This window comes from Heptranchias perlo, chromosome 21, assembly GCF_035084215.1.
Source record: "Heptranchias perlo isolate sHepPer1 chromosome 21, sHepPer1.hap1, whole genome shotgun sequence".
Lineage (NCBI taxonomy): Eukaryota > Metazoa > Chordata > Chondrichthyes > Hexanchiformes > Hexanchidae > Heptranchias > Heptranchias perlo.
Window position 1 is genome coordinate 22,877,556 of NC_090345.1, and position 144,179 is coordinate 23,021,734.

General features: G+C 41.7%; 1 protein-coding gene and 1 long non-coding RNA gene across 2 annotated transcripts in view; both read left to right on the plus strand.

The window, feature by feature from the left end:
- Positions 1-14,913: 14,913 nt before the first annotated feature.
- On the plus strand, positions 14,914-68,237 carry htra1b (HtrA serine peptidase 1b). Its single transcript, XM_068002295.1, has 9 exons — positions 14,914-15,680; positions 22,295-22,394; positions 26,990-27,194; positions 49,739-49,933; positions 50,039-50,071; positions 50,526-50,640; positions 57,682-57,739; positions 60,788-60,883; positions 66,616-68,237. The coding sequence occupies exons 1-9, from the start codon at positions 15,248-15,250 to the stop codon at positions 66,782-66,784; spliced, it is 1,404 nt and encodes a 467-aa protein (XP_067858396.1). The 5' UTR covers positions 14,914-15,247; the 3' UTR covers positions 66,785-68,237.
- Positions 68,238-138,640: 70,403 nt separating this feature from the next.
- The window catches only part of LOC137340056 (uncharacterized), a 7,836-nt gene continuing 2,297 nt past the window's right edge, over positions 138,641-144,179 (plus strand). The window contains exons 1-3 of the long non-coding RNA XR_010966689.1: positions 138,641-138,730; positions 139,514-139,537; positions 142,557-142,583. This is a non-coding gene — a long non-coding RNA (uncharacterized lncRNA). The remainder of the gene's footprint in view (positions 138,731-139,513; positions 139,538-142,556; positions 142,584-144,179) is intronic.

Genomic DNA, 144,179 nt, shown 5'->3' on the forward strand with positions numbered 1-144,179 from the left:
CTGTCAAATAACACTGATGCATTTCATCTCTGAGTAGGATTAATCTCTTCAAAATATTCAAAGAACTGTTCTTGGAAGGTGAATGCAAACAAATTTGTAGGTTATGTGTAGAAGTTCCAGCATGGAACATTTGAGTATTTTGTCATTCTTTTACAATTTATTATTGTATGAACACTTAGAATATTTGTATTAAAATAACCTGGTGGATGCCTTTTTTAAAATCAGAGCCAACAGAAGAATTGAACATGCCAATATTCATACAACCCATTTTCAGAAGATTCCTCAGTTATTTGTTTCCTATGGTGCAAAGACCCAAGGCCAACCAATGGCCAAACATTGGATAGCTAAGTGAATGGTTGAGTACATTCCCCCAAGGAAGAAACCCAGCAACAGATTAAATAGCATTCCACCTGTTCCCAGGCTGTATCCAGGGCATTTCTTAATCAGATTTCAGTTGAAGATATTGCTTTTTGGAATAAGCCTCCACACGTTACTGTCTACAGTTGACTGCAGCAGACTGAAATCTTTGGGTATGTCTGGCCAACTGATATAACTCCCTCTACAGGAACCTCCCCTCTCCTAAATTGTACCATTTTTATTTCTTCCTATGTTCCGTAGAGGATGCATGATCCACACACCATGATCCCGCCCAACCATCCTTGCAGGCCCTGCAATGTCACTGATGCACTAGGGTTAGGGCATTAGTTGAGATCAAGATAAACTGGTGCAATGGAGCAGGCCCTGTGACTTCATATGAAACAAGAGTAAAGATTATAAGATGTACCACCTATGTATACGTTGTATTTTATGTGCACGGTAAGCATGTGGTTTTTGCAAAACCAGCTGAGCTAGTCTTTAGTTAGTGTGTGGCAAATGCATATCATTCAAGGAATGAAAACCTTAGTCTGCATACATGCCATGCAAATCATTAGGTGGAGCACAGTGATGGGTTAAAAAGCATAAGTATAGAGTGAGAAATATTCAAGGAATCTCAGTAGATGTGCATCACAATGTGAGTTTCAAGCTGTCATTTGGAGGCAGCATATAGGTCAAACCAATGGTGAGAAGCTAAAGACAAGTTCCTGAATAAGTGATATTTGCTGTCAGCTTGGTGTGTGATCTGCTGCGGTAGATATGACTGGACTGTGCTGCACTAAACCGGTTTTCTCTCCTTAATGTGAACTGGTGAATATAATGACAGTGCACACATATTTGCCCCAGATTGAGTTGGATTTGTCGGCTATTTGTCCAACACTTTGGATCTTTTGATCAATATGCAGATGTTGTTGACTAATTAAATAGAACCCTGCTGTATTCAATAGATCAGGAGCTCAGAATCAACTTTAAAAATAAAACAGTGATAACTATAGCATCGATTAGGTTCAGAATAAATAAAACATTTAGAAAGACTAACATTGTGAAACTCAACTCAAGTTAAGTTGCAGTGGAAGGAAGTGGGATCTGTAAAATGGTAGTGAAGTCTGAATAACTATTTTCACATATAAATTATTTTTAGCTTGAAAGGCAGAATTGAAGTAGACTCCCAAAAACACCAAATAGTGCCAAAAATCTAACCTTATAGGGGAGCATGTCCTCAGATCCCAGAAAATAAATCTCCACCTTTTAACAGCATCATCCTTTGGATTTTCATGTACTTCAGGTTTATTTCTGCAATGCAAGTGATGGAATGTCAGATAAACACGAAACTTAAGTTATGGTGACCTTGTGCCCCTTGGCACTTTCAGTTTAACTACAGCCCTGATTTTGCAATCTCAGTAAAATTAGGGCTGCAAATGCCCATGTCACAGCTGTACCCTTGCTAGTACTGTGGAGAGGTAGGTCCATGCTGAGTTTTTCAATGGGAGTCTCTCTTAATTTAAACAGGTTACTGACAGGAAAAACTTGCCCAGAAAATTTAGCCTGTGGTACACATGGCTGGAAAGTGTAAATCCACTAAGGCATCAACTCTTAAAGGGCTGCAGCTCACCATAAATGGAAAGTTATGAGGGCAGAAAGGTGGAGTCATTGTTCATAATGGCACAGCAGAAACATGGGCAACACTACTCCTTCAGAAGCTGAAGATTTGAAAGTCTTGCTGCAGGAGGTGTACCAAAGGAGGATTGCTCTATTTGGGGCTGAAGCGCACCCTCAAGTAAAAGCACAGGTTTCAGCTGCATGGAGCTAAGTCATTGACCAAGTCAATAAAGTCACCAGGTCACTTCGTAACTGGATGCAAATGAAGTTTTCTGGTATTGGGAGTAAGGCAAAGGCAGTTCTGCATTGAGGGTATTTGAAGCTGCTTTTAATAACTGGTCAATAATGATTAAAGTGCTCAGAGTTCAAAAATGAACAGTAAAGATAAACCACGCCAAGGGTTGAAATTAAATCGGTGCACCACGTACATATTTAGCTTGTCCTTCCAGTTGCTTAATGTATCAAAAGAAAGCAGCAGATGACATCCTGTGGTTAGGCGAGGAACATCTTAACTGTCTGACTTGATTATTTCTTAAAATATAATTTTGTATCAATAGACATTTAATTATGTTTTCAGCATTCTTCCATTTGTACAATTTGTCTTGCCTTTCTTTAAGTTTTAGTGTTACAAGCGTTGGGATTTGAATAGTAATTCATGAATATTTTCCAATCTAGACAAGATGTTAAAAATAGAAAACACTTCTAAAATCAGAAATCTATCTATAATTGGATATAACTATTTATGTATTCGTTTATAGCAATTATAGAATCAGAACGTTACGGCATAGAAGGAGGTCATTCGGCCCATTGTGTCCGTGCCAGCCGAAAAAGAGCTATCCAGCTTAATCCCACTTTCCAGCACTTGGTCCGTAGCCCTGTAGGTTACGGCACTTGAAGTGCCGTAATTCAAGTACTTTTTAAACGAGTTGAGGGTTTCTGCCTCTACCACCCTTTCAGGCAGAGTTCCAGACCCCCACTACCCTCTGGCTGAAAAATTTTCTCCTCAGCTCCCCTCTAATCCTTCAAATTTATGTCCCCTGGTCACTGACAACCTCTGCTAAGGGAAATAGGTCCTCCCCATCCACTCTATCTAGTCCTGTCATAATTTTATATACCTCAATTAAATCTCCCCTCAGCCTCCTTTGTTCCAAAGAAAACAACCCCATCCTATCCAGTCTTACAGCTAAAATTCTCCAGCCTTGGTAACATCCTCGTAAATCTCCTCTGTACTCTCTAGTGCAATCACATCCTTCCTGTAATGTGGTGACCAGAACTGTATGCAGTACTCAAGCTGTGGCCTAACCAATGTTTTATACAGTTCTAGCATAACCTCCCTGCTCTTATATTCTATGCTTCAGCTAATAAAGGAAAGTATCCCGTATGCCTTTTTAACCACCTTATCTACCTGTCTTGCTACCTTCAGGGATCTGTGGACAGCGGCGGCGAATAACTCACCTCCTGATCCCCCAAAGTCTTTCCACCATCTACAAGGCACAAGTCAGGAGTGTGATGGAATACTCTCCGCTTGCTTGGATGAGTGCAGCTCTAACAACACTGAAGAAGCTCAACACCATCCAGGACAAAGCAGCCCACTTGATTGGCACCCTATCCACCACCTTAAACATTCACTCCCTTCACCACAGGTGCACTGTGGCTGCAGTGTGTACCATCTACAGGATGCACCGCAGCAGCTCGCCAAGGCTCCTTCGACAGCACCTCCCAAACCCACGATCTCTACCACCTAGAAGGACAAGGACAAGGGCAGCAGGCATATGGGAATAACACCACCTGCACGTTTCCCTCCAAGTCACACACCATCCCAACTTGGAAATATATTGCCGTTCCTTCATCGTCGCTGGGTCAAAATCCTGGAACTTCCTACCTAACAGCACTGTGGGAGAACCTTCACCACATGGACTGCAGCAGTTCAAGAAGGTGGCTCACCACCACCGTCTCAAGGGCAATTAGGGGTGGGCAATAAATGCTGGCCTTGCCAGTGACCCCCGCATTCCATGAATGAAAAAAAAACATACACTTCAAGGTCCCTCACTTCCTCTACTCCTCTTAGTATCCTCCCATTTGTTGTGTATTCCCTTGCCTTGTTTGCCCTCCCCAAGTTCATTACCTCACACTTCTCTGGATTGAATTCCATTTGCCACTTTTCTACCCACCTGACCAGTCCATGGATATCTTCCTGCAGTCTTCAGCTTTTCTCCTCACCATCAACCACTTGGCCAATTTGCAATCTGCAAACTTCTTAATCGTGCCCCATACGTTCAAGTCCAAATCATTAATATATACCACAAAAAGCAAGAGATCTGAGCCTTGCAGAACCCCACTGGAAACAGCCTTCCAGTCGCAAAAGCACCCGTCAACTATTACCTTTTGCTTCCTGCCACTGAGCCAATGTCTAAAGTGGTCCTGTATAAACCCACTCAATTAAAGAAATTAACAGAGACAGTGATAATGTAAGTATAATACAGTACTGCAGAGTTATAAACTCTAAGATTTGTTTTTGTTATTCAGTATTATGTGCAATGTAATAAAGTTTTACCAAATGATTTCTGGTAGTGATGTTGAACAATGCTATTTAGTTAAATAGGTACTGGCCCTGCACCAGAAAAGTATTGCACTATAAACTGACCATATTTTCAACAAATGTTTGGACCTCAACTGCAAACTTTTGTGAGAAAATATGTGTAAAATCATTGTTATAAAATGTTACCAGTTCTTAATGTTAACTGGATTTAATGATTATTTGAGAATTTATGCCTTTTAAGGTGAATACTGGATAGTCTGCTATAGGTTGCTATATAAGATAACCATTATTGTCCATTAAAATGCTGTACAATAATAAAGGTCCCTTCAATAACAGGAGTCTAAAATATGGCCATTTGGTTGTGAATTATAGGAACACACAGACTGAAGATTTGTTATACTTCAGTTGTATTGGTTGTAACTATCTTGTATTTTATTCACTACAGATTTATGCATGCACTTTTGTATCAGTGAATATTCAAACCATTCCCATTGACTTCACATGGTTGAACATGCTGCTTAAACTCTGCTTTTCAGCCAGTACTGTTAGCGCCAATACCTAGTTGACAAAGACGACATTGTGACTGGAAGCAGGAATAGCTTCTGTCCTACATTAAGTGTAAGCTTGGCTCAGTTGGTAGCACTTTCTTATCTGATTGAAGCCTCACCATAGACCTAAGCACATAATATCGGCTATCACTTCAGTGCAGTACTGAGGGAGTGCTGCATTAACAGAGCTGCTGTCTTTCACATGAGATGTTAAATCAATACTCTGTTTGCTAGTTCAGATTGTATGTAAACAATCCTGCTATCCTGGCAAACATTTTTCTCTCAACCAACACCAGTAGAAAGCGGTTCATGAGTGGTCGTTCATTAATTTTTTGTTTGAGACATTGCTGTGTGTAAATTGGCTGCTGCGTTTGTCCACATGACAACAGTGACTGCAAAAGCAATACATTGGCTGTGAAGCACTTTGGGATGTCCTGAGGATGTGGTGTGGCACTGTACAAATGCAAGATCTTCCTTTGTAAATCAATTTAATTAGGGAAATGCAAATTTATGTTTGGGATATGTTAATTGTACAGTATACTGACTAAATTCAAGAGCTGAAAATCTGCAGTCCTACTGGTACACTCCTGTAATTCTGGCAGGAGTGCACCAAAAGAACAGGAAATTTTGATGGGACCCAGATAGGCTGGGGTTGGGCTTAATATTCAAATTTCCCTCTGATTATCTGAGGACGGAGCCTTCCCCTGCCCCAAACAAGGCTATTGACGCATAAATAGGTAGGGACTGCCAATGTTCACAGGGACTGGCATACCCTTGGTGAGTGGTATGCCTGGTGAGACCAGGTATACCAAGGCATCAAATGTGGTCCCCACCTAGGCCTGGATCAGTTGCCTGCCAGCCAGATGTAAATTAGGGGACATTCACCTGACCCCGTGAACTTTGATGTGGTCAGCAGTGAAGGCTCCAGGTAGGTGTATAAAATGGAATTACTGCCCCAAGGCATTAAATGAGACACCAGCTGAGATGCAGCTGAAAATAATTGCAAGTTATACAATTTACATCAGCCAGCTCCTGGAGAATGCATTATATACAAATAAAATAGTTAAAATGGATATCTACTTTGTTATTCAACAAGTTTCTATCTCACTAAATGGGAGGTTTGGTTCTAGGGGAAAAACCATAAAGTTAATTCCCAGCAGTGGAAATACTGTTAGAGTACAACAGCAATAAGGTGGAATGCAAGCTCTTGAATGTGCAAGCAGTGAAGAATTTTGTTTATATAGGGAATTTGTGTTTTAAATGAGAGCTTTCAGACAAAACTCAGTTCCTAAAGCAGCCAGGGACAACCTGCAGTGAAAGAGTCATTGTGATACTACTATATTGCCTGCTATAAGCTATATTTTCCAATAAAATTGGACTTTTATAATAAGGGTTTAATATTTTTATCATACAATCTTAATTTTAAATGAAACTATTATCTTACACCTCCTCTTTATAAATGCAACACTTCATTATCCGGAGTCGGAGCCCAACCTGACTCTAGAAAGCAGCCATGTGACTTAAACTACTGGTCTCGTACTCGTAACTGTAGTTTGGGTTTCAGCTCGGCAGTACTTACACTACCTGGGCAAAGCTTCAATTCTGCTGCCCAGGTGAGAGCTCTGCAGGTGTGGTTACACACATACACAGAGTTCCTCTACAGTAGTTAAATTTTAAGGGCTGAATTTTCACAGTGGTTCTGCTGTTAGTCTGCTGTAACTTGGGCGGAAGAGCTGAGGAAACCCTGAAAAAATGACATAAATGGTAAGGTCATGTCAGTGTGGTAGTGGCGTGTATTTGAAGTGACTAGCTAATGCAACTGAACTATAGAATAGGTCCTTCTTCTTTAATGTCACTTAGCACCTTCTGGTATGTACCATCTGTTAAATTTACTTGTAGAACTTCCTATTATGGGGAATAGATTATGAGTGGCTCTCCAATGAATACTTCCAGGAACTAACCATTTAGCTTAACCACTTTTAGTTCAACCTCAGTTTCAACCCAATTTTCATCCTTAATGCATCTCAATTCTTTTCTGTTAACCTCCTTACTATTATAATGGAAAAATATCTTGCTGTTGCATGTAGTGTCTGTAGCTATGATCATTTCTAATTCCATCCTTGCCTCTCTGAAGGCCTTTTTTGTAGGTTCCTGCATTTTTCCCAATGATTTCACTCACCTATCTCCCGACAGGCTTTGTAGAGTTTGTTTTTCTTATTTACTTCATTTCATAAAGCCCATCTGGGATCACATTTGTTTCCTCTGTGCTTGCTGGTCTTTAGTATGTATTTATTCTGCATGCTCATTATTATGTCTTTAAAAGACATTCCTTTTGTCCCCAACTAACATTTTCTTGAATCCTACAAGAATCCTTTATTCCTTCTGGATCCTGAAGGATGAATCTGTATCTGACTCTCTCACCTAGCGTTCCACATCATGTGGAGCTAGTTTTACTTACAATTGTGCACGTTCTCTACCCCTTTCAGATTACAATGAATGATGGTGTTTGATTATGCAGCCATTTCTTTTCAGGCTGCTCTATGGCTTCTAGGGTTTGAGGGATTTTTTGCAATTCTAAAAATGGAGTCCACCTTTTCTATAATGAGTTTAATCGCTCCCTTCATGAAGCCGAGCATCTTAGATCTTTTTGATATGTGTTTCATTTTGATTATTAAGCCTATACCATTTCTAATTGATGAGGATTAGTTACCTAATTTCCAGTTTAAGCTGCTCAAAATAATTGAGTCATGTACACCCCAACTTACCAGTAGCAGAAAATTAAGTTATGAAAATTAAGTTATGAAAATATTGTAAACTTATGAAAATATTGTAACATTTGGGTAGAGGTAATGCAGGTTAACAGTTGTACCCAAGAGGCTGTACTCCACCACTTAATACTTCATTCAAGTCAAAATGTCTCAACACACTAAACACAATGAATTACATTCTGGAGTGGAGTAACAGTTGTTAAATAGAGAAATACAGCAGCCATTCTGCACTAACAATTTCCTACAAATAACCATAAGGTGAATGACTTGTTTTAGCTGGTATTGGTTAAAGCAGAGATATTGATGGACATATGGAGAACTTCCTACTCTTCTTCAAATGTATGGGATCTTTAACATCCCTGGAATGGAATCTCCGGAACTCCCCCAGACAAGCCTCCTTGATATAATGGGGCGAGGGTGGAATTCTCGCTTGTCTACTCACTGGAATTTAAATTCCTTTCTTAAATCCCAGAATTTAAGACAGGACTTGGAACTGGGCAGAATTCTGGCAGAATTGGGTTCCACCTCCAAATTCCGGTCCCTGTTTTCAGATCTGCCCCCTCTCCACTATTGGGTGCAATTACAATTTCAGGCCCTTTGTGTTCAAACTCAGGCATGGGACATGAACCCAGAACTTTGTAAGCCAGAGGCAAGACTGCTACTAACTGGTCCAAGTTGATTTATATATAGCTTTGTTGAAGATAATTGCTGATATTTCACATAAGGATTCTGCAATGTGATCCTTGGCTATGTGGATGAGTAACTTGCAAGTAGGTCCTGCCTGAAGCATGTTAATGTACTAGGAATAGAACTCTGATGATAAACCTACATGAGTGGTTTAAAGGATGTATGGAATGCTTTTGTGTACAGATGATTTTACTGTACCCTACTGACAAGAAAAAAAAATCCATCCTGTTTAATTTAGGCGAGACAATCTTTTCTTAGTATAAACACCAATGAACAAACAATGGCCATATTTTTCACCCTTCAGTGAAATATAGGATATACAACAAAACTTTGTGGTTAACTACCAAGTCATGGCAGCTATAGACATCATTAACTATGCAATGCGGGGCTTGACTCATTCATTGTTGTACTTTATTTTGAGGGCTTTTTTATCTCCAAAAGACACATGAAAACTTTTTTGGCTCTGCTAGTTGGACTTCAAGCTGGCTACTGGCCGGAGGATTGTTAAGTACATCTTTAAGTCCTCTCTTCCTCCGAGCTAGGAGCTGCATGTCACTATTGGTAATTGCAGTAGATCTGGCCAATGTAGGTGCCCAAAGTTTGTAGATGCCCAATCTGCATTTTGCTGCTAGCTACCTTTGAGCAATCAATGTCAATACACTGCTACATGGACCTTGTGAGTTTGCTGCCATCTTCTGTTCACCTCCAGATCCTCATGGTAGCAGCCAGGCCTGCCAACTCCCTCACATGATATTGCAATCTCACACTGTTGGAAAGCCCCATTCTTCAAAGTGCAAAGTAGCACAGAAAAGACCATCTCAGTAGTATAAGCCACATGTTGCAGTACTGTAGTGGTTATGGTACTGGACTAGCAACTCAGAGGTCATGAGTTCAAATTCTACCATAGCAAGTTGTGAAATTGAATCTAATAAATTTTTCACCTCTACCCTGTCTGGCGTACACGTGATTCCAGTCCCACAATTTGTGGTTGTCATCGTAAATAAGTTAAGAAAGCTCGAGTCCTATCAATTGACTCGAGGCCCGAATAATATCCATCCAAGGGTGAAGAGATGGGACAGGTGCAGTGTGAGCCCCTTGCCCATACCTTTAATAGTTCAGTAGAGTCAGGGATAGTTCCCTTGGACTAGAAGCTAGCTCATGTAGTTCCTATTTTCAAAGAAGGAGACAAATCAGAGCCAGTGACCGACAGGCCTATCAGCCTGACATCAATTATTGGGAAGATGCTAGAAGGGATCGTAGGCGATGCCCTTTATGATCATTGGGAAAGGGAAGGGGCCATTAGAAATACACAGCACGACTTCTGGAAAAAATAGGTTTTGCCAAACAAATTTGATAGTTTTTTGAGGAAGTCCATAGGGTAGTGGATGAGGGTAATCCGGTAGCCATTGTCTACCTGGACTTTCAGAAAGCCTTTGATAAGGTACCTCACACTACATTACTTCACAAGATAGAATCTTGTGGTATCAGTAGAAATTTGACAACCTGGATTAGGAATTGGCTCTAATCCCGCAACCAAAAAGTTATAGTTAACGGATGTGGTTCAGCTTGGAGACATGTTACTAAGGGTGTCCCCCAGGGATCGGTCTGAGCCCCACTACTCTTCACAGTCTTTATTAATATCCTGGACAATGGTGTTGGGAGTATGGTAAGTTTTCAGATGACACCAAAATCTGTGCAAGGGTTAAGATGGTAGAGGAGTGCAATCAAATCCAAAAAGATTTAGATGTGCTAGGGGAGTGGCAAATAGCGTTTAATTTAGATAAATGTAATATCATGCATGTTGCTTGGGCCAACACAGAATACATGTATTATTTGCAGGGAACAATGCTGAAAGAGGTTGAGCGACAAAAAGATCTTGGTGTTATTGTGCACCCATCACTAAAGATTCATGACCAATGCAGAGAAATTGTAGCTAAAGCTAACAAGGTATTTGGTTGTATTAATACAACCATTCAGGGCAGCGGGAGAGGACGTTAGGAAAAGGAAGAAGTGTTGCCTATGATGGTCTGGCCATCATGATGTGGGACAGGCTTGATGGACCAGCTGGTCTTTTCCTGCCCTTCAATTTTGTATGTTTGTAATGCCCCTTGAAGTGGTCTAACAAGCTGCTCAGTTTTTTAAAAATATTGCTACATAAGGGAAATATTGAAAGACCCAGGCATCGAATCAGAACAAGACTCGAGCAGTCTCAACCCAATTGATCCTGCGAAATCCTCCTCGTGAACATCTGAGGACTGGTTCCCAAGTTGGGAGAGCTGTCCCACAGACTAGTAAAATAACAGTCTGCCATAGTTATACTCAGTCACATCTATTGATCAATAGCCCAGACTCCCCTATCATCATCTTTGGGTATGCCTAGTCCTATTGCTCAGCTTGGCCTTGGCAGTTCTCAACATTGCCTCACGGCTTCCAGTCAAACAAGGCTAAGCCAAACTCTTGCTGATTACCACCTACCATCCCTCTCAAATTATGAATCAGTGCTCCTCCATATTAAACATCACTTGTGATAAGCTCTGAGAAGCTAGGGCACAGAATGCACTCTGGGTGAAGGACTTCAATATCCACCACCAAGAGTAGCTCAGTAGTACCACCGCTGACCAAGCTGGCTGAGTCCTGAAGGATATTGCTACCAGACTGTCTCAGAGCAACTAGGAATGGGCAATAAATGCAGCATTGCCCACATCCTGATAACAAACACTTTGCACTGAGGAAAAAAGCACAGTACACCCTTCACCAGTTTGTGTAAACACGTGGGAAAAGAACTTTCTGAAGGTGTGAAAGCTTGATGTACCACCTCTCAGTAAATGCCCAGAATACTAAGATTTTGTTGCCCCAAGTTCCAAAGCTCTGATGCCATGTAAGCTTGTGTGATACAGGCATTCATTTACAGAAGAAACATTTATATATTAACAAGTGTTATACTGCTATATTCAAATTGTTGCAGAAACAATCACTAACTGTAAGGCAGATTTATAAAATGAAAGCTTAGGATTTCAGTATTTCTTCAATGTACATGAGAATTTACAAAAGGCTTATTTAGCTTTCCATTAAGAATGCAGCATTCCATTTTTAACCACCTTTGTTTTAAGGAAGAATTGGTACCTTTGGTATAGAGCTCTTGATTCAAAATTGCATATTTGGGATTTGTCTGATGTTGACAGCTCTGTATAGATTGTGCTTTAAAGATCAAGCCAACAATAATGTTTTTTTTCCTGGGTCTTGCCATAATGGGTGATAGCTAGGTGCTCCATGATAGTGTTGTTGAGTTGTGGTCATGTAACACTTGTGCTCTGTGAAGGTATAGAAAAACAGACTGCAATTTTTTTATTTTATTTGATTTTATTACAATAATCTCACGACATAGATGTAGCAAAGATTAATTATAATTGGACTGGTAAATAGTTGTAGTAAAGATTAAACAAGTAACTAAACTGGTACAATATATTTGTATAAGTGAAGACAGTTTAAAAGGGTGGTGTCATATGGTGTACATATGTGCATATCTTGCATGATGCATTCTGATTTTAATAGTGGGGAGGAAACGTCAGTTACAGAAATCTACTGCAAATAAACCATCCTTCAAAATATGATATAATGCTCAGCAATATGGCCTTAATATTCTGATACACTCTCTATCTAGGCTCACACTTGAAAAATGGCCAGTTGGGGGAAGTACTGGAGAACTGCTGGCATCTGTGGAACAGTACAGCAGTATTAGTCACTGCCTTCCGGAGAAGGAAAAAATAAAACTAAACATGACTAGATTTGAGTTTGCTGCTCTCTCAAGATGACTGGATTTGGTATTATGCTCTTGCACATTTCCACACTTAGGTAAATATTTTGCATACAAACTATCCAAATTGAGGGGGGGGGGGTAATATAACTGAAATCATATTCAGAAAGAAGGAGCAATTTTTCTGTTCTTGATAAGTAGGTTAAAATATATTTGTTTATAGGAAACAGGTCACAACTCTCTCCCCTCACAGAATACCCATATAACTTATACCTGAAACTGGTGCCATTAAAATCAAACTACTTTAAATCTTATAGATTACTATATTTAATTATCTATGTAATTGATGCTCTTTCCAGAATATAATTTCACATTAACGCTGGGGCTGTCTTTCCCCAGAATTTGATTTGAAAAACAATAGTAAAGTGTTCTTGAAATTTGCCCTTACTGGGGATTGGAAGCATCAACAAAAGATTTCACCCCACTTACCTTGCTCCTCAATGGTCAACTTCATGACTTATTAGAGTGAGCACCTTCTTTCTCTTTGGATACCTATTTTGTACTTTTTTCTCCTTTCAAATGTAGAACAATCTCTTCAGTTAGGATCCTAAGTAGGATTTTGAATAGAAGTAAAATATCTCTCCAATAACATTGATATATGTACAACCTCACCAGTTTCCACTCTCTGCTACAGCAAAGCCATATCTCACTTTTAATCTAAGAGGTTCTTCCAGTTAATCTTTTCTCAAGCAAGATCAGAACACTTTAAATATGTAATGTATCTGACAGGACAAACATCAAATAAGCTGCAATAACTTCCATCTCTTTTGAAAATCATAAAAGATAAATTCCTTCTCAACTGTGAAAAAGGCATTTACAGTGAATGGACCTGATAACATCAGATACAAGCTGCATGAACAGAATAGATTAATATTTCAGAGCATAGCTGTTACAAGCAATACAGGCTGGCACTACCATTTCCACAGGAAGGGTCTTTAGTAATTTTGAAACATGAGCATTTAGAAGAGGAAACCTTTCCACCTCTTTACCTCTCTCTCCTCCTTTAAGATGCTCCTTAAAACCTACCTCTTTGACCAAGCTTTTGGTCACCTGTCCTAATATCTCCTTATGTGGCTTGGTGTCAAATTTTGTTAACGTTCCTGTGAAGGACCTTGGGACATTTTACTACGTTAAAGGCGCTATATAAATACAAGTTGTTGTCAACTTGGCAAATAAGCTGTGGCTGTGCCTATTAGTAAAGATGATCAAAAGGAACTATTCACAGGAATGAGCTGGCACAGCTGCTGCAATATGTTACAGTTAGCACATGGTGCATACTTTACTGCAAATGTTGCATTCATTTTTTGTAGGAATGACTCTTTTAAAATGCACCATCCTGGAATTGACCAGATCTGCTGAAGTGTTATGCAGTAATACCTTTCTGTGGCAAGGGAACTGAGATTTTTTTTGAAGAGATTAGTGCAAGAAATGTATATAGGTATCTTGACATTATCTTACACAGATGATTAATTTGCATCTATAACATTACGTTTTTGAGGAATATTAGGTTGTGCAGTACAGTCTGTGCAGGTTTCAGAGCAAGGTTAATGGGATTATTTGGGGAGGAATATCTTTGCCTTTTAGATATTTTAAACTAGAAGGGAGAATTAAATGGCATTAAAACCATGAAAGTTTATTCGCCAGCATAATAAGTGCCTGTTACAGATTTACATTTACTGGTATATCTAGTAAACAATAAGATAAGTGAATAATTACAATTTTATATAAAATTGGGTAGTTCGTTATATATAGCTTATTTCGAAGGTTTACATCTACTAGGACAGTCAGATATGCGAACTGTTGACAAGAAAGCTGGAATTTTACCCACAAACAAAATGTACCGCAATTACCATCACGGTGCATATTTGAACTCTACGGGAAGGTATGGTCAATAATCAATTACTGGGAGCCTTTATAAAAGCTGAAGTAGATCTGGTCATTGGTTGCACTTCTTAATTACAAGGGAGCAAAGGAGAACTTAGGAACAAGTTACAAATAAAGTCTGAATTATATAAATGTTTTGTGGATGGAGGTATTCTCTCAACTCAGAATTACATGTGTTTACGCAGAATGTAAAATATTACATTTTGATTTTCTTTAATAAAAGATGATTATAACTCTATCGGGATAATTTGGGGCTAAATCAGTCAGCGTTGTCTCAAGATTAGTCTCCTATCTGCAACGCACGGACAGTCACACAAAACCTTCGACTTCGCCTTTGGGCATCACAATATTGGAATTGAGCAGTTATAATAGAAAACAGGATTAAAATACCATTTAACAAACTATACTCTTTCTGTCTCTCAACGTGAACCATTTCAGGCGATTTTTAAAAATGCTCTTTAGTAATTGCCTTATCCTTTTTGTGAGCTGACAGTGTCTTTTTCTTTGTATAGTGTGATGCTCAACAGTGACAACTCGATAAGCCGCAGTTTACAGAATCTATCCTGTAACGGGGAACAACCAGACAAATCAGCCCGGGCAGGACCGCAAAATCTCAGTGGAAGAGGCGGTGATAGAGGGGGAGATCGCGTCACCCACAGCAGACCAATGGTTGCGGGCGGGTGTTGTGTCTGACGGTCGGTGAGTTTGATCCCTTGGGCTGTTATAAAGGAGCCGCATCGCTGTAATGACATCGGACCTCCGGATAAAGCGGACGGTCCTTTGCCTGAGTCGGAGGCAACTGGAAATAACTTTTTTTCTTTCGTAACTTAATGCAAACTTTCTGAATTGCAAACTTTTTGCACACGCGAATCTCATAGTTTTTGAGGTGGTTTTGTTTTTTTTTTGGAGACACTTGTTGATTTGCAAACTTCTGGAAGACGCCTTAAAGAAACTTATTAATAAGAAACTTTTTCTTTAATGAACTTTGACTTGAAGCAGAGTTGAGTGTTTGTGAAGTTGGCTCTTATTGAAGATGATGCTGTTGTCTGCAGTACTGTGTGCCTGCTGGCTGTTGGCGGATGGCAGGATCACCAGGCGCTCCCCCAGCTGCTCCCAGCTGTGCGATGTGTCCACCTGCCCCGAGCTGCCCCCTGACTGCTTGGCCGGGCAGGTGCTGGACTCCTGCAGCTGCTGCCAGCTGTGCGCTGCGGCCGAGGGCGAGTCGTGCGGCGGCCGGGCGGATGCGGCCAGATGTGGCGAGGGGCTCAAGTGTTCGGTGCCGCCGGCGGCCAACCCGGGCAAGCGGCGGATCAAGGGCGTTTGTGTGTGCGTTAACGGCGAGCCGGTGTGCGGCAGCGACGGCAGCACCTACCGCAATGTGTGCGAGCTGAAGGCGGTGAGCCGGCGGGCTCAGAAACTCAACCAACCGCCCGTCATCTTCATCCAGAGGGGAGCCTGCGGACTGGGTAAGAGCGCCTGTGCTGGGCGATGGATGGATGTGTACAGTTGTGTTTATTGTTACTTAATCAGCATCTCTGAGAATGCACAATTCTTACTGTGCATACATGCTCGATAAATACATGGACCAGTGTACAATAGTATCTGCATCTGGGTTAGTATCCATATATTTAATCATTAGTGTCTGAACACAGAATGCACGAGCTTATCTGCTCTTATGTACTTCATGATTAAAATTATATGAGTTTATCTTTTGAGTGAGGTTAAATATACCTTTTCTAGATAAAAACGATGAATGGACAATCGATATACATGGAAGAATGGGTCCATACTGTATCTGGTGTGCCATAAGATGATATTTTATATATCATTTTATGAAACAAAATCAGGTTTGGATACGTGTGCTGTACTTTGATCTGTTTTGTGAGATATATATATATATATAGTAAATGATTATGCTTATTGACTATTTGACCCTGAGATGAGCTTCCAACCATATATCCACTCCAACACCAAGACTGCCTACTTCCACCTCCACAATGTTGACTATCTCCGCCCCTGCCTCAGCTCATCTGCTGCTGAAACCCTCATCCATGCCTTTGTTACTTCCAGACTGGACTATTCCAATGGTCTTCTGGCTGGCTCCCATCTTCCACCCTCCATAAACTTGAGCTCATCCATAATTCTGCTGCCCATATCGTAACTCACACCAAGTCCTGTTCACCCATCACCCCTGTGCTCATTTGGAAACACCTCGATTTTTAAAATTTTCATCCTTGTTTTCAAATCCCTTCATGGCCTCGCCCCTCCCTATCTCTGTAACCTCCTCCAGCCCTACAACCCTCCGAGATCTCTGCAGTCCTCCAATGCTTGCCTCTTGTGCATTCTCGATTTTAATCACTCCACCATTAGTGGCTGTGCCTTCAACTGTCTAGGCCCTAAGCTCTGGAATTCCCTCCCTAAACTTCTCTGCCTCTCCACCTCCTTTTAAGATGCTCCTTAAAACCTATCTCTTTGACCAAGCTTTTGGTCATCTGTCCAGTTACCTCCTTATGTGGCTCGATGTGAAATTTTGTTTGATAATTGCTCCAGTGAAGTGCCTTGGGATGTTTTACTACGTTAAAGGCGCTATATAAATGTTGTTATAGCATCAATGCTGTTGAAGTATGAGGCTGTTTCAATTGTGGACTACTCCTGATAATTGAGACCTTTCTGTGCTAAAAATCAAATTATCCAGTAATTTGAATTAAATGACTTTGAATTAAGAGGAGTAGCCTGTATGTATGGACTTCATTTTGGAAGTTATTCAGGATGCTTGTGTTGCACTTCAAGATATAAACTATTGAAGGGTGAGTGTTCTTTCTAAAACCTGTTTTATTCACAAAGTCAGTTACATAATAAACACATTAATAAACTTGCAGAATGAGCATGTAATTGGCAAATGAATTTCAATATAGATAAGTGTGAGGTATTATATTTTGGTAGGAAGAATAAGGGGGCTACATACTGCTTGGATAATAAGAGTCTCAATGGGGCAGAGGAGCAGAGGGATTTCGGGGTACAGATACACGAATCATTAAAAGTAGTGACACAGGTTAATAAGGCCATAAAAAAGGTAAACCATGCACTGGGGTTCATTTCTAGAGGGATAGAATTGAAAAGCAGGGAAGTTATGTTAAACTTGTATAGAGCCTTGGTTAGACCTCACAAAGTACTGTGAAAGTTCAGGTCTCCATATTATAAAAGGGAAATAGAGACACTGGAGAAAGTGCAAAAAAGATTTACTAGGATGATAGCAGGACTGAGAGATTATACCTATCAGGAAAGATTGAGCAGGTTGCAGCTCTTTTCTCTAGAAAAGAGAAGACTGTAGGGTGACCTGATAGAGGTCTTGAAGATTATGAAAGAGTAGATGTAGAGAAGGTGTTTCCACTTTTGGGGGAGACCAGAACTAGGGGCCATAAATATAAGATAGTTACTAATAAATCCAATAGGGAATTCAGGAGAAACTTCTTTCCCTAGAGAGTGGTTGGAACGTGGAATTTGTCCCCACATGGAGTAGTTGAGGCAAATAACATAGATGCATTTAAGGGAAGTTAGGTAAACACATGAGGGAGAAAGGAATAGAAGGACATGCTGATAGGTTTAGATGATGTGGAGATGCCGGTGATGGACTGGGGTTGACAATTGTAAACAATTTTACAACACCAAGTTATAGTCCAGCAATTTTATTTTAAATTCACAAGCTTTCGGAGACTTCCTCCTTCCTCAGGTAAATGTTCAGGATCTCCTTCCTGAACATCCTGAACATTTACCTGAGGAAGGAGGAAGTCTCCGAAAGCTTGTGAATTTAAAATAAAATTGCTGGACTATAACTTGGTGTTGTAAAATTGTTTACAAAGGTTTAGATGAAGTAGGGAGGGAGGAGGCTCATGTGGAGCATAAATACTAGCATGCCCTGTTGGGCCGAATGGCCTGTTTCTGCACAGTAGACTCAATGTAACATAAACATTTTCTGTGGAAATGGGTCTACTTTTCCAAATCCCAGCACTATGCAGTGTGTGAATTGGGAATAAGTGATTTGAAAGCAGTGTACACAGAAGAAATGCACAATGAAATCTTGTGTACTTACAGTTTATGCATTTTCTGCAAGTTTAATTGTGCCACTGTCCAATGTTTGCGTTAAAGCTGTTAAGTATCGAGACATAAAGGTGCCTACAGGAGGGTAGATTTTCATCTTCACTGCCTGGATGGTAATTTGGCAGAATGGGTTGCCCGCCCATTATAAAACCTGCCCACCCTCCCTAAGGTGAAGCTAGATAAGCCAGATTCATTATTTAACTTGGACAAAATATAAAGTAAAGCGTCACTTATAAGTTCAATTGCCAATTTGTTAAAATGGGCTATTGTGTGCGTCAGCATTGAAATCTAAATGCTGAATGGACAGATTGTGAATATGTGACTTGAGGTTTTTGATACTATTCCTGCCCTGTTTTTGTGATAAGCATCTACCTAGATTGAAATAAACATTCTAATTTTAGAATTAGATGTTCTTTAGCCTGACAATGCTGATTAACTGCAACCAAACAGGTACACTATCCATACAATCAGATCGTGTCCCTTGAGTGTTGCTGCTTGAGATTCTGAAGGCCTCATCATCCCCTCAGATCTTTGTCTACTTGTCCTCCTTCCAAAAAGAGAAAGGACCCCTGTAACCTGCTGACTCACCCATACACTTTTAGAAATAAAAGATGACTTCATCAAATGTGCTATAACCCAACATTTGGACAAATTATTTGTGGGACACTTCCCAATCTGAGTGATCGATAGATGAGCTTCACGTTGAACTAGGGAAATACCATCACATATGGCTTTTTTCCAGAGACCCACCCCACCTTCATTATTCCCACAATCTCCCTAATTGCCTTCCCGATGATAATCTTTTAGACCTACACAGTTGACTGGGAAGTCGATAACACCTCTTCACTGCCCACATGACACCCCCAAGAAACTACACATTAGCTCACAGTCAGCGAGCTCTCTGACCTACTCATCTGATCCAAGCCCTGTGTCTATCAAGGATGCACCCTAACCTTGTTGACCCTCAATATACTATACTAACAAAATATGCAAAGCTAGGTAAAACCCTCACTGTATGCCTCCATAAATACATTGTAAGTAATCGGCAATGAACCATAGTTTAACAAAGTATGTAAACATTATTGAATTCAATAAAAACCTTTTAAAATAATTTTTAAAAAGCACTAGGTATCTTTCGCAGCAGGCTTTGTTATAATTTAAAGGATTGGATTTCCAAAGGAATCAAAACTGCTAAATTGTTGAGAGGGTAAATATCTTCCACAGGCTTTCTTTACAGAAATCAAATAAGCAGTTGTTCAAAAGCACAATAGAGCAAAATTGCCATGAAGACTGGTGCATTTTCAGTGGGTGGATGAAGAGTGCAGCCTTCGTGAATAAGCCATAATGTGTTTACCATTTAATTGTGTGCCTAGTCCATGATTTGGAACAAATTAGTTTGTACTCTCGTTCCAGTGTAATACTTTATCTCTTTCCCTCATTGTCAGCTGTGGGATTATTAGTGCCAGGAGGTCATTGTTGAGGCTGATGGAAATCCAGCACAGCAGAGGGAGGAGTCAGTGTGTTCCATTTGGAAATCCAACAAGGATCGATTTAAATGCTCTATTGCAAGCAGAATGACAGAACCACGTAACTTACAAAAAAAATTAATCTATGATACCTCCTCTCAACACTCTGTGCCAACTGCTCTGACACCTTCAAAGGGGATGGTGTCAATCAATGACTTCACAGCCACAGTCCATGGTCATCTAGATATGAAAGATCCCATGGCACTATTTGTGCTAATGTTGATTATTAATGAACATCACATTATTTAAGCTCCTCATCACTAGCACTATTTCCCATATCAGTGTGGCGAGTTTGTTGACGTAAATGAGCTTTGTTGATGTAAATTAGCATTTCTGTCTGACTTTGTCCTGTAAGCTGGTAATTTTTCATTATGTTGCTATTTTAGTAGTAGGTGTGTGCTCAGGTTTCAAAATTGCTATTGCATGCAGGTCATAAAATGAACCTACCCTGTGGCATGTGAAGAAGAAAATTCCCTAGTTGTTAGAAATATTTTCATTAGAAATTCTTGCTATATCAGAGAAATAGATACTGGGAAACACATTCTGAAGCTGAGACGCTGCAAAAAAAAATCATATTATCCAGCCCAAATTCAAAAAATACATTAACTTGGAGCACCAACTAAAAATGATGTTTTAAAAAGTTTTGTCGAGAAACTTCAATGGGGCCAAATTGACGCTCCTGTATTTTCCAGATTATTTTGTAAACTTTAAAATGAGGTGGTTCAAATGTCACAATTTTTTCTAATTTCTGATTAAGAACCATCCCCACAGAAAGATAACTGCATGCAGTGTTAGGCAACAGTCCTACTTGGACTAAAAGGGAGGCAGCACTGTAGAAGTGTTGAACTTTCTTGACAGTAAGAACGAAGGCAGGATGAGGATGGACACACAGCCAGACAGGATGGCAGCCAGAGATTTTACATTTCTTTTCTATCTGGGGAGAGATGGACATTTTTCTGAATTGAGCCTTCAGCTGTTCCTCATCAGAAAGTGAACGCAACATTAGACAGAGAAAATGCTTTCAGCAGAAATTAATTAGAGAATTGGAGAGTTTGGTAGAATTTCTTGGTATTAATAATAAATAGAAATGACAAATAACTGAATAAATACATAAAAGGAATTGGAAAAGGACAGTTCAAAGCTTTTTCTAGAATGTGCATGTGGGGAGGTGAGTTAGTTTTGTATTCATCAAAATGTGAGGTATATTTGTCTTGGCTTAATAGTAGCACTCTCACCGCTGAGTCAGAGACTTGAGCAGACAATTTAGGATGACACGTCAGTACAGCACTATGGGAGGTGGCCTCTTTTGGATGAGACGTTAAACCATGGCCCCGTCTGTCCTTAGATTCCATGGCACTATTTGAAGAAGAGCAGCGGACTTCTCCCGATGTTCTCAACCAACACCACTTAAAAAACGATTATCTGGTCATTTATTTCATTCTTGCTTGTGGGACCTTGCTGTGTGCAAATTGGTTGCCACATTTGCCTACATAACAATAGTCACTACGATTCAAAAGTACTTCATTGGCTGTGAAGCACCTTGGGGTGTCCTGAGGATGTGAAAGGCACAATATAAAATGCAAGTTCTTTCTTTTTCTTTGTTGGTAGACAACTCAGTTATACCACAACACACTCACAATTCAACTATCGTACAGATAAACCTCTCCCAATCCTACCCCAAAAATGCACCTTAGTTCCAAACTCTGAAGAGGATCCACTATTACATTTTCAGTTTCCTCACCTGTCTTCTTCTTGACCTCTCATAAAGGTTAGTTGCATTACACCGTTTATACTGATGCTATTTTTTTGTTTCATCTTTTTCATGAAACTTCTCTGTGGTACAATGAGAAGCCAGCATTCTGACAGGTCTGTAGCGGGCGATGCTGGTGGTTGTAGGAGTTCGGTCATTTTTATCAGAGCAGGGATTGTCCAGGTACATTGAGGTTTGAGCTGGATTATTTTTAAGAGAGAGTTGAGGGAGTGCTTTTGTTTTTACTATGCGTTTAGCTGGAGCCAGTAGCATAAGGCAAGGCAGAGCTGGCAGACACGTGGGCTGCTGTTTATTTTTGTGCCTTTGAAGGAAAGTATAATTCTGGATCCAATGTTATATACTGCAATGAAATTTTTCTGTATCTGATATTTATCAAACCCAAAATATCTCATAATAGTTGTACAGAATAACTTTACATGAGTTTTATTTTTAATGAATGCTATATTCTTGAGCACATTTGGTTTTATTAAGCTTCAAATGCAATGCTTTCTGTATATAAACTGAAACGTAGCTACTTCACCAACACTGTTTGTACTTCATGGGATTTTCTTTCATTGTTAATAATGACAAACATTCTCACATGGAGTCATTAATTTTGTACAATGTATATCACATACCCTAACTTCAAAGTAATTACTTAAGAATGATAATTGTTTAATTAATTTAATTAATTTTTTGCTTGCAGGTCAGAATGACCCAAACAGCCTGCGACACAAATATAATTTTATTGCAGACGTGGTGGATAAGATTGCTCCTGCTGTGGTTCACATTGAACTTTTTCGTAGGTATGCAAACCCCTCATTGTGTTGCTTCATGCACTCTTTCTATAATTCAGTTTGTTAATAGCATTTCTGCAAACAAGTGACGACTAGAAAAGGATGTACTGTCATTTATTGAAAAAGCTTTTCTTTGGAGATCCTTTGCTAAGTCTAACAAATGGTGGCTATCTGAGGGATTGAGGAAGAAGCTTGAAGATCTTTTACTAAACCATGTGTGACTATGCTCGCATGTTATCTGTATATTAGTTAAACTCAATTCTAAAAAAGTCAAATGAGAGAGATGGGAAAAGCGTAGTCTCTGGTTCTGGAAGATATAATTGGTCTAGTTCTCACATCAGTAATGGTCCATCACACAATCACATTCTAAATGATAGCTTGGGTTTTGGGTTTCCATGTGCATAAGTACTGGCCAAGGCTATTTCAACAAAGATCTGATTTATATAGATAAATCTCTGCAGGTAGAATGCAGAATATATAGAGCGGAACATTGTTAATAGGGCTGTCAAAAAAGCCTTGTAAGCTGCATATAATTCATTGCTATCAGGTTCAAAGCTTCAATGCCAGGTTGGATTCCCAGTCCAGTTTTCATTCCTTCTGGTTTCTTAACTGAATAATTCCAAACATTGATTGCTTATAACTTCGTTCTTTGTGTACAATAGATAGAGGCAGCAAGCAAAGTGCGTCACTCTTGTGATGGATGTCGACAAGTAACTGCAGATTTACTACTTTTTACAACTGATAACAAAACACATTTGGACAAAAAAAGTCTAAAAGCCAATGTTGGAATACTTCGCACTGAACATAAGCAAAATGCAACATTGGGAAATAACTGAGTTTACTTGGAAAAATTGCTATGTCTAACAATTCTTGGAAATCAGTTTTACTTGCTCCGTTCACTTACTTTCTTGCACTTGCTTCTTGCTGGTCAAATGGACTTGTTTTTTTTCTCTCTTTTTTCACTTCTTCCCTTCCCCTCCTCTGTATGAAATGGATGTTGTCACCCTATCACAGCTCTCAGTCCAGGCTTATCATGGCACAGCCTGCTCTACCCAGCACCATTTATTTGCCACTTAGGGTCTCATGATATAACAAGAAGAGCAAGCCTAGGACATCCTCTGTACGCTCAGCCACATTACCCATCACTTAGCACGGTGGTGGCTGGAGAAATAACCAACATTATTCTTATTTCCATAAACAGGAGACCTTGTCATGAGATTCAACCAAAAGAAAGCAAACAGCAGCTTTTAATCTGTGTCACTTTTAATCTCTGAATATAATTTTCCAAAAAACAGATCTTAATTCTAAAGCTCAACTTAAAGAGTATGAATGCCACAGGCTCTGGGTGCTTTTTATTTATTATTTACAATATATTTCATATGAAAATAAGTACATAGCTGATATTTGGTTAAGTGAAAGGTTAATTTTTTTTACCTTCTGTTCAGTGACTCCGACCTAGAAAATGTAATGGACCGGATTTTGCTGTGAAAATAACAGTGAGGCTAACAGTGCTCACCGTTATTTATGTACAAATCTGACAGTAACTGCCGGCAACCGCACATGCGCAGTTAAACGCGAAAATCCAGAAGTTGCTGTCCGAGATGCCCTGCTCCTCCAAAAACTGCACGAAAACGGCATCTCACTGTCTGACTCACCGTTCAAATGTATTGAACGGCGTGAAGTCCCTGTACTTACCTCATAGGTACGGATTAAACTCGCCTAACAAAGTTAGGGCTTGTCCATTCCTGTTTAAGCACCTTTTTAATGGCATGGTAAGTCTTAATTACTGCCAAACAACCTCTCTGGACTGAAAATTAACTTTTATAAGTGTGGTGTCTCATTCCTTCAGCTTTTAATTATTAGAATCATAGAATCATAGAAGTTACAACATGGAAACAGGCCCTTCGGCCCAACATGTCCATGTCGCCCAGTTTATACCACTAAGCTAGTCCCAATTGCCTGCACTTGGCCCATATCCCTCTATACCCATCTTACCCATGTAACTGTCCAAATGCTTTTTAAAAGACAAAATTGTACCCGCCTCTACTACTGCCTCTGGCAGCTCGTTCCAGACACTCACCACCCTTTGAGTGAAAAAATTGCCCCTCTGGACCCTTTTGTATCTCTCCCCTCTCACCTTAAATCTATGCCCCCTCGTTATAGACTCCCCTTCCTTTGGGAAAAGATTTTGACTATCGACCTTATCTATGCCCCTCATTATTTTATAGACTTCTATAAGATCACCCCTTAACCTCCTACTCTCCAGGGAAAAAAGTCCCAGTCTGTCTAACCTCTCCCTGTAAGTCAAACCATCAAGTCCCGGTAGCATCCTAGTAAATCTTTTCTGCACTCTTTCTAGTTTAATAATATCCTTTCTATAATAGGGTGACCAGAACTGTATACAGTACTCCAAGTGTGGCCTCACCAATGCCCTGTACAACTTCAACAAGACATCCCAACTCCTGCATTCAATGTTCTGACCAATGAAACCAAGCATGCCGAATGCCTTCTTCACCACCCTATCCACCTGTGACTCCACTTTCAAGGAGCTATGAATCTGTACTCCTAGATCTCTTTGTTCTATAACTCTCCCCAACGCCCTACCATTAACGGAGTAGGTCCTGGCCCGATTCGATCTACCAAAATGCATCACCTCACATTTATCTAAATTAAACTCCATCTGCCATTCATCGGCCCACTGGCCCAATTGATCAAGATCCCGTTGCAATCCCAGATAACCTTCTTCACTGTCCACAATGCCACCAATCTTGGTGTCATCTGCAAACTTACTAACCATGCCTCCTAAATTCTCATCCAAATCATTAATATAAATAACAAATAACAGCGGACCCAGCACCGATCCCTGAGGCACACCGCTGGACACAGGCATCCAGTTTGAAAAACAACCCTCCACAACCACCCTCTGTCTTCTGTCGTCAAGCCAATTTTGTATCCAATTGGCTACCTCACCTTGGATCCCATGAGATTTAACCTTATGTAACAACCTACCATGCGGCACCTTGTCAAATGCTTTGCTGAAGTCCATGTAGACCACGTCTACTGCACAGCCCTCATCTATCTTCTTGGTTACCCCTTCAAAAAACTCAATCAAATTCGTGAGACATGATTTTCCTCTCACAAAACCATGCTGACTGTTCCTAATTAGTCCCTGCCTCTCCAAATGCCTGTAGATCCTGTCCCTCAGAATACCCTCTAACAACTTACCCACTACAGATGTCAGGCTCACTGGTCTGTAGTTCCCAGGCTTTTCCCTGCCGCCCTTCTTAAACAAAGGCACAACATTTGTTGGAGATTTAAAAACAATTAAATAAAATGTTTACTTTTTCCTTCAGACTCTTTTATCTTCCTTTCCCTCTCTGTGCCTGATTTGACACTGAATTCACTGTTCTAACTTACACTTTCTGGATCAGACTGTATGTGGCTCATTAACAGTTCTTCAAGCTGATTGGTTAAGGAGATACACAGTTGCTTGCCCTGGTCACACAGGTCCCAGATGCCCTGTAGAGGGTGCTGTGCTGTTTGGATGGTTGGCTGACAGCAACTTGCCATGCAAAACCCCATGAGGCAAGTGCAAGTCTAATGAACAGCTTGTGCCATTCATTCGCCGCTCAAAGCAAAATCTGGCCCAATATCTTTAAAAGGTTATTTGCGTATCATCAAATCCTAACTCTGCATTCCGTCAAGCATAATAAGTCTGGCTATGTCGATGAGTCCCCAAGCAATTCTTTCATTCAGCTGTAAACATTTTCCTTCCGTAATCTGCAGTCACTTGCTGATATCCATCACGGGGAGGGGGACGGGAGTGAAAATCCAGTGACATACACAGTGCACAAACTGTCCAAAGATGTTCTGCTTTATTTATCTCTTTATTTCTGAAATCTAAAGAAGTAGTGAACTACTGGTGAACATCCTTCATGGACAATTCCCTCCACGCCCTTCATCTCATGTCACACCTGGACAACCCTCTGTTGGGGTACGCCCCACAGCTTACGAACCACTGGCTTATGTTATTTAAAGAGCTCTGTTGATGCCAGTGATGTGCTTCTCCTGGATTGGCTATCCTTTCCTGGAATCATTTTTGTGTTTGAATTGTGATTGTAATCTAGACAGAGGCAATAAACCAATAGAAATCAAAAGTAAAAATATTAGCGGCAAATTTGTATTGATTCAATGTGCTTTATATTGTAGGATTGACTACAGCGACTAATTTCATTGGTGGAAATCACGTTTACATGCAAATAAATAGACAGGAACCTGTGTTGGATACAAAACTTCGTAAATAAGTGGTTTAAACAGTTAATTGCATTCAGTAAATTGGGCGATACTTACATAAGAAATAATGGAGAGGAAATCGGTATTTTCTGATCTAATGTAATTAAACGAGTTTTGCATTCAAACATAAGAATTACTGCAAATAGTTCAACATCTCTTTTCTTGAGTTTTGTTGCATGTTGACTGAAGGTACATGTTTGCACAGAGATTTTGTTCGGTTTCAATCCAGACACATTTAAGGTATTAAAAAGTACACAACACACAGTAAACCCAATATAGCTCTAAGTAATTTGTTAATTTATTTACTTTAGGGCAACTTATTCCAATCGTGAACTGTCTGTTGCGAGTGGCTCAGGGTTCATTGTCTCTGAGGATGGATTGATAGTGACTAATGCACACGTGGTTACTAACAAGCAGAGAGTGAAAGTGGAGCTCAGAAGTGGAGCCACATATAACGCCAAAATAAAGGACATAGATGAAAAAGCAGATCTTGCTTTAATTAAAATAGACCCTCCGGTAAGTTTTTTGTTCTGTGACATTCTAGTTAGCATGTGGTGTAATAATAAATATTATTTCCTATCTCTTACAGATTACATATTAATATGAGCAGAAACTACTGATTCTTTCAGTATTGAACAGCTATCTTCCAAAAACTGCAGCCTTTCATAGTTTCAGAATCAAATCTATAAATGATCAGTTTTATCTTCAGACTGCACCAGAAGCTCATTGTAGTTCAATAAAGCACTTGTATCATTTATGCAATTGGCAGAAGTTTATGCCAGTAATGATGCACTTAGAATTACATAGAGCAATGACGCACTTAATACAATGTAAAAGCCACTTGGGACATGACTCGCTGGCTGGATTGCACAATTATTATCCTATTTTACTCAGGATATTCCATTGTTATTTCTACCATATTCTGCGGGTGTATGTTCCCAGACCCCTCAATAACATTTAGACCATTCTGGCATCGAAAGTCCAGTGAATAAAATTTTGACAACTATTTGATCTGATGCTTCATCACAAATTGTGGATTTAACATTCTTTTCAAATGCTAACTATATCAGTTTTTAAACATTTATTACTTTGGCAAATAATCTTTTAATTACTTATTAGTTTTGTGCATAGTTTTCTTAGTTGATTTATATCATTGTAATAATAATCACTATCGCTATCTAGCTCGCTCAGCCTTTTGTAACACAACAGACTACAGTCTGAGATCATAGTATCATAGTAGGTCCACCACAGGAAGAAGCTATTTAGCCCATTGTGCCTATGCCAGCTCTTTGAAAGAGCTATCCAGTTAGTTCCATTCCTCTGCTTTTTCCCCATAGCCCTATCAATTTTTTCCCTCCAATTCCCTTTTGAAAGTTATTGAATCTGCTTCCATCACCTTTTCAAGCAGTGCATTCCAGATCATTGCAACTCAATGCATGAAAAAATGTTTCCTCATGTCGCTTCTTTTGCCGATCACCTTAAATCTGTGTCCTCTGGATACCGACCCTTTTTCCATTGGAAACAGTTTCTCCTTATTTACTCCGTCAAAATTGTTCAAGATTATGAACACCTCCATCAAATCTCCCCTTACCTTCTCTGTTCTAAGGAGATCAACCCCAGCAGCTCCAGTCTTTTCACATAACTCTAGTCCCTCATCCTTAGTACCATTATAGTAAATCTCTTCCGCACCCTCTCTAAGGCTTTGACATCCTTCCTAATGTGTGGTGCCCAGAGTTGAACACAATACTCCAGCTGAGCCTAACCAGTGTTTTATAAAGGTGTGGCACAACTTCCTTGCTTTTGTACCCTAAGCCTCTTTTAATAATGCCCAGGATCCCATACACTTTTTAACAGTCTTCTCAACTTGTTGCTGCACCTCCTTTAAAATTGTACCATTTAGTTTTTATTGCCTCTCCACATTCTTCCTACCAAAATTCATCACTTCACACTTCTCTACATTAAATTTCATCTGCCATGTGTTTGTCCATTTCAATAGTCTGTCTACGTCCTCCTGAAGTCTGTTACTATCCTCCACATTGTTTACTATATTTCCGAGAATCGTGTCAACTGCAAACTTGGATATACACAGATATCCCCAACTCCACATTGTGATGCACAGATAACCCCATCTTGACACTGTGATGCATAGATATCCCCAACTCCACAGTGATATACTCAGATATCTTTCTCTTCACACTGAGATATACCCAGATATCCGCAACTCCATGTTGTGATATACACAGATATGCCCATCTCGACACTGAGGTACACATACACCCCATCGCGACACTGTGATCTATGCAGATAACTCCCTCTCCACACAGTATAGGCAGATATTCCCCTCTCCACACTGTGATATACGCAGATATCACCAACTCCACGGTGTGATATATACAGATATTCCCATTTTCACAGTGATATACACAGATATACTCCTTTTCACACTGTGATATACCCAGATATCCCCAGCTCAACATTGTGATATGCACAGATATCCCCATCTTGACACTGACATACATAGATATCCCCATCTGGACACTGATATACACTGATATCCCCCTTCCACACTGTGATATACAGAGATCCCCTCTCCACACTATGATATACAGATATCCCCCTGACAACACTGTGATATACAGATATCCCCATCTCCAGAATGCGATATATCCATATAGCCTCATTTTCACACTGTGATATACAGATATTCCCCTCTCCACTCTGATATATACAGATATCCTCCTCTTCACACTGTGGTATACACAGATATCCCATTTCCACTTTGTGATATACTCATTTAGCCCCATTTCCACACAATTAAATATACAGCTATCCCCATCTCGACACTAATAGACACAGATATCCCTCTCTTCACACAGATATCCTCCTCTGCAAATTGTGATAGACACACATATCCTCCTCTGCACACCATGATTTACACAGATATCCCCATCTCCACACCCGTAATACCCAGATATCCCCCTCTCCCCACTGTGAAATAAGCAGATATCCCCAACTCCACACTGTAATATACAAAAACATCCCCACCTCCACACAGTGGTATACACAGATATCCCCATGTCTAGTGTATTATATACATATCCCCATCTCCACCCTGTGATATACACAGATATCCCCATCTCCACCCTGTGATATACACAGATATCCCCATCTCCACCCTGTGATATACACAGATATCCCCATCTCCACCCTGTGATATACACAGATATCCCCATCTCCACCCTGTGATATACACAGATATCCCCATCTCCACCCTGTGATATACACAGATATCCCCATCTCCACCCTGTGATATACACAGATATCCCCATCTCCACCCTGTGATATACACAGATATCCCCATCTCCACCCTGTGATATACACAGATATCCCCATCTCCACCCTGTGATATACACAGATATCCCCATCTCCACCCTGTGATATACACAGATATCCCCATCTCCACCCTGTGATATACACAGATATCCCCATCTCCACCCTGTGATATACACAGATATCCCCATCTCCACCCTGTGATATACACAGATATCCCCATCTCCACCCTGTGATATATCAGAAGCATAAATATCAGTCTGCTGACTCTGCATCACTCTGGAGATCCAATTAGTGTATAAACCCATTCTGAACTCCACATACAGTCATAAACATCAATTCATACAGCTTCAAGTACTCATTTATAAATTAAATGAATATTACCTTCAAAGAATTCCAAGTTTTACACTTTTGATGCATTGTGTAACAAGTTAAATTCCTTCAGGAAATGCTGACAAAGTTGGGAAGATATTGGTAGATTGTACTTCCTGGAGGACATGATTCACATGTATTGTTTCTACAGGTATATGATACAGTGTAGTACATAAAGTTCAGTTTGTTGATATTAAAATGTTTCAATAGAAGTTGAGCAAATAAATTAAACTGCAAGAATCCCGTTTATCTAATAGATTAGAATTCTCTTTGAGAGACTGTAAAACATCTGGTTAAAAATATCCACTTTAAGAAAAATTAGGGGCTGATTAAACATGAATGTGGAAATGATCTTTTAATTACATATTGGTTTTGTACGTAGTTTTGTCCGTTGATTGGTTATTATTGTAACAAAGAGTAAGCACTCATTCCATAAAATTATAAATGTTTTTTGAACTGAAACTGTCAGTGTTTCATTTCAGAAAGAAAGGTTTATGACGTTCCAAAGCAATTTGAGATTTACAAATTTGTTGGACATTGGACTTGGCACATATACTCATCTCAGCGCTTTTATTAGAAGGATAGGATGTGAGATGAGTGGATTGAAACATGTTGGATTGTGGATGATGCACTGAAATCTTCTCATTTTAAACCAGTTCATATTGTGGACCAGTGACTTTGACTCATACTCCTGCTCTCCTCATTTTGAGCCCTTAGTCTATAACAACATATTTGATGATATAACAACGTATTTGGTATATAAATGTTTTTCAACAATTCTGACATTCCATCTCTGACTTTCAGTTTTTCTAGCACAAAATACTTACCATGATGTTTTCCTCTCTGCATCGATGTTAATGAATTTATAAACATGTTAATGAACATTGAGTTTAAGAATTGGTTAGAATTCAAAAAGGGAAATACCAAGACTAAAGTCACAGCATAATTAGTGCAAATGTCTGCTCAGTGCACAAATTACCCACATAACCCTCTCCTCTGCAAATCCGGACCAACTTATTGTTTACAGTTTTTGTGCAATTCGTAGTTTGACCGAATGGTGTATGCATAACGATCGCTACTGCTAATGTAAATTTGTATACAGAGTCATAAGCTGACAAAACACAGTAACATTTGGATAAACATGATCCAAACATGAAATTCTAATGTCTAATTTCTAATCATTTTCTGCACGTTATGAGTATTGTTAAATGTAGGATTCTGAAACTAAAATATCTGGATGCCTAAAGCAAAAAGGATCTGCAATTTAGAAATTAGAACTGTGGTTGTGTAATTGAGGTAATCTTTTAAGATTACCATTGTGCTATGATCAAAGTTATATTTAAGGATTTGCTTACCACATTATAACTTCTGATTCTTTTGCAGGCGCACTTTTAAAAAAAAAAGCCATCTCCACAATGAAACATAAGATAGGTAATTACGCTGGCAATCCACTGCACTTTAAAGATAGACTTGTATTTATACAGTTCTTATCACGTCACTCCAACACTTCAAAGCACTTTGCATGTAACGAATCACTTTGAAGTGCAGTGAAAGTTGTCAGCCATTTTGTTCACAGTGAGATTCCATAGACGGCAAAGAAATGAATGACCAGTTAATCTGTTTTTGACAGTGTTAGTTGCTTGAGGAATATTGGCCAGGACACCAGAGGAATTCCCTACTCCTACTTGAATAATGCCATAGGATCTTTAATGCCCACCTTAACCACTGCAACAGGCAAATGGCACCCCAATTTAATATCTTATCCAAAGGATGGCACTCCTGACAATGCAGTGCTTTCTCAGTATTGTTTTAAAATGTTGATTTAAATTAATTGCTCAAGTTCTGAAATAGAGCTTGAGCCATCAACCTTCTGACTCAAGAATACTACCAACTGAGCCAGACTGACACTCTGGCAGATTATTAAGAGAAATAATATAAAATTGAAGTTTCAAATACTTTTAGGTACTTATTGAGATATTATAAATCCTTTTGTAAAATTGTAACTTGATCCTAGATGATTAGGATTCTGTTACTTTCATATTACTTGGATAATATAGTCAAAAATCCCCTTTAAACGACTCTGATAGCATATAAGTTCCGACTTAGCACCCACTGTTTATAACTCTCCAATACTAGACAGTCCTCTTTTATCACATACTTTTTAGCATGATAAAGAGAGGGAACTACTATATATTCATTGAAGTTGGATGGGCAAAAAACTACTTGGGAAGAACCACAGAAAGCTTTCTCCACAGACTGGTTATGGCAAGTCCTGAATGGGGTTGGTTAGACTGCTATTCTCAAACATGCTTAATTGTGTTTGCTAAGTAATTTGGTTTGATTTTTTGATTATCTCAAAAAAGAATGTTACTAGAGATTTATTATACATCAGGAATAATTCTAAAAAAAATCATCCTGTTGATTGACATTTTACTAATTGAGCTATCAGAGCAGCTGCAATAGTAGGAACATTACCATCAGAGGCCATTTATTTGTCGTATTAAAGAACATTAATATTAGTGATTAATGAACACTTACTATAATTTCTGTCTTGGAGACTGTGTGATGGCTATAAACTGCTGCACATGGCTTATTTAGACAGGATGTGTGAATTCCAAAATATTTTATTGATTATGATTCAAAATTGGAATTATATGATTGGTCACTGTGCTACTTAACATTATATTTTCAGGGACGAGGCTAATCTTCACTTCTTGCTTGCTACTTCACGCTTGACTATGAAATATATATATCAGATAGATTTCCCATTAATGTCCTGGGTGGATTATATTTTCCGTTATATTTTGGTGACCTTGATTTTAAAGCAGCTGAGACCATAGTGAAATTGATTGTCAGCAGTGTAAATAAACAGCACAAAATTACCCCCAGAGCATTAGGACACAATCTAACATTCAGTCAGCAGCCAGTTTATAATGGTACTTAACATCTGTGCAAATAAATTTTGGAGCTGGCCACAAAACCTGCTGTTCAACTTTTTCTACTTGTCATATTGAACGAGCAGAGATCCATGTTGGAAAATAGCACACTGCCTTTGCTCAAACGTGTTTATTTGTGGTGAAACCTAACAGATGTTCTTTCATTGGAGAACCCTATTACAGCTGATTTTACTGAAGTGAGTGCATGTTGAGTGATTATTTCTGCTGAATGATGTGGTATACCTATAGAATGGCTGACATTCATAAGAACATAAGTAATAGGAGCAGGGGTAGACCATATTGTCCCTCGAGCCTGCTCCACCATTCAATAAGATCATGGCTGATCTTCTACCTCAACTCCACTTTCCCGCCCTATCCCCATATCCTTTGAGTCCCTTAGTGTCCAAAAATCTATCAATCTCAGTCTTGAATATACTCAACGACTGAGCATCCACAGCCCTCTGGGACAGAGAATTCAAAAGATTCACAACCCTCTGAGTGAAGAAATTTTTCCTCATCTCGGTCCTAAATAGCCGACCCCTTATCTTGAGACTATGACACCTAGTTCTAGATTCTCCAACCAGGGGAAACAGCCTCTCAGCTTCTACCTGTCAAGCCCTCTAAGAATTTCATACATTTCAATGAAATCACTTCTCATTCTTCTAAACTCCAGAGAATACAGGCCCATTCTACTCCATCTCTCCTCATTGGACAACCCTCTCATCCCAGGAATCAATCTAGTGAACCTTCATTGCACCCCGTCGAAGGCACGTATATTCTTCCTTAGGTAAGGAGACCAAAACTGTACACAGTACTCTAAGTGTGGTCTCACAGAGCCCTATATAATTGCAGCAACTCCTCATTACTCTTATATTCCAACTCCCTTGCCATAAAGGCCATCACACCATTTGGCTTTCTAATTGCTTGCTGTAACTGCATGTTACCTTTCTGTATTTCGTGTACACGACACCCAAATCTCTCTGACTACCAACATCTCTTAGTCTCTCACCTTTTAAAAAATATTCTGCTTTTCTATTCTTCCTACCAAAGTGGATAATTTCACATTTCCCCACATTATACTCCATCTGCCACCTTCTCGCCCGCTCACTTAACCTGTCTATATCCCTTTGCAGCCTCTTTGCGTCCTCCTCACAGTTTACTTTCCCACCTAGCGTTGTATTGTCAGCAAACTTGGATATATCACACTCGGTCCCTTCATCTAAGTCATTGACATATATTGTAAACAGCTGAGGCCCAAGCACTGATCTTTGTGGCACTCCACTAGTTACAACCTGCCAACCTGAAAATGACCCGTTTATTCCTACTCTCTGTTTCCTGTTCGTTAACCAATCCTCTATCCATGCTAATATATTACTCCCAAGAGCCCTAATCTTGTGTCTCAACTTCCTGTGTGGCACCTTATCGAATGCCTTTTGAAAACCCAAATTTACTACATCCACTGGTTCCCACTTATCCAACCTACTAGTTACACCCTCAAAAAACTCTAATAGATTTGTCAAACACGATTTCCCTTTCATAAAACCCTGTTGACTCTGCCTAATCATATTATGATTTTCTAAGTGCCCTGTTACTACATCCTTAATAATAGATTTTACCATTTTCCCTACTATTGATGTCAGGCTAACTGGCCTATAGTTCCCTGTTTGCCCTCTCCTTCCTTTCTCAAATAATGGGGTTACATTTGCTACCTTCCAATCCATGGGGACTGTTCTAGAATCTAGGAAATTCTGGAAGTTCAAAACCAATGGATCCACTATCTCTGCAGTCACATCTTTTAAAACCCGAGGATGTAGGCCATCAGGTCCAGGGGATTTGTCGGCTTTTAGTCCCATTAATTTCTCCAGTACTTTTTCTTTACTAATCTTAATTACTCATACCTTACCACTCTATAGCACAGCGTGGAACACATGCACTGTACCCATGTGTGCTTTTATAAAACACTTGTAAACAATTTTACAACACCAAGTTATAGTCCAGCAATTTTATTTTAAATTCACAAGCTTTCGGAGATTTTCTCCTTCCTCAGGCAAATGTTATAAAACACCATTGAGAGGAGTATTTGCCCATTGTCTACGAATGTTGTGCACATACTAACTGTTTTTAATTTCTAATTTTTTCAAGTTAACTCGTTACCTGAGGGCATAAGATTTAAAGGGCTATATTTGAAATAGTTAGCTCTGGTTATTGTTTGGGAATTTTATTGAGTCTTATAAATTTTCTCAAGCATCTGAAGGAGTTTACAAATAAAAACAGATTACACAATTAAACGATACATTATAACATATGCAAGAGTACAGAATTATATTTTGATTATTAGTTATTTTTTTATAATGTAATCATGGTCTGTACATTTTGCTTTAATGGCATTCCTGAATGTTGACTCATCGACCCCAAGAGTTCACAATTTCTTTCAAAGTGGGTAATGTAATCAAGGGACTCACAGAATATGGGGATAGGGCGGGAAATTGGAGTTGAGGTAGAAGATCAGCCATGATCTTATTGGAAGGTGGTGCAGGCTCGAGGGGCCGTATGGCCTACTCCTGCTCCTATTTCTTATGTACTTATATAATTAAACAGCCCACAGATCATAGCAGCCTGTGGGATGAAAAATTCTTTTTGTCTGAGTGATGTAATTAGTTTATCTTGATTGAATTTTCCTTTAAGAAAAAAATAATTTTGATGTGAAGTATCATTAATGTCACTTTAGACTTGTCACCTTTACCTGAGAAAATAGGAGTGACAGTGAAAAGGCTGCACTTTACTTGGATTATAGTCTGAGCTAATCTAGGGTTTATAGATATTATTATTTATAATTAAAAGTATAAAAGAAATCGTCCTCAGTTCTCTCCAAAAAAGAGATAGGTAATAAAAACAAAAGCAAAATACTGCGGATGCTAGAAATCTGAAATAAGAACAGATAATGCTGGAAACATTCAGCAGGTCAGGCAGCATCTGTGGAGAGAGAAACAGAGTTAACGTTTCAGGTCAATGACCTTTCATCAGAATCGAAGAGAAAGGTAATGACATGAAAGCACTAATTCTCATAATGCGCCCTTTTCTTTCAGAGTGTGTGATTAGCTGAGAGAAATGACTGGACACAGTGAAAGCCAAATCAGCAAGTAAGCTGGGTCCAGTTGGGTTCCTTTTAATTAATAATTTTATGTACCATTATTAAATCACATTAAGGTGCCGAGAATATTTGCCATTAAATTGCGTTACATTTACCCAAAATAATTGCTCAACATAAAATGGACATACTGTTCCAGGCAGGTTTGTTCATGTGTGTCTTTTAAGAAAATTGTTTTGCATTGAATCACTAAGGCACAGTCTCACTTCTTGCACACTCCAGACTCTGATCATGTTCAAGGACAGGTCCAGACAAATTACAGCCATTGAGTGGCTAAATAATGACTTAATGTTGTTGTGATGAGTTTTTGTGTATATCTGACAAGTTTTGGGGGTCTGAATTTCAAAAGCTGTCACCCCAAAGCAGATTTAATACCTATGTGCATTGGCTTTCATTAAATGTACAAAGAGTCTTATGGCGTGCAAACTGAACACTGGCTAGAGCTAAACACCTATGCATTTTGTCTGTAAAATTAGTTAAACGGGTGCTTTGGAGTTAATTGAATTTACTGTTTTTACTATGAGCAGTCTAACTTTCCACAGCAGTAATTACAGTGCAAAGTCTGATCACTATTTAGATGCTGGACAGAATTAGCTATTGCATATTGTAGCATTCCCATTTCTGCTGGCTGAAAAGACAAGATTGAATGTAATAGATGTTTCACCTGGGGTTGTTACTTACATCGACAGTTGGACATTGAATTACACCAATTCTGGATAAATCAAATACAGAATTACCTGTATTATTGTAATGTGATGCAGTTAATGTCATCACCACCACAATGCATGCAACTTTACGACATGTAAGATTCACTGCTAATATCAATTATACATTCAATTTAGTTTTAACGTTATTACTGAGAAGCAATTATTTAAATTCTCTTGTGGATTGCTGGGCTGAGCCTATGCTCAGTTCGCTCAAACTCGATCAAGAAGTGTCTTGCTACTTTCACACTGCTTGGTGTAGTGGTCTGATAGGGAAATATCGTTTTATTTTCTGTTGTAATGATTTTTTAAATATTGATTTATTTGTTTTGATTAAATAGTCAAATGGACCAATTAATGTTAAATTAGCTATTTTTCGATCTACAATTTAAACACGTCCTGAACTCAGAATGATCCTGATCAAAAACATCTGTCAGAAAAGTAGTTTGGCATTTTAACAGAAATGAAGAATTCAGGAAATTGTAATGAAAGTTTCGGCCTAATGTTAAAAATATGTCCTCCACATTTTACTACTTCACATCTTCCAGTTATGTCCACTTTAGTTTATGGTTCAAATGGCCAACTGGGGAATAAGTTTACGTTACCATAAACCGGTGGGAATCTCCATTTTGTTTCACTAGTGGAGCTGCAGAAACACATGGAAATGCAGCTGTAAATAGGATGCCAGTTGTGTGTCAGTAAATGTTTACAGTAGAACTTCAGTTATCTGTATTCCAATTCTCTGCTGCTCTGAATATCTGCCAGAATTTTAACAGGAGAAAATGCTGAGCAAAATTTTGCTTCATTGCACAGCCAGATAACATAAATTTCTCACATAAATCAACACAAAAAAGATTCAATTTCCATTTATATTATTTATATTGACTTCATTCCCCGACTTAGGCTGTTGGTTTACCCTACGTGTAAGATTAAAGCTGCTCTGCTGCCTGTTGCTAAAGGGCAAGTGTCGTGCAGTTGGATCCAAGCCAATTGTAAATTTTACGGGATTTGTTAAGATTGGCTATGGGTAAGACCTGTTTTTAGTGGATCTTACAGGTCCCCAGGATTGGTGAGTCCCGCTGGTTTTATAATAAGCCTCCAGCCAGCTGCATGAGAGCTGCATTTTGGAAACTGGCAGCTTTAGTGCAGCTCCTGAACAATGTAAAAGCAGCTTCAAGCTTGGATGTTGTTGATTATCCACCAGCTGATTCCCCTCTATTGTAATGGATGCTTAAATTTTTACTCTAAAACAAATTAAAATATATTAACAAATTTAAATAAACGTGAGGTATTTTACCAAGGAATAATAAAGGATAAAGCCATTAAAGAATCATACATAGGTATATTCCTTCAATTTTCTACTACAGTTTAGTCCTCTTCCCTCCTCACCTGAAGAGCATTCACTCCTAGCTGATGGAGTGCCAGTCACTCTCTAGTACCTCATCCAAGAGGCCACACTTTATGTGAGTGGTGGCAGGCTATTTGAACATGGGATATGTTACAGTTGAAGCTGATTCTGTCCTCACTCAACATCTACACATGTGCACTAACCACTCAATAGCAATCAGGAGCAGGGGCTCTAGTCACTAATCCCTGCCTTAACCCTGGAGCACTGAGGCCAATTATTGCACTCCTACTGCCACCCTAGCTGAGATTAGCTAACTCAGCACAGACTAGGGATTGAACCTGAAATCTCTCTGGTCTGTATGCCTCAGCCACTGACTGACTTAAGCAGTTGAGCCTTTGAGGAGTTTCTTTCAATGTATGTTTGTATATTGTAATAATAGCTTGAGCTCTGGGTCTACCTGATCTAGTCATTCGATACCTGCTGTCTAGTTGTCATGTGAACTTATTACAAATTGGTTATGTTACAACATTCCTCATGGTTTTATTAACATTTTTAGAAATATTTTGATTCATATGCTCTTCTTTCAAATAATTACATATGAAAGAGGACAGTTACGCAAACTGAATTATGACTTTCTATATCGGAGATGGATTTAATTGAAGCTTAACCATAGGCTATGTCAACGAGAGTTAAATTTTATGGTCTTTGATTCAGTTGAAGCATGTTAAAGGTAAACCATTTCAGTGATTAAACAATCATTATGTATGGTTTTGCATTTCTTTACAAAGTCGATTTTTTGGTTGCATTTGTTTCTGTTTTCATAACTAAGAATTCTGCAGTTATAGGCTAGGTACATTCCGAAGTCTGTTTCTCATAGCCACTTTTTTAGTATTTGAAACATTGACAAATGGTTTCATACACTAGCCAAACTGATACTGAGTACTGGCAATCATGGATCTTATGCTAACCCCAATTGGTCTTTTTCCAATTGGTCTGTTCCTCATTATGACACCCCATGGCATTGCTCACAAGCAAAAAGGGGTCTGGAGCATTTTTATATTGTTTAGCTACTAAACTAGCCTGTCCCTTTTTAGGCTATCTCAGGTACTTCCTGGGAAGAAGTGATGTGTATATATATATTGTGGTGTGAATACGTCCTAGGTTCAATTAATTATTGGACATTTCTTTAGATTGCTTCCTTGGCTCCTCTCCTTATTAAAATAACAACTTTTCTAGTTAAGAATGTCAGCTGCACCAGCGTCGGAGTGGGGTGGGGGGGTGCACAAAGCAGAGTTAGACACTTTACACAAAGGAAGAGAAAGTCCCAGGGAGGGTGAGCCTTGGCTCTTCTTCTGAACCACCTAGTGACTGGACACAGGATGGCATTGGCAGAGGCCTGGGACTAGGTCACTCATTGTTGGGTTGGTGCATGGCATGGGGAGACTAAGAAAGATGACGTGGCCTGAAAGTGAATATTTTAAAGTGAGTGCACAAACTGATGATCTCTAGCATAGCTGTGGGCAGATCAGCTACTAGTGAATCATGTATTATATGAATTGCAAGTTGCTGATGGAAAGTTATCAGTTGCTGTGCCAGATTTCTATGTCAGCCTGACAATCCAAGAGGCATTTATTAAACTGCTTAGTTCGCCATGGATTCAGAACAACCTTGCCAACATTTCACTCAAGCAAAACACCAATTTCCATAAATGGATAACATTTCTGTTCAGTTACAGTCACTTATATATTATGGTTCTCATAACTTTTCAGAATTTTCAATGTATATTAGATTTTTCATATGGGCATATGATAATTATGATATCAGATTGTCAGAACAAAAGCAATCAATGGAATTAGAACATAAGAACATAAGAAATAGGAGCAAGAGTAGGCCATATGACCCCTCGAGTCTGCTCAGCCACGCAATGAGATCATGGCTGATCTTCAACCTCAACTCCACTTTCCCGCCCGGTCTCCATATTCCTTGATTCCCTTAGAGTCCAAAAATCCATCGATCTCAGTCTTGAATATACTCAATGACTGAGCATCCACAGCACACTGGGGTAGAGAATTTCAAATCTTCACCACCCTCCGAGTGAAGAAATTCCTCCTCATCTCAGTCTTAAATGTCCGACCCCTTATCCTGAGACTATGTCCCCTAGTTCTAGACTCTCCAGCCAGGGGAAACATCCTCTCAGCATCTACCCTGTCAAGCCCTCTCAAAATCTTACATGTTCCAATGAGATCGCCTCTCATTCTTCTAAACTCAGAGTATAGGCCCATTCTACTCAATCTTTCCTCATAGGACAACCCTCCCATCCCAGGAATCAATCTATGAACCTTTGTTGCACCGCCTCTAAGGCAAGTATATCCTTCCTTAGATAAGGAGACCAAAACTCCACACAGTACTCCAGGTGTGACCTCACCAAAGCCCTGTACAATTGCAGCAAGACTTCCTTACTCTTGTACTCCAACCCCATTGCAATAAAGGCCAACATACCATTTAGCTTCCTAATTACTTGCTGTACCTGCATGTTACCATTCTGTGTTTCGTGTACAAGGACACCAAAATCCTTCTGAATATTAGTAGTTTCTCACCATTTAAAAAATATTCTGCTTTTCTATTTTTCCTATCAAAGTGAATAACTTCACATTTCACCACAATATACTCCATCTGCCACCTTCTTGCCCACTCACTTAACCTGTCAATATCCCTTTGCAGACTCTCTGCATCCTCCTCACAGCTTGTTTTGCCACCTAGCTTTGTATTGTCAGCAAACTTGGATACATTACACTCTGTTCCTTCATCTAAGTCATTAATATAGATTGTAAACAGCTGAGGCCCAAGCACTGATCCCTGCGGCACTCAACTAGTTACAACCTGCCAATCTGAAAATGACCCGTTTATTCCTACTCTTCCCCTTTCTGTCCATTAACCAATCCTCAATCCATGCTAATATATTACCCCCAATCCCATGACCCCTAATCTTGTGTAACAACTTTTTGTGTGGCACCTTATCGAATGCCTTTTGAGAATCCAAATATACTACATACACTCGTTCCCTCTTGTCCACCCTACTAGTTACACCCTCAAAAAACTCTAATAGATTTGTCAAACATGATTTCTGTTTCACAAAGCTGTGTTGACTCTGCTTAATCATATTCTGATTCTCTAAGTACCCTGTTACTATGTCCTTAATAATAGATTCTAGCATTTTCCCTACTACTGATGTTAGGCTAACTGGCCCGTAATTCCCTGTTTTCTCTCTCCCTCCCTTCTTGAATGGCGTGGTTACATTTGCTACCTTCCAATCCACAGGGACCATTCTAGAATCTAGGGAATTCTGACCCAAAAGACAAAAGAATCCTAAAATGTACCAATTTTTTTTCACTCATTATAAAATGGGTTCACTCGGATGGATTCCAAGCCCTAATATTGTATATATGATTTCTATTATTTGTCTTTTAGCTAGGACTAACACTATTGTAATGGAGAGTGGCAAGTTTTGTACCGAGTCATATGTCAGTGTAATTTTTCATGAAGTTTGTCAGTCTTCAGTAGTTCCATGGAAGAGCACATCCTCAGCCAGAGATAGTTGACACTGCTGCTCCAGCTTGTCATTCTAAGAACTATTGTTGCTGGTGAACCCAAGGCCTTGTTTTCCCATTCTGTAGCTACTGGATGACATAAGTCACTGAAATGGGAATAGAGACAAAAAGGAGAAAATAGAAGTGGCACGGGTGAGACCTAGAAATCAGACTGAAGTGATGAATACGAGCACCCAGGGTTCAGAGAAATAAGGCATACGTATTGCAGTTTTGCAGCAGATTATTAACAAAGTTAGACCAAATGTATCAACATCTAAAGTTATCTATTACATAAACAAGAAGAGGATTTTGAAATCTGGAGCTAGTTTCAGAATGGGCAGTCAGTTGTTTCACTACAATTCCTCGTCCCAATCACTAACAAGAATCATTCTGACTCATAACATCATGAAACCTATCCTTTTTTTAAATTCACTTACTGCAGTTCATAGGAAAACATGGACACGAGGGGAGGAATTTTTTTCTCCATTTGCTAGTTTTAGCAGTAAAAAACTCCCTATATGTAGAAGATGGAGTTTGGGTTGACTTTCTCATTAAATCAGCTGACAGAAGAATCTTGCCCTCATGATGTTGGATTTACAAAAATGCAAAAAGAGAGAAAGGGCTTGGTTCTTATTGCTGAATTTCTGATCTGGATGATTGAAAACATCATGAAGAACAAAATCGCAAAGTAAGCCAAGAAATTTCAGCTGAGCTTTTTCAGAATCTCACCCCAGGCTACAGGCTTTTGAATGCTTCCATCAATGGCAGGCTTTAAATTTTAGATAAAATGCTTTGTCTCAGCTTGTCAGCTCAGTTGATGCTTGTGTACACTTATTAATCCTGGATGTCAGTGGCTGAAAACTTTCCAGTTGATGGGTGTGAGTATTAGTCATCGCATCTATCTGGAAATCCTGATCAACACCTGATTTGAACTGAACAGGATTAGAATCATAGAAAATATACGGCACAGAAGGAGGCCATTTGGCCCATAGTGTCCGTGCCGGCCGAAACTGAGCCACCCAGCCTAATCCCACTTTCCAGCACTTGGTCTGTAGCCTTGTAGGTTACAGATCTGTAGGTGCATATCCAGGTACTTTTAAATGTGATGAGGGTTTCTGCCTCTATCACCCTTTCAGACAGTGAGTTCCAAACCCCATCACCCTCTGGGTGAAACAACATTTCCTCAGCTCCCCTCTAATCCTTCTACCAATCACTTTAAACCTATGTTCTTGACCTCTCTACGAAGGGAAATAGGTCCTTCCTATCCACTCTATGTAGGCCCCTCATCATTTTCTACACCTCAATTAAATTATTCCTCAGTCTCCTCTGTCCCAAAGAGAACAACCCCAGCCTATCCAATCTTTCCTCATAGCTAAAATTCTCCAGTCCTGGCAACATCCTCGTAAATCTCCTCTGTACCCTCTCTAGTGCAATTACATCCTTCCTGTAATGTGTTGACCAGAGCTGTACGCAGTACTCAAGCTGTGGTCTAACTAGTGTTTTATACAGTGATAGCATAACCTCCCTGCTCTTATATTCTATGCCTCGGCTAATAAAGGAAGTATCTGTATGCCTTCTTAACCACCTTATCTACCTGTCCTGCTACTTTCAGGGATCTGTGGACATGTACTCCAAGGTCCATTATTTCCTCTACACCTTTCAGTATCCTCCCCTTTATCGTGTATTCCCTTGCTTTGTTTGCCCTCCCCAAATGAATTATTTCACACTTCTCCGGATTGAATTCCATTTGCCATTTTTCTGCCCACCTGACCAATCCATTGATACTTTCTTGCAGTCTACAGCTTTCCTCCTCACTATCAACCACATGGCCAAATTTTGTATCATCTTTAAACTTCTTAATCATGCCCCCTACATTTAAGTCTAAATCATTAATATATACCACAAAAAGCAAGGGACCTAGTACTGAGCCCTGCGGAATCCCACTGGAAACAGCCTTCTGGTCACAAAAACACCCGTCAACCATTACCCTTTGCTTCCTGCCACTAAGCCAATTTTGAATCCAACTTGCCACTTTCCCTTGGATCCCATGGGCTTGTACTTTTTTGACCAGTCTGCCATGTGGGACCTTGACAAAAGCCTAGCTAAAATCCATGTAGACTATATCAAATGCACTACCTTTATCGACCCTCCTTGTTACCTCCTCAAAAAATTCAATCAAGTTAGTCAGACACGACCTTCCTTGATTAGTCCGTGCCTGTCCTTGATTAATCTGTGCCTTTCTAAGTGACTGTTTATCCTGTCCTTTAGAATTGATTCCAATAATTAGTTCTGAATACAAATAGCTCCAATAGGAAACTATTTATACTATTGTTTTAAAGCTACATGTTTTATAAGGGAGATGTATAATTTACTTTTTGCACTCAGTGTCTGACTCAATTCGGCATAGTATAGCTCACAGGGTATGGTATCATAGTGGTTATGTTACTGGACTAGTAATCCAGAGGCCTGGACTAATAATCCAGAGTCATGAGTTCAAATCCTGCCATGGCCCCTGGGGAATTTAAATTCAATTAACTAAATAAAATCTGGAATTTAAAAAAAAACTAGTATTAGTATGGCCCATGAAACTACCAGATTGTCGTAAAAACCCATCAGGTTCACTAATGTCCTTTAGAGAAGGAAATCTGCCGTCCTTACCCTATATGTGACTCCAGACCCACAGCAATGTGGTCGATTCTTAATCACCCTTGCTACAAAAAGTCATAATAAAAATAAAACTGGATGGACCACCTGGTATCGACAAAGGCAAACCAAGCCCAGTCGACCCTGCAAAGTCCTCCTCACTAACATCTGGGGACTTGTGCCAAAATTGGGAGAGCTGTCCCACAGACTAGTCAAGCAACAGCCTGACATAGCCATACTCACAGAATCATACCTTTCAGCCAACATCCCAAACTCTTCCATCATTATCCCTGGATATGTCCTGTCCCACCGGCAGGACAGACCCACCAGAGGTGGTGGTACAGTGATATACAGTCAGGAGGGAGTGGCCCTGGGAGTCCTCAATATTGACTCCGGATCCCACGAAATCTCAAGGCGTCAGGTCAAACATGGGCAAGGAAACCTCCTGCTGATTACCACCTACCGCCCTCCCTCAGCTGATGAATCAGTCCTCCTTCATGTTGAGCACAACTTGGAGGAAGCATTGAGGATAGCAAGGGCACAGAATGTACTCTGGGTGGGGGACTTCAATGTCCATCACAAAGAGTGGCTCGGTAGCACCACTACTGACCGAACTGAAGGACATTACTGCCAGACGGGGCCTGCAGCAGGTTGGGAGAGAATCAACACGAGGGAAAAACCTACTTGACCTCGTCCTCACCAATCTACCTGTCACAGATGCATCTGTCCATGACAGTATTGGCAGGAGTGACCACCGCACAGTCCTTGTAAGAACGACGTATACATATGTATAAGACATATTATACGTATATTCCTCATTCTACCATTATCAACAAGTCAGGGGATCAACCCTGGCTCAATGAGGAATGTAGAAGAGCATGCCAGGGGAAGCACCAGGTGTACCTAAAAATGAGTTGCCAACCTGGTGAAGCTACAACATAGGACTACATGCATGCTAAACAGCAGAAGATAACATGCTATAGACAGAGCTAAGCGATTCCACAACCAACGGATCAGATCAAAGCTCTGCAGTCCTGCCGCATCCAGTCGTGAATAGTGGTGGACGATTAAATAACTAGTGGGAGGAGGAGGCTCTATGAACATCGCCATCCTCAATGATGGCAGAGTACAGCACGTGAGTGCGAAAGACAAGGCTGAAGCGTTCGCAACCATCTTCAGCCAAAAATGCCGAGTGGATGATCCATCTCGGCCTCCTCCTGATATCCCCACCATCACAGTCCAGTCTTCAGCCAATTCGATTCACTCCACATGATATCAAGAAATGGCTGAGTGCACTGGATACAACAAAGGCTATGGGCCCTGACAACATCCCGGCTGTAGTGCTGAAGACTTGTGCTCCAGAACTAGCCGCGCATCTAGCCAAACTGTTCCAGTACAGCTACAACATTGGCATCCACCCGACAATGTGGAAAATTGCCCAGGTATGTCCTGTCCACAAAAAGCAGGACAAATCCAATCCGTCCAATTACCACCCCATCAGCTTACTGTCAATCATCAGCAAAGTGATGGAAGGTGTTGTCGACAGTGCTATCAAGTGGCACTTACTCGCCTATAACCTACTCACCAATGCTCAGTTTGGATTCCACCAGGACCACTCGGCTCCAGCCCTCATTACAGCCTTGGTGAAAACATGAATTCCAGAGGTGAGGTGAGAGTGACTGCCCTTGACATCAAGGCAGCATTTGACCGAGTGTGGCACCAAGGAGCCCTAGTATAATTGAAGTCAATGGGAATCAGGGAGGAAAACTCTCCAGGGGCTGGACTCATACCTAGCACAAAGCAAGATGGTAGTGGTTGTTGGAGGCCAATCATCTCAGCCCCAGGACATTGCTGCAGGAGTTCCTCAGGGCAGTGTCCTGGGCCCAACCATCTTCAGCTGTTTCATCAATGACCTTCCCTCCATCATAAGGTCAGAAATGGGGATGTTTGCTGATGATTGCACAGTGTTCAGTTCCATTCACAACCCCTCAGATAATGAAGCAGTCCATGCCCACATGCTGCAAGGCCTGGACAACATCCAGGCTTGGGATGATAAGTGGCAAGTAACATTCGCGCCAGGCAATGACCATCTCCAACAAGAGAAAGTCTAACCACATCCCTTTGACATTCAATGACATTACCATCTCCGAATCCCCCGCCATCAACATCCTCGGGGTCACCATTAATTATAAGCTTAACTGGACCAGCCACATAAATACTGTGGCTACAAGAGTAGGTCAGAGGCTGGGTATTCTGCAGTGAGTGACTCACCTCCTGACTCTCCAAAGCCTTTCCACCACCTACAAGGCACAAGTCAGGAGTGTGATGGAATACTCTCCACTTGCCTGGATGAGTGCAGCTCCAACAACACTCAAGAAGCTTGACACCATCCAGGACAAAGCAGCCTGATTGGCACCCCATCCAGCACTGTAAACATTCACTCCCTTCACCACTGGTGCACCATGGCTACAGTTTGTACCATCTACAGGATGCACTGCAGCAACTCGCCAAGGCTTCTTCAACAGCACCTCCCAAACCCACGACCTCTACCACCTAGAAGGACAAGGGTAGCAGGCAAATGGGAACAACACCACCTGCACGTTCCCCTCCAAATCACACACCATCCCGACTTGGAAATATATCGCCATTCCTTCATCGTCGCTTGGTCAAAGTCCTGGAACCTCCTACCTAACCAGCACTGTGGGAGAACCTTCACCACACGGACTGCAGCGGTTCAAGAAGACGGCTCACCACTGCCTTCTCAAGGGCAATTAGGGATGGGCAATAAATGCTGGCCTCGCCCGCGACGCCCACATCCCATGAACGAATAAAAAAGATGAAGGTTAAGGTCCTCCTGCTGTGTCCCAACAATGTAGTTTGACTGAAATCTCAGACGAGCATCTCCTAGTGACATTTTAATTATCTACATTGTCCAATCTTGTGACCTTTCTAAGTTAGACAAGATTTTTCTACCAATTTGTGCTAAGTTATAAGCAGTTTTGTGCAGCCCTCTTGCACCACCAAGAAACTGGATTGAGACTATCCACACTCGCATAGAATCTTTGCAGCTGTCCAAGACAGAAACCTATTCCTCCATCAGTCTGATCTGGATTCAAGTTCAGTCTCAGATGAAAAGAGAATGTTGTAATGACAGTAGCCAGTTCCAGTACATCAGATTTTTAGTTAAGGCAATGAGGACTGATTAATGTGTGCTCCGTAGAATTGTGCTTTCAATTGTGTAAAATGTTTTTCGGTAAGTTGATGTATCTTTTTCCATGAGTCTAGTATAAATTTATAAGGACCACTGTAAGATTTCACACCACGTAATATCAGGTGCCTTAAAATGATAGGAAAGAAGTTCACTCCCCTACCCAGCAGATTTATGGAGTTCGGCTGCATAGCTGTGGGAATGTGCTAAGCAGTGGTGAGGCACTTCTGAACACGGAGAGGAGAGTTGCACCTAAGCCAGTCTTATACACCTCCTAGCAGAAAGTTCAGGATGGCACTGAAGGAACAGATTGAAGCCCTACATCCTCTCCAATTACCGCCTTATCTCCAACCTTCCCTTTCCAAAGTCGGGGAATACGCTGTTGCTTCACAATTGCACTCCCCCTTCTTCCAGTTTGAGACTCTCTGAGACCCTCTAATCTAGCTTCTGCCTCATCCATAGCATTGTGACTGCAGTGGTCGAAGTCACTAATGACATCCTGTGAGACTGTGACTCTCTGTCTCTCCTCATCCTCGACCTGTCCACCACCTTCAACATTGTCAACCACTCCATTCTCTTCACCTTTGTGACACTGTTGTCTCACGGTTCCACTCATACCTCTAGATGTTGGTCCCTTTCTCTCCATCATTTCTATGTTACCCTTTGGAAAAACCATCTGGAAGCACGAGCTGGCAGTGAACAGTTTTGCAATGTCTACTCCCAGCACAGGCCTGGAGCAGTTGCATCAGAGTTTTTACCGCTAGATTATTTCTTGTCCCCTGCTCTCTCCACTATTAGCGGCTGCTCGTTCAGCCTCTATGCTTTTGTCCTTTGGCTCTGCTTGTCACATTTCTCCGTGCTTTCAAAAACCTTCTTAAAATCATAAAATGTGCGGCATCTACTGTTTTTCTTAACATAGCATTTTGAGAGATGTTCCTGTGTGTGAGGAGCACTATAGAAGTGCAAATTGTTGTTATCATTCCCTCTCAGCTGCAGTGTAAGGCCAAGGAAAACCAGGAGAAGAAAATGTGGAAAGTAAACATATAGAATTTACTTTTGTGCAGTAAAAAGATATGATATTGCATATTTTAACGTGTAATTTTTTCTTATTTTCTCTGCTTGCGAGTTACATTTATATTTCACTATTCTAATTATTTATTAGAAATATTATTCTAATAATTTCACTATTCTAATAATAGTGAATTATTTCATATTCTAATTATGTTAATCATACCAGGTGACCAAGTATATAGAAGGCCTCAGTTTGTTTATTGCATGTGTACATCCCCACACCCCCCCAACCCACCTCACCATTCCTTGCAAGACTCCTGGTCAGGAGGGCGGAGGTGAACTGTATCCAAGCTTTCGCCTTTGCCACTTGTACGCTGACCATTGATAGCTGAACAAGATTGGTTTGCCTGATTCACCTCCTAATTTTTCCTCTCATTATGGGGCCTCTGCTGTGCACCTCAACTCTCATACTGTGGGCAAAGTCAGGAACTTGCCATTTGGATGGGAACGTGTGTCCCACTATTCTGCAGCACAGCATGTTTAGAGTACTTTGTCATCAAGCTACCCCCTCGAGTTTGTTGACTTTAAGAAACTGACTGAAAAAAATTTCAAAGAACATTAGACATAAAATTCTCTTGGAAAAGTTCCATCATTCATTTATTATTTTATTGTAAAAACACCCATGATCATATATTTCTCTCTTAATAAGTTGCAGTATTTACATTGAAATGTAACAAAGCATACACCATAACCATTTCGTCATATGTTGCTAGGTTAAACTACCAGTGTTGCTGCTAGGTCGTTCCACAGACCTGAGACCGGGAGAGTTTGTGGTTGCCATTGGAAGTCCATTTGCACTACAAAACACAGTGACAACAGGAATAGTGAGCACGACTCAGCGAGGAGGAAAGGAACTGGGACTTCGAAACTCCGATATTGATTACATTCAGACGGATGCCATTATCAATGTATGTTTAACACAGATGTGCTTGTCATGAGTTAAGTTTTTTTTAATTTTAATCATTTCCATACTCCATATTTTGATCTGAAAATGATTTCTGTTTTTTTCATAGTACGGAAACTCAGGAGGTCCACTGGTGAATTTGGTAAGAATGTTTTATCTGTTGTCTGTGATGCTATGCTGATCTACATAAAGCTTTCTTATATTTCTCTTTAGTTCTAATTTTACACTAATTCTACCCACAAGTAGCTTTGTTTGTAAGAACTGAGATTTGAAGCCTAGCCCTGTACTAACACAGCAACAGCAGCTGAGACGGAACAGAAACTGAGCAGCACCACCTGTTCAAAGCTACAGTTTGAGTCTGTAATATCTTATGAATGTTGCATGTAGTTACTTGGTACTAGGCATTCATAGGTGTTCTCACTTTCAACAAATTTAATAACATTTAAAGAAAAATATCTCCTACCAGTGCACATTTCACACTTTCTGTGAACTTTGTGTGGATTCCTGTCCAATGGAAACTATTCTTAAACTGAATATATTCTCTACACTGATAAAATGTTTGGATAATTGCATTTTCTGTATATTGTTTCATTTAGGATGGTGAGGTTGTTGGAATTAACACCCTGAAGGTGACTGCTGGAATATCATTTGCAATTCCATCTGACAAAATTCGGCAGTTTCTAGCTGAATCTCATGACCGACAAGCGAAAGGTATGTAGAATATAGTTAAGACTTTTCATTCTTTACTTTGTTCTTGTTTTAATAAATTGTATCCGGCTTTGTGTGCAGTATTAAATACTGGAAGTTGCAAAACCTAAAATCCATATCGTAGCATCTAATTATAGTGAGGAAGTGCGCTGGCACTCGGTGTTATGAAATGGTTGGCAGCTGGGATTCCCTCTAGGGAGAATTCTGCTGAAGGAAGAGTTAACATGTGTTATTCGTGTCCACTAACTGCCATTGATGGGATCTAGGAAGCTTTCACTGCCTACCCAGTAGGGCTGAGGAGGGTAAGTGGTAGGGTACAATGAAGGAACTACATCAAAACATTGGGGAAAAATTAAGACTCAATTTCCCCTACCCTCGCCACTTCCAAACCACAAATTAATTCTGATATAGGTGTCTTTCTGCGGGCTCAGTGGGTTATCACATTGGCCATTCCTGTCTGTGATCTGGATTCAAATCCAGCCTGGGCTGATGAGTTTAAAGCCTTTTCTTTCTGTTACCTGTGAGTGTTCCTCCATGCAGTGAGTTTGGCCAGTTCCTAGTGGGCACAAGACTGCTCACTTTGAGTAGCTGAGGCAGAAGGTAACTTCACTTTCAGCTCGGGACCATCGCCGGAAGTGAAAATCGATCCCAATATTTTGTAGAGGAAACAACAGATTTTGTTGGCATGTTGAGTTCTGCCATGGGCGGGCAATCCTCTCTGCCAGGTTATTGCCCAGGCTGCGAAGTTGATATTGATCCCACATTATTACAGAGTGTCAATGCTTGGAAAGAAAGAAGAATGTAACTGGGTGCTGACATAAGCAATAATACTCCACCTGCATCAGTGCCTGCAGAAAACCCTCCTTCTATGCTGGAACAAAATGACTTTGACACACATGCCAAAAGAGAAACTACGTGCTGGAGACTTTGTGTAAACTCGATATGTGGTTTAAGCTGTAAAGGTCAGCGAATAAATGTCAGGGCAGGTATTATTTGGACAAAATCAGCAGGACGCATAAATTGAAAGTGGCTTTCCTCCAAAAGAGTACTGATGAATCGGAGCAGTCCGTGGGCTATGAATGGAGTTCTCTTCTATGTCAGAGTTCAGAACTGACTGTAAATGTTGTTTCTTAAAAATTGGCCTTTTATGCATTATTTTTGATGTATTAAAGGAAAGAATCAGATTGATATAAAAATGGAAGCTGTTAACACTTATAATACTGTGATAGTGAAGTGATGGTTGTGCTCGTTTGACAGTAGATGGTGTAACAGTGAAGGGGGAACAGCAATAATGTGAAGAAAGTAAGGGCCATAATAATGTAACTGTGGAATGGAAACAGTAACAGTGCGACAGAAATGGGGCAATAGTAATGTGAAGGAAGCATGGACAGTAATAGTGCAACAGTGAAGTGGGAAATGTAACAATGTGACAGTAAAACTGGAGCAAAAGTAGTGTCACAGTGAAGTGGGACTGTAATTATGTAATATGTAGGAGCTGTTATAGTGTAACAGGGAGCTGAAAGGTACCAGTACAAACCCCATTTTCAGGGGCGAATTAACAAATGGATTCATGGGGCCCCAAATGGGTCCCCATACAAATATGGGGCTCCCAGTAAAACTCGCAGATAAAACAAACGAATAACGCAGAAAAACTGCATACAGCCACTGGTTCAAAAATATTCTAGCATTTAAAAATACTGTCAGAAGGGAGCAAGACAGAGTCTTGAGATTCGTGTTTTAATGGAAGGGGGGAGTTGTGCGGAGGGGCCCCGAATGTTCTTGGCGCCCAAGGCCCTAAGAATTATAATTTGGCTGTGCCCATTTTATACAGTTCCAGTTGGGACACACTGCAGTAAATGTTGCAAATGTAATTCACCATTACTCAGGTTGAGTGGTTAGATTGCATCTAGAATAATATTATCAAATAAATCTAAAGAATAGCTCTTTTAAATTGAAGAACATTACTGCTTTATGCATTCATTAACAGTACATCAGAACATTCAATATTTACTGCAGGTACTAAGTTGTGTTTCACTTGGTGCAATTGTTGATTGAAAACTAATTTTATCTGGGGTGTTGCTATCAGATTTAGAGTTTTATCAGCTTGGGTTTTATGTCAGAGTGCAGTGGCCAATACTTGAGTACAAGACTACTTGTGTTGTATAAGATATTATAAACTGTGAACTATAGCCCACTTTTAGTGGCGTAATGCTACCCTTCGGGAATTTAAAAAATGTCATCAACAAATAAATCTGGCTTCTAATGGGCTCAGATTTCTAACAATTGGACAGATAATTGAAAGAATGGGCCTAGACTTATCCACATTGTGGGTGGGGTTTCAATGGTTGAAATTGCTGTCAGGAATTCATTAATAGCAGGATGCCCCATTGTTCCCTATTTCAGTACTGTAATAGTGACACTAAAAGTGATAGCACAGAGACATATAAAATAATAGCTTTGCGATTAAGAACATGTTTCTAACAGCACCGTGTTTACCTTGCGGGAAAACTGCAAGAATACATTCTGACTCAGATGCTTTCATTAAGGGCTGGATTCATAATACAGGGCTTAAACAAATCAAACATCTTCTTTTGATATTAACCTCAAAGATTGCCAAATTTGGGCTGGAAAGATTTGGGAAACAGTTACATTGGGCACGATTTTAAAAGAAATGTGCGAGTGCGTAGGGGCTGGGAGGCAACGAAAATCGTGTTTTTGAGGAGCGGGCAGGAATCCCAGCTCCAACACGCCTAATAACGTGTACGACCCAGAGCCACCTGGGTGCCCGCCCTGTTCCCGAACCCGGAAGTCCCGCCGGCAATTAAAGCCAGTGGGACGATATTTAAAGCATCAATTCAACTAGTTAACCACGCCATGGTGAAGGAGTCGTGTTTCAGCCGGCAGCCATTTGCCCATTTAAATACCTGTTTGACAGATGGGGTTAAAAGGTGAGTTGTTGCAGCAGGGCACTCTGTTCTCTCAGGCAATCTTTTGGCTGGGAGATCTTTGTGTTTAGACTGAAAATTCTTGGTTTCCACTCAGAATTGTTCTGTTTACACATATTTACCAACTTTTCGGACCCTCTCAAACTGACACCGTCAGGATGGGGGGTCGCGATGGCTGTATTCACCACTACATCCGAGGACGAGCAACATCACCAGCCTCACCAGGCACCGCGTGCACTTCCGCCAATGGTAGCTCCACAACACGGTGCTGCACCACAAGCACCTGCACAAGAGCACAGAGGACAAGAACAGAGGGATCGATGTCATAGGAGGCACTACCCTCGTCAGAGGGTCTACAGACCGAGACTCAACTTCCTGGACCTCTCTGAGGAGCAGCGCATACGGCAGCTGAGAGTGAGTCGCCAGGTGGTAGCAGACATCTGCAGGCTCCTTCATGCCGAGCTGCTCCCCGGCTGGGCTGAGCGGCATCTCATTACCTGTCGCAGTTAAAGTGACCACTGCCCTCAACTTCTTTGCCACCGGACCACTCCAGGGTGACACTGGTGACATCGCCGGTGACATCTCAGTCGTCTGCACACAAGTGCATAAGGCAGGTCACCGACGGCTTGTTTTGCAGGGCCTCACAATACGTCCACCAGACGGAGAGGGCAGTGGGATTCCACTCTGCGGCTGGCTTCCCATGTGTACAGGGTACAATCGATTGTATGCATATAGCAATCCAAGCACCTCCACACGAGCTAGGACTGTTCATCAACAGAAAGGGGTATCACTCCATCAACGCTCAGCTCGTTTGTGACCACCGCAAAAGATTTCTTCACATGTGAGATTTCCTGGCAGCTGCCACGATTTGTTCATTCTGAGGGAATCCAACATCCCGGGCCTCTTACACGCACTGAACACCCTTAAGGGCTGGCTCCTCGGGAACAAGGGATACTCCTGCACATGTGGTTGATGACACCTCTGAGGAAACCCATCAGCAAGCAACAGCGTCAATACAACGGCAGCCACATCACCACCAGGTCTATAATTGAACATGCGATAGGGCTGCTGAAGATGCGATTTCAGTGCCTCGATCATTCTGGGGGAGCGCTTCAATACGCACCAGCGAGAGTGGGTCACATTATGGTCTTGTGTTGTGTCCTGCACAACATGGCGCAACAGAAAGGGGTCCGGTTGAGGAGGCCCCATGCCCTCATCCGCCATCCACATTGAGGAGGAGCAGGAGGAGGAGGAAGACAAACCCATTGGCAGAGCCGTGGCTCACCTGGCTGCTTGTGAGGCTCGGGAGTCACTCATATGTGAACGGTTCTCGTAAGATCAGAAAGTGAGAAGAGTCCAGTCCTCACACCACCTGGAAAGATCAGCACCAACACCAGCACCCACCCCTCCCTGCACAAAACAGTCCTGCAACTACACATACACCCATTGTAAAGTCACCTACTGGATGGCATCAAGTGTTGCTGTTCATGGTGAAGGACATGAAAGGGCCCTATCACAAAAGCCAGTCAAGAATGGGCAAGACGTGGCAGTAGTGGTGAGAATGTTAACATTTAATGTGACTTTAACAGAAACCAAATATAAATGAAAAAATATGACAGTCTATCCGACACTCTTGTGCATACCCTTCATAATCACAAATCCTTCGCCTTTCTCCCCCTACCACTTCTACATGGTGCATCCCCTGTGGCTGCAGCAGAGGTAGTGGCAGGTTGCTCATGTCCATGGCCAGACTGCTTAGATGCTTTTGGCCTACACCCTCTGGATTTTGGAGCCTGTGAGGGCCCCTCCAAAGACTGCTCCACCTGCACCTGTGCAGGGGCAGGCTCGGCCACCCGGAGAGGAGGCAGCATTGCAGGTACTAGTTGAAAGGGGGGCAACGGGTGAGACGTGGGAGCGCTTTGAGTGGCGTCACTACTTCCATGTCCCCTTTTGCAATCATCCCTCTCCTGGACCAGGCACACATCACTCCTACCATCCTGCTGGAGAACAGTTTGGAAGACATGTATGATGCCTTTGAAGCCCAGTTGTAAAGTTTCTGTCTGCCTGTTTAAGGCGGCAGAATGTTGTTCAACATGAGTCCGAATGGCCATTGTCAGGGCCTGAATGGACTCATTTGTGAGCTGTGCTTGAAGCTCAATGGAGGCTAGCCTTCTCTTCATCGCAGACATTCCCGCACTTACCTGCGACACTATCTCAGACATTTCAGCAGTTACGTGCGACACTATCTCAGACAGTTCCTCACGTCCCTGTGACACTATCTCAGAAATTCCATCCCGTACCTGTGCCACCATTCCACTGATGCAAGAGTTGGACTCCTCCATCCTCTGCACTATTGTGGAGATTGTGCGTGGCACCTGTTCCAGTACCTCGCAAATGTGCTGCTGTCCTCGATCATTCTCCTTTTAAAGGATGGCCCCCAGGGTTCCGCAGCTGCATCCAGCTGAGCAGAGCCTGGAGAGGAGTGCGCCCACCGACGTGGACTCTCCACAAGTGTCTGCTCACTTGTGTGTGGTGACTCACCAGGTGCCAACCCAACTAACTGACTACTAGGACCCACTGAGGTGTGAGTATCTGCGCTGGTGGATGGCTCACTGAGATGTGACAGTGCGCCCTCAGAGGCCGGCAGGTCCTATGAGGAATCGCCCTCTGCTGTTACTGTGGTCGTTGAAGGGCCTGTAAGAGAACAGAAGGCAATAATAAGCATCATCACAGATGTGTCATGTTGCGATGAGCATACTGAGGAGTTCAACATGCCAATCATTGTTAACATCAGTTCATGTTGTGTGTGATGAATGTTAAAGTTGTGTCACCAGACGTTTGTGGGGTGCCAAGTCTCAGCGTTCCTGACAGACAGGCACTCGAGGGGTGCACTGATCTCCAGGGCCTCCTCCCCCGTGTCTGTGAGGACCACTATTTGTTGTGGCCCCCCTCCAGTCCTCACCCTCTCGCATGCATTTTGCACTCTCTCCCAAAAGGGGAGAAAGTACAGATGTGTGAGTGAGTGAGGGTGAAATGCGTTGCTTTGGGTGAGGCTGACCGTGAAAGAGGTGCATCAGAGGGTGAGTATGAGACGGAGACATCACGTTGAATCAGGATTGGGGTGAGTGATCGTGGTGGGGTCACAAATGGGGAAGTGAGGAAGTGCAGGTAAGTTGAGGATGAGCCTTAAGTGGGTTTGAGGAGAGCGATGTGATGGAGTAGTCTTGGCAATGCAGAATGAGTTGTGGAGGGGATTGATGTGCACAACGGAATGCAGGAGAATCAGTAAGTGTACTCACTTTTGCTGACCTGGTTATGTCATTGAAACGTTTCCTGCACTGGACCCAGGTGTGGGATATGTTGCTGCTGCTGGTGACCTCCTCTGCCACCTCGAGCCAGGCCTTTTTGGTGGCAGAGGTAGGGCACTTCCTCCTGTCGGCCGGGTAAAATAGTTCCCTCCCCCCGCCCCCGGCCAGTAGCAGCTGAAGTGAGGCATCGATGAATCTTGGAGCAGCCTTGCCCCTGTGCTGCTCTATTGGGTCTTCTTGCTCTTTGCTCCAGCAAAATCCATTGGAGCAATGGCCCTTTAAATCCTGACGCACCAGCTGACAGCAGGCCATGCGGGTGTGCAGTCCGCCCACTGCGCAGCTTTCGGACAGCAAACCCCAAAACAAGGTTGAGGGGTACCAATTAAGTCACGATCGCAAGGGGAAAGGTAAGTTTTTATTAGTCGGGTTTGCCGTGTGCCCTTTGAACCCCCCTGCTGCCATCCCACCGCTCTTTTAAAATCGAGCCCATTGTTCCTTTCACGATTGCACACTGTAAATATTATTGGGCAAGAATTCCTTCAGTTGCTATGTGTAGCAACATCGTAAATGCTTTTGTGAAACTTTCCTCTGTTTAGTGTTTCTAGTGAAATTATAAGCAGATTCTAAAAGAACACATTTATTTTCTGATGCTAATAATATTCCAATTAGTAAACTGCAAATCCAGGCAGATAATAATCATGTGAAATGTGTTCAGAATATTGAAAGAAAACAAACTGAGTTTACCTGAGAAATTTCCCTTTCCAAAGAAGTTTGATTTTGTTTTTTTGTAGGAAAAACTGCAACAAAGAAGAGGTACCTGGGAGTTCGAATGATTACACTTACCCCCGGGTAAGTAAACTGTGGACTTCTATCTGTGTGGAAGTAGTGCTGTTGCAGTGAGCTAGTTTTTAAGGGTGGTGATCGTTTAAGAGTTTCATAAAATGAATCCTAAAGTATTTTATACTGCTGTTGCTTTATTGTCAACAAGACACAGAGTACAATTGTGTTCTGGAATACACAGCTGCGAGCCTAATGGTTGGTGTGAATACTTGTCATTGATAGGCCACTTCCAGTTGGCAACATGGTCAGAATGTCACCATCAGGTAGAATGGCCATTCAGCATTCATGTCACACTCCCTGGATTTCATGTCCCAGTAGTGACTGACACTGATCTGCTAGTTAGTTTGTGCAATTGAGATTTGTTAGTTAACCCTTGCCCTGCTGAATAAGCAGGCATGTCATACAGTTTGCATAACAAATCTGCACTTATCTGCAGTGTTAGGATGTGATGAATGCATGCAATTAAATGAACAAAATTTCAAAACCAGTTTTGTGGAAAAAAAATGGAGAGATTAAATTACGCTTCACTGTTACTATGCCGTGCTAGTGCAGCCTAACTTATATTGGTGGCTGAGAAAAACAGGAAATCGTAGCAACAGAATGTAAAATGGGTGAAAATATTACCTACTGGCTGATCTCCGGTGGCAATGCTCACAGGGGTCTGGAGCATGGCTGTGATGTTGAGTTGCTAAGATGAAGCTGTGCTTAACTTGGCCTGTCCCTTTAAAAACATTTTCCCGGTACTTGTGGGAAAAATCTATATAGGTGCATCCAAAGTCAATAATATTTACATGTAAATCCCTCGCTTCTATTTTTGGGGAGCAGTCAGATTATCAAGATTAGGAAAAATAAACAGGAAATGACTGACCTTTTTAATATATTTTTGACGTGTATTGTGGTGGATTGTAATGGACATGCATTAGATGGAAGACTTTTTTTTATCTATGCAGATCTCCCATAGTGTTGATAACAGTAATCCATTGACACAATGGTTTAGAAAGACAGCAGTGTTATACCATAATAAAGAGCATCAAAGGAGGAGAGGGAGGTTTAAGGAGAGAATTCAAAGTGTGGCGCCTAAGCAGTTGAAGGCATGGCTGTCAGTGGTGGGGCGAATTGAGGGAGGGGGATGCACATGAGGCCAGAGTCAGAGGCACAGAGAACTTGGAAGGTGGGCTTGTGGCACTAGAGGGGGTTGTAGAGATTTCGAGGAAGTACAGGGACCTAAACACAAGGATGAGAATTTTATATTTGAGCAGTTAGGGGACTTTGAGCCAATGTAGGCCCTTGATGACAGAGGTGGTGGACAAAGGGGATTTTCTGCAGGATGGAATATGGGCAGCAGAGTTTTGGATGAGCTGAAGATTAGGGAGGGTGAAGGTATCCGATCAGGAGAGCATTGGATTAATCAAGTCTGGAAGTGACAAAGGCATGGGCTGAGGGAGGTGATGTTATGAAGGTGAAAGTAGGCAGTCTAACGTGGATAAGTGTGAGGTTATCCACTTTGGTTGTAAAAACAGAAAGGCAGATTATTATCTCAATGGTGATAGATTGGGAAAAGGGGAGGTGCAACGAGACCTGGGTGTCCTTGTACACCAGTCGCTGAAAGTGAGCATTCAGGTGCAGCAAGCAGTTAGGAAGGCGAATGGTATGTTGGCCTTCATTGCAATAGGATTTGAGTACAGGAGCAGGGATGTCTTACTGCAGTTATACAAGGCCTTGGTGAGACCACATTTGGAGTATAGTGAGCAGTTTTGGTCTCCTTATCTGAGGAAGGATGTCCTTGCCATGGAGGGAGTGCAACGAAGGTTTACCAGACTGATTCCTGGGTTGGCAGGACTGACGTATGAGGAGAGATTGGGTCGACTAGGCCTATATTCACTAGAGTTTAGAAGAATGAGAGGTGATCTCATCGAAACATAAAAAATTCTAACAGGACTAGACAGACTAGATGCAGGGAGGATGTTCCCGATAGCTGGGGAGTCCAGAACCAGGGGTCACAGTCTCAGGATCCGGGGTATGCCATTTAGAACCGAGATGAGGAGAAATTTCTTCACTCAGAGGGTGGTGAACCTATGGCATTCTCTACCACAGAAGGCAGTGGAGGCCAAGTCATTAGATGTATTCAAGAAGGAGATAGATATATTTCTTAATGCTAAAGGGATCAAGGGATATGGGGAGAAAGCGGGAACAGGGTACTGAGTCGGACGATCAGCCATGATCATTTTGAATGGCGGAGCAGGCCTGAAGGGCCGAATGGCCTAGTCTTGCTCTCATTTTCTATGTTTCTATGTTTCTATGTTTCTAATGAAGATGATATGGGGTCAGAAGCTCAGCTCAGGATTAAATAGAATGCCAAGGTTTTTAAAAATAGGTTTAAGCTGAGACAGTGGCCAGGGAGGGGGATGGAGTCAGTGAGGGTACAGAGTTTGAGGGAGACCAAAGATGATGGTTTTGGAATTCCCAATGTTAAACTGGAGGAAATTGCAACTGGGTGTCTGACCAGCAGTCCAACAGAACAGAAACAGTGGAGGAATTGAGAGAGGCAGCGGGGAGGTAGAAATGGGTCAATGTACATGTAGAAGCTGACCCTGTATCTGATGCTGCCAAGGGATAGCATGTAGATGAGGAAGAGGAGAGGGCCCAGGATGAATTGGAGGCAACATTATAGGGGTAAGAAGAGCATTCATTGCTCGGTATGCTCTGCGATTAAATAGGTAAGAGTGGAACCAAGCGACCAATCGGAAAAGTATATGCGGCTGGCCGATCAAAAGTAATGGGATGCTGGTAGCAAATATGGAATCACTAGCATCATATTCAATGGCTTTTCACTTTAAAATTTGTGAAATAAATTGATCCTGAGTAGCACCGCCATATATTGTGTAGCATAGAAAAAACAACTTCAAGTATAATAAACCATCCGATCTCAGCATCTGGATTCTATATCTCATAACGGTGGAAAATTCTTTTTATGGTCAAGGAAAGATAAAACTGTCTGTTGTCACTAAATTCAGAAAATTTGGTGCAGGTTTTTGCTGAGTCTCAGTTGTTTTTCAGCCTCGCAAAGGAACTGAAGGAGCGCCAGAAAGATTTCCCTGATGTCAATGCTGGAGCCTATATCATCGAGGTCCTTCCACGAACACCAGCTTCCAGGTAAGTAAAGAAAATAACTTCCGTATGATTTATATGTACAGTACTTCTAAGTCCTCATTCTGAATCCTTCCAGAAAGCTAGGCAATGTGCAAAGTATGGAGTCGCATTAACTTTTACCCAGTAGTGGTTGCTATTAGATTCAAATGTACTTCAAACCAGAAATATTCTTAATCATTTTGCACAATCTCCCTTGAGTTTAATGTTTAAAAAAAAATCAAATGTGAAAATTGCTTAAGGACATGATGCCTATGCACCAATCATGGCAATGTTATGTGACGCATACAGTTCTAAATTTCTTTTTGGAACAGAAAAGGTTTCAGATTGAAGTATGATACTTTACATGAGGAGGGGAGGGTTGCACAAAGTACACATCCCCTTCTAAAGAGCTGTAGCTTATCTCTGACGACCTGATCCAGCCCTAAGATCTCATTTCAGTGATTTTCAAAGGCTTTAAGAAAAATCAGTTCTAGCAGTCCTAAATTATTCTCCAGTGACAGGTGCATAAAGATTTTACACTACTGTCACTGAATTAACCAGTCTCCGCTCCAAATTTGAGAATGTATGGATAAAAATTCTGCAGTACGTAGGAATTTTCTGAAGTTGTTTGAGAAACATAAAAGGGAACAATTGTTCTGATCACTATGCGGAATGACATTGTAAAGACATTCCTATCTGCATTTACTGTGTTGTCTTGTGTAGTGACCAGAGCAATTCCTCCCTCATTGCTGCAGTTTTAAAACAACTTGAGCTTCTGGATTTTTCCTAACTCTTGCCCATTGCTATATCACACTGATGTGGCAGCAGATGGATCTCATCACCCCAATCAATATGAGTGAGACATTTTGGAAAATAACTCAATGCTTTGTGTATAGACCAAGTTACATTAAAATGAAACAGATGGTGTTAAAATACATGGAGCCATTTTAAACTAGACAAGTGTGAGCAGAGATCTTAGTGTTTAAATGTCAGCAAATTGTCTTGGTGTCTCCTTTGTTAAAAATTAAACTCATACTGAGAGAATTACATCATTTATATATCAGGGCGTGTGTAGGAATTTGAGGTTGGCATAATGGATATTCTGACTACACCATTATACTTTCAGTAAGAGTCATCTGTGTCATATCAGAAAGGTTAGCATTAAAATATTTCGAAACAATTGAGCAGGCACAAGCTTAGTACCTAATTGTTAGATATTTCTCAGACATTGTATAAATGAATATTGTTTTTATATTTTTTGTGTAGTCTCAATTTTTCATATGGGGGTTGATTGGGCTGTTTAGGAACAGCACTGTGTAGCCATTATACAATAAGTCCATATAAAATAATCTTTTCTGCATTTCTAAGTACACACACTTAAGTCAGTTTTAAATATCAGTATAAATTAAAAGGGAACACTATCCTTTTTAATAAAAATAAGGAACGGAAACCATATGCTGTGTTGTGAGGATATCCAGCTTCTGACATTCCATTCCCTTCTGTAGCATATTCTGGTAGGATTACAACATGTATTTTATTTGTATTCCAAAGTGAGTGACAATCAGACAGGATATATTTTGATAAAATGATTGGAGTTTCCCTTTAATTTAAATGGACTGTTTTAAGTAAGAGCCTTTGTTTTCATATTTCTGGCTTTTCATGTTATGGTCTTATTGTTTATACTTTGAGCAAGATGAAGATGGGATATATTCTAACTTACGTTCAGTGAACGCGTTCACCACCCCAGTTTTGATGGGCAATACTTCTCTGATCCCTAGCCAACTTTTTCCTTTCTCTTTCTTTTTACTTAAGGAGTAGTTGAGGCAAATAACATAGATGCATTTAAGGGAAAGCTAGATAAACACACGAGGGGGAAAGGAATAGAAGGTTATGCTGATAGGGTTCGATGAAGAAGGGTGGGAGGAGGCTCATGTGGAGGATACACCCTGGCATGGACCAGTTGGGCCAATGGCCTGTTTCTGTGCTGTATACGTTCTATGTAACTCTTAAAAAAAAAGGTGAATGATGTAAAACATAAACTACACAGCTTCCGGGCCCATATCACTTTAAATAAAGGAATATTCATATTTGTTTGATCTAGAAGAGTAAGTTATTGTGTGATATTTCAAACCGCACATTTTTAGTACACTTTAAACATTGCAACATAGTAATAGACTGATGGCAAAGATAATAGCACATAGAATAAAAGGAATTATGGCCACATGGATAGAGAGATGGTTGGAAGGCAGAAAGCAACAGTTAGGGTAAAAGGAAGTTTCTCAGACTCAAAAGATGTGGTGAGTAATATTTCACTGGAGGTCAGAGTTATGGTCACTGTTATTTGCTGTGTGCGTAAATGATCTGGACTTACAAATTGAGGGAACAATATTGGAATTTGCTCTTGACACCAAACTGAGTGAAGGGAGGATGGGGGAGGGGGGGTGGGGAGGGGGGTGGAGGGCGGTGGTATTTGACGAGGTTTGTGAAAAACTCCAGGAGGATATTGGCTTGTAGTAATGGCAGATGCAGTTCAATATAAAGGAAACATATCTTTAATGGTGAGATCTGAAATGGATTGGAGGTGCAGAGGGGATGTTGGAGTGCACGTTCCCCTCCAAGTCACACACCATCCCGACTTGGAAATATATCGCCGTTCCTTCATCGTCGTTGGGTCAAAATCCTGGAACACCCTTCCTAACAGCACTGTGGGAGAACCGTCACCACACGGACTGCAGCGGTTCAAGAAGGCGGCTCACCACCACCTTCTCGAGGGCAATTAGGGATGGGCAATAAATGCCGGCCTCGCCAGCGACGCCCATGAACGAATAAAAAAAAAGACATACAGGTCATTGAAGGTGGCACTGTGAGTGGATTAAAAAAGGCCAACAGAATACTTGGTTTTGTATCTAGAGGTAGAATACAAAAGTCAAGTGGTAATGTTGAACTTGTACTAGACCTTAGTGAGGCTGCAGTTAAAGTCATGAGTGCAGCTTTGGTATAGATTCATTGGGATGTTATCAGGGATGTGGGGTTACAGCTAAGAGGAGAGAAATTAGAGATTTTTTTTCATTAGAGCCGAGAAGGTTAATCAGAGACCTGATAGAGGTCTTCAAGGTTATGAAGTTATGACAAGGTAAATAGTGACACATTGTTTTCACAGGTCAACAAGATGGTAATGAGAGGGCACAAACTTAAGATAATCACAGAAAGAATTAAAGAGGAGATTAGAAAAAGTTTCTCTAAAGAGCGGTTAGAAACTGGAACTCACTGCTGCAAACCATTGTTGAAACAGAGGCCATAACTAATTTTAAAAGGGAATTAGATTTTTCCTTGAAAAAGAGGAATATGGAAGAATATAGGGAGTGAGCAGGAAAGTGGGATTAGACTAAGTGCAGACAAACATTGGCATAGACTTGATAGGCCAAATGGCCTGTTTCTGTGCTTAATGTTCTATGATTCTAATAAGTTCTAAAGCAAATACATGAATCCTAATAATTTCTATGAGGTACTTGCGTTTTCTATGGAATAGATGTTATGACTCTATTTTATACTTAATAGGCTGGAAATAGTCATTTAAAATTACTTTTTGTGATGGAATCAATTTTCTTTCCCAGCAAGACCAGAATGAAATCTAATTCCAGTTGACACTAGATGTTATTTTAAACACTAAGCAAAACTCTTGAAACTTATGGAAACAAATTGGTACGCTTGGAATGCATTAGAGTAATCTTTCTCAATGTTAGCTATTTCCCATGGTTATTTTTAGTACTTCCTGCATTTATCTATTCAAGAAAAGCTTGGGAAATGTTTCTTACTTGCAAAAGTCCAACACAGTACGGTTTAAGATTAAGACAAAAAGGTTAACTGAAAATAAGTATTGTAAACAATTTTACAACACCAAGCCTCCAAAAGCTTGTGAATTTAAAATAAAATTGCTGGACTATAACTTGGTGTTGTAAAATTGTTTACAATTGTCAACCCCAGTCCATCACCGGCATCTCCACATCATGACTACCATCGAAAATAAGTATAGCTAACCAAAATAAAATAATTGGAATTGAACAAAAAGCTTATTAATATTTGTCGATTTAGTCAATTAGTTACTAGTTCCTGTGATTAGGATGGATTTTTGTCTCTTTCTCTGGACCCTTACATTTGGAGCCATTTTGACCAAATGCCACTGAAGTGACCGAGTCATCTGATTGTCCTAGAAAAATAGGAGAGGGACAAGCGTTAAGATGTAGTTGTGGGGTAAGAACTAGCAGATCAGTGGCAACACATTCACCACCAGCTTGTCATGCTCAATGTGTGACCAAGTGAGTGTGTGACTGAAAGAGTTATGTAGAAAGAGAAAAGGAAGAGAAGGTGCCAACACACCCTGCTGTGCTAGGCCTCCAGTCTCGCTATCTCTGATGCTGACTGTTCTGTGTCTTCCAATGATTTTGATGGTAGCCTCTTCTATAGATATCAGTGTTTGTAAAGTGGCAGGGCCTCCTGTTGTTGTCTCCTTCCTGTTGTATGCCAGTTTCTTCTGTGACAAGAGTGGAAGTTTCCTTGGCAAGAGTTTTCAACACTTATCAGCTAGCTTATTATTATAGTGCCCATGATGACAGGAAAAAGCAGCAAGTGAGTCCAAGAGGGAGAAGTAGTTCCAAGAGTAGTAGCAGCTTTTGAGGGTTTTGAGTGCAAGCTGAAAGGATGTGCGGATTTATGGAGATTCAAGGCAAGTGGGCAAGGGAAGGATTGATAGTGCTGATGAAAAGATAGGGTCCTTGATAGGCTGTGAAGAAAGTATGAGAGATGTGAAGGGGACTCTTACCTTAGAACTTCTGGTAAGATCATCAGATTTCTGATGGCACTGCAGCCAGGTTCTGGCAAAAATGCTGATGGCATTAATGTATGCGTCCCCTTTTGCCATGCCCATTCACCAATTTGTCACAGTAGCCATCCATCATCCATGGGGAAGAGGACCTCCTCTCTGTTGTTCACTTGCTTCACTGGCATCTCCACGGCTGCATCCGAAAGCCTGCGGGCTCTGCTGGAATTCATGTTGCCCACAGACATCTTCCTGCAGCTCCATGGTGTTACTTCTATCTTTTGCCAGCAAAAAAAAACACCTCCCCTTTAAGATACTGCAGGCCCTTAAGCACCTGCAGGAGTGTCCGATTTTCCTTCTAATCAGCTAGCTGCTATAGGGAGCACGTTTCATGTTAGCAGCACACTCCACCATGCTAAACGGCTGCTACTCTTCAGTGCTTTCATTGCCAGTTACCCTCCTGGTTTGGTATTGTTTGCAAATTTGCATTAAACTTCTCAATCCAAGTCATTAATGTAAATTAGATACAGGTTCAAACTAGGAAAAGGAACAGAAATTCCTTTTGAATTCTAACAATTTAGGTCTGATGCCAGGAAGTTCTCACTCACGCAAAGAGTGATCGACATATGGAATGAACTTCTGGGTTGAGTCGTGGATTAAAAAAATCTCTAGAATCATTTAAGGAACAGTTGGGGGTCATGATGGGGAAACCTGTAGAGACCTTTAGGATGGATGAGCTTGGATGAAGACCAAATGGTCTTCCTCATCTATATTTATCCTATAGTCTTATGTACCTCCTTCTTCCACTGGCTGGAGGAAGATTGTGTGTTGTAAGCAGATACAAAAAATATGGTGTGTAGAAAACAGTAAAATGTCAGAGGTTGTATATATGCAATATGGATCCAGAATACTTAACTATTCTATACTTTTTTCTTCTCAGTGGAGGCCTGAAGGACAATGATGTGATTATTAGTATCAATAATCAATTGGTAACTTCTTCCAGTGATGTCAGCGAAGCGATTAAAAAGGATTCATCCCTGGCAATAGTTGTCCGTCGGAGCAATGAAGATGTGATAATAAATGTTGTGACTGAAGAAATTGAACCTTAAAAGTGAGCTGGATCTCTTGCCTATGTGAATGAAACAACAAAGAATTTGATGTTTACTGGATATTAGCTTATAAACCTGTTGATATTTCTACTCTAGAACAGCATCAGGAGATATCTGCAGCTTGGGTATAATTCTATGATATGATTACAAGCTGAGATGATCCTGAAGCTATTGTAAATTGGAAATCAGTTTTCTTGATGCACCTTCTTCATGTTTTTTCACCTTGATTTTATTGTAATCCACTGTTTTTAAAATGTCAGTGTGAACAGTTTACTCGGCTAGCATTTCCATTTCATAAGATTGGGGAATTATCATTATTGATATTGGCACCCAATCTCTTCCAATGCAGTTACTTAATTACACCCTGTGACAACAAATAATAAATATGACGTTTCTGGTATGGATCTGGCAGATTTTTTTGCTACTAGCTATTAGAGCGCAGTGACCAGGCTAACCAGCGCATGGGTAAGTGGATTGTGAAATAAATGAGGGAATACATGTGAAATCTTTCTTGTTTATTTCTCCCAGTCTCTGTGTTTTCTCTAAACCAGACATCCCCATGTGGCTGAGACATTCAGGAGCCAAATTATTCCAGGGCTCCACTAAAGCCACTTTTAGTCATCTGCATGAGAGTGACTTGAGGGTGAATTTTCCTCTAATTTTCTCTCCCCTTTGTAGGTAAGCACTTCCCCTTCCACCCATGGGTGTCAGCAGGCATATTTTACACACACACTACAATATTATTCCGCAGGGGCTACATTTAGAGAGTGAGGAGGCAGGGAGATTGTCCATTGTCCATCCATTGGGCAAGACCCAGCCATTTGGTGATTTTATGTCCTACATCCTACTTCTGCCGGAGATCCTCTGAGTCCTGGGTGGCATGTGTGTACACTGCCCATCTCTAGTTAAAATGTTTCAGGTGAAGTTTGATACACAGATCAGGAGAGGGACCAGGGCTAAGACCAAGATCAGGAGTAACTGAGAATGACACATAGCCAAGGCAGGGCTTTATGTGTGGCCATGGTTTATATGCCATAAAATATTTTAAAGCAAAAAACCTGTACATTAGGGTAAATTTTTCTCTGCCCTGCTCCCAAATAGCACCACAAAATTGCATGTGACACAGGAAAAATAGGTGCTAATCCTTTTCCACATTCTGTCCTGATTGGCACTGCACCTGAACGTCCTTTCTGGTGTTTCAGATGGCTGCACCTGACTATATCTGAAAAGTGTGCAGCAATGTAAATTATATGTGAATGAACTTCAGATGGCTCTGCATACAGAATTTCTCTAATTGTATTGGGAGCAGATCAGGGGAAGACTCCCATTAAAACAAGTGCTTACTGCCTCCTGATCTGCTGTTTCGGTGATATCTGTCTTAAGGGTTAGACTGGGGTTATGAAGAAAGGTCTTTATTGTTCATTCTTTGAATAAATATTATTTTTCTCGGCTACAGTGCTTGTTGCAGAATGCTGTTCGTCTTTTACACTTAGTGGTGGAGATAGTGTTCAGTATTGGTGCAACTCCCCCCACCCCACCCCATCCCCGTCTCCCTTTGTGTTATGGCTTATTTGGAGGTGGACAAAGGGCAACCGCCAGAAGCACCCTTGACAGCTCTTGAAGTTATTTGCCTGATCCGCTTCTGAGCCGTTAATAGCAGGTTCCCTACCACAAGCAGAAATGCCCTCTCCCTCTGACTGAACAATTACTCCATTCCACCCAGAATAGAAAGAAAAGCCTCACAATCAATCCAGCAGCTTCCTCCTATTCCTGCTTCATCATTCATATCCACATTTGTTTTTCCTGTTTCTGCACCTACTGCTTGGAATCATGGTGTTGCCCTTTGCCCAACTCCCTCCAAGGCTGACTGTAGGGGCATCTGGGCTGCTGCTGCCATTCTAGTCACCGTGCAACAGCACAAACTCATTCACAGGGGACTGCCCCTTTAAATAGATGTGAAGACCACTACCAAATAACTCAGCTTCCATCAGGCATAAGTGGGTATAAAACTTCCCATTAGTCTTCAGAAACTGTCCACTCAAACCCTGTTCCCAGTACCTGTCAAATTATAAGTCCTTCAGGCTCTCTCATGAGGTTTCCATTTGACCTTACCCTTTAAGATTGCTGTTGCCTTTAAGACACAGTCAGCACCCAGACTTCCTCTTGGTGGCTCCTGCAGCCAGTGCGCACTTGAGCAATGTGAATTAGGCCCAACAGGAAGATTGGTGCTAAGGATGTTCTCCCAGCACAGCGCACTTCCAGTGTGCTATGTTCGAATTGGTCCTGGGCAATGCTGGAGAGGAATATGTTGTGGTTTATTTCAGAATCTGACTAAATCCCAGTAACAGAACGCCTCTGGTTCCAGGCTCACATTTATTGTCTTGGAGAAAAGTTTTATTTCAAATATTTTTGAGCTGTATCATTTTTCTCCCCTGATCACAGTCTGGAGCTCCCCTGGTGGGCTCCACCTTTGCCTGGTGTCAGAGAGGTATGCCTGTTTTCACTAGGTGTTCCTACAATGATCCTACACTAGGTCCTGACTGAGGGCCGGGATGTGGGAACTCTCAACTTGAGGAGTCTCTGCTTCTGGCTCCAGCCCTATCCCCCCGCCTTGACACGATGGCCTTGTAGAGGTGGGTGGAGGCTCCACCTCCACAAGACCATCCCGGACATGTCAACATGAAATGTCTCCAGGTCCCAGCCAAGCTTGTGTCCACTCTGGTGGTCTCCTTTCGAAGTTACGTTGAGGGTCTGCAGGAATGGCTATGAATTTCTAAGTTCTTAAAATATTTGTCAAACATTTGCCAGGTTTCATACAAACAGATGATGCAAAGACATTAAGCAGTGTGTGAATGCAAATATCCATCACTCGTGTGCAATATTGCAATAAAAATTACACACAGCTCTTCTTTCTTCCTAACCAAAGAAAAACACTCCTTAATATTTTTTATACACATACTTTGTTTCTTTAATGGTGCTGTTCTACATTATGGGTTGGTAATAGTTTCTATTTCTGACTCATAATCCCTCCCAAAAGGGAAGATGGATAATTAAAGCGCACCTGGGGGCTGTACACCTCTGCCTTGACCTGTAGCTGTAATTTGAAAATCAGCATGAGGTTTCACCCGTGCATTACTCTCCTCATTGTTTTTGCAGTTTGTGGCAACGCTGCAGTTACTGTTGCACATTACTGCACTAATCTGACTCCATGAGGGGAATTTTAACCCCCAAACACGGGTAAGTTGGGGTCAGGGAAGTAAAAATTGCAAAAATTTGAAGGGTGACCGTGACCAGGCTCCAACACGCTCACTTCCGGTTTTAACGGAGGTAGGTCGGTCACTGAAATCTTTTAAAGAGGCTCCATTTTAGCAAAATCTTTATTTTTAACCCATGGAGGTCAGGTTTCCTGGGCCGCAGGATTCCCGGCAGGTAAAAGGAGGTGAGAAGGGCAGGATCCATGAAGTAAGTGCATTTACAACATTGAGTGTGGGCCAGGAGGAGGAGGAGGAGTGCTTCTCCCGGACCCCCACCGCAACCCCCACCAAGCTAACCTCTTTACATACCCTACAATCGGACCCCACGATGTCCGACTCCCCCCCCACCCACCCTTGATCTCCGGCTTCCCCCCATGATGTCCGAGTTACTCCATCCCCCCTCGATGGGCCCCCCTATCCAAACCCTGAAGACCGTCATCTCTCCCCAACGCGCACCCCATCTATACCCTGAAAACCCTGATCTCTCCGCGACCCCCACCCCCCATCCAAACTCCGAAGACCCTGATCGCTTCCTGGCTGCTTTCCCACCCAACAGGCAGCCAATCTGTCGATCTGGCTGGCTGTTGGGCATGAAACTTGTTGAAAATATTTAAATGACATCCTGCTGTCAAAATCGTCACGACATGGGGGAAACCCTTCCGGGTTTTCTGTCCGAAAAATCCCCCCCCTCTCTTCCTGGGTCTGAATAAATATCAGGGCCCAAGTGTTTCTGGTGACAAAATTCTATATCTGAATCACAGGTTGAAGACATAACTAAAAATGTGAATCTAACAGTCAAGTGGGACAAAGACCAGCTTTTAGCTGTTCTTGTTACTATTAACAGCAACAAGAAAAATTGAAAATCAATGATGGGTTCCTGATAACGTTAATTTATTCTTTATTTTAGCCCAGCCTGCCCTTTGCTTGAGCCACCCTGGAACTAAATAGAGGGGGAAAATCACCAGCTTGCCAGTAGCCTCAGTCCCTGCCAGTGGGAAAGTTCAATCCAATTTGTTTTGACATTTTCCAAATTTTTAAGCAAATTTGACATGTTCCTTTCAGCCAATGATCTTAAAATAGGTGCTGTAAGAATCAAAACACATGTAAAAGAATTTCTGGGACATTTAATTACTAATAGTTTGCAAATGCACTGGAAAATATTAACCGAATGATACTGTAGACATTCAGTAATTCAGTATTCAATAGGAATGAACGAAAGATCAAATTCAATTGTGCGTTGCACAAATAGTACTGATCCATGGAGGAAAAGTGCAAAACGTATTGCAGCTAAAATCAGCCAAAATAATATGAAATAAAAATGGGTTATTGCTCTTCTGCTTGCTTAAAGTGGGGTAAAAATTCTGATGCTCCTCAGAGTTCAGCCAAAGATAGTGTAGAGAGAGAAATAAAATTACACATTAAAACTAAATGGCAGATGAAATCAAAGAATTTAGATTACATTAAAAGCCACCAATGTTGCTTTTTTCAGAATAAATTATATTAGGGGAGGGTGCAGAGTAATATAGACTGTGTTAGTACATTGTTAAAATGTTTTGTTTCTTCCGAACCAGATTTTTCTCTAAGAAAGCAATGTGGCTGCAGCCTGCGCCAGTGCTTTTGGTACAGGCTGTTTTTCATTGCTTATTAAATCCAGACCAAGTTTTAGGGTCGATGCTTTGTATTGTCAAAAATCTCTGTTTTAAAAGCAGGAAATTCCTGCTTGCAAACAGCATCTATTTTAAAGTCAAACAGTATGTTTAGCGAATGTTTGAAGCTGAAGTAGCTTTGCATTAGTGCAACAGTTGGAGTGCGATTCAGCGTCAGAGCTGAAGATTGGGTCTGAAGAGAGGCGCAGAGTGAGACCACCTCCTTCACAGAGTCTCAATCTGCTTTGTGTTAGGTCAGGTCCTGATTCTGGATTCAGGCTGCATTGACACTCTAACTGTAGTGCCAGTGCAAAGTGAAGCCAACTCACACTGATGTTACAGTTATACAGTTACAGTTGTGTGTCAGCCGTGGCTCAGTTGGTAGCACTCTCGCCGTCAGAAGGTTGTGGGTTCAAGTCCCACTCCAGGGACTTAAGCACACGATCTAGCATGACACTCCAGTGCAGTACTGAGGGAGTGCTGCACTGTCGGAGGTGCTGTCTTTCAGATGAGACATTAAACTGAGGCTCCATCTTCCCTCTCACGTGAACGTAAAAGATCTCATGGCACTATTTCAAAGAAGAGCAGAGGAGTTCACCTAGCCAATATTTATCCTTCAACCAACACCTAAAAATACAGGTTATCTGGTCATTATCACATTGCTGTTTGTGGGACCTTGCTGTGTGCAAATTGGCCGCCGTGTTTCCTACATTACAACAGTGACTACACCTCAAAAGTACTTCATTGGCTGTAAAGCGCTTTGGGACGTTCTGAGTTCATGAAAGGCACTATATAAATGCAAGTTCTCCTTAAAGTGTGAAAGAGGGACTGTAGTTATATATGGCCATGGCATTTTTCTATCGTCGTACAATATTTAATTAATTTCAAGTGTTTGTTATTTATAAATCTAAGTCTTTGAAATTGTCCAAAGAGACACTACTGTGATATTCACCATCTTTAACATGCCTTGCTGGTTGTGTACAGGTAACAGAGATACTCTGTTAACCAAAGGAGCAAAAGGAGATTCAGTGGAAAGATCAATATTTAATACTAACCAGTCAATAATTTAAAATGCTTCCAATAGTCCATTTGATTTATATATGTAATCCATAAAATTACTAGTATTCATATGCAGTTAATGTGTAATGAATTAGTTAAAACCATGTTCAGCTCTGAGGTGTATAAGTGAACAATTTTACTTTATATTCTTGGCAATTTCTCATAAATTAAATCTAAAGTTTGTAATTTATTTTATTGGATTAAAGTGGCCTTTCTTTCGAAAACATACGCAGTAAGGGTTCAGGTTTTTGACATAATGTGGTGAAATGTGAGATGCAACATCAGCTGGTAAGTGCTTTTCCCAATGTAGTGTGCTTTTTTGGGGGTTTTAATTGAAGGGTTCTGTACTGGAGACTCATGGTAGGGGGTCATTGTCTGGGTGATAACCTGGTGGAGCAGATCGTCCATTCTTTATAGAAGCTGCCCGGTTTTAATTCCATTGATTTCAATTGATTTTTGAAATCGGGTAGGTTCTGGAACGGACAGGTGTACCGGCCCCACCAGCTCACTGTCCAGGCGGCAAAGTTGAAAATGACACCCATTGTTTCCATATGCTTTGATTTGGCCTCAGTTTGAATCATTGGTAAAAATATTCTTGACATAGCTGACTTTGAAGTCTTGGTCACTATCACTTTTGTGAAGTCAGTAGTGAATTGGTTAACCCTCCATAGCTGCAGATTCTCAGCATAAAGCTGATCCCCAGAGCTTCTGCCCATCATACCTACTAGTTTTCACCTTAAGATTTTGATGCTTTGCTCCTTTGCTTGGATTCAAAGTCAAGCTTAGGGAGTAAACTAATACATTGAGTGCTCAATTCCACTTATATTTTATTCCAACAGTTGAGCTGAAGTTCTGTTTTAATGAAATAGATTAACCAAGGGCAGCAAATTTCAAAGGACATTGGGCCAGAATTTGCTGGAGTGAGGCATCTCGCACCTGGTTAGTTCGACTTTTCCCTGCAACCTTCAGCTCAAAGTTTTTTTGCCCTGTAAGTTGTTGGAAGTGTGAGCTGATAATGGGCACCTGGGACCTTGGTGAACAACAGGATAATTGTAAACAATTTTACAACACCAAGTTATAGTCCAACGATTTTATTTTTAATCCCACAAGCTTTCGGGGGCTTTCCCCTTCCTCAGGCAGTGTGTTCCACACTGCCTGAGGAAGGGGAAAGCCCCCGAAAGCTTGTGGGATTAAAAATAAAATCGTTGGACTATAACTTGTTGTTGTAAAATTGTTTACAATTGTTAACCCCAGTCCATCACCGGCATCTCCACATCATAACAACAGGATAAACAGTGTATCTCCTTAATCATTGAGATTTAAGGATTGAGAAATAAACAGAGGAAGGAGGGTGAATTAGAGAGAGTGAATTCAATGTCAAATCAGGTACGGAAAGAAAAATAAAGAGAGGGCAAGAAAGATTGAATTAAAAGAGAGAGAAAAGAGAAAGGAAAAGTTAGAAAACAAAATAAAAAATTTAATATTTGACATTTTTAAAATCTCCAACAATTCACTACCTGAAGGAATGAGATTCCACACTTTTAATTGTTCACTTTCTGGGCCAGAGCGGTTGATTGGCATTGCATTAACAATTATCATGTTGTTAAAAGGGTACTCGTGCAGTTAATTACTAGACTTAACTTTGTGGTGAGTTTAATGGGCAATTAATGGGCAAATGCAGCAACTTCATGATATTCACGGGGAGGTTAAGAGCGAGATCCCATTTTCATGAATCTAATGGAGCGGCGCAAATCGTCCAATAACTTGTGGCGGTACGCAATTCACGGGGTATCTCTTCCTCATCACAAGTTGCTGGCCGAATTCCACATTAGTAACGGCGTGTGTCGTTCAGACGCCGTTATTTTTTCAACAAATTCTGGCCTGTTACTTCTCATTAGGCTGTATTTGCATTGCACTGATCCACTAAGCCCCAAGCTCCAGCTTGAGTGTTAAGTCAGTTGATATGGGCAGAGCAGCTTTGCTAACGAAACAACAAAATACCTGGGGGGGGGGGATTTTTAACCCACCCCGTCTGGTGGGAATAGGAAGATCGCACAGTTAAAATTGCTGTTTAAAGACTTACTGCCTGTTCGCGCTTGAATCCTGCTAACTGATATCTTAACTTGGACGTTTTTTTAGATTGCCGAGACACCCATCTGACTCAGGCAGGAGTCTCATTAATATATGCTAATTGGGGTTCTATGATCATAGAACCCAGACAGCAGTTTAATGGTCTACTCAGTGGAGAGCCCACCGTGGGTCCCCACTAAGTAAAACCTGGTGGGGAACAAAAGAAGGCCCTCTGGTGTAAGTCAAAAACTTTCCTTAGTGCGGCCAGGAGTGCTCCTCTGGGCCCCATAAGCAAGTCTGGGCCTTTGCTGTCCCAGGCTGCTCCCCACTTCCCACCCACAAAACAGCCTCGATCCAGCCCCACAACTTGCTTTGGTGCTGGTGGTTGGCCTCCGGGGCGCAGTGATTTTGACCTACCTGAAGCTGGGTGACTACTTCTGTCTAACCATTCCGGGCAGGCAATTGTCCGACAGGATGGAAATGAGACCCAGGCGTTAAAATTGGCCAAGGCCTCCCACGGAAACTCCTGGGTGGGAAGGATGGCGGCTTCCCCCAGCTTCCCGCTCGGGAGTTAAAACCTAGCCCCTTGAACTCACTTCTGTGGGACTCTGGTTGATTATCTCAGCCAACAGTATATGTAGCTTTTTTCTTGTTCTCTTCCCATCTTGCCTCAATGTTGTATCCTGCTCACAATTTCCACCTGAAATGGTTGGGGGTGTCATCCGGTACAGGCACAATGGGCCGAATGGTCTCATTCTGTGCTGTATCATTCTATTTACCTGGTAACCATTTTTTTTGAACTGTCCTTTTCTTCCCCTGTCCAGGAGATGTCCTCCTGTGTTTCCCTTCGGTTGCCTGTTTGTTTTTCTGTAGCACTTTTAGTTGTGAATACCACAAGTTATAGAATCATAGAAGTTACAACATGGAAACAGGCCCTTCGGCCCAACATGTCCATGTCGCCCAGTTTATACCACTAAGCTAGTCCCAATTGCCTGCACTTGGCCCATATCCCTCTATACCCATCTTACCCATGTAACTGTCCAAATGCTTTTTAAAAGACAAAATTGTACCCGCCTCTACTACTGCCTCTGGCAGCTCGTTCCAGACACTCACCACCCTTTGAGTGAAAAAATTGCCCCTCTGGACCCTTTTGTATCTCTCCCCTCTCACCTTAAATCTGTGCCCCCTCGTTATAGACTCCCCTACCTTTGGGAAAAGATTTTGACTATCGACCTTATCTATGCCCCTCATTATTTTATAGACTTCTATAAGATCACCCCGAAACCTCCTACTCTCCAGGGAAAAAAGTCTCAGTCTATCCAACCTCTCCCTATAAGTCAAACCATCAAGTCCCGGTAGCATCCTAGTAAATCTTTTCTGCACTCTTTCTAGTTTAATAATATCCTTTCTATAATAGGGTGACCAGAACTGTACACAGTACTCCAAGTGTGGCCTCACCAATGCCCTGTACAACTTCAACAAGACATCCCAACTCCTGCATTCAATGTTCTGACCAATGAAACCAAGCATGCTGAATGCCTTCTTCACCACCCTGTCCACCTGTGACTCCACTTTCAAGGAGCTATGAATCTGTACTCCCAGATCTCTTTGTTCTATAACTCTCCCCAACGCCCTACCATTAACGGAGTAGGTCCTGGCCCGATTCGATCTACCAAAATGCATCACCTCACATTTATCTAAATTAAACTCCATCTGCCATTCATCGGCCCACTGGCCCAATTTATCAAGATCCCGTTGCAATCCTAGATAACCTTCTTCACTGTCCACAATGCCACCAATCTTGGTGTCATCTGCAAACTTACTAACCATGCCTCCTAAATTCTCATCCAAATCATTAATATAAATAACAAATAACAGCGGACCCAGCACCGATCCCTGAGGCACACCGCTGGACACAGGCATCCACTTTGAAAAACAACCCTCTACAACCACCCTCTGTCTTCTGTCGTCAAGCCAATTTTGTATCCAATTGGCTACCTCACCTTGGATCCCATGAGATTTAACCTTATGTAACAACCTACCATGCGGTACCCTGTCAAATGCTTTGCTGAAGTCCATGTAGACCACGTCTACTGCACAGCCCTCATCTATCTTCTTGGTTACCCCTTCAAAAAACTCAATCAAATTTGTGAGACATGATTTTCCTCTCACAAAACCATGCTGACTGTTCCTAATTAGTCCCTGCCTCTCCAAATGCCTGTAGATCCTGTCCCTCAGAATACCCTCTAACAACTTACCCACTACAGATGTCAGGCTCACTGGTCTGTAGTTCCCAGGCTTTTCCCTGCCGCCCTTCTTAAACAAAGGCACAACATTTGCTACCCTCCAATCTTCAGGCACCTCACCTGTAGCGGTGGATGATTCAAATATCTCTGCTAGGGGACCCGCAATTTCCTCCCTAACCTCCCATAACGTCCTGGGATACATTTCATCAGGTCCCGGAGATTTATCTACCTTGATGCGCGTTAAGACTTCCAGCACCTCCCTCTCTGTAATATGTACACTCCTCAAGACATCACTATTTATTTCCCCAAGTTCCCTAACATCCATGCCTTTCTCAACCGTAAATACCGATGTGAAATATTCATTCAGGATCTCACCCATCTCTTGTGGTTCCGCAAGATCCTTAAGATTGTTATCTGATTTTTGTTTGCTCTGCCATAGGACCCATGTTTGGAACTTTTTTCCTGTCCTTTCAATCATTCAATGCTGTTTTTTTCATTCTTTATTCTTGCTGTTAGGCATCAATTTGTTGGTTGCTCAACATATTATGTTCTCTGGATTCTGTTTTTTCAAACTGTTATGGAAGTTTCTCTGACTCAAGTATGTACGGGTGGAAGAAGCCACCTCTTTTGTAACCTTGCTGCCTCCTGGCTTCAGAGTACTGGACCTTTTACCTCAAGGTAAAGGCTGAGTTAGAAAAGAGGGAACCTTCAGAATAAAAAATCTAGACAAGTAATAATTCCCATTCCATTGTTACTTGTTATACTGACCTTTAAGCCGATAATGTTTCTGACCCATGGCTCTTTGCAAAAACAAAATTGACTAACAGCAAGTAAGAAAAGATAGTGATGAAAAGAACAAAGGTGTAGAGCAACTAAATCTGTGTACAAGGAGAATCTGAAAGTACATACGCCGATGTCCAAAAAAACAAAAGAATTGAAGTAAGCTGCACCAAGAAAGAAAAAAACAGATGAGGACAAAGGGTTAAGTATGCCTTTGTGCTGACTCACTGTAATATTTATTGTAGAAACCACTTACATCACTCACTTTTTATTACCTATCAGTGTTTCTGTACACAGTCTGGGTTTCATTCAACTTGGAGTACAGTTTGATTGATAGCATTGCTATGTTCCCTGCGCAGGGTGAAAACTAAGTAAATACAAAATAATTGATTGCCTACTGTCAAATTACAAAGGTATACACAGCCCTAAGTTGGTTTCAGGCCAACATGTCCATCAATGTTGCAGAGACATGCGTACCTATCAGCTTAAAACCAACAAAGGGCCCTCTTCATGGACATTTGTAAGTTATTCCTGGTCACACACAACACATACAAGTTCCTTTTTACTTCTTATATACATTTGAACAGGACCCTGTGCCTGAACAATCAGAATGGACACAGATGTTGCAGATTATTTCTTTTACTTAGCTCATGAACTTCTGTGTCATATTAATGCTTCTTACGTACAAAAAAATCATTTTTGTTCTTGTGCTGCTTCCAACACCTTACTGGAAATTATTCTGGAGACCCAACAAAGATGCAGATTTTCACTGCACTTTCCAAGCCAATGATTTTGGAAATGTTGCTTTTGAAGTCATGTTTCACATATAATTTGTACCACTCATTGGGATGGATCTTGACTTGGTGCGATAGTGTAAAATGGGTGATAACAAGTCGGCAGCCCATATTACATCTCTCCCGATTTTTATTTCCATTGAAGTCGAACATGCAACAGCGATCTAGAAATCACGCTCCAGTAGCTGAATGAGGAGCAGCAGAAACCAAAGCCTGATAATGGTATGTGGAACAGGGAGATGGGAAAAAAATACCTCTTATACAACAATGTAGAATGAGCGGTTACCTTTAGATGTAACCTATTAAGTAGCAATCTCATCCATGAAGGTCACAAAAACGATGGGCTTTCTGATTAGCTTCATTTACCCCATTTTACCCCATTAAGTGGATCCACAATTTTTCCTTCAGTTATAGGAAAAAAAATTAACACTAGACAACTCTTGCTAAAATTGTTACAGCAAATTATAATTTCTTACCGGGATAACCACAAGAGAATGACTGTTCCACCCCTGAAATTCTGAAGAGGTTCCTTCGATTTTGATCTCCCACCTGTAGGGGGTGGTGGTGTGTGTCAGCTTTGCCTCTGACTTCTGAGCGGTTCGAATCGCTCCCACTCCCTGGGTTCTGGACCTTGGACTTATTTGGGGGTTGTGACAAAGTGCAGCAGACAACTGGTTCTGGTGCAAGAAACTTTGATCTTTATTCAAGAGAGAAAATACAACATAACAATCTTAACACTCTAATAAAATGGGGAACACTTCGATACACACGAGGGAAATTACAGTAGAAAGATACCTCACCCCCCCAATCCCACTGTACTAGCTAAGTTGGACTCTAAAGGGCCAGAGATAATGCTCACCAAACGAACCCTTGACAGTAATTCACCCAGAGGTAAGTCAGAAATAGATTGTAGAGTGGAAACTTTGCGGATCTTCGGTTTTCTCCCGAGTTGGTTTTCTTTGGTCGCGGTGGCCCAATATTACCCGGTTGGTTGGTGGCAATATTCGGTTGGTTGTTTCGTAAGGCCCTTGTTGCTGCGAGGTGTCTGATGGTCACTGGGGCTGTTGCTCTGGTTTCTTCTTGTGTGTAGGCCTGCCTCTAGAGCTGCTGACCTTCTCTCTGTTGCCCCCTCGCCTTGTTGTTCGCTGGAAGCTGCTCTCCCTTCCAGAGACAGGCAGAACAAGACAAGCAGCACACAAGCGCCAGCAAGAACCAGAGAGAGAGAGGTTTCGAGTTTCCACTTCTATATCCCTCTCTTACAATGGTCTTTGTCACTTTAAAAAAAAAAAATTCATGTCTGTTTAAACAGTTCTTACAAAGCCCTTAAGAATCTTTGATGGCTTTTTGATGGTCCCACATCATGTTGCAATTGCTTCTCCCAATGGGTCATTGTTTTAATTCCGATTTGCTGATCATCTGGTATACAGGCTTCCTTTTGTATCCAACGTCCTAGGTGTTGATCGGTTTTGCTTTAAAACAAAGACATGGCCCCACCATGTCTGGAGCAGTTGCCTCCTTCAATGGCAGTGCATGTTGACCACCTGCTGTAGGTTTTGCATTAAAACAGAGACATGTCTGAAGCAGTAATTATTCCACATTCCACTGTGTGTTGTTGATTTCGTCTGGTGACCTCTCACCTATCCTTCCATCTTAAGATTTTGGTCAATGGCCAAAGTTTTTCCGTACTCAGGGAAAAGGTGAATTTCTTTAGGGTTTTTCTCCGAGTTTTGGGGGATCTGTGAATTTTGAGAATCTTACACACCATAACTTCAGAAGGAGGTGAGTGGAACCTCTAGAGAAATGGCACAGATGGCCACTTTTAACCACTTACACTGTTTGGGGATTCCGCTATTCTTCCATTGAAGCTATAGTGGGAAATTGTGAAAACATGGAATTTTTAGTCGTAATATTTAGACTGCAATAGTGAGGAATGTAGTAAGTTGTGGTTAATTGAATTACAGTTGTTTATGGGACAGTAATTTAAGCATTTTTAAAAACATTGCATACACTTGAGCTGACATTTTGTACAAATAAAGTCAAAAATGTTTCACTAAATTGAGTTATATGAAATATTAAATGGTATAGGCAAGGTGAACCCTGAATTCTATTTTAAAGCAAATCAGGAGAGTAGAACCAGAGGACATTATTAGTGGTAAGTAAATTTCAAATTGATAATAGAGATAATTTCTTCATTCAAAGGGTGGCAAATGTTTGCCAGGGAGGGTAGTGGTGGCAGATGCCTCAAATTTCTGTTGGGCACTCCCACCGTAAGTTAGGAATGTGGCAGAAGGCCCAGGAAGTAGGGAATATCTGGGTCCCAGCCTTCTCCAGGAGTTTCGGCTGAGCCTTGTTTGGGAGAGAACCTCCATCCTCCCCAAATAAGGATACCCACATCAGAAGGGGCAAGGTCAGAGGGAGAGGAAGAAGGTGCACCATTTGTTGGAGGGAGCACAAGTGGGGCCCAGCTAGGGTGCAGTCCTGAGCTGTGGGTTGGACCACTGAAGAAAAGGTGAGAACTTTTTGAATTGCGTATGAGTCACAGAGGCACTGTGGAAGACATTTTTGCGGGGTGGCGGCTGGCACCCTCTGGAGCAGCCGGCCTCTGCCACATTTACTGGCCTGCCAAGTCAGGCAGATGTCCGAGATGCATTCCTAGTGGTCTGGATGCCTGCCGGCAATATTCAAATAAGATGAGCCCCCTGCCCCTGCATACTCTGGCAGGGTAAGGAATGGAGATCACTGGTGGGAAGATCTCAGCACTTACACCAGGATTTCGGCCCCAGAAACATTCAACATTCAGCTGGATGTGATAATGATAGAGTTAGGGTATTAGAAGAATGAACTACAATGGGCCAATGGCCTTTTCTTACCTCTGACCTATATGTTCTAAATCTCAATGGAGGGTCAATGGTCAGTTCTTACTAACAGTGAAAAACACGTGAAGTGTTATTGTTTCTTTTCATTTAATACCATGTTTTCTGTGCACAAATATATTAAGGATTTTCTATAGATTGGAACTAATAAAATGTGACTGTTAATCTAGTAATTAGATTTCTCTCCCTTTATACAGTATATAGTTAATAAGATTAAAGGATTTGAATATTTGCCAAACCTATTTAAAAAAACATTGTCATTTTATCCTAAATAAAAATCTAAAACTTTAAATGTTGGAAAGACACAGCAGGTCAGTCAGCATAAATAGAAAAGAGAGATGGATCAATGATTTGGGCCAATCCCTCCTATGGAAGCCTGTTCTGAAGAAGGGCCTGGTCTAAAATGTCAATGTGCCCGGTCTCTCAATAAATGCTGACTAACCTGCTGTGTGTTTCCAATATTTTCTGTTTTGTTTAATTTTCATCACAACAAAATAACTCAATTGATGCAGTAATGTATTTCAATACGATTGTGTCACGTCTCCATAAACAAATGAAGAAAGTTTAATAATTTTACAAATGATGTAACGCTTTTAAAGGGAGGAGGTAAGAAACAGTCAGATGTTTCCTGGATGACAGAAGAGATGGGTTATTGGAAAACAAGTCAAGTTAGACTACTCTCACGCACTCTCAGGAGCCTGCCCTCTTGGGTAGGAAATGAAAAAATGGAAAAGAGAAAATCATTTGCATTTTTTTTAAAAAACCACTGAAAATATTTTGTTTTTTCCAAGTGTTTTCCAATGCTGTAATTCTCATTTCCATGATGAATGGCATACAAAATAACATGTGGACATTACATTGACCCATTACAGCTGAAAAAACAAGGACATGTAGCCACAAAATACAATTTATTTTACATGTAGTTAAAGCCCTGATACATAAGAATTTGGCAGAAAATGACTTATGGATCGAGCGAGTAAGTGTATCCAATCCAATGCACTGTTTCTTTGTGATCATATCTCATCATCGCGATGGCTACACGGAGTTGAACCTAAAATGACTTTTCACGATATGGATCATGTTATCTCTCACACACAATATTTTTTTTAAACATCAGAATCTTTTTTTTTGGTGTCAGTCTTGGCTCAGTGGTAGCAGTCTCGTCGCTGAGTCAGAAGGTTGTGGGTTCAAGTCCCATTCCAGGCACTTGAACACATAATCTAGGCTGACAATCCAGGTGCCACCTTTCGGATGAGACGGTATACTGAGGCCCATCTGCCCTCTCAGGTAGACATAAAAGATCCCATGGTACTATTCGAAGAAGAGCATTAAAGTTCCCCTCAGCTTCCTGGCCAATATTTACCCCTCAACCAACATCATGAAAACAGATTATCTGGTCATTATCTCATTGCTGTTTGTGGGACCTTGCTGTGCGCAATTGGGCTGCCGTGTTTCCTGCATTACAACAATGACCACACTTCAAAAGCACTTCATTGGCTTTGAGACGTCCTGAGGTTATAAAAGGTGCTACATAAATGCAAGTTCTTTCTTTATGTACTTTTATTCTTTTCCAATATTCTCCTCTAAAGCTAGTTGTGTAGTTGCATATATGCCGGTCACCCTCTGATACCTCACTCAGGTGGGAATTCTTCATGAGTGAGTCTGCAATGTGGGTGTTGGCAGTTTATTCGATTGTGGGGAATATCACAGTTGAGCCCAGTCCTGTCCGTTCTCCATATGCGTGGACTTTCCAACAGGGATCACTGAAAAGTAACTGGGTGATTTTCTCTCTTTCTTCCTAGCCCAGGGTTACTGAGGTCAATTTTAGTGTTTCTATCACGAGGTAATTCATTACACACCAAGGACTGAATCTGAGAATTCCTGCTTCTCACAGCTTAATACCACACCACCACCTACTGAGGCCTCAGAGGATCTCCAGTCAGGAATATTTTTGAAGGTGCAAGTTACAGTCACGCAGTCGATTTTAACTTTCGGGCGGCCAACGGCGGAATGCACCAGCAGCTCCCCCGTTCCAGGGGCAAAGAGCCCGGAGCCATGTTGAGGTCCGGGCCTCATCTGATTAAACCAGTGAGCTGTGGGTGCCATACGAGGATCCCGATACAGCTCGCCAGATTCAGGCTGATGTAATATTGGGCGGCTTGGAAGCTGCCCGGCCAATAGCAAGGTAAGTTGGAGGGGGGTTGTAATTATGGAGTGAGGGAGAGATTATTTTTACTTGCTCCTCCTGGCCTCACAAATATAATTTAAAACAATTTTCTTTCACAGTGGAACAATGCTGCACAGTCTGTGGTGCAGTGAGTAATATTTTCTTGCATATATACCATGACCTTTATGTCAAAATGCTTCACACACACACACACACACACACACAAAATTACTTTTTGAAGTGCAGTGTGCACTTTGAGTACTGTGTCTAGTTCTGGTCACTACGACACAGGGGAGCTATTCAAGCCTGGGAGACAGCACAGAGAAGACCCACGAGACTGATCTCGAGCATCAAAGGACTGAGTTAAGAGGAAAGATTTGGAAAAACTTGGGCTTTTTAGCCTTGAAAAAAGACAATTGAGGCCAGAGAGCTATATAAAATAGTAAACAGTACAGAAAAGGTAAATTTGGAAAACTGCTTCAAAGTAAATCGTGACATTAGGAAAAGGGGCCAAAATAATAAAATGCAAATTTAGGACTGATAGGATGTTCTTCACAGCAAAGGGTAATCAACACATGAGTGGACATTTGTTTAGGCAAGCAAAGGCAAATACCTGGAATCATTTGAGAAACAGCTAGATACAATGATGCAGGAACTACAGGTTTTTTCTGAATTGATAAGCCAGGATGGACCATTGGCCTTCCTTATCTGAATACATCTTATGATGTTCTGACTGTTATGTATGGTTAGCCCACCACACATCACTTGTGGGTTCTTGTTTGTGAAGAATTGTTATGTGTGTGTAACGTACATAAAGAGTGCCAAGTCACTAACCGTAGAGAAAAGGAGTCTGATCCAGTTTGGAGTGGTGTGTAAATACAGTTTTCAGGACCTAGTTGGAAGATAGAAAGCTCCTGGAAATTTGTTTTAAAAAAAGTTTATTTTAGACTGTGTCTTGAATTTGAGTCCAATTCTAGAAGAATATATAACCAGCAGATTGATGGCTGACTATTAGAGTCCTAAATTAAAGTAGTATCAGTCCACGGCGCAAAACTGGCCATAATTATAAACAGCTTGGCGCTTGATTGGAAGTCTCACTCAAAGAGATCATAAATATGACTGACATCCGTCAAAATGTTTCATGCACATTAAAAAAATAAACACTGATGCAGCAGGGGATACTTTGATAAAGTTGCAGTGAAAGCACATGGGAAAAGATTTCCTCCATGTGCTATGTGTAGTGAAATTGTGAACACATCTGTAAAAGAACATGTTTACTATTTCATTACAAATGGTGCACAGAAGAAATGTAAAATTCATTTAATCGTTCTTAAACATATAATAACTTGTAAAGGAACTTGAACTTTGATCTGAAGTAAGACTTGAAGTAAGCTGACCCTATAATTGTTGCTTGAATTTTATTTATTCTTTTGAGATAATGCGATACTTTAACAAAAAGGCTTTTTGGATTTCTGTTATCCCTTGTAGACTTTCTGAGAGCTTTGAGCCCCTAATATTCGCAGGCTGTGAAACCAACAGTTGTGCTGGTATTGCGCCCATCGATGCCCTTCAGTGCTAACCCTACCAGGGTTGGTGGGATCTGTGGAAGGACACTTCATTTACATGTGGTTGGCATGCTACTACGGAGTCCTTACTGATGCCCACCTGCCATACTGGGGGAAGAGATTTCCAGGCCCAGACCCCCACCTCAAGATCTGAGCCATCTCCACTTTGGCCCCCTTGAAGGCTTCACCCCCTTTTTTTTTTATTCATTCACGGGATGTGGGCGTTGCTGGCGAGGCCAGCATTTATTGCCCATCCCTAATTGCCCTCGAGAAGGTGGTGGTGAGCCGCCTTCTTGAACCGCTGCAGTCCGTGTGGTGACGGTTCTCCCACAGTGCTGTTAGGAAGGGAGTTCCAGGATTTTGACCCAGCGACAATGAAGGAACGGTGATATATTTCCAAGTCGGGATGGTGTGTGACTTGGAGGGGAACGTGCAGGTGGTGTTGTTCCCATGTGCCTGCTGCTCTTGTCCTTCTAGGTGGTAGAGGTCGTGGGTTTGGGAGGTGCTGTCGAAGAAGCCTTGGCGAGTTGCTGCAGTGCATCCTGTGGATGGTACACACTGCAGCCACAGTGCGCCGGTGGTGAAGGGAGTGAATGTTTAGGGTGGTGGATGGGGTGCCAATCAAGCGGGCTGCTTTATCTTGGATGGTGTCGAGCTTCTTGAGTGTTGTTGGAGCTGCACTCATCCAGGCAATTGGAGAGTATTCCATCACACTCCTGACTTGTGCCTTGTAGATGGTGGAAAGGCTTTGGGGAGTCAGGAGGTGAGTCACTCGCCGCAGAATACCCAGCCTCTGACCTGCTCTCGTAGCCACAGTATTTATATGGCTGGTCCAGTTAAGTTTCTGGTCAATGGTGACCCTCAGGATGTTGATGGTGGGGGATTCGGCGATGGTAATGCCGTTGAATGTCAAGGGGAGGTGGTTAGACTCTCTCTTGTTGGAGATGGTCATTGCCTGGCACTTATCTGGCGCGAATGTTACTTGCCACTTATGAGCCCAAGCCTGGATGTTGTCCAGGTCTTGCTGCATGCAGGCTCGGACTGCTTCATTATCTGAGGGGTTGCGAATGGAACTGAACACTGTGCAGTCATCAGCGAACATCCCCATTTCTGACCTTATGATGGAGGGAAGGTCATTGATGAAGCAGCTGAAGATGGTTGGGCCTAGGACACTGCCCTAAGGAACTCCTGCAGCAATGCCCTGGGGCTGAGATGATTGGCCTCCAACAACCACTACCATCTTCCTTTGTGCTAGGTATGACTCCAGCCACTGGAGAGTTTTCCCCCTGATTCCCATTGACTTCAATTTTACTAGGGCTTCTTGGTGCCACACTCGATCAAATGCTGCCTTGATGTCAAGGGCAGTCACTCTCACCTCACCTCTGGAATTCAGCTCTTTTGTCCATGTTTGGACCAAGGCTGTAATGAGGTCTGGAGCCGAGTGGTCCTGGCGGAACCCAAACTGAGCATCGGTGAGCAGGTTATTGGTGAGTAAGTGCCGCTTGATAGCACTGTCGATGACACCTTCCATCACTTTGCTGATGATTGAGAGTAGACTGATGGGGCGGTAATTGGCCGGATTGGATTTGTCCTGCTTTTTGTGGACAGGACATACCTGGGCAATTTTCTACATTGTCGGGTAGATGCCAGTGTTGTAGCTGTACTGGAACAGCTTGGCTAGAGGCGCAGCTAGTTCTGGAGCACAAGACTTCAGCACTACAGCTGGGATGTTGTCGGGGCCCATAGCCTTTGCTGTATCCAGTGCACTCAGCCGTTTCTTGATATCACGTGGAGTGAATCGAATTGGCCGAAGACTGGCTTCGGTGATGGTGGGGATATCGGGAGGAGGCTGAGATGGATCATCCACTCGGCACTTCTGGCTGAAGATGAGGCAACCCAGAGAATCATGAAAACAGCAGGAACCTGGTGCCACTGGATCCCTGCCATTTCCACTGGTTTCTGCCAGACTCCTGTTGGATTATGGCAGAAATAAAGTGGAACCTCTGAGGAAATTCAGGCCTAGGTCATGTTAACAAAATTAAGACTGACAATTATATAATCACTCTACCATTGAAACAGCTGAAAATAGTTCACACTTTTGGAGTGTAGTGACTGTTGTTATGTCGGGAAACTCAGCAGTCATTCTGTTCCATCAACGTCCCACAAACAGCAATAAGATGAATGACCAGTTAATTTATTTTTGGTGGTATGTTGAGGGAGGAATGTTGGTCAGAAGATCAACAAAACTCCCTGCCCTTTGAATACTGCCATGTAATCTTTAATGTCCGACTGAGAAAGAGGAAAGGTAAAGGGATGTATTTTTGTTGACAGGATATGGGTAGTTATTTGCCCCAGATATCAATACTGGAATCTCTTTTATTTTCCATTTATAAAATGATTTGGTTATAGGCGCAAAAGGAATGATATTGCAGTTTGCTGCTGATACCAAATTAGAGACTGGGAGGAATAATGTGAGAGACTACAGTGGACAACATATTATAATGAGGGTCTCTGGCAGTACAGCCCCGAATTTTCTGGTTTTAGACTCCCAATGCACTAAAGGTAAGATAGAATGAGAAATATTTTAAAAATACATAACCAGTTAAATCTGAACAGTCTACCAGCACAGAATATGTCTACCAGTACAAAGTAACCTTCCACTGCTTGTCCAGAACCACCCTACTCATTACTGCTTTGACCTCCAGGGTTATTTGGAGCTGAGTGGAAAAAATTCCAACCTCCAATGACAGGTCCAATGCCTCAGGTTCCATTAGTGAACTGGGCTGGTTTGTCAATCATCAACAGTATCTTGGAATACTGTGCACCTGCCTGGTTGAGGTATCAGATTACCAAGTTTGCCACAGAGACTTGACTCGTTCTGAACTTCCGTTCCATTGCCAGGCAGATCATCGTGGAGTTACCTTGTTCCTAAAGACATCCCACTTACCTCCCCTTCAAGAAGGCCAATCATTATTTGTTGAGATTGACAATACATAATCACTGGCATAGTTAAAAGTTCTGTCTATCTAATTTCTCACATGTTGTTCCACAGTATCTTGGAGAGTTCTACTGGTTTCCACTGAAACTTTTAATGTCAGAATAAATAGTAATGAAGAATGAACATGTTCTTGTCTAGTCCCATGGTATAAATGAAAAATGAAATTGAACCATTTTAAGTAACCAATATGGAGGGCTGCACATACAAGTCATTTTATAACTGATGGATCCAAGCCAAATTTCTGTGAAGTAGCGTGGAGGAGAACCTTTTTTTGCATCCAGGAGACAAAACACAGTTACTGAGAAACCCAGCACTCAAGTCAAAGTAAAATTTCAGAATCATCTGTCATTGTGATTGGAAAGCAGAACATGTTCCTAATCCTAATTTCAATCTTATGTTTTACCTAATATTTTGTGATCCACATTAAGGAAGGAGGTAAACTTATAGTTGGCACAATTATGGTGGTCTTGCTTCCGCTGATATGTAAGGAGGAGGCAATCATTTAAAGAACCATCTAGTTTGTTCTCAAAGCGATTCATTGAAAGGTATATAATCTCAAGTAAAACTTGTATAAAGTGATTGATTGTTAGCAGCAATTAATAGCTGCAGTGATCCTAAGGACGGTCCCTCGTTCATTTCTAGCAGTTGCAATAAGGACTTCTGAATTATTTCAAGTTGCCCGACGTGTATCATTCCTTCCCTTTCCTCCCCATACCAATATAACTTTACAAAAGGGCTTTACATGGGCTCAGACATGCTTGTCTTCTAGATAATTATAATTGAAACAGTTTTCCTGGGAAATCTTTATGTACCAAAATAGCCAGCTCTTGTTTTCCACTTGAGTATGAAACTCCCATGACCTTTTATTTCCCACTTCCTCTCCCCATAGCTTTTCAGTTTCACCAGCTGTCAAATGTGTCTGCTGGAGGAAGGCCAGACCATAATTCTGTTTTCTAAGGACATTGAGAATATTTTTATGCTTAACTAAGCAGTTTTTTCTCCCTTAACACCCCATGGAAAATTTAAAGACATTTGCAACAATTGTACATGGATATGGAAATAATCCATTTCATCAAATGAAGTTATAATTATCATGAGATATTACAATTCTGCAAGGTGTAAAATTGGTCACTTTGGAGCATCATCAATGCTGAAAATATAAGTCCATTGTCACTTTTGTTACTATGGATGCTTTTGGAAAGTTTTGTAAACGTAACCTGGATTTCCCATTCCTGGCGGTCCATTGTGCTGGCATTAATCACTTGGCCAGGAGCACAAAATGGGCAGTGGTTCTGCTCTGTTAAAACTCCTTCCGCTTTAGCACTACCCCATTTCCAGCAACTGGGAGAAGCAGATGGATAAAAATGAGGCAGTAATGACAAGGTGACATTGCACGCCCCATCTTCCATCCTTTCTGCCTCATTAGCGCCGGTTCATGTTCTCATTTGAGTAAAAGGCATGTCCAGATTTGTTAAATGTAAGGAATCTTACAACACCAGGTTATAGTCCAACAGTTTTATTTGAAAATCACAAGCTTTCGGAGGCTTTCTCCTTTGTCACCTGACGAAGGAGAAAGCCTCCGAAAGCTTGTGATTTTCAAATAAAACTGTTGGACTATAACCTGGTGTTGTAAGATTCCTTACATTTGTCCACCCCAGTCCATCACCGGCATTTCCACATCAGATTTGTTAGGTGCAGAAGACAATTAAAAAAAACCAGCAGCTAAATTTAGCAGGATTTTCCAGATACCTTATACGATTCTGGTGTTTGTTTTTTTCTTGCTGCTGTCAAAGTACTTTTACATCTGACTTCATGCCATTTAATGTGGGGCTGCCATTTTTCTGCTTTTTGGAAGAAAAGGAGAAGGACACCAGATTGGCCAGGCACCCCTGCAGGCACAAGGCACCTACCTGCTGGTATCACACCAGAATATACAGGTAGAGCTGCTTCTACCTCTAGGAGCAACATTATACAAAGGAAGCTGTCACTGAGTTATGCCACGTGCTGCAACCCTGCTTACAGCCCACCTGCAGCACAGGCCACTGCTAGTGGATATAAAAGCCGCAACTTCCTTGAACCCTTATGCTGTGGGTTATTTGAGGCTGTTACTGCGTAGATCACCAACATTAGCCAATCAGCTAAGAATAGGTGCAATAATCAAGTTATGAGATGCATTGTTTGCTAGAGCAAGCAATTTAATGTAATTACCTGTAGTTGTACCATGAAAGGTCACTGCAATTTTAGAGTGGCGAGTTTCCTGAAACCCCAAGGAGTCACAGATTGAACCCAGGCAGTGACACCTGCTCCCTTGCTCAATGTCACCACCTACATCAAAAGGAAATGTTTCCAATCATTCAATATGCAGTTTGTTTGTGACCAGTGGATCAGCATTGTATTGTGTAAGTGAATGCTTCCTTATCTGGGTGCTGCAGTAATGCATACATTTTAAGGCAATTAAATGTGCCCCTGTTCTTCGATCCTAAAAGAGGAATCTCAGGATGGGCCTGAAAGGCCATGACTATTCTCTGCAGTTATGGCTCCTGACTTTCTGGCCAACAATGTTTTCCTCCTCGTGCTTTCTGCTTCGGGCTGTTTATGCTTAGTCCTGCTTATTGTGTCATTCAGCGCACTCCTCTCTGGGTTACTCTCTAACTGCCCTGGGCTAACTGTCTCAGAGCTGGTGCTTGAGAAGGATAGAATGAATGAAGGTGCATGCTGTGAAGTGCTGGTATCGCTAGGGGCTGAAGGAGCATGTGCTTTCTTGCCTCGGTACAATTAGAAGAGGAGAACAGGAAGAGAGATTAGAATGGTCTCCGAAGGAGCGCAGCTCACATCACTTTCAGTTGGAGTGACATGAGGGTTATAGTATGGGTAGAATAGGAAGAGAAGCACAATGCCATGATGAACATTCAATCAGCACATGCTCTCCTATATCCCTACCTCTGACCCCCCCACCCTTCCTCCTATTGTCTCCCTCTCCAGGATTAATAATACTTACTCCTCATACAGGGTCTGAGGTTTGGGTGGTGGGTGTACTTGAATTGCACCTCTCTTTCAACTATTATGGACTGTCTTCTCCTTGAAAAAGAATGCAAAATATAGGAATTATCGTTCCCTCCAATGATATGCAGTCAGACCCAGGTGGCAGCATGCGGCCCATAATGGGTGTAATAACAGTAGATTGCAACAAGCAATTACATATCAGGTCAGGCATTTCTGGGGTGAATGCAAGTAAGGATGTGAATGAAGGAACATTCCAGGTGAAGGCTTGGGGACAAAGGGTACTGCACTATCTCATGAGCATTCATGGTAAGCAAACTTTAATACAGTGTTAGGAGCTGTCATTGAAAGTGGCAGACATACTTATTAGAAGCAATGAAGCTGTGGCTGACTTCTCTTACCATTCCTGATCTGGTAAAGTCATTAAACCATTTGGGGCATTGAATGGCAGTGCATGGGATGTTAGAGTTGGCACTGACTGCCCTGGCCACTTCTCTCCACTGGGCCTGAACAAATCTCTTTGGGGCCCTGCATTACGGTTCCAAAGAAAGCTTCTCTCCGCTGTCCAATCTCTTGCCACAGGACTGATTGGGTTAGATGAATTCCATACAATGTACAGCACAGAAAAAAGGCCATTCCATGCAAATGTTTCAGAAGCTGCACAATCGATAAAGTAGCGGGCTTTCTGCCCTGTAGCTGATCTCATAGACATTTTTACTTGGTAATTTCCTTGGTGTAGCAATAACTGCTGAGTTGATGGCTAGCCCTTTAAGCTCCCACAGGCCTGCAACTGCACACTATTTTCCACCTGACAGTAGATGAGCTTGCCAACCCTGGGAATTATTGTGAGGTCAGTGCTCATTACATAGTATGGGCATGAGTCTCATTCTGCTCCACGTCTGGTCAGGCTGGCATCTGATCGGAAAATCCAGGTGTCTAGACAGTGGTCTTGGCTAATTTCCTTGAATCCACCTTTGGATCGTGGCAATCCTGAAAGCAGCACTAAACATGGACAAGTAGTCTATCAGCACTTTTGATCTGCATTGTACCACCGTTTACACATGTTTAACTTTTCAAACAGATTGAGCAGAGTGATACAGTGCTCTCCTGCCAGACAGTGTCTATCAATATTGTTTTAAACATTCAAATGTACTGTTTCTTGTTGGAGCTGATAGTGTTAATGTTAAAATAAATATGAATTAAACTTTCCAAAAGAAAGAAAGACTTGCATTTATATAGCATTTTTGACTACATCGAGATGACCCAAAGCGCTTTACAGCCAATGAAGTACTTTTTTGAAATGCAGTCAGTGTTGCCATGCAGGAAACGTAGCCAATTTGCACACAGCAAGGTCCCACAAACAACGACGTGATAATGATCACATAATCTGTTTTTATGTGTTGGTTAAGGGATAAATTTTGGCCAGGACTCCGGGGAGAACTCCCCTGCTCTTCCTTGAATAGTGCAATGAGATCTTTTACCTCTACCTGAGAGAGCAGACGGGGCCTTGGTTTAATGTCTCATCCGAAAGACGGATGTAGCATTCCTTTTTTTCTAGCTTACTAATATTTTTGGAAGAGTCTCCTTTTTCTAGTAATTTTTTATATTGGATATTTTGGGACATGCAGACAGAATGCTGAGAGTTTTAACTATTTCCAAAAGTTTTGGAGATGATAATTTTATATCAGTTCCACACCCACGTGCATGGCTCCTTTCCAGGACATTTTGTTTCAGTACTTGAAAGGGGTGCAGCTTGCCTGTAGCAATATAAGTACATACCTGCACTTTCTTTTCCAAAACGTTATGACACGTGGATGTGAAAGTTATTTTTCATGTGCCGTCTCTCCAAGAATAAGAACTTCCTCCTTAAAAATGATAACTACCTTAAAGTGTAAGAAAATGCATATTTAATGTGCAATTATCTGATCATTGTTTTCAGGGGATCATGGCCTCAGTCCTCCAGAAGATTTTATATCTTTATCTACACCCCTACTTAAATGCCTTCAGGCAACCTTTAGTCTGAGATTTACCAAGAAATTACCATATTGTTTAGTGTCCTCAGAAACTTTGGAAATGATGTGGCATGCCCACTACAGAAGTCAGTAGCAGCTTTTTGAAATGACTCTTGATGCAGGTCTGAAGTTGTTTTCCGCAGAAAGATTTTAAGTTGTGACTCTTAATATTTTTTTCAGTAATCGAAGGATGCTAGAAATTCATTGTAATACTGATTAAAGGCTGCTTGCTGCCTCATTCTCAATCTACAACTGTGCTGAGCATAAGAAAGGATATTTTTTGCAATTTATAATATTTAGACTTTATAGGTTTTACAATAAAAAACAAATATGATACCAGAAGGGTTGTCACTGCAGCTACTCCACCCTATTGTGCAACACATGAACTTCAACTATTTATACATAGAGAATCAAATATTATAACAGCAAGAATGGAGATGGGATATTAATGACACCTTTTATCTGTCAATTTGAAAAAGCATAAGTCGAAATGTTATCATGCGGATATCATTTTTTGTCTTCAAAATAATTAAACAGCAAGATCCAGATGTGTAAACAAAACCCCTAATGCATTAATGGCAGTTTTGGATAGCACTAAAGGAACCTAATTCTTATGCATTGGAGGGTATCCCAGGGATTAACAATTATTTTTAACAGCTTTCCTTAATGGAAATTGTCTATCACTGTAAGTTCATATTCACACTATCATAAATAAGCCAAAATAATTGACATCAGGTTGGAAAATTGTAGACTACATTTATTTACATGTGAAAAAGAAATGTTCAAGATACATTAATTAGTGAAAGAAATAAACTTTATATAAAATTTTCTCCAGCATTACGTACACTGAAATTGTTTGAAAGTTCCTTCCTATAAATCGATGATATGGTTTTTCTAGCCTGCTGCTACATGACTCAGTTGTGAGTCAGTTATTGTGAGCAAGCTTATGATATTAAGTCATGCGGTTTTCAACATTTAATAAAAATAAGGAGCCCACAGACTGGGAAAGACAGGAATGATTCCAAAGATTTATAACTACCAAAAGATGTAAGCCATTCATCTTAAAAAATTATTTGATATAATGCCATATGAGGGATTAAGTTTTGCAATATTTAAAATAAAAATGGTTTTGGTGAGTTGACTTTATAAGAAGACGTCCATCTTGCAAAATAACAGAACTGCTATGAAGAGATATTATTATACAAAGTGGTAAAGAATTTAAAACATCTTAAGAAAAGGGTCTGTGGTTAACATTTTGTGCCAAAAAATCAAGCTGGTTTTCAGAAAGAGCCCTAAAAAGTAGGGCAAGCTGTGTAACTATTGCAAGTTGTGTAACTATTGCTGGCTATTTAACTCTGTTGATACTGGATAGACTTTGCAAACCTTTCTATGCCATTAGTGCGAGACAACATCTACTACTTAATGTATAATACATTGTTAATCTGAGCAGTGATCTGGTACCTCCCATTCAGAGGGTTCAATTTAAATCCCAGTCTCAAACATCATTCAACCTTGAATCTCCTCAGTGGGTGAGTCTTTCACTCTGGCTCTGGATGAAAGACTTTAAGTGGTGGGACATTTCACCTTACTGAGAAGGAAATGCTAACAAGGCCTGTATTAAAGCCAATGATGTAGCAACGTCGTCACTGACTGTGGAAATACATCTGGTCTAGACCAGGGATATCCAAACTGAATATATTCAGGTTACATGTGGCCCTCAGGCCCTGGGAATCCAGCCCTCAAAACACAGGCAGGTCAACCCCATTTGCACTTATATTTCTTCTTTGCTGGTTTATGCTGAAGGAATTTTGTGGGCCTAGAAGTTTAGAAAAGGCTGTTTTTAGCAATGTTGCCTTACTGGTAAATAAGTCATAAATTTGATCATCAAGGTTAGTATCTGCAACTTGATGTATGCAAGTTAATGGAAACATGGGTTTAAATTTTAAATGTGACCCTTGAGGCTCCTTGGTAAATGTCCATTTGGCCCAGCAAGACAAAAAGCTTTGAAAGTGCTGATCTAGACTGTCCAACCCCCTCAGCCAAAAAAGACATAGCAGCAGTGGCCATCTGATGGGGAAGATGAAATACATAGAATTACATAGAATGTACAGCACAGAAACAAGCCATTTGGCCCTACAGGTCCATGTTGGTGTTTATGCTCCACATGAGCCTCCTCCCACCCCTTTTCACCTAACCCTACTAACAAATCCTTCTATTCCTTTCTCCCTCATGTGTTTATCTAGCTTCCCCTTAAATGCATCTATGCTAGTTGCCTCAACTACTCCTTGTAGTGGCGAGTTCCACATTCTAACCACTCTCTGGGTAAAGAAGTTTCTCCTGAATTCCCCATTGGATTTCTTAGTGACTATCTTATATTTATGGTCTCTAGTTCTGATCTCCCCCACACATGGAAACATCTTCTCAACGTCTACCTTATCAAACCCTTTCATAATCTTAAAGACCTCTGTCAGGTCATCCCTCAGTCTTCTCTTTTCTAGAGAAAAGAGCCCCAGCCTGTTCAATCTTTCCTGATAGGTATAACCTCTCAGTTCTGGTATCATCCTAGTAAATATTTTTTGCACCTTCTCTGGTGCCTCTATATCCTTTTTATAACATGGAGACCAGAACTGTTCACAGTATTTAAGTCTGGTTTAACAAAGGTTCTAAGCAAGTTTAACATAGCTTCCTTGCTTTTCAATTCTATCACTCTGGAAATGAACCCCAGTGCTTTGTTTGCTTTTTTTATGGCCTTATTAAACTGCGTCGCTATTTTTAGTGATTTATGTACCTGTACCCCCAGATCCCTCCGTTCCTCTACCTTGAAATAGGGTTCAAAATATAAACAAAGATTGAATTTGATCCAAATAGGAATATTTCATTTGCATTTGTTTGCTGTTTTCTCCGGTCCTTTCCTAAGAAAATTTTTGTGTTTTGAGAGGGATTCAAGGATTGCAGGCAAGAATACAAACACTTAGCTGGCTTTTTACCTCAACTAAAATTTCATGTTGGCTTAATTTTGATAGTTTATCAATAAGCATCAGAAAATAACATTTTGCCCATCGTCTGCACATCTTAAATAAAACTGCTTTATTTGGAATTCACCCACCTTAATCACAGAGGGGAAAGTTAAGGATAGCCAAGCAAACTGTCTATCTACATCTACACTTCTATGATTCAAACCTAACTGATTGTTTTATTTTTTCTGTTGGTGGAGAGAAAACCCTAACCTTAACTTTAACAATGCTTTGGACAAAATATACCCACATGTCTCCCTCTGCTCCCTTCAGCCCTCCAACTCTGCCAGTCTGTACTTCATCCCATCATTAGTAATAAAACTGGTTAGCTCAGTAGACTGACACATTGTCCTGACATCAGACTGATAGGGTGATAGGATGACAGCTATTTCTCCCGGCTGCAAGGGCATAAGAAAATAAATTGGATGGTTTTAATCCAGTTCCCATTCAGCATGGGCCCACAACAAGTAACTGCTGACTGCAGCTCACAATTACTAACAAGCTGACATTAAATTGGTAATCTGATTCAGACAGAATATAAGGATGGCTGGTGTAACATAATACACAGCACATAGTAGGGGAAACAAAGGGAATTTTACTTCTTTGTGCTTTATCTGACTTAGGATAGTTTCATGGTGGCAAAAGTGGGAAAGGGTTGGACTGATATTCTTTACTTTGATTAACACAAAACCAACAAAAATATAAATTAAAAACAAAAAGAAGGGACTTTTCCTTCATTCACCTAATCAATAGGTGTAAAGTCAACAAACGAGAACAAGGGAAGAATTTGCACACGACTTAACTCATTTCTAAATATGACTTGATTTTTTTTTTAGATGATATGTGTTACAGTGTGTCAGAATGGATAGTGGGATAAAACCGTCAATGTTTACAGCACAAGCTAAAGCAATCCAAAATTAATCCCACAGCCCTGCTGTCCCTTAGCCCTGTGTGTTCCTCTGCTTCAAATATTTATCCAATTTTCCCTTAAAAGATGCAATGGTCTCTGCCTCAACCACTCCCTCTGGCAAAGCACTCCATGCTCCAACAACCCTCTGTGTATAGGAATTTTTCCTATCTTCTCTGCTTACAATCTTAGTGACAATTTTAAAATGACTCTCTTGTCCTGACCTCCCAATCAGGGGAAATAATCTCTCCCTATTCACTCTCTCAAAATCCTTCATGATTTCCAAAAGATCTATTAAATCCCCTCTTAGCCTTCTCTGCTCCAGTGAAAATAACCACAGTGTCTCCTCGTAACTGTAGTTTCCCATCCCTGGCATCATCCTGGTGAATCTACATCGTAGATTCTCTGTGGCTTTGATGTCCTGTCCATAATGGGGCACCCAGAATTGTACACAGTTCTTTAATTGTGGCCGAACCAATAGTTTGTACAAATTCATCATTACTTCTTTACTCTTGTACTCTATGCCCCTACTTATAAAACCCAGAAAGCTATTGACCTTTTTTATGGCTTTATCTACCTGCACTCGCACTTTCAGGCATTATGTATGTGAACCCCTAGATGGCTGTTCATCCATACCCTTCAGTATCTTTCCATTTGAGTGTATATTCCTGTTCCTTGTTTTTCCTCCCAAAATATATTATCTCACTCGTGTCCACATCAAAATTGTATCTGCCAACTGTCTGCTCATTCTGCTCATCTGAAGCCTTTTATAGCCCACCTCAATGTTTGCCAAACCCCCTACTTTTGTGTCATCAGCAAATTTTGAAACTGTGTTCCTTGTACCCAAGTCCAAATCATCAATGTATATACATCAAGAACAAAAAAAAGAACCCAGCACCAACCCCTTGGTACACAGAGCAACATCCATTCACCCTAACTCTGTTTCCTGTCCACCAGACAACTTTCTATTTATGTTGCTATATTTCCTTTTATAACATATACCTGAATTTTTTCTAACAAGCTTCTTGTGAGATAACTTATTGAACACTTCTTGAAAATCCATATATATTACATCCACTCCATTTCTTTTAACTATCCAGTCAAGCAGTCACTTTTGCAATCCATTTATTGATCTTAAATTATATTGACTACGTACTTCCTCTATTCTCATCTTCTTCAGTCCATTCAGTGTTGTCTCTAGCTACCATTCCTGCTCCTTCACTCAGCAGGACTGCAGTCTGGGTCACAGACTTCTTGAAATCTGTCATCAGTACTGCTTTATAATTGATTCTCAGGAAGTGTGTCCCTACTGGGCAGGACAGGACTGGGGGAGCGGGGTGGGGAGGTTCTTTCCACCTGCAGTGAAGTGCCCTACTGCTCTGTCTGGCAGCTGAGGCAAAACCCAACTTTAACATCATTCAAGACTAGACTTTGAACTCATTATGAGTGCAGTGTTCTGCGTAGGTGGAAAATACATTTTTAAAAATAAAGAATAGGAGATTTATGGTTGAATAGGACACTGTCACACATTGTGATGTCTCAGTGAACTGCCCTCTTTTCTGTTCCTCTCAGAGGTAAAGAACTATCGCAACCCAGTGCTAGAGGCTGCCAATTAGTGAGTGGGATACATAGGAATGTGGTCAGAGTCAAAGATTACCATCTTTTCTTTCACAATTTATTTTCTATGCCCATGAGTATACCAGTGCAACTCTGAATGGACTTTGAGACAAGTAATTTTATTGCATGTATGTAATTCAATGGTTGGACTCTGATGTGGCTAAAGAACTAACAGCTAACTGTAGCCTATAAAGCAATAACTCATTCAAATTTAGACAGTATGATTTACTTGATGTGACTTCAAGTTGGCCAGATACCTCACTTTTCCAAACAGCTATCTCCCTCTATTGATTCAGCTGAGAATAATTACATACAATAAATATAATATTGTTTGACTTTTGTCAGACACACCAATTTGGACATTTAAATGTACAACACAAAACATCTTTTGTTGGCTTTTGATTAATACTACAGATGCATATGACTGGAATTATATACATCAGTTTCTGTGGAGGTGAATTTCCTCTGGACGTCACCCATTCCGCCAATGTAACTTCGGCAGAAATTCGGAGAAAACGCCGTTTTTAACATGTAAGCCAGGTTTCCACTGAAGTTATGGTAATGGGGCTGGAGAAACCCCAAGAAAATTCACCCCCATATATGAAATTAAATCTGTAAATTAAAATATTATGAAGACAAAGGGGCAGAAAATAAAAATTGATCCAAAATGCAATGTATTACTTAATTTTCTGACTTTTGAATAATGAATTTAATCATTCTTGTGGTGCGATGAACAAATAATCCAAGGAATGTTGAAACAGGTTTATATTTGAGCCTTTACTTTATTGTTCAACACTGTGGCCCCGATATTTACGGGGAGGCAGGGAGGGAGCAGGGGAGCATGTTTGCGGGAGGGAAACCCGGAACTGCTGGGGAGGCAGAAGTCCTGCTGAATTTGACGGCTGGACTCTCTTTATCGTTTTTTTACTCCGTTTCCCGCCTGGCAGCCAGCCAGATTGACAACCCGCGATCTCTCCCAGTACCCTCTGCCCACTGATTGCCGGTCCTATCCCCCACCCCACACTGACCCGCGATCTCTTCCGGTCCCCCCTCCCTCCCGATTGTCGCTCCAACTCCCCCTCTATGTTTTCCGGTTGCCGGGAGAGATCGCGCGTTGGTGAGAGGGTGGTCGGACCGGCAATCAGGAGGGAAGGGGGACCGGGAGAGATCACGGGTTTGGGGGGGTGGGTGGTGTCTGCTGATCGCGGCAGAAGATTTGCCTGCTCCTCCGGCCCTACAAGCAGTGCTGGAAATGCTGGAAAAGACCTGCCTGCCTGATCCGGCGTCTCCCGCCTCCCTTTAACTGCTGGATTTCCTGAGTTCTGGGAAATCTGGCCGGCCAGCGTTAAATTTAAATGGCTGCTAAAATATCAGGAATGGAACCTCATTTACTTATTATAATTAGGGACCCGCCTCTCCAGAGTGGGTCACTCAGACGCCCTGAAACCCGCGACATTAAAACGAAAGCAAGCCCGTTCACAGTGCATTGGGGTTTGGTTATTTTTAACCTTTCACCCTCTGACCCTCTCCCTCCCTCCCCCCTGTCAATCATAAGTGCAGCTCTTTGTGTGTTCTACAATTGTTAATTACATATGAAATTTAGAAATGTCCAGAGTCTCCAAAAGAAGGACCAAACATACTTGAGTAAATAATTTGGTCTAGTGAAAAGCTTCATCTTTTTCCAGCTATATTTTTGTGCAGTGTGTATAATGCTCCTTCTGTCCATCCTTTGAAGTTACCAAACTTTTGTAACTGGCAAAAATTTCAAATCTTACAGTAACTACAGTGTTTATACTGCAACTTTAGCTTTGATTTGAAGCAGTCTCTGCTTCCCAGCAATGCTAACTTGCATTACAGTGTAACTTTTGAGTTGAAGCCTGACCCGACCTGACCCGACCCTGGATCCTAGTGGTGCAAAGTCTCTTGGAGGAGGCAGTCCCAGGTTAGTTTAAGTCCAGTGCTGCAGTTGATTTAACTCCTGCCAACATTATGAAAACACTTAAACCCAGTCGTTATTACTGGTGATATTCCTCTGCCCACTGTTTTTAATCCATTTATTTTAAATGGGTTAATGCTTTCGCTAAAATAACACAGAATGTTGTCACACGAATGTTTTAAACATTAGTCCACTAATAATGTCAACAGTAATTTCTCGGTTTTAAATTTAATTTCAACCGCTGGGAGGGCAGTTCTGTATACATGTAATCAAACGTGTGAAGAGTTATCCCCTGGGCAGGAGGATTGCAGTTTAAGCCAGGCAGTATAAACAAGATACCGCTTAGCTGTAATCAATTACTGCCAGTCTCTGATCTGTAACTACAGTATAAATGCATGGTGAGAGAATGGAGGTAAATTGGTTTTTGGCAATAACGCAAGGCAGGCGATAGTGAATCGGCTGCCTGTTTTACACATTGCTCCATTTCCTTTTCCAATGATAGGGTGTAAATAGGGTTGCTGATTCACTATCGCCCGCTATCTCCGAAGATCAGTTTCCATAAATACATTCTGAAGCCACTCCAAATCTAACAAGTAAAAACATTTTGACATTGTGCTCCCAGTGGGGAGCTTTTCCAACTAATAACACGTGAGGAATTCAGGGGCACTTTGCATGAAGTTCCAACTGTTCAGATTAATGGTCAGAAATCATGCACAGTGAGCCCGAACTTCTATTACGCACTCTCAACAGTGAAGGCTCCCCCAAGTCAGAAAATTACCCCTAAGAAGCTTGGACTTGTTTCTCTGGGTCTGAAATTTTAAACAGCAAACTTTCCAAGAAAAACCCAGGCAAAAGTATTCAAAGTAAAATCAGTACAAGAATCCCTCTCCGTATTTTCTTTCTGTTATCATATTAACACTGTAGCTTTGTGCGATTGCCAGTAACAACAATCACTAATAAAGCAGTAACGATTTAGAAGGAACACGGGAGAATAGTTCTCTTTCTCTATCTGTATTTAAATATCAATTCCCAATGTTGGAAGGTAAAGGACCAGGAAAGATTTCTTTGGAGGTGACTGGGTTTTTATTTTCAGCAAAATACAGTGATTGCATTCCATGTGATTTTAGTAAAGCTTTTCCTTCATTATTTCTATGAATTACCAGTTATAGCTGAATATACGTTGTGTGAAAGTATTTCCTGGCTAATATTTCTTCCAATTATTTTTATGTCTTTTTATTGCAAGATATTTGGCTTAAACACCCAAGTGTTGTTATATGAATAGGTTTCTATTTGTTGCCAAATGCCATGGAAATCATTAGCAAATTAGCATTCTGATTTAAACTACAGAAATTAGGAAACATAGGGAACATAGGAACAGGAGTAGGCCATTCAGCCCCTCGTGCCTGCTCCGCCATTTGATACGATCATGGCTGATCTGTGATCTAACTCCATATACCTGCCTATGGCCCATATCCCTTAATACCTTTGATTGCCAAAAAGCTATCTATCTCAGATTTAAATTTGGCAATTGAGCTAGTATCAATTGCCGTTTGCGGAAATTACAGAATTAATTTAATAAACTGGAGCCACAGTTTTTTTCTCTTTCCTTGCCAAAGTTCTCTCCCTCTTTCTTTGCATGACTTTCTTTTCTACTGATTTGTACATGGTGATTGGACCTTTTCACTGTTTCTTTTTTTTAAAGCAAATTATTTTGTTTATTTAGGAATGAATTGAAGTTAGTATTGAAGACATTCTATTGTTTCTTTTGAATTCTCTTTGTTGAGAATTTGACTTTTTATTGCTGCATTTTCTTTTCCAGCTGTAGCTGATTCTTCAGCATGACTTGGGCCTATTTATATTCGGTCAGTAGTGATGCAGGCACCACTGCTAATTGAAAATGCTGCAAATGTAGATAGGTTGAATTCACTGGATAAGAGATTATGGGAGTGTTTTTCCTGTCCATGACGTTCCTGCGTGCCAATTCCCAGTGGCATTATGGATACAAAATGGGATGGAGGCCTGGAATGCCAGGTCTCTGCCCCTCTTACACATGATTCCTGGGGTCAAATGAAGCAGGCAGAGGCATTTAAATAGGATTTATATGAGGTGGAAGTGAATTCATAGACTGGAGCCATAGAAGGATACAGCACAAAAGGAGGCCATTTGGCCCATCGTGCCTGTGCTGGCTCTTTGAAAGAAATATCCAATTAGTCCCACACCCCTACTCTTTCCTCATAGCCCTGTAAATTATCCCCCTTCAATTATTTATCCAATACCCTTTTGAAAGTTTTATTGAATCTGTTTCCACCACCCTTCCAGGCAGCGCATTCCAGATCATAACAGCTCACTATGTAAAAAATGTTTCCCTCATGTCGCCTCTTTTGCCAATTGCCTTAAACCTGTGTCCTCTGGTTACTGACCTTTCTACCGCTGGAAACAGTTTCCCCTTATTTACTCTATCAAAACCCTTCATGATTTTGAACACCTCGATTAAATCTCCCCTTAATCTTCTCTGCTCTAAGGAGAACAATCCCAGTTTCTCTGGTCTCTCCACATAAATGTGTCATTTCCTGGGGTTAATGTTGGCTGGTCATGTGACTGGAAATACACCCATGGAAACTGGTCTCAAGCAGTTGCTAGGCTGCACCTTTAGATCAAGGGATACTTAAAGGGGTAGTCAGCAATGTTCCCTTTTTTATCTAGATGTTCATTGGTTCAGCAAGAGGACAAATTCTTAGCTTCTATAGGACTGCCCGGTGTTGATTCAGGGGACTTAGCTGCTGGCACAAACAGTAGCCATTGGTACCAAATTCTCTTTCCCCATTATGCTGGTGCAGGCCTTTAAAGTAGTGCAGCAGTGCACAACTTCTCACCCCCCTCTTTTGTGCAAGCATCAAATCTGAAGCAGTAGTCCTGCCTGGCGCTTGCTCATAATGTGTAAAACAGCTGGAAGTATGGCCAGGTTCAGCAAAGTACAAGTCAGGCTCGTGCGAAACAGGTACTACGTGATATGGTGGGGCAGTCAGGAGACAGAAAAAATACCCCCTATATTTTTATTTTGACATTTTGGAAGATTTTTCTTTCTTCAGAGACAGGAGTAAGCATGGCAGGTCTAATGGGCGATAAGATATTTGATGTGTGTTGACAGAACTGTAGACATTGATCCTCTATAACTATTTACAGTATGACTTGATGTTTTTACTATTAAATTTACTAGAATGATGCAGTTGGTGAGGTTTTGAATTATGTGTATTCTGAGTGGTTTGTGAACTTTTTTGTCTGTGTTTTTGCTGTAAATTATGTATAATGGCCCAGAGTGTCCGTTAGATTGAGCTGGCTTTTTCAGCGCAATCCTGCTGAATCAGCACAAAACATAGTGGAATTTCAAATTACACTGGCCTTAATCTGTGCCCAGCATAATTTGAGTTTCTGCGATCTTTGGCGCTGGCTAAAAAAAAAGGCGCTCAAACTAGCCCTGCCCACAAAACTGGCCACACCCCCCCCACTCGAAACAGCGAGGATGGTGAGTTTCCGCCGATTACGCCCGCCTGTGGCTGTTCGAGGAGGTTTTTAAAATTAAGCTTCTTTTCTTAGGCGCAAAGGCACTATTAGGCATGGTTTAAATGCATTTAACATATTAATTTATTAAGAAACTGACTAGTATATACCGACCAAAGTAGTAAATGCTTCAGTATAGTTGTTTTGAGTCATTTTCAGTGATTTAAAATCAAGTTACTCATAGGCAGAGGACTGGACACTTTTATTAAAAATGCTTATTTTTTAGTGATAAACCCATTTGCAGCTGTATTAATAAAACTGCACCAGGTTATCACTCTTAATTACATTTTTTTTATTTGTTCATGGGATGTGGGCTTCACTGGCAAGGCCAGCATTTATTGTCCATCCCTAATTGCCCTTGAGAAGATGATGGTGAGCCGCCTTCTTGAACTACTGCAGTCCGTGTGGTGAAGGTTCTCCCACAGTGCTGTTAGGTAGGGATTTTCACCCAGCGATGATGAAGGAACGGCGATATATTTCCAAGTCGGGATGGTGTGTGACTTGGAGGGGAACGTGCAGGTGGTGTTGTTCCCATGTGCCTGCTGACCTTGTCCTTCTAGGTGGTAGAGGTCACGGGTTTGGGAGGTGCTGTCGAAGAAGCCTTGGCGAGTTGCTGCAGTGCATCTTGTAGATGGTACATACTGCAGCCACAGTGCGCCAGTGGTGAAGGAAGTGAATGTTTAGAGTGGTGGATGGGGTGCCAGTCAAGCGGGCTGCTTTGTCCTGGATGGTGTCGAGCTTCTTGAGTGTTGTTGAAGCTGCACTCATCCAGGCAAGTGGAGAGTATTCCATCACACTCCTGACTTGTGCCTTGTAGATGGTGGAAAGGCTTTGGGGAGTCAGGAGGTGAGTCACTCGCCACAGAATACCCAGCCTCTGACCTGCTCTTGTAGCCACAGTATTTATGTGGCTGGTCCAGTTAAGTTTCTGGTCAATGGTGACTCCCAAGATGTTGATGGTGGGGGATTCGGCAATGGTAATGCCATTGAATATCAAGGGGAGGTGGTTAGACTCTCTCTTGTTGGAGATGGTCATTGCCTGGCACTTGTCTGGCGAATGTTACTTGCCACTTATCAGCCCAAGCCTTAATGTTGTTAGGTCTTGCTGCATAAATACATCAATGAATATTTTTGATTGCAAAAAAAAACTATTCGGCTATGTTAAGCTGCCGGATTGCGCTGATTCATGGCAGATTTGATGTTTATGATTATGTTAAGGCATTTTAGCGTAAACTCGGCGTAACTCGGCCTAAAATGCGCCGGCGCAATTTACGTCCAAATGCCGATTGTGCCCAAATTGGAATCTCCAGGCCACCCGGTTACTGTCTCAATTGAGCATTCTCATGTTCATGCTACTGCTTATTTCTCTTTAACGTTCCACTGCCCACTTCATATTTGATGCTACCTTACATCTCCCATTGCAAGTTTCCTTTTCTAATAATGATGAGTGTGAAGTCTGCAATTACATTTAGAGTCATGGCAAAAATGGATTTTATTTTAAATATAAGAATCACTCACTGTCTGGTGGACTGGTTGTGCAATCTAATTTCCAGCAGGGTATGTTTTCAATCTCTGGTAATCTAGCCAGTCATCAGCCTACAATTTATGGTGTGCAAGATGTGCAACACATTCATATGACATTACTTTGTCCTCTATTTTAGCAAAGATGTTAACCTTGTGTAACTTTTGTACTCTTATGTCTGTGGGCCGTGTACTTGAGCGAATTGTTGCATGATTGGCCTGACCATATACAGTCGGATCTGCCTTGACCTCATCAATCTGTCCCCCTCCATTACCAAAACTTCAAGTTTAGCATCATGCTTGAGGGTAAGGATAATCCCAGACTCCTCTTCTCAGCAATAAACTGTTCCGTCCAACTCTTTTCACCCACTCCCTCCACCCCTGCCTCCAACTCCAAGTTTGAAGAACTTACGGACTTTTTCATTTTCAAGATTGAGATGATCTGTGTAGATGCTTCAGCAGCCACTTTCCTCATCCCCAATCCCTTAACTACCCCACTCCAACCCTTTATTATTTTGTATTTTCTTCCTGTCTCCCACTGTCCCTCCTTGAGACCCACCCCCTACTCCTCTAATCCCCTCGTTATTCAGCTCCTGACCAATCAACTATACATCCTTGCTCCTATGCTCGTCAAATTTGTAAATGGTTCTCTCTGCTCAGATTTATCCCCATACCTTTCAAAACTGAAAGGATCACTCGCCCCCCACCCCCCACACTTAAAAAGCCCTATCTCCAACCTCCCTTTCTTCTCCAAGATGCTTGAATGTTGTTGCCTACCAACTCTGTGCTGACCCCTCCAACAAGTTGATCCCTTCAGTCTGGTTTCCATCCACAGGATCAAGACCACCCTGGTCAAAGTCTGAGGGTTGCAACCACAGTGCATTGTCCTCTTTAATTTCTCCATGGCATTCAACATGACCATTCAAGTTATTCTGTTTCATTGTATCTCCTGTCTGATCTACCTCCATTAGACTGCCTTGCATGGTCCCACTACTACTTGTCTCATTGCAACCAGCACATCTCCTGCACGGCTTCTCCTTCTACCCTACACGATCACCTCTGGTATCCCCTACGGCTCCATCCTTGGCCTGCTCCTTTTCCTTATTTGTATGTTTCCCCTCAATTACATCATCTATAGACACCAGAGCAGTTTCCATATGCAACTCTATCTGTCCGCCACTTCCTCAAACACCACAACTATCCATTTTATGTCAGGCTGCCTGTCCAACATCAAGTCATGGATGAACCAAAATTTTCCTCAATCGAACATCAGGAATGTCAAAGCATTGTACAAACTCCATCGTACAAACTCCATAACCTTGCAACTGTGCCTTCATCCTCTCCTACTATTCATCCAGGCTGCAACAGACAATCCGAAACCTTGATTTCCTACTCGACCCAGAGTTCAGGTTCAAATTTCACATCTTAGCCACCACCAATAGCACTTACTTCCACCTTCACAACATTACCTGCCTAACTCCTATCACGGCCTATACCCTTACCCTCGCTTTTGTCGCCTGCGGACTTAATTTCTCTCACACCATCTTTTCTGGTCTCCCAAGTTCCATCCTCCACCAATTCCAACTTGTTCAAAATTCGACCATCTGATTCCTGTCCCACACAAAATCCCGCTTGCCCATCACTCCAATCCTCTCTGACCTACACTGGCTCCATATCTCCCATTGCATCGATTTTACTTATCTGTATAACCCTCCAAAGCCTCAGTTCACCCTACATTCATGACTATGCTCAACTGTTATTATCCAGCCCAAGCCTTTGTTTCCTTTAGCTCTTGTCTTCTTTACATCTCTCCTATCCCTCCACTCCACCACTGGTGGCAGAGCTTTCAACTGTCTTGGTTGTACCCTCTGGAACTCCCTCCTTAAACTCCTTTATCTAACGTCCTCTATCCGTGCCTTTAAACACCTTCTCAAAATCTACTGGTGCGGCCATACCTTTTCTCACCTCTCCCAACCCCACGAGCTCGATATCTTTCTTTTCTCCTTTGTGAAGTGAATCGGGGTGTTTTTCTACATGAAAAGTATAAGTTTGCTGTTTATTTTTTGGAGTTGTGATAAATTAAATCTTTTAATTATATGTTTTTTTTGTTACTTCAGAAAGTATAAATTGAAAACAATTTGCAAATCATTACGAAGTTGAATTCTCACATACTCTCAGAGCTAATTTTGTTCACAATCTTTGTGAGATGTAAATGTTGAATGCAGTGCCATCTAGTGGCTAAGAAGTTGAATGTTTTTCAAGTTCGAGAACAAGATTTAGGCATGTTGAAGTTAATAAAAAAATTGTTATGGCAACCAATGTATAAATTAAATGTGAGCCAGGGGAAAATGACCTGACAGAACTGGGAATTTAAAGACCCATTCATTCTTTTTCAGGTAATGTAAAGAAGTAAAAACAAAAGATATACTATTAAATGTAACAAAGACAAATATTTTGGAACCTTGGGCCTGTTGGTTTAGGGATTGGTCTGCTTTATTGTTGATTAAAAAATAAAAATGATAGTGTATCATCTGTGCTGATGACATCTGGCATTAAAAATAATTATTTGAAAATATTGCTAGTGCTTATCATGCTAGAAATGGTTGTTTCCCTGTGTTCTTTCTTCATAGGAAGAAAATCTCTATTGGTATTAATTTTCCTTAAAATGTTCCCTTTTCTTTCCTCTCCCAGGAGAAATAAAAATAATTTCACAGGCACCAGAAGGTCTACTGTACCTTGCCCAAATAGCCAATCTGCATTTGTGATTACTGGTGGGCTAATTAACCAAGTGGACCATGACAGCTAAGCTTAACCATGTTCTCACCTAATGGCCACTGTTAAAAATCTCCAGCCTGCCTTGGATATTCTCTTGTGCTAGTGTTACTAATGTCTCCTGTGAGCGGACCTGCATCCCTTACGATCAGGAGTTTACTTTTGCTACCCAATATCTAGGGGTACGATACAGTAATTTGGAGGGGTGTAAGTTAGATCAACTTGTTTTATAAACTGGATAGTGTGATCCTTACACGGTCCTGATTGTTATCTGACGCAGTCATTTGAACAGGGTGACTGGGTGAGATGGATGTGGCATTGTTCTGAGGGGCAAGTCCCTCATCTTTGCCATCTCTGCACCTGTGCACACCTTGGCATGTCCTGTGATCAGCATGGGACACACCGTGGGCAGCAGTGAAGTGTTGTGAAAGCCTGCCTCTAGATTTCCTCATGAGAGAAACTGCAAATGGGCTAAGAACCTTGGTCAATGGGGCGTTCTACAGCAGATGGTCATGGAGTTGCCATGGGTCCTACGCTGGACTGCAATTCCATTAAGCAGTCATGAACCACTGTACAAATGCAAATACTGGACTCTTCCACAGTTTCCACAGACATTGCTGGGTGTCTGATACATTCTTAAATGACTCAATGAAATGGTTATGTTCAGATGTGAGGCTTCTTTTATTTGCAGGTGATCCGTTCTGCCACATTATTGCCCAGGCAGCAAAGACAAAAATTCACCCATGGAATGGTGGGGGGAGGGGGTGGGGGGAGAATGGCTTGTATTTAGACATTGAACTTATAATTCATGAACATTAAGGTACAAATGCTTAGTGTGTTTGAAGGAAATGATTTTGTCCATTATATTAATTTAGATGCTTACCCATTTAAAATAAACAACAAAGGAATTTGATATGAATGCATTAATTGTGTGGGCTCTGTTATGTACATGTATTTCTCCCCACCCGATTGTTGTCTCTGTGCTGTAACCAAGAGCTAAAGACAAAAATCTGTCCCATGAGTGTGAGAAAGATGGACAGATTATATGCAAGAGAAAGCCTGTATATAATTGTGGAGAGAGGAATGTGTGATAAGGTGGGATAAGGTGTGATAGAGTCAGATGCTGCTTCCAAATGATCAATTTTATCACTTGGTGAGTTCACAAGATGGGTTTTCTATTGGTTTGAATAAATACAAACAGATGTGCGGAATACACAAAACAATCAAGATGAAAGTAAATGACAAACAGCTTGGGAAGAGTGTCAGACTGAATTATGTAATAAATAACGCAATAACTTTGTGCAGATACAAGCATATAAGGCTATCTTCTTAGGTAACAGTGCTATGTAAAGAGAAAAACACCCCCCAGCTCCCTCTCTAAAAATACCCTCTCCAACTTCCCACTACCATCATTCTGGCTTCTACTTGCCACAACGTCACTGCTGCTATTGACCTGCTCAGCAGCTCTTTTGATCATGTGGAACTCCACATTTCACTTTCCCTCACATCCTGCAATGCATGCTAGCACTCTGAAGGCTTACATTCCATGCCCATGTTCTCTTCCTGCTACTATTATTACCCCCCCCCCCCCCCCACATACTGACAGAATGTTATAACAGAAATCTGGGCCCCGATATTTCCGGGGAGGCAGGGAGGGTGAGGGGAAGGCCAAAAGTGACTGAAGAATCCTGGGCTGGGTACATGAAGGTCCTGCTGAACTTAATGGCAGGACCTCATTAACATTTTTTAGCTCTGTTTCCCGTCCGGCAGCCAGCCAAATGGACAGCCTGGCCGGCGGCTGGGAGGGAACACCAGTGGCAAGAGGCCACAGCCAGTGACCCTTGGGTTGGTCCCCGGCAATCAAGAGGGGAGAGAGGCCGTGGTCGGGAGGGGGGAGAGGGGAGTGAGAGACCGCGATTGGGAGGGGAAGAAAGCTCGACACTTGGGAGGAAGGAGAGAGGTTGGCAATCGGGAGGGCTCAGGGGGGAGGATGGCGATCGGGGCTGGGGGAGGCCGAAGGCTTCCTTGAGGGGCAAGAGGGAGCACTCCTGCTCTTCCTGGCCCACAAGCAGTGCTGAAAAAGGCATTTACCTTGTGGAGCCAGCAGCTCCCTCCTCCCTTTCACTGCCAGGTTTCCTGCCCCCTGGGAAACCCGTGCAGCAACAATCAATTTTAAATCGGGCTCCCAATTGCACTGATAGGAGCCTGATTTAAATATATTAATTAAGTGTCCCGTCTCTCCACAGAGATCTCAATATCTGCCGCCATAAAAAAGGTGGCGGGCGTGTGCACGGCATGTTGGGGACGTGTTTCCCGTATTTAACTCTTTAACCTCTTCCCCCGACTCTTTCCCACCCGGAGGGAGGGGATTAATATCGAGGGCATGGAGATTGCTGCAACCAATTCTTCCTGTAGGTGAATGAGCCAACTTACATCAGCAAGATCAAAGTCATGGGCCTGGATTTCCTCACTATCTTTAGAACTTAGAGTTCTTTGAGGAAGTAACAAGTAACATGGATAAAAGGGATCCTGTGGCTGTGGTGTACTTGGATTTCCAGAAGGCTTTTGACAATGTGCCACATCAAAGGCTACTGCACAAAATAAGAGCTCATGGTGTAGGGGGTAACATATTAGCATGGATAAAGGATTGGTTAGCTAACAGGAAACAGAGAGTAGGCATAAATGGGTCATTTTCAGGTTAACAAGATGTAACAAGTGGAGTGCCACAGGGATCAGTGCTTGGGCCTCAACTATTTACAATCTATATCAATGACTTGGATGAAGGGACCGAATGTATGGATGCTAAATTTGCTGATGACACAAAGGTAGGTAGGAAAGTAAGTTGTGAAGGGGACATAAAGAGTCTGCAAAGGGATATAGATAGGTTAAGTGAATGGGCAAAAATTTTCAGATGGAGTATAATGTGGGAAAATGTGAACTTGTCCACTTTGGCAGGAGGAATAGAAAAGCAGTATGTGATTTAAATGGAGAGAGATTGCAGAACTCTGAGGTACAGAGGGATCTGGGTGTCCTCGTACATGAATCACAAAAAGTTAGTATGCAGGTATAGCAAGTGATTAGGAAGGCAAATGGAAGTAGAGATGTTTTGCTACAGTTGTACAGGGCATTGGTGAGACCACATCTTGAATACTGTCTGCAGTTTTGGTCTCCTTATTTAAGAAAGGACATAATTGCTTTGGAGGCAGTTTAGAGAAGGTTCACTCGACTGATTCCTGAGATGAGGAGGTTATCTTATGAGGAAAGGTTGGACAAGTTGGGCCTGTATACACTGGAGTGTAGAAGAATAAGAGTGATCTTATTGAAACATATAAGATCCTGAGGGGACTAGAAGGGGTAGATGCTGAGAGGATGTTTCCCCTCGTGGGAGAGACTAGAACTAGGGGCCACAGTTTAAAAATAAGGCGTCTCCCATTTAAGATGGAGATGAGGAGAATTTTTTTCTCTCAGAGGGCCGTGAGTCTGTGGAACTCCCTTCCCCAGAGAGCGGTGGAGGCAGGGTCATTGAATATTTTTAAGGCTGAGTTAGATAGATTCCCGATTAACAAGGGTGTCGAAGGTTATAGTAGGTAGATGGGAAAGTAGGGTTGAGGTTGCAATCAGATCAGCCATGATCTTATCAAATGGCAGAGCAGGCTCGAGGGGCCGAATGGCCTATTCCTGCTCTTAATTCGTATGTTTGTATGTAACTGAGGCTGTTATTCCACTGTTATTGTACTAAAAAAGATTAAGGAAACTCGCGCTCAGTGCATTAGGCCATTTATGCACTGTTGATGTGCTAGATGCGAGTTTCCTCAATCTTTTTGGCAGCTTTGATGATCCACCCACCCAAGGCCTATGTGGCTCACTTAAAAAGGAGCGCTATTCACCCAGTGGTGCTGTGCCCAGAATTTCCTAATCTTACTTCACAACTGCACTGTGAGAAAACTAGACCCATTTAAAACAGGCACAGCTGCTCCTCCAGTCTCCACACTTTGCTTGTGACTTCTGGCTTCACAGATATTTTTTCATCCCATTATTTTCAGTTTTTCTCATTAAGACTTGTATTCCCCTGGCCACAGTGCTAAAGTCTCACCCTACCTCTACATTTTTTGGACCAACAACCCCTCAACATTATCAGAATGATTCTGGAATATGGAATATCCCACGGGCTCAATGCCATCCTTATGGGGGAGAAGGAGGAATAGCAATACATTGATGTAAGGAGAATTAAGTGCCAAGGCCACTTTTGTTAACCTTCTTTAGTCATCAGAGTTCTGTTAACCTTCTTTGTTCCCTAATCTCTCTGGTCTTTCCTCATAACTAAAGCCTCACATCCCTGGTATCACCTTAGTGTATTTCTACTGCACTCTCTCCATGGCCTTGACAGCATTGCTAAAGTAGGGGATCTAAAATAGACACAATTGTGGGGAATTTCCTCGAGGGTTCTCCTGATTGGCTGCTGTAATTCAGCGGCTGATTGGTTGAAACTCCGGATAAACTGCGTAAACGGGATGTCTGCTGAAGTTACGGTGGATAAACTTCCTGGCGAATATTCTAATTGTAACTTAACCAATGATTTATTCAGGTTTAGCATTACCTCATTATGTTTGTACTCAATACCCCTATTTATAAAACATGTGATATGCTTTTTTTAACACTTTTATCAACTTGTCCTCCACTTTGTTTAATGGCCTAGAAATTGGATTGTGCCTGAATCAGGACATGATCGCGGTGCAGTGCACGCTGTACGCGCCTAATGAGACCAGTGGACCAATTTGCCATGGTCCTTTGAACTAGGCCAAATGAACCCGCACTGCGATGTTATGCATGGTGTAGAAATACAGTAACATTGTGATGCAGCTTTCTAAGCAATCGCACAATTTTTGCTGACACTATATTAGTCAACTATAACATTACAAGCATAACATAGAATAAAAGCAAGATGTACACTGGAGAGCAGGTGACTTCACTTGATTTGACAAAGGTAAACGGCAAATGTTAGCAGATCTGATGTCTATTTTGATCACGAAACAGGACATACAAGTTTAAAGGGTTAATTGTCTTTTAAAAAAAGTAATGACAAGATGTTCCTATTCACAGATAGTAAAACTAAGCTATCATGGCCAATGTCCAATGCGGATCTCATTAAAGAATGCAATAAAATACCATTTGTGATATTTCCACGGCTAAGTATGATATTAACAAACATTGCAATTTGCACTATGAGTTTATTACGTGTAATTTTGAAAGTATGTACATTTAACAGTGAATAACAAATAATACCACTTGATTTTATAGAAGCTTATGACACACCCACCCAACCAGTTTGGGTATAAATGAATGGTGTAGTTCAGAGCCTTGTACCACATGAGAAAATGGCATCCAAAGGAAGAGTCCTTTTACATGTCTTTCTCATTACGTTCACTGTCCATGCCAAGAGCTACGGTAAGAGAGAGATTACTCGTTATTAATATGTTAACTGTCGCACTGTTCAAAAGAGATACTGATAAATGACTATCTTAAGTGATTGAATTGAAGGAAGGACAGTTCATGTCATTATGCAACAGGATAAAATGCATGAGTTTGGTCATTTGAGCAGGTTAACCTCTTAAAAAGAGATAAGTAAAAAGTGAAGAAAATAAGATATGGTTTCATATTTTGATTTGCATCAGTGACATCATGTTTTTGAGGTAGAACTTACATAGAACTGAATAGTAAGAGTGAAATGGAGAGTCCTGTGTTCAGGCACTCACAGCAATGAGTCATCAGCCTGCTTCACTTCTTGTTGATAAGAACATAACAGAGTAGATAATGAAAAAAAGCCACTTGGTCCATCAAACCCATTTCAGTATGTACCATGTACTATTTGTTCGATTATGGTCTCTACCCAATCCTTTAAATTCACCCTCTTGGAGGTAACCAACCATAAATAAAACTTTCAAACCAATCAAAGTTCTGTGAAATCTCTTTCTGACCTCTAAAGGTTAATTAAGCAAACCTCCAAAATATCAATCTGGCCTCACAACCCACACTATTTAACCCTAACTAGTTGGATCATACAGGTGTTTGTTCAATGGTACGAGCACCAGAGAAATCATTGCTAACGATTTGTTTTAGTCTTTTTTTTTATCTTAGTTCACACCGAGTTCCGAATTTGCTCAAGTTATGATGCTGACCTTTACGCCTGGATTACACCTGACGAATCCCTGCAGCTTTGACCCCAGTTTGCAGGGTCAGTAGGAGGGAACCACATTAGCATGGGGTAGGTGTGTGGAAGTGCCACTTTGGGCACAACTCTGGCACCCACTGACTGATGCCAATGGAAATTCGACCATTCACCCATCCTGGGGTGAGGGGCGGGTCGTCTAGGCCTCCTGACCCTGGCACTGTTCTGATTGGCACCCAAGTAAGGGGACAAATCCATAAAAAATTCAGGCCACTTAGGTTCAACTTGAGGATGGAATAAGAATAGTTAACGTAATGATTCGTTGCAACTAAAAGCAACTTGTTGTTTGACTGAAACTTTGTTCATTACATAATTCCACTGAAGTACTATGAATCTCATGTGAAATATATATCAATTTCTATGGAATTGATAGTCTGTAACTATCAAATCTGAAATTAGTGCACTTTTGCAACCTCTGCCAAGATGAACAAAATTGCAGCCTGCATTAGATTGGTGCTGCAACATAGCGGTTGTATCCTACCAATGAGAGTCATGGCATCATAACGAGCATTGAATTTGTTATATCTACTTCCTAACATGGGTCTGATTTCCCCACTCTCAGGCCAATAGACAAGTGGATATGTGTATGTGGCCAGGTGAAACGTCCTGTATGTACTGGGTGCTTCAAGCGTCACTACATATGGACAAGCACATACTGTATGTGCTACATGTGTTGGAAGCTAAATAACTTCAACTTGCACCATGCAACTCTGAATTTCAGAGTTCATAGAATCATAGAATGGTTACAGCGCGGAAGGAGGCCATTCGGCCCTTCGAGCCTGTGCCGGCTCTTTGTAAGAGCAAAATTATTTATTAATAATCAACACAATGTTGAAGTAAGGATATAAGTTTATGAAAAGTAATACTTAAGTGATCTTGTGTCTTTGTTTTCATAATTGAAAAACTTAGTTTAAAATTTGATTCAGTATGAAAAATATTTTTTACCAACTGGCACTTTTTAATATTGAAAGAATATTCCCCTACAACAGCAGGAAATGAAAATGTTCTTAATCTGAAGCAGATTTTTTTCTAGGCTATCCTGTGTAATACAAAGATACACCTGTAATTAGTATGGTAACTGAAGGTAGTTGAGTAATATTTCTGTCTAAACAATTGGTATCAGTCCCTGTGCTTCACACTGGAAGGTTTGTGGTTATTTACCACCCTTGGAAGAAAAATGTGAAGGTTTTCTCACTATCAAAGAGCTGCTGGTAAATTAAGTTTTGCCAGTCTATGCCTTGTCCATAGTAAGAAAGCAGAGGCCCAGGTCTTTAGAAGTCTCTTTTTACTACATTATAAGATAAAATCAACCTGGCTCCACTGGAAGCATAGAACCTCATGGGTGGTGGGCATGGATTGAAAAATCAGGCTCAAGTGCCCAATTCACTGCAAACAAGCTACGACTTTGGGGTGACCAAGCAAGCCCCCTCATGTACGTATGAACCTCATTTAAATCTTCAAATCCAATGACACCTCAGGCAGTATGTTTACGTCCATCAATTATCCAAAGACCTGTTTTTATAGATCATGTGACTCTTATCTGGATATGTCAGAGGAGATCTGTATTCATTGTCTGCACTTCACTGCAGAAGTAATAATCAGGCTATGTCATCTACTAATCAAGGGCAGGATGATTTTTCATGTAACTGCGAATGTCATTACAGCATTAAGATTCTATGCAACAAGATCCTTCCATTCCACTGCAGGGGCATCTGACAGATAAGCCAGTCTGCAGTTCATACCTGTATAAAGTAACTGACTAATGCCATGTTTGTCAGGGGAATCACCTTTATTACTTTCCTAGTGGAACAGAGACACCAACTGGGGAGGGCATAGAACTTTTAGCACCAGGTAGGACGTAACCAGCAACACTGCCCTTACTGTGGAGAAATGGAAGGATTAATATTCATTTTGTACTATTTATATTGCAAATGTGTTCTGTACCCTACACGCGTCATTCCCCTTGATGACCTTGCAAGGTGTACTTGCCCTGTTCTGTAACCAAAAGCTGTGTCTAAGTGTTCCTCGAGTAGGAAGAGGAACTGTGGTAGCAGACGGCTGTTGGGTGGTGCAGCAGTGTTGGGATGGTTGTGATCTTGAACCTCTGGGTGCAGAATCATACAATGTCCCTGCACAAACAAGGGCCACAGTTTCTGCTATATTTTAACCCATTCTATCTCCAAGGAGTTTGTGATGAGCTGGCAAGGTGGCAAGGCCAGCCAGGAAAGCATTGGAATAGTCGAGTCCAGAGGTAACAAAGGCATGGATGAGGGTTTCAGCAGCAGATGAGCAAAGGCAGAGGCGGAGACAGGCAATATAACCACCTTGTTAACCCCAACGATCGGCCCGCTGCCGTTTCGAAAGGGACTTATCGCTGGGTGGCCATAGCGCCTTTAATATGCAAACTGGGGTCCTATGATGTACATTGGACCCCAATTACCATTTTAGGAGAGAACTGATAGGATTGTGCATCATACACTCTCCAATCAGTTCCATGGTTGATAGAGCAAAGTGACCCAGCAAAGGTAAATTTGAAATAATTTTTTAAGGGCCAGTAGGAGTGACTGAAAATAATAACTGAATTTGTTGATTTGGTAAATTCTTTGTATACTGCTGTCTAAAGTTTACATAAGAACATAAGAACATAAGAACATAAGAAATTGGAGCAGGAGTAGGCCAATCGGCCCCTCGAGTCTGCTCCGCCATTCAATAAGATCATGGCTGATCTGATCCCAACCACAAATCTAAAGAACACAAGAAGTCGGAGCAGGACCCGGCCACATAGCCCCTGGGCCCTCTCCGCCACCCACAGGGCATTGACCGATCCGAACTCAGCTTCATGTCCAATTTCCTGCCCGCTCCCCATAACCCCTAATTCCCTTTACTTCTAGGAAACTGTCTATTTCTGTTTTAAATTTATCTAATGATGTAGCTTCCACAGCTTCCTGGGGCAGCAAATTCCACAGACCTACCACCCTCTGAGTGAAGAAGTTTCTCCTCATCTCAGTTTTGAAAGAGCAGCCCCTTATTCTAAGATTATGCCCCCTAGTTCTAGTTTCACCCATCTTTGGGAACATCCTTACTGCATCCACCCGATCAAGACCCCTCACAATCTTATATGTTTCAATAAGATCGCTTCTCATTCTTCTGAACTCCAATGAGTAGAGTCCCAATCTACTCAACCTCTCCTCATATGTCCGCCCCCTCATCCCCGGGATTAACCGCGTGAACCTTCTTTGTACTGCCTCGAGAGCAAGTATGTCTTTTCTTAAGTATGGAGACCAAAACTGTATGCAGTATTCCAGGTGCGGTCTCACCAATACCTTATATAACTGCAGCAATACCTCCTTGTTTTTATATTCTATCCCCCTAGCAATAAAAGCCAACATTCCGTTGGCTTTCTTGATCACCTGCTGCACCTGCATACCAACTTTTTGATTTTCTTGCACTAGGACCCCCAGATCCCTTTGTACTGCAGTACTTTCCAGTCTCTCGCCATTAAGAAAATAACTTGCTCTCTGATTTTTCCTGCCAAAGTGCATAACCTTACATTTTCCAATATTATATTGCATCTGCCAAATCTCCGCCCACTCACCCAGCCTGTCTATATCCCCTTGCAGGTTTTTTATGTCCTCCTCACTCTCTACTTTCCCTCCCATCTTTGTATCATCTGCAAATTTTGATATGTTGCACTCGGTCCCCTCCTCCAAATCGTTAATATAGATTGTAAAGAGTTGGGGACCCATGTAGCTAAGCAATGTGTTCTACATTGTAATATTTTGATGCTGTTTTATTACAATGTTAAATAGCTCTCATGTTCTTTTAATGTAATCTGTATTGTTCATCAGAGATTAAGATTCCAGCATTGTATCTAAAGGCAAAATGTGAAATCAAACAAGATACCTGAATGTTCAGCTTGTAATGTTCCAACATACTGTTCCATGAGCAGAACATGAATAACCTTTTTATCAATTTGCAGCTAAAGAGATTAATGAGAAATTGTTTTTCCCATCGCCTCAAATAGAAGAAAATGACAAAGACTTCTCTTCTTTTAAGCATTTGTGTTGCTGTTTTCTGTCATTGATTGACAGAATGTCCAAATGTGAAAACAACAGAATCATTCAGCCAGTGCGGAAAATGAAAATATGATTCTCCAAGATAACTGAGAAAAAAATTGTCATACCATTGTCCAATTTTCCAGCCTGATTGAACAAACATAAAATTTCTGCAGTAATTATCGGTGATACAAGAATAATCACTAGTGCACCTCTACTGCAGGTGCAGATCAAACCCCTCCAAGAAAGCTCTGGAAGTCTTGGAGCTATGTTAAACAGGCGGCAGAAGTAACAATCCACGTCTCTGCCGCTCTTCCTGAGCTTTTTCATGCAGGGACATTTCCCTTTTATGTTTTCATGGGTAATATGAAAGACAAATAAATTAAAGCTTTCACCAAATCAGGTACAACCTGCATAATTAGAATTTTCTGCAGTGAAATATTTTCCCAGTGATAAAATGGTGCAGTTGCAATAAAAGTACTGGAATCATAAGTTAGTTTGACTGTGAAAAAATACATGTTGAGATTTAATCAATTTTCCAGTGTAAGCTTTTAATATTATTATTCAGTTTTAGAAACATCAAAATAAACTTTTGTTTTCATTTATTTTACAACAGTTGCAGCTGGAACAGAAACTTCAATAGGTAAAAAAAGTTTTGTTGTTTAAGCAACTGAAATTTGTGCAGAGTGAAAAGCATTTACTGTGTGATTTAGAAAAGGGCTGTGTACAAGTGATCAATATTGAAGTATAACATATTAAATATAATTTCTGTCTAACACTCCATTAACACCATAGTTGCTAATTCACTTTGATAGCAGGCTGCCAGTACCAAATCAGCTGTGAACCATTTAAACACTATGGCCCAGAAATTCGATTGCGTCTGAAAGCGAGCACGGAGAGGGCAGGGCCCACGCTGCCTTCGCCTGTTCGTGTGGTTCCAGGGTATTTGTACAAGATGAATTTCTGTTTAGTGTGAAATATGTGCCAGGACCTCATTATAATGATTCAGGCTTGCAACCAAAACTACCTGCGCTATTCATTGGTTGCATGCCTGTTTGAAAATGGCCACACGGAGCATCGACTACCTGTGCCAGTCGGTACCAATGCAGGCGGATCGCAAAATCTGTGCTGCCATCTGATTATAATGATTCGTGCGTGCAGCCAGCGTTATCCATGCTGTTCATTGGCTGCACACCTCTCGGAAGTGGGCCAATATCTGGAGGCCAGGGCGCTACTTAAAGGCAGCCAGCACCTCCTAAAGGGGAGAGGCACATGCTGTCCTCTCTCAAGATCAGCAAGCCTGCTCCCCCGCCAGCCACTCCGCCAGTACATTGCTGGTGCCACTCAGCAAGCCAGCCCTGACTGCTGCAGCCCACGCTGAGATGTTTCAATCTGCAGTCGGGACCTCCAGGCCCAGAGCTGCTCTATGTCATCCTACAAGACCATGTAAAGTGTCCTCAATGGAAGCTCAGCAGCCTTCCACCTCACAGGCTGTAGCCACTGGGGAAGCATCTCGTTGGAGCTCCAGGAAGTCCACCGATCGCCATATTGTGATAGAAGGTAACGCTGGCAGCATTCTAAGTGAAAATTCATATATCTAATTTGGAGTCCTATGCAGGACCCATTTTCCATTTTGGACCACCCCAAGCTTCACTCGCTATGTGCTAACCTCGCTCAGCACAATGTGATGGTAACCAGCATGAAGGCCACCTCACCACTATGATACACGATGCCTTTAAATATCGCTGGCCCAGTTTCTTAGCCAGTATGTTTGAGAGTGTGACAGCCTTTCAATTTTAATGTAACCAATTCTGATGCCATAAAAATGCACTCAAAAATGCAGAAAATACAGTGCAGAGGGGTCATTTTAACCCCGAAGAACAGGTGGGCCAGGGGTAGGTGGACAGTAAAAATTGTTAATTACATCACGGGACTGCAACCTGGGCAGGTTGGAGCCGGGTTGCAGTCCAGCTGATGTGATCAACAATTGGACTGGGTTTAACACAGGTGCGTTTGGATGTGCGCGGTCCGAAACCTGGAAGTTGCGTCCCCTATTAATGCCGGCGGGCAGATCGTTACTGGGGAAAAAAAAGCATATGTGATTCTGGGCTTTTTAATAGAGGCATAGAGTATAAAAGCAAGGAAGTTATGCCAAAATTTATAAAACAGTGGCTAGGCCTCAGCTGGAATATTGTGTTCAATTCAGGGCACCACGTTTAGGAATGATGTCAAAGCCTTCGAGAGGCTGCAGAAGAGATTTACTAGAATGGTACCGGGGATGAGGGACTTCAGTTATGTGGAGAGACTGGAGAAGCTGGGGTTGTTCTCCTCAGAACAGAGAAGGTTAAGAGATTTGATAGAGGTGTTCAAAATCATGAATGGGTTTGATAGAGTAAATAAGGAGAAACTGTTTCTAGTAGCAGAAGGGTTCGTAACCAGCGAATACATATTTAAGGTGATCGTCAAAAGAGCCAGATGCGACATGATGAAATATTTTTTTATGCAGCGAGTTGTAATGATCTGGAATGATCTGCCTGAAAGGGTGGTGGAAGCAGATTCAATAGTAAATTTCAAAAGGAATTGGATAAATACTTGAAGGGAAAAAAATTACAGGGCCATGGGGAAAGAGCAGGGGAATGGGACTAATTGGATAGCTCTGTCAAAGAGCTGGCATAGGCACGATGGGCTGAATGGTCTCCTCCTGTGCTGTACCTCCTATGATACTATGATGATACCAGGTATAGGCTGCTCTGGTAATGTTTTATTCCAATGAAAACCAAAATTAGTTGTGATTTTTCAGTCATTTGCACTGGGTCGCCTGGGCTCAGAGAATATCAGCAGACCCGGCAGGATTCCTTTCAGGTCATGCACTTGGACTCACCTGATTTTCTGATATTCTGTTTGCTCAGGCAATCCTGTGCATCTAGCTGCAGACCCAGGAAGTGGTCTCCTTTTATCTTTTTATAAAATTTGTTAATTTTCTTCTCATCACATTTCTCCATATTGCACATTAATCCTTGGCTGAGAAATGCAGTCTCTGCCAACAGTACATTTCCAGCCTGCGATGGGTAGTCGGAAAGAGTCCCAGAGTGACCCAAACTCTAATTTTCAATCCTTTTGTTTTGGGGCAAATGTATCCTCTGCTCTCTGCTTCCCCTGTGCTCCGTACCTCCTCACAGATCCAGCTGTGAATTCGTACTGTCCTGGGCACAAATCTCTGGGCACAAAGTGGAATGAAGATATATGACATCACGTTGAACAGTGAACAGCAGATTTTTGGGTCGTAGCAGAAAATACCAATTGAGTTTATTATCTAGAATTGTTGTGGTCTGACTAATTTAACCTGACATTTACTGTATAACAGGATATGGCTCATGCAGATACAACTGTGGGGGATATTCATCAGGTTGTTCCTGTGATTACAACTGTCCTTATTATGGCAACTGTTGCCCTGACTTCTGTGACCACTGTTCTTACATAAATAACGGTAAGAGAACTTTCAGAAAATAAACTAATATTTAAATGAATTTTAAAGTTAAAAAATAAATTCCAAAAAGACTCTCAGAATTACCAATGGGACTTTATTTAATATTATTGTTCATATTGTGAATCAGTGTAGCTGGAGTCCTGATAATGTGAGCTGTTGTTCTGGCATATATAATGTGATCCATGAGATTATTGTGAGGACAGATCTGCCCTGGACTATTCCAATGTTAACACCAGGTGAGGCAGAAATACAGTAACTCAGTTCAGTTACAGATATCCGGCCTTTGGGACGTTTGCTCCAACTTGTTGAGTTTGTTCTCATGCTTCACTGCTTTGGAAAGTGTTTGTGGTGAGGTTCATTCCACTAAGAAAGGAGAGAACACCAGTGAGTGGCAGGAGATAAATGCTGACAGTTTCATGCAACACTTTGCAGGAGTGGGGAATAAGGTTATATTCTGAAATATTTACAAAAACAACTTTTAAAAATGATCATTACTGTAATATTTAAAATGATTAATTTTATTCATGTCAAGATTCTGCAAAATTCGGAAAAAGCAAATTCATTGCACCAGGGCAACAGGCAGTGCCTGGATCAAGAATTTCTTGGGCCCTGGGCATCAAGTACATTCGGGAATTCTCTGCATTCCCCACAAAACCACCCTCCATCTCGATCCGTTAAAACACATTGAGTTGGTAAAATGGATGGAGAAATAGGCACACAGGGCTCAACGGGTGGGTTGGGGGCGTGGCGGGCAATGAAAATTGCCACCATTTCAGACCCACCCCCATCCCGTCCATTTCTGTTTTTTACCAGGGCGGGAAGAGGGGTGGGGAGACCAACCTTCTCTCAGGAGGCAGGTCGGGCCTCAAATCCTTTCAAATGGGCTTCGGGTCTCCATTTATCTGGACTTCCCAATTTCAACACCAGGAGACCGGGATTGCCTTCTGTTTTCGGCATCGTGAAAGGAGGCGAGAAGGCCCGAGACTAACGAGTAGGTTCCTAGAAAGGCACAGCTTGTGAGTTCGGAGGAGCAGGAGTGCTTCCCCCAGGCTCGACAAGCCAAACTGCACCAACCCCCCAACGATCGTGGACACCTGACACCCGATTCCGGACCCTCCCCCCCGATCGCGAATCCCCGATCCCGATGCTCCAGACCCACTACGATCCTTCAACTCCTGAACCCATTCGTCCCACCCCGACCACTGATCCTCCCCACGACCCCCGTCCTATCCCCCATTCCGATTGTCCAACCGCCGATTCTCCTCCTCAACGATCGTGGACTCCCGCGATGACCCCCGATCCCGACACCCCACTTATACTCCAAAAGAAATAACTTAGATGCGATTTACATAAACAACAAATATGTTTGTGCTGCATAATCTTGGTGCAAATAAGCAATAGTTGTTATTTTAGTTCTATGAACACTAGATGGAATAGTGGGGAAAAATTGGATAAGGGTCCGTTCTAGGCGATGGTTGCGTGATGCGCTAACACCCCGTGCCCGACGGACCCTTGGCAGGCAAGACGCAAGTTTGGTCCCAGCTCTGAACTCTGAAAGCAAACATGCAGGTGCAGCAAGCAGTTGGGAAGGCAAATGGTACGTTGGCCTTCATTGCAAGAGGATTTGAGTATAGGAGCAAGGATGTCTTACTGCAGTCATGCAGGGCCTTGATGAGACCACATCTGGAGTATTGTGTGCAGTTTTGGTCTCCTTACCGAAGTAAGGATATACTTGCCATAGAGGGAGTGCAGCGAAGGTTCACCAGACTGATCCCTGGGATGGCAGGACTGTCATATGGGGAGACATTGGGTCGACTCAGCCTGTATTCACTCGAGTTTAGAAGAATGAAAGGAGATCTCATTGAAACATATAAAATTCTGACTGGGCTAGACAGACTGGATGCAGGGAGGATGTTTCCCCTGGCTGGGGGGTCTCGAACGAGGGGTCACAGTCTCAGGATACGGGGTAGGACATTTCGGACTGAGATGAGGAGAAATTTCTTCACTCAGAGGGTGATGAACCTGTGGAATTCTCTACCACAGAAGGCAGTGGAGGCCAAGTCACTGAATATATTTAAGAAGGAGCTGGATAGATTTCTCGACACAAAAGGCATCAAGGGGTATGGGGAGAGAGCGGGAATATTGTATTGAGATAGAAGATCAGCCATGATCATATTGAATGGCAGAGCAGGCTCGAAGGGCCGAAAGGCCAACTCCTGCTCCTATTTTCCAAGTTTCTCTGTCCCAAGGGAGCACTGACCTGCAATCAGTGTTCCTTTCCAGGCCTTGCACATGGAATGAATGCAATTTGCACTTTCCACCACCAGAAGGAGCTGCAGCTCTTAAAGGGAGGATGTGCCTTGGAAATCTCTTCAAGGTCGCTTGAACCTGTTATTTGCTGAAAATAACAGACTACTCTCTGCATGGAGTCTGAACAGAGATTAGACATTGCACACGTGAAACACAGATGCAGATCCCATCCCTATGTTGATACACACTGATGAGTTATGTTAAAACATTGAATAAAGGTTGCGCACTACTAAATCCCACATCCTCCGATCTGCATGCCAGACCTCACCAATCTGCCGATCTGAGTTGTTACCAGGCCTGCGAGAGTGCACGCACCAAGGTTCTCTGCTGTTGCACTAGAGACCTTGGGTGCAAGAGGTGGACAGAAGGAAGGACATTCAATATTCACGGTAGTGAGGGGGCGTGGGCGTGTGTGGTGGTATAGCGGGGTGGGGGGTGGGCAAGAGGCCCTCCAGACATATATTGAAAAGACAGTGGGAGGCAGCGGGGGACAAAGTCAATTTCAGGCGCACAGCATCATGAACATGGATGCAGAGCAGGAATAAGTTCAATGCTTTGGCATGAGTGGTCAAGGTGAGTGAGGTCAACTGTCAAAGGGCGTCTCCTACCAACTGCTCCACGCACTACACCCCCATCCCCCACATACCAATAAACCCTTTCCATCAGTACTCAACTCTTCCAATCAGATGCTTCCTCTCGCCCTTACACATTAGCACATTAACACTGGCAGCTATTCAACCATGACAGGCACATCACCCAGACACACGTCCCGCTTTCTTGCAGGAGAAGATGGCACATATCAAGAGGCAGCAAGTGGCAGTGGCATTTAGCCCCTCAAGCCTGTTCCACCATTCAGTGAGATCATAGTGGACCTGTGACCTAACTCCATATACCCATCTTAGCCCCATACCCCTGAATACCCTTGGTTCACAGAAATCTAACAATCTCAGCTTTAACAATCACAATTGAGCTCGCATCAACTGCCGTCTGCAGAAGAGCGTTCCAAACGCCTCCCACACTTTGCGTGTAGAAGCATTTCCTAACTTCACTCCTGCACATCCTGGCTCCAAATGCTAAATTATGTCCCCACGTCCTAGTATTGAAGTCTAGGAGACCTCCGAAAACAGTTACAAATGTCTGGGCATTCAGAGGCAATAACCCCGCCATTAACCTGTAAATCCTGCATGGTCACTTTAAATAGCGCTGGTGGGGTGTCCTCCAGGCACTCCAAGACACGTTCAGATGGTCAGGGTTAAGGCTGTGCGTTGAGTTGAGCATTAAGTCCCAAAATGGTGTCCATCACTTTAAATCAGGGTTGCACACTGGTTGAAGCCATTTTCTCCCTACTGAGAGAAGCGTAGATTATGGGGTGATTTAGATCGAGGTTTATAAGATGATGAAGGGAATAGATTGCGTTTGTGTCGTCTGTTTGTTTCAACTAAATAGGATAGGGAGGACCAAAGGTCACAGTCTCAAGTTATGTAAAGGCTGAATTAGGTTTGATGTTAGGAGGTAGTTTACTTCCCAGAGAATAGTGAACCTGTGGAACAGGCTGCCGGCTCGAGCAGTGGACGCTGATTCACTGAATTTCTTCAGAGAGCTGGACCTGTTTCTGGCTGGGGCGGAGATCACCTTGTACAAAAGGTAGGTGCTCCATAACATTAATCAGGGCCAGAGTATTCTCTTGGACTAGTTTTGATTGGAGAGGAATTTTACAGATTTCTTTCTCAAATTTGCCTGGGTTTTTATTCGCCGCTCCCGAGAGATTACATGGCTTCTGGGTGGAGTGGGGGTGTATATATTTTATATTGTGTGGGACAGGCTGGAGGCACGAGTGGGTCTTTTCCTGTCCATCATTGTTCGTATGCAGGTAAATGTCAGTCATAGCTGATGTTAATAATTTCATTTTCATCATGTGTTATATTAATGTTTCTATGAGTATGAATGGAAGAGGATTGTTCAAAAACATTTGACAAAGCAAATCAACTCAATGTGTTCCTGTACAGGATACTGTGGTGTTTCTGAAACTCCTTCAGGTCAGTAATATTTAAATTCATTAATTTTTTTTTTAAAATGTTGTTTGGACAGTTGCTGAGACTTTATAAATCAACCAATAATCTTAATGGCTATACTCAGAGAATCGCATTGTGATTTGGTAAATTCTTTGTATACTGCTGTCTAAAGTTTACATATTATTCATGTAGCGAAGCAATGTGTTCTACATTGTAATATTTTGATGCTGTTTTATTACAATGTTAAATAGCTCTAATGTTCTTTTAATGTAATCTGTATTGTTCATCAGAGATTAAGATTCCAGCATTGTATCGAAAGGCAAAATGTGAAATCAAACAAGATACCTGAATGTTCAGCTTGTAATGTTCCAACATACTGTTCCATGAGCAGCACATGAATAACCTTTTTATCAATTTGCAGCTTCAGAGATTAATGAGAAATTGTTTTTCCCATCGCCTCAAATAGAAGAAAATGACAAAGACTTCTCTTCTTTTAAGCATTTGTGTTGCTGTTTTCTGTCATTGATTGACAGAATGTCCAAATGTGAAAACATGAGAATCATTCAGCCAGTGCGGAAAATGAAAATGTGATTCTCCAAGATAACTGAGAAAAAAATTGTCATGCCATTGTCCAATTTGCCAGCCTGATTGAACAAACATAAAATTTCTGCAGTAATTATCGGTGATACAAGAATAATCACTAGTGCACCTCTACTGCAGGTGCAGATCAAACCCCTCCGAGAAAGCTCTGGAAGTCTTGGAGCTGCGTTAAACAGGCGGCAGATGTAACAATCCACGTCTCTGCTGCTCTTCCTGAGCTTTCGTGCGCAGGGAAATTTCCCTTTTATGTTTTCGTGGGGAATATGAAAGACAAATAAATTAAAGCTTTCACCAAATCAGGTACAAGCTGCATAATTAGAATTTTCTGTCGTGAAATATTTTCCCAGTGACAAAATGATGCAGTTGCAATAAAAGTACTGGAATCATAAGTTAGTTTGACTGTGAAAAAATACATGTTGAGATTTAGTCATTTTTCCAGTGTAAGCTTTTAATATTATTATTCAGTTTTAGAAACATCAAAATAAACTTTTGTTTTCATTTATTTTACAACAGTTACAACTGATGCAGAAATTGTAACAGGTAAAAAAAAGTTTTGTTATTTAAGCAACTGAATTTTGTACAGAGTGAAAAGCATTTACTGTGTGATTTAGAAAAGGGCTGTGTACAAGTGATGAATATTGAAGTATAACATATTAAATATATTGCGTGAAATATGTGCCAGGACCCCATTATAATGATTCAGGCTTGCAATCAACACTATCTGCACTATTCATTGGTTGCATGCCTGTTTGAAAATGGGCACACGGAGCATCGACTACCTGTGCCAGTCGGTACCGATGGAGGCAGATCGCAAAATCCGTGCTGCCTGCTGATTATAACGATTCGTGCGTGCAGCCAGCGTTATCCATGCTGTTCATTGGCTGCACGCCTCTCGGAAGTGGGCAATATCAGGAGGCTGGGGCTCTACTTAAAGGCAGCCAGCACCTCCTAAAGGGGAGAGGCACTTGCTGTCCTCTCTCAAGATCAGCAAGCCTGCTCCCCTGCCAGCCACTCCGCCAGTGGATTGCTGGTGCCACCCAGCAAGCCAGCCCTGACTGCTGCAGCCCACGCTGAGATGTTTCAATCTGCAGTCGGGACCTCGAGGCCCAGAGCTGCTCTATGTCATCCTACAAGACCATGTAAAGTGTCATAGAATCATAGAAGTTTACAACATGGAAACAGGCCCTTCGGCCCAACATGTCCATGTCGCCCAGTTTATACCACTAAGCTAGTCCCAATTGCCTGCACTTGGCCCATATCCCTCGATACCCATCTTACCCATGTAACTGTCCAAATGCTTTTTAAAAGACAAAATTGTACCCGCCTCTACTACTGCCTCTGGCAGCTCGTTCCAGACACTCACCACCCTTTGAGTGAAAAAATTGCCCCTCTGGACCCTTTTGTATCTCTCCCCTCTCACCTTAAATCTATGCCCCCTCGTTATAGACTCCCCTACATTTGGGAAAAGATTTTGACTATCGACCTTATCTATGCCCCTCATTATTTTATAGACTTCTATAAGATCACCCCGAAACCTCCTACTCTCCAGGGAAAAAAGTCTCAGTCTATCCAACCTCTCCCTATAAGTCAAACCATCAAGTCCCGGTAGCATCCTAGTAAATCTTTTCTGCACTCTTTCTAGTTTAATAATATCCTTTCTATAATAGGGTGACCAGAACTGTACACAATATTCCAAGTGTGGCCTAACCATTGTCTTGTACAACTTCAACAAAACATCCCAACTCCTGTATTCAATGTTCTGACCAATGAAACCAAGCATGCGGAATGCCTTCTTCACCACCCTATCCACCTGTGACTCCACTTTCAAGGAGCTATGAACCTGTACTCCTAGATCTCTTTGTTCTATAACTCTCCCCAACGCCCTACCATTAATGGAGTAGGTCCTGGCCCGATTTGATCTACCAAAATGCATCACCTCACATTTATCTAAATTAAACTCCATCTGCCATTCATCGGCCCACTGGCCCAATTTATCAAGATCCCGTTGCAATCCTAGATAACCTTCTTCACTGTCCACAATGCCACCAATCTTGGTGTCATCTGCAAACTTACTAACCATGCCTCCTAAATTCTCATCCAAATCATTAATATAAATAAAAAATAACAGCGGACCCAGCACCGATCCCTGAGGCACACCGCTGGTCACAGGCCTCCAGTTTGAAAACCTCAATGGAAGCTCAGCAGCCTTCCACCTCACAGGCTGCAGCCACTGGGGAAGCACCTCGTTGGAGCTCCAGGAAGTGCATCGATCGCCATATTGTGATAGAAGTTAACGCTGGCAGCATTCCAAGTGGAAATTCATATATCTAATTTGGAGTCCTATTGCAGGACCCATTTTCCATTTTGGACCACCCCAAGCTTCACTCGCTATGTGCTAACCTCACTCAGCACAATGTGATGGTAACCAGCATGAAGGCCACCTCACCACTATGATACACGATGCCTTTAAATAGCGCTGGCCCAGTTTCTAAGCCAGTATGTTTGAGAGTGTGGCAGCTTATCAATTTTAAATGTAACCAATTCTGATGCCATAAAAATGCACTCAAAAATGCAGAAAATAGAGTGCAGAGGGGTCATTTTAACCCCGAAGAACAGGTGGGCCAGGGGTGGGTGGACAGTAAAAATAGTTGATTACATCATGGAACCGCAACCTGGGCAGGTTGGAGCCGGGTTGCAGTCCAGCTGATGTGATCAACAATTGGACTGGGTTTAACACAGGTGCGTTTGGATGTGCGCGGTCCGAAACCTGGAAGTTGCGTCCCCTATTAATGCCGGCGGGCAGATCGTTACTGGAGAATTTCACTAATTCAAATACTTAAGGTAGGTAATTTTTTGAGAATTCTGAACCTGAAACAAAGTTTACCTTACCTGCATGAGTTTCCCAAAGCTTCTCAAACTCGGCAGTGAAACGGAGGCGAGATTCATGCAGAAGTCGATTTGGCCCTTTAAACCTGTGATTGACACATCTCAAGAAAAGCTCAGGGATTGCAGCTGGTCTCTCAGTTCTCATCGGCAAACGTTTGGCTGAGAGTTGTTTGTGTTGGGTCTCTATTCACTCTTCCAGCCAATTAAATAAACTGAAAATAATCAATAGTTAATGTCCTGAATCAATGTTGAGTGTGTGCACAAGCTTATATTTTGAAGAATGATGACAACATCTGAAATATTGGAATATTCTGCAGTCAAGTTACTTGAAAGAATCATAACATTTTCAAAGAACTTGGCTGTTTTGTTAATAAAACTTATAAAACTCCAAAAATGTTTCCAATTCTCATCCAATTTGCCTATTTGCCTTTGTGTGGTCCATCTCTTCCCTTCTTTTTCTGGCTTTCGCTCTCTCCATCTTTGGCAATAGGCTTTCCATTGATATGGGTATTCCATGGACTTGGGTATACAGGGTATAATTTCAAAGTTTGCAAATGACACAAAACTCAGAAATGTAATAAACAATGTGGAGGACAGTAATAGACTTCAGGAAGACATCGACAGACTGGTGAAATGGGCAGACACATGGCAGATGAAATTTAACCCATTGAAGTGTGAAGTGATACGTTTTGGTAGGAAGATTTAGGAGAGGCAATATAAATGAAATGGTACTATTTTAAAGGGTGTACAGGAACAGAGAGACCTGGGAGTGTATGTACGCAAAACTTGGAAGGTGGCAAGATAAGTTGAGAAGGCTGATTAAAAAAAGCATATGTGATTCTGGGCTTTTTAATAGAGGCATAGAGTACAAAAGCAAGGAAGTTACGCTAAACCTTTATAAAACAGTGGCTAGGCCTCAGCTGGAGTATTGTGTTCAATTCAGGGCACCACGTTTAGGAATGATGTCAAAGCCTCAGAGAGGGTGCAGAAGAGATTTACTAGAATGGTACCGGGGATGAGGGACTTCAGTTATGTGGAGAGACTGGAGAAGCTGGGGTTGTTCTCCTCAGAACAGAGAAGGTTAAGAGATCTGATAGAGGTGTTCAAAATCATGTTTGGGTTTGATAGAGTAAATAAGGAGAAACTATTTCTAATGGCAGAAGGGTTGGTAACCAGTGAATACATATTTAAGGTGATCATCAAAAGAGCCAGATGTGACATGATGAAACATTGTTTTATGCAGCGAGTTGTAATGATCTGGAATGATCTGCCTGAAAGGGTGGTGGAAGCAGATTCAATAGTAACTTTCAAAAGGAATTGGATAAATACTTGAAGGGAAAACAATTACAGGGCCATGGGGAAAGAGCAGGGGAATGGGACTAATTGGATAGCTCTGTCAAAGAGCTGGCATAGGCACAATGGGCTGAATGATCTCCTCCTGTGCTGTACCTCCTATGATACTATGATGATACCAGGTATAGGCTGCTCTGGTAATGTTTTATTCCAATGAAAACCAAAATTAGTTGTGATTTTTCTGTCATTTGCACTGGGTCGCCTGGGCTCAGAGAATATCAGCAGACCCGGCAGGATTCCTTTCAGGTCATGCACTTGGACTCACCTGATTTTCTGATATTCTGTTTGCTCAGGCAATCCTGTGCATCTAGCTGCAGACCCAGGAAGTGGTCTCCTTTTATCTTTTTATAAAATTTGTTAATTTTCTTCTCATCACATTTCTCCATATTGCACATTAATCCTTGGCTGAGAAATGCAGTCTCTGCCAACAGTACATTTCCAGGCTGCGATGGGTAGTCGGAAAGAGTCCCAGAGTGACCCAAACTCTAATTTTCAATCCTTTTGTCTTGGGGCAAATGTATCCTCTGCTCTCTGCTTCCCCTGTGCTCCGTACCTCCTCACAGATCCAGCTGTGAATTCGTACTGTCCTGGGCACAAATCTCTGGGCACAAAGTGGAATGAAGATATATGACATCACGTTGAACAGTGAACAGCAGATTTTTGGGTCGTAGCGGAAAATACCAATTGAGTTTATTATCTAGAATTGTTGAGGTCTGATTAATTTAACCTGACATTTACTGTATAACAGGATATGGCTCATGCAGATACAACTGTGGGGGATATTCATCAGGTTGTTCCTGTGATTACAACTGTCCTTATTATGGCAACTGTTGCCCTGACTTCTGTGACCACTGTTCTTACATAAATAACGGTAAGAGAACTTTCAGAAAATAAACTAATATTTAAATGAATTTTAAAGTTAAAAAATAAATTCCAAAAAGACTCTCAGAATTACCAATGGGACTTTATTTAATATTATTGTTCATATTGTGAATCAGTGTAGCTGGAGTCCTGATAATGTGAGCTATTGTTCTGCCATATATAATGTGATCCATGAGATTATTGTGAGGACAGACCTGCCCTGGACTATTCCAATGTTAACACCAGGTCAGTCAGAAATACAGTAACTCAGTTCAGTTACAGATATCCGGCCTTTGGGACGTTTGCTCCAACTTGTTGAGTTTGTTCTCATGCTTCACTGCTTTGGAAAGTGTTTGTGGTGAGGTTCATTCCACTAAGAAAGGAGAGAACACCAGTGAGTGGCAGGAGATAAATGCTGACAGTTTCATGCAACACTTTGCAGGAGTGGGGAATAAGGTTATATTCTGAAATATTTACAAAAACAACTTTTAAAAATGATCATTACTGTAATATTTAAAATGATTAATTTTATTCATGTCAAGATTCTGCAAAATTCGGAAAAAGCAAATTCATTGCACCAGGACAACAGGCAGTGCCTGGATCAAGAATTTCTTGGGCCCTGGGCATCAAGTACATTCGGGAATTCTCTGCATTCCCCACAAAACCACCCTCCATCTCGATCCGTTAAAACACATTCAGTTGGTAAAATGGATGGAGAAATAGGCACACAGGGCTCAACGGGTGGGTTGGGGGCGTGGCGGGCAATGAAAATTGCCATCATTTCAGACCCACCCCCATCCCGTCCATTTCTGTTTTTTACCGGGGCGGGAAGAGGGGTGGGGAGACCAACCTTCTCTCAGGAGGCAGGTCGGGCCTCAAATCCTTTCAAATGGGCTTCGGGTCTCCATTTATCTGGACTTCCCAATTTCAACACCGCGGAACGGGATTGCCTTCTGTTTTAGGCATCGTGAAAGGAGGCGAGAAGGCCCGAGACTAACGAGTAGGTTCCTAGAAAGGCACAGCTTGTGAGTTCGGAGGAGCAGGAGTGCTTCCCCCATGCTCGACAAGCCAAACTGCACCAACCCCCAACGATCGTGGATACCTGACACCCGATTCCAGACCCTCCCCCCCGATCGCGAATCCCCGATCACGATCCTCCAGACCCACTACGATCCTTCAACTCCTGAACCCGATCGCCCACCCTGACCCCTGATCCTCCCCACGACCCCCGTCCTATCCCCCATTCCGATTGCCCAACCCCCAATTCTCCTCCTCAACGATCGTGGACTCCCGCGATGACCCCCGATCCCGACACCCCACTTATACTCCAAAAGAAATAACTTAGATGCGATTTGCATAAACAACAAATAGGTTTGTGCCTAATAATCTTGGTGCAAATAAGCAATAGTTGTTATTTTAGTTCCATGAACACTAGATGGAATAGTGGGGAAAAATTGGATAAGGGTCCGTTCTAGGCGATGGTAGCGTGATGCGCTAACACCCCGCGCCCGACGGACCCTTGGCAGGCAAGACACAAGTTTGGTCCCAGCTCCGAACTCTGAAAGCAAACATGCAGGTGCAGCAAGCAGTTAGGAAGGCAAATGGTACGTTGGCCTTCATTGCTAGAGGATTTGAGTATAGGAGCAAGGATGTCGTACTGCAGTTATACAGGGCCTTGGTGAGACCACATCTGGAGTATTGTGTGCAGTTTCGGTCTTCTTACCTAAGAAAGGATATACTTGCCAAAGAGGGAGTGGAGCAAAGGTTCACCAGACTGATCCCTGGGATGGCAGGACTGCCATATGAGGAGAGATTGGGTCGACCTGGCCTGTAATCACTCGAGTTTAGAAGGATGAAGGGGGATCTCATTGAAACATATAAAATTCTGGCAGGGCTAGACAGACTGGATGCAGGGAGGATGTTTCCCCTGGCTGGGGGATCCAGAACGAGGGGTCACAGTCTCAGGATACGTGGTCGGACATTTAGGACTGAGATGAGGAGAAATTTCTTCACTCAGAGGGTGGTGAACCTGTGGAATTCTCCACCACAGAAGCCAGTGGAGGCCAAGTCACTGAATATATTTAAGATGGAGCTAAATAGATTTCTCGACACAAAAGGCATCAAGGGGCATGGGGAGAGAGCAGGAATATTGTGTTGAGATAGAAGATCAGCCATGATCATATTGAGTGGCGGCGCAGGCTCGAAGGGCCGAAAGGCCTACTCCTGCTCCTATTTTCCAAGTTTCTATGTCCCAAGGGAGCACTGACCTGCAATCAGTGTTCCTTTCCAGGCCTTGCACATGGAATGAATGCAATTTGCACTTTCCACCACCAGAAGGAGCTGCAGCTCTTAAAGGGAGGATGTGCCTTCGAAATCTCTTCAAGGCAGCTTGAACCTGTTATTTGCTGAAAATAACAGACTCCTCTCTGCATGGAGTCTGAACAGAGATCAGACATTGCACACGTTAATCACAGATGCAGATCCCATCCCTATGTTTATACACACTGATGAGTTATGTTAAAACATTGAATAAAGGTTGCGCACTACTAAATCCCACATCCTCCAATCTGCACGCCAGACCTCACCAATCTGCCGATCTGAGTTGTTACCAGGCCTGCGAGAGTGCACGCACCAAGGTTTTCTGCTGTTGCACTCGAGACCTTGGGTGCAAGAGGTGGACAGAAGGAAGGACATTCAATATTCGCGGTAGAGTTGGGGGTGGGGGGAGGGTGGAAGGCGGGTCAAGAGGCCCTCCAGACATATATTGAAAAGACAGTGGGAGGCAGCGGGGGACAAAGTCAATTTCAGGCGCACAGCATCATGAACATGGATGCAGAGCAGGATGAAGTTCAATGCTTTGATATGAGTGGTCAAGGTGAGTGAGGTCAACTGTCAAGGGGCGTCTCCTACCAACTGCTCCACGCACTACACCCCACATCCCCCATATACCAATAAGCTCTTTCCATCAGTACTCAACTCTTCCAATCAGATGCTTCCTCTCGCCCTTACACATTACCACTGTTTCAAGCCGCCCACTCACAACTCACAGGCCACAGACACTGGCAGCTATTCAACCATGACAGGCACATCACCCATACACGCCTCGCTTTCTTGCAGGAGAAGATGGCACATATCAAGAGGCAGCACGTGGCAGTGGCTATTAGCCCCTCGAGCCTGTTCCACCATTCAGTGAGATCATAGTGGACCTGTGACCTAACTCCATATACCCATCTTAACCCCATACCCCTTAATACCCTTGGTTCACAGTAATCTATCAATTTCAGATTTAACATTCACAATTGAGCTCGCATCAACTACCGTCTGCAGAAGAGCGTTCCAAATGTCTCCGACCCTTTGCGTGTAGAAGCATTTCCTAACTTCACTCCTGCACATCCTGGCTCCAAGTGCGAAGTTATGTCCCCATGTCCTAGTATTGAAGTCTAGGAGACCTCCGAAAACAGTTACAAATGTCTGGGCATCCAGAGGCAATAACCCCGCCATTAACCTGTAAATCCTGCATGGTCACTTTAAATAGCGCTGGTGGGGTGTCCTCCAGGCACTCCAAGACACGTTCAGATGGTCAGGGTTAAGGCTGTGCGTTGAGTTGAGCATTAAGTCCCAAAATGGTGTCCATCACTTTAAATCAGTGTTGCACACTGATTGAAGCCATTTTCTCCCTACCTTACATGATTCCAGCGTATCTTATCTGCGCCTGCGCAAACTCCGATACCAAGATAGAATCTGGTGTACATCATGCAGGAAACATGCGTACGCATCCAAGACGCCATCTTGGGTGTCGGGGAGGCCCAATTAAGTGCACAGTGTGTCCAGTTTTGGTCCCCTCACATGGTGGGTGATATTGAGGCTTTGGAAATGGTGCAGGGGAGGCCCATGGATTAATTCCCAGTTTGAAGCATCTTAGTTACCAAGGAAAGCTGAAAGAGCTGAGACACTGAATTTGAGAGAAACGTAGATTATGGGGTGATTTAGATCGAGGTTTATAAGATGTTGAAGGGAATAGATTGCGTTTGTGTCGTCTGTTTGTTTCAACTAAATAGGATAGGGAGGACCAGGGGTCACAGTCTCAAGTTATGTAAAGGCTGAATTAGGTTTGATGTTAGGAGGTAGTTTACTTCCCAGAGAATAGTGAACCTGTGGAACAGGCTGCCGGCTCGAGCAGTGGACGCTGATTCACTGAATTTCTTCAGAGAGCTGGACCTGTTTCTGGCTGGGGCGGAGATCACCTTGTACAAAAGGTAGGTGCTCCATAACATTAATCAGGGCCAGAGTATTCTCTTGGACTAGTTTCGATTGGAGAGGAATTTTACAGATTTCTTTCTCAAATTTGCCTGGGTTTTTATTCGCCTCTCCCGAGAGATTACATGGCTTCTGGGTGGAGTGGGGGGGTGTATATATTTTATATTGTGTGGGACAGGCTGGAGGCACGAGTGGGTCTTTTCCTGTCCATCATTGTTCGTATGCAGGTAAATGTCAGTCATAGCTGATGTTGATAATTTCATTTTTATCATGTGTTATATTAATGTTTCTATGAGTATGAATGGAAGAGGATTGTTCAAAAACATTTGACAAAGCAAATCAATTCAATGTGTTCCTGTACAGGATACTGTGGTGTTTCTGAAACTCCTTCAGGTCAGTAATATTTAAATTCATTCATTTTTTACAAAAAATTGTTGTTTGGACATTTGCTGAGACTTTATAAATCAACCAATAATCTTAATGGCTATACTCAGAGAATCGCATTGTGATTTGGTAAATTCTTTGTACACTGCTGTCTAAAGTTTACATATTATTCATGTAGCTAAGCAATGTGTTCTGCATTGTAATATTTTAATGCTGTTTTATTACAATGTTAAAAAGCTCTAATGTTGTTTTAATGTAATCTGTATTGTTCATCAAAGATCAAGATTCCAGCATTGTATCTGAAGGCAAAATGTGAAATCAAACAAGATACCTGAATGTTCAGCTTGTAATGTTCCAACATACTGTTCCATGAGCAGAACATGAATAACCTTTTTATCAATTTGCAGTGGGTACGGTAGCATAGTGGTTATGTTACTGGACTAGTAATCCCGAGGCTTGGACTAATAATCCAGAGTTATGAGTTCAAATCTTGCCATGGCAACTGGAGAATTTAAATACAATTAATTGAATATAAATCTGGAATAAAAAATATTAGTATCAGTAATGGTGGCCACAAAACTACCAGTTGTTGTAAAAACCCATCTGGTTCACTAATGCCCTTTCGGGAAGGAAACCTGCTGTCCTTACCTGGTCTGGACTATATGTGACTCCAGACCCACAGCAATGTGGTTGAATCATAATCACCCTTTCAAATGGCCGAGCAAGCCACTCAGTTGTAAAATCTTGCTACGGAAGAGCGCGGCTCACCACCACTTTCTCAAGAGCAATTAGGGATGGGCAATAAATGCTGGCCTTGCCAGCGACGCCCACATGCCATGACTAAATAAAAAAAAAGCTACAGAAATTAATGAGAAATTGTTTTTTCCAATCACCTCAAATAGAAGAAAATGGCAAAGACGTCTCTTCTTTTAAGCATTTGTGTTACTGTTTTCTGTCATTGATTGACAAAATGTCCAATGTGAAAACACAGAATCATTCAGCCAGTGCGGAAAATGAAAATATGATTCTCCAAGATAACTGAGAAAAAATTGTCATGCCATTGTCCAATTTTCCAGCCTGATTGAACAAACATCAAATTTCTGCAGTAATTATCGGTGATACAAGAATAATCACTAGTGCACCTCCACTGCAGGTGCAGATCAAACCCCTCCAAGAAAGCTCTGGAAGTCTTGGAGCTATGTTAAACAGGCGGCAGAAGTAACAATCCACGTCTCTGCCGCTTTTCCTGAGCTTTTTCACGCAGGGAAATTTCCCTTTTAACTTTTCAGTGGGTAATATGAAAGACAAATAAATTGAAGCTTTCACCAAATTTTGCACGTGTTTCTACTTTTACAGCAAGAGGAAGTGAGCTTGTATTGTTTTTATTCATCTTTGTAATTTTTTTACTATCGCAGTGCTTTCCTTGAGACTTGCAAATGGAAATCACAGGTGTGAAGGAAGGATTGAAATTTTATATAATGGAAGATGGGGAACAGTGTGTGACGATGGCTGGACGATGAACAATGCAGAAGTGGTGTGTCGACAAATAGGATGTGGTGAAGCTGTTGCTACACTTCCGGTGGCTCACTTTGGTCCTGGTACTGGTGAAATTGTCTTGGATGATATTCAATGTCAAGGAAATGAACAGTATTTATGGAACTGTAGAAACAATGGCTGGCTTTCACACAACTGTCAGCACTCTGAGGATGTTGCGGTAAATTGCTCAGGTAACATATTTGCTTTGTTTTTAATAATTGTCTTTTGAAAAGAAAATAAATAACTGATCAATTTATAATGACAATAACAAGGTTCAGGGTTGAGAATGATTTCTGGATACACAGAGGATACATGATGCAGGGCTCTAGAATCCAATTTATACAGTGTCAGCTGAATTATTTGCTCAATCTGAACAGTGGAGATTGAACCCATAATATTCTGACTCAGAGACAAGTTGGCACTTAAAGGGTCTTAAATTAATGCATGGATTGTGGTAAACTTCCAATATCATCACTGTGAAACAATTTTACAGCACCATTCCTTCTCAACTGTGACATCATCTCCACAAAATATGTAACATTATCCCGTGCTGAACAGAAAGACATCCAGTTCTCACATTGGTGCAATTTTTAACCTTACGTGACATCATAAAGTATGTCTTTCTTTTACATTTTGTAAAATTTAATTATTTGGATAACTCATTGTTAAATAACATTTGACTATTATTATTTTAAGACTGTTAGTCAAATATTAATTGCAATAATTCTCATAGAATAGAATTGAAATGGTCCTCCAAGAGGTTCCAATATTTTTCCAAAAACAAAGTACAGGATAACATACGAGTATAATGATGTTTTATATTAAAACCAATGATCAAATAAAATAGCTTAGCTAATAAAGCAGTTTAAATGGTTATAAGAAATATTGAAAACTTCCTTTATCCAAATTCAACCAGGAGCTATAAAGCTAATACTATATAAAATGCTAAATACATTTTCTTTTTCTATTGACAGGTTATTCGTTAAACACACCAACAGGTAATCAGCATGTCCTTAGTTGTTTACTTAATAACTGGTTTAAGCAGAGCTGGCACAGAGCTCCACCATATTGGCAAACTAACGTGTGGTGACACTCAGCTGTAGGAAATGAGATGACCTGCTATATTCGCTACTGAAAGCTTTTGACTGACCATGTTGTCCGAGGAAGGGAAAACCGAGTGGACGCCAGTTTTCTCCACAGAGGGAAAAATGTGGAGGAAGAGTGTTTCTGCACACCTTCTCATAGACATTTAGAGCTTAGTATTAACTTAGCATTAACACAGGTCAAGTAGGATGCTGCCGGCCAGGGACCTGAGTCAAGGAGTAGTTGAGTGGGATGTAGAAAGACCACAGGAAGAAAATATACTGCTGTTTAAATTTGTGTAACTTGTAAGTTTCAGAAATAGAATTTGCTGGTATTGATGATGGTTATTAGATTGGGAGAAGAAGGACTGTAGATATAGAATGGGGGAAGGAGGACTGTAGATATTAAATCCTTTATTGTTTTCTCACTTCTTAGATCTTTTCGTTCTCCAATCTTTTCCTCACTGCTGCAACCAGAAGAAAAGACTTCCCAACCCCAACACACCCAAACAATGGCTCAGTAAATCTACTGCTTTTTAAAAATTCGTTGATGGGATGTGGGCATCGCTGGCAGGGCCAGCATTTATTGCCCATCCCTAATTGCCCTTGAGAAGGTGATGATGAGCCGCCTTCTTGAACCGCTACAGTCCGTGTGGTGAAGATTCTCCCACAGTGCTGTTAGGAAGGGAGTTTCAGGATTTTGACCCAGCGACAATGAAGGAGAGGTGATATAATTCCAAGTCAGGATGGTGTGTGATTTCGAGGGGAATGTGCAGATGGTGCTGTTCCCATGTGCCCGCTGCCCTTGTCCTTCTAGATGGTAGAGGTCGCGGGTATGGGAGGTGCTGTCGAAGAAGCCTAGGTGAGTTGCTGCAGTGCATCCTGTAGATGGTACACATTGTGATCAGATAAGCCACGTAGACCAGGAAGGTTCCACTGTGTGAGCTCATGATCTGCTCAGTGCTGACCAATTTAGTAGAGGGGTCCTGTAACAGGTATTAGATCTCTCATTAACATATGCAATGGCCATAATACCTATTTTAGACCACCGCTAGGGATGCCTGAATATCACTCGAGACAATATTAGATCGAACATATTACAGAGGTCCTTGGGGCACGTGATACAGCTCTGCAAGATTGGTCATTTTTTTCTCCCATTTTACCCTGGAGAAACAGGTGAGATAGGTCCCAATTTCCTGACCAATGGCTTAATATGAGCTGATAGTATCAGCCTTGGTTCAATTGGTCGCACTCTCACCTCTGGGTCAGACAGTCGTGGGTTTAAGCCCCACTGCAGAAACTTGAGCACATAATCCAGGTTAATGCTTATACATGGACTTTCAAAAGGCCTTTGATAAACTAGTATCAGTAATGGTGACCATGAAACTAACGGATTGTCATAAAAACCCATCTGGTTCACTAATGTCCTTTCGGGAAGGAAACCTGCCGTCCTTACCCGGTCTGGCCTATATGTGAGTCCAGACCCACAGCAATGTGGTTGATTCTTAATGGCCTAGCAAGCCACTCAGTTGTACAATATCACAAAGTACAGCACTGTGGGAGAACCTTCACCACACGGACTGCAGCGGTTCAAGGCGGCGGCTCACCCCCACCTTCTCAAGGGCAATTAGGGATGGGCAATAAATGCTTGCCTTGCCAGCGACGCCCACATTCCATGAACGAATAAGAAAAAAAGATAAAAGGTACCACATAGTAGACTTGTGACTAAGGTCCGATCACGTGGAGTCAGGGGACAAATAGGAGGAATATCCAGAGTACTGTGCACAATTCTAGTCTCCATATTGTAAAAAGTGTATAGAAGAACTGGAGAAGGTGCAAAAAAGATTTACAAGAATCATGCCAGAACTAAGAGGATATAACTATCAGGAAAGACTGAACAGGCTGGGGATCTTTTCTCTATAAAAGAGCAGACTGAGAGGCGACTTGATAGATATCTTTAAAATTATGAAGGAGTTTGATAGGGTGGACGTAGAGGGGATGTTTTCACTTGTGGGGGGATCCAAAACTAGGGGCCATAATTATAGGATAGTCACTAATAAATCCAATAAGGAATTCAGGAAAAACATCCTTACTCAGAGAGTGGTGAGAATGTGGAACTCGCTATCACATGGAGTGCTTGAGGCGAATAGCATAGATGCATTTAAGGGGAAGCGAAATAAGTACATGAGGGAGAAAGAAATAGAAGGATATGTTGATAGGATGAGATGAAGTAAGGTGGAAGGAAGCTCGTGTGGAGCATAAACACCAGCATAGAGCTGTTGGGCCGAGTGGCCTGTTTCTGTGCTGTAAAATTCTATGGAATTCTATGACACTTCAGTGCAGTACTGAGGGAATGCTGCACTGTCGAAGGTTCCGTCTTTCAGGTGAGACGCTAAACCGAGTCCCCATCTGCCCTCTACGATGGACGTAAAAGATCACATGGCCCTATTTCGAAGAAGAGCAGGGAGTTCTCCCGGTGTTCTGGCCAATGTTTATCCGTCAACCAACACCTAGAAGCAGATGATCTAGCCATTTACGGCATTGCTGTTTGTGGGAGCTTGCTGTGCACAAATTAGCGGCCGCGTTTCCTACATTCCAACAATGACTACACTTCAAAAGATCTTATTTGGCTGTGAAGGGAAATGCTGAGGTAGTTAATGGCGCAATATAAATGCAAGTCCTTTCTTTTTTTCGATGTGAATAGAAAACAAAAGTAAACCAGGTACAACCTGCATAATTTGTATTTTCTGTCGTGAAATATTTTCCCAGTGATAAAATGGTGCAGTTGCAATAAAAGTACTAAAATCATAAGTTAGTTTGAATGTCAAAAAATACATGTTGAGATTTAGTCAATTTTCCAGTGTAAGCTTTTAATATTATTATTCAGTTTTAGAAACATCAAAATAAACTTTTGTTTTTATTTATTTTACAACAGCTGCAATTGATACAGAAAGTTCAACAGGTAAAAAAAAGTTTTGTTATTTAAGCAACTGAAATTTGTGCAGAGTGAAAAGCATTTACTGTGTGATTTAGAAAAGGGCTGTTTTCAAGTGATGAATATTGAAGTATAACATATTAAATATAATTTCTGTCTAACACTCCATTAACACCATAGTTGCTAATTCACTTTGATAGCAGGCTGCCAGTACCAAATCAGCTGTGAACCATTTAAACACTGTGGACTAGAAATTCGATTGCGCCTGAAAGCAAGCACGGAGAGGGCAGGGCCCACGCTGCCTTCGCCTGTTCGTGTGGTCCAGGGTATTAGTACTAGATGAATTTCTGTTCAGCGTGAAATATGTGCCAGGACCTCATTATAATGATTCTGGCTTGCAACCAAAACTACCTGCACTATTCATTGGTTGCATGCCTGTTTGAAAATGGCCACACGGAGCATCGACGACCTGTGCCAGTCGGTACCGATGCAGGCGGATCGCAAAATCCGTGCTGCCTGCTGATTATAATGATTCGTGCATGCAGCCATCGTTAACCACGCTGTTCATTGGCTGCAAGCCTCTCGGAAGTGGGCCAATACCTGGAGGCCGGGGCGCTACTTAAATGCAGCCAGCACCTCCAAATGGGAGAGGCACTTGCTGTCCTCTCTCAAGATCAGCAAGCCTGTTCCCCCGCCAACCACTCCGCCAGTACATTGCTGGTGCCACTCAGCAAGCCAGCCCTGACTGCTGCAGCCCACGCTGAGATGTTTCAATCTGCAGTCGGGACCTCTAGGCCCAGAGCTGCTCTATGTCATCCTACAATTCCATGGAAAGTGTCCTCAATGGAAGCTCAGCAGCCTTCCACCTCACAGGCTGTAGCCACTGAGGAAGCACCTCGTTGGAGCTCCAGGAAGTGCACCGATCGCCATATTGTTATAGAAGGTAACGCTGGCAGCATTCCAAGTGAAAATTCATATATCTAATTTAGAGTCCTATTGCAGGACCCATTTTCCATTTTGGACCACCCCAAGCTTCACTCGCTATGTGCTAACCTCACTCAGCACAATGTGATGGTAACCAGCATGAAGGCCACCTCACCACTATGATACACGATGCCTTTAAATAGCGCTGGCCCAGTTTCTAAGCCAGTATGTTTGAGAGTGTGGCAGCTTATCAATTTTAAATGTAACCAATTCTGATGCCATAAAAATGCACTCAAAAATGCAGAAAATAGAGTGCAGAGGGGTCATTTTAACCCCGAAGAACAGGTGGGCCAGGGGTGGGTGGACAGTAAAAATAGTTGATTACATCATGGAACCGCAACCTGGGCAGGTTGGAGCCGGGTTGCAGTCCAGCTGATGCGATCAACAATTGGACTGGGTTTAACACAGGTGCGTTTGGATGTGCGCGGTCCGAAACCTGGAAGTTGCGTCCCCTATTAATGCCGGCGGGCAGATCGTTACTGGAGAATTTAACTAATTCAAATACTTAAGGTAGGTAATTTTTTGAGAATTCTGAACCTGAAACAAAGTTTACCTTACCTGCATGAGTTTCCCAAGGCTTCTCAAACTCGGCAGTAAAACGGAGGCGAGATTCATGCAGAAGTCGATTTGGCCCTTTAA

Bases quoted from the DNA above. Each gene is read 5' to 3' on its own strand.
- htra1b (XM_068002295.1), top strand. From the start codon at position 15,248: ATGATGCTGTTGTCTGCAGTACTGTGTGCCTGCTGGCTGTTGGCGGAT. The intron at 15,681-22,294 runs GTAAGAGCGCCT...TTTTGCTTGCAG, and splicing joins GAGGGGAGCCTGCGGACTGG to GTCAGAATGACCCAAACAGC. The intron at 60,884-66,615 runs GTAAGTAAAGAA...TTTTCTTCTCAG, and splicing joins CCACGAACACCAGCTTCCAG to TGGAGGCCTGAAGGACAATG.